The 111,962-nt window shown below is 44.5% G+C and overlaps 6 protein-coding genes and 3 long non-coding RNA genes across 23 annotated transcripts in view; 4 read left to right on the top strand and 5 right to left on the bottom strand.

The window, feature by feature from the left end:
• Nucleotides 1–22,962: 22,962 nt before the first annotated feature.
• Nucleotides 22,963–34,230, bottom strand: ANAPC7 (anaphase promoting complex subunit 7). 3 transcript variants are annotated; one of them, XM_083590267.1, is made up of 11 exons: nt 33,965–34,230; nt 30,417–30,603; nt 29,863–29,982; nt 29,373–29,484; nt 28,249–28,402; nt 27,420–27,562; nt 26,616–26,733; nt 25,537–25,733; nt 25,069–25,293; nt 24,201–24,351; nt 22,963–24,017 (listed from the first exon to the last, which is right to left on the bottom strand). In XM_083590267.1, the coding sequence occupies exons 1-11, from the start codon at nt 34,063–34,065 to the stop codon at nt 23,828–23,830; spliced, it is 1,698 nt and encodes a 565-aa protein (XP_083446393.1). In that variant the 5' UTR covers nt 34,066–34,230; the 3' UTR covers nt 22,963–23,827. The 3 variants fall into 3 exon arrangements, with proteins under 3 accessions (XP_083446393.1, XP_083446394.1, XP_083446395.1); XM_083590268.1 differs by having other exon boundaries at nt 30,462–30,603; nt 33,965–34,181; XM_083590269.1 differs by lacking the exon at nt 29,373–29,484 and having other exon boundaries at nt 33,965–34,191.
• A 2,243-nt stretch (nt 34,231–36,473) lies between these two features.
• On the bottom strand, nt 36,474–48,330 carry ARPC3 (actin related protein 2/3 complex subunit 3). The gene is made up of 7 exons (XM_083590627.1): nt 48,178–48,330; nt 43,653–43,752; nt 41,485–41,561; nt 40,269–40,337; nt 39,502–39,628; nt 38,537–38,631; nt 36,474–36,751 (listed from the first exon to the last, which is right to left on the bottom strand). Exons 1-7 carry the CDS (start codon nt 48,181–48,183, stop codon nt 36,689–36,691), a joined length of 537 nt encoding a protein of 178 aa, XP_083446753.1. The 5' UTR covers nt 48,184–48,330; the 3' UTR covers nt 36,474–36,688.
• Nucleotides 48,331–51,485: 3,155 nt separating this feature from the next.
• GPN3 (GPN-loop GTPase 3) lies at nt 51,486–62,038 on the bottom strand. Its single transcript, XM_083590571.1, has 8 exons — nt 61,898–62,038; nt 60,692–60,800; nt 58,115–58,282; nt 57,408–57,532; nt 55,904–56,019; nt 53,674–53,770; nt 52,927–53,055; nt 51,486–51,943 (listed from the first exon to the last, which is right to left on the bottom strand). Exons 1-8 carry the CDS (start codon nt 61,943–61,945, stop codon nt 51,881–51,883), a joined length of 855 nt encoding a protein of 284 aa, XP_083446697.1. The 5' UTR covers nt 61,946–62,038; the 3' UTR covers nt 51,486–51,880.
• LOC310751478 lies at nt 58,293–60,685 on the bottom strand. The gene is made up of 3 exons (XR_014542541.1): nt 60,089–60,685; nt 59,039–59,713; nt 58,293–58,665 (listed from the first exon to the last, which is right to left on the bottom strand). It is a non-coding gene; the product is annotated as an uncharacterized lncRNA (long non-coding RNA).
• A 50-nt stretch (nt 62,039–62,088) lies between the features above and the next one.
• LOC310751499 lies at nt 62,089–64,691 on the top strand. The gene is made up of 2 exons (XR_014542566.1): nt 62,089–62,130; nt 64,206–64,691. It is a non-coding gene; the product is annotated as an uncharacterized lncRNA (long non-coding RNA).
• A 469-nt stretch (nt 64,692–65,160) lies between these two features.
• DENR (density regulated re-initiation and release factor) lies at nt 65,161–75,799 on the top strand. The gene is made up of 8 exons (XM_083590704.1): nt 65,161–65,402; nt 67,679–67,793; nt 69,190–69,209; nt 70,625–70,709; nt 72,585–72,668; nt 73,884–74,000; nt 74,384–74,523; nt 75,487–75,799. The coding sequence occupies exons 2-8, from the start codon at nt 67,688–67,690 to the stop codon at nt 75,529–75,531; spliced, it is 597 nt and encodes a 198-aa protein (XP_083446830.1). The 5' UTR covers nt 65,161–65,402; nt 67,679–67,687; the 3' UTR covers nt 75,532–75,799.
• Nucleotides 74,346–82,197, bottom strand: LOC310751422. Its single transcript, XR_014542478.1, has 2 exons — nt 81,885–82,197; nt 74,346–74,645 (listed from the first exon to the last, which is right to left on the bottom strand). It is a non-coding gene; the product is annotated as an uncharacterized lncRNA (long non-coding RNA).
• Nucleotides 78,889–99,237, top strand: CCDC62 (coiled-coil domain containing 62). 13 transcript variants are annotated; one of them, XR_014542389.1, is made up of 14 exons: nt 78,889–79,257; nt 80,430–80,606; nt 81,437–81,629; nt 82,694–82,860; nt 85,149–85,250; nt 86,281–86,452; nt 87,448–87,549; nt 88,036–88,124; nt 89,000–89,100; nt 90,033–90,737; nt 94,106–94,581; nt 95,129–95,510; nt 95,731–95,823; nt 97,935–99,237. XR_014542389.1 is itself a non-coding variant. In XM_083590095.1 (14 exons), the coding sequence occupies exons 2-13, from the start codon at nt 80,571–80,573 to the stop codon at nt 95,815–95,817; spliced, it is 2,061 nt and encodes a 686-aa protein (XP_083446221.1). In that variant the 5' UTR covers nt 78,891–79,257; nt 80,430–80,570; the 3' UTR covers nt 95,818–95,823; nt 97,935–99,237. The 13 variants fall into 13 exon arrangements, 10 of the variants coding, with proteins under 10 accessions (XP_083446221.1, XP_083446223.1, XP_083446220.1 ...); XM_083590095.1 differs by having other exon boundaries at nt 78,891–79,257; nt 94,106–94,283; nt 95,382–95,510; XM_083590097.1 differs by having other exon boundaries at nt 78,891–79,257; nt 81,437–81,705; nt 94,106–94,283; nt 95,382–95,510.
• An 8,045-nt stretch (nt 99,238–107,282) lies between these two features.
• The window catches only part of HIP1R (huntingtin interacting protein 1 related), a 65,400-nt gene continuing 60,720 nt past the window's right edge, over nt 107,283–111,962 (top strand). The window contains exon 1 of the mRNA XM_083589857.1: nt 107,283–107,643. Within this exon, the coding sequence (XP_083445983.1) occupies nt 107,551–107,643 (93 nt within the window). The 5' untranslated portion in view covers nt 107,283–107,550. The remainder of the gene's footprint in view (nt 107,644–111,962) is intronic.

The raw sequence follows: 111,962 nt of genomic DNA, 5'->3' as shown, positions 1-111,962 counted from the left end.
ATTGTTTGTATAAAAAAAGTGAGAGAGACAAACCATCTTGTGTCCCAACTGATTTATTTATATTTATATTTACCGTATTTTTTGCTCTATAAGACTCACTTTTTGCCTCCTAAAAAGTAAGGGGAAATGTTTGTGCGTCTTATGGAGCGAATGCAGGCTGCACAACTATCCCAGAAGCCAGAACAGTAAGAGGGATCGCTGTGCAACGATCCCTCTTGCTGTTCTGGCTTCTGAGATTCAGAATTTATTTTTTTTCTTGTTTTCCTCCTCCAAAAACTAGGTGCGTCTTATGGTCTGGTGTGTCTTATAGAGCGAAAAATACGGTATTTAATTTTCTAAAGGGTGTACAACTGTTCATACACAAGACGTTAAAAAATTTAAAGCACAGGAAGTTTTCTGTGTGGTGAAATAATCATCCTCCCAAGTCAGAGTACTTGACCTGTAAAGTGCTTTATGTAGTGGAGTCTGGTCCAGCAGGGTGAATGGGGGCAATGCCCCACCAATCTTCTGCCTGCCTCCTTTCATATATTTGGTCCAACTTCCTCCTCAGTGTTGCCCTCATCAGGGATGAAGGGGCCAAAATTACCGTATTTTTCACCCTATAGGGCGCACCTAGTTTTTTTTTGGGGGGGGGGAATAAAGAAAATAATTTTTATTTCCCCAGCCCCCAGCACAGGCTGCTATCCACAAGCCTTGGGAGCCCGGCGGGAACTCCCGCCGGGCTCCCAAGGCTTGTGGATAGCTTCCTGAAGCCTGGAGAGTGAGAGCGGTCGGTGCGCACCGACCCCTCTCGCTCTCCAGGCTTCAGTGAAAGCCTGCATTCGCCCCATAGGACGCACACACATTTCCCCTTCATTTTTGGAGGGGAAAAAGTGCGTCCTATAGGGCGAAAAATACGGTAGTTGGTTCTGGTGCTGTCTACTGTCAGTCTCCCTATATTCTGCCCTACCAGTCCCAATGGGCACCAGCCACTGGCTTCATGGTAGAGCTCACACAAATAAAATAATTGTATGAGTTCTACCCACTCAATTAAATCTCCATGATTTAAAGACATCAGAGTATTTTCCTCTCTCTTCCTGGGCCACGACCTTCAACGGGAAGGAGTGATTAAAAAACCACCAGTGTCCCAAGTCCCTTCAGCTCCCTGCCCACGGTCTCACAGTCCCTTGCTGTGCGTTGCAGGCTTGTGTGCCAGTATTATTTGTACCCACATGAATCAAGGAATTCTTTTTTTTTTTTTTTTTGCCGCTGTATTTTAACTGTTTGTTTTTTTTTTTTTTTTATAATATATTTATTAAAGTTTTCAAATAGAGCATATATTAGATAAGCACTTATCATTGTCCATTTAACATCTCTCAATTGTTACATGGGACTCCCCCACACCTCCCGCATACACTTACATCATTATTAAATTAGTTTCAAACAAATTATCATTTAATTCATCTTAATTAGTAATCTTAATTTGGTTTGACATATAATTCAACCTTAAATCTAATTTAATGGTAGACAATTGTCTGCACTGGCATCCAATTCAGCACTCAGCCAAATTACAATATTTTTGTAAATAAATCTTAAATTTCCTCCAGTCTTCTTCCATCCTTTCTTCTCCCTGGTCTCGAATTCTGCCGGTCATCTCGGCTAATTGCATATAGTCCATCAGTTGCATCTGCCATTCTTCCACAGTGGGTAGCTCCTGAGTTTTCCAATTCTTGGCAATTAATATTCTTGCTGCTGTTGTTGCGTACAAAAAGAATGTTCTGTCCTCTTTTAACACACTCTGGCCGACAATACCCAGGAGAAAGGCCTCTGATTTCTTAGTGAAGGTGTATTTAAACACCTTTTTTAATTCATTATATATCTTCTCCCAAAAGGCCTTCACTCTAGGGCAGGTCCACCAGAGGTGAAAAAATGTTCCTTCATTTTCCTTACATTTCCAACATTTGCTATCAGACGAATGGTATATTTTAGCCAGTTTAACAGGGGTCATGTACCATCTATACATCATTTTCATCACATTTTCCTTCAACGCATTACATGCAGTGAAGTTCAGCCCAGAGGTCCACAACCTTTCCCAATCTTCAAACATAATATTATACCCAATATCCTGCGCCCATTTTATCATTGTTGATTTTACCATTTCGTCATGTGTGTTCCATTTCAGCAGCAAGTTATACATTCTTGAAAGTACCTTAGTCTTAGGTTCTAACAGTTCAGTTTCTAACTTTGACTTTTCCACTTGGAATCCTAGCTTTTTGTCATTTTTAAACACTTCTTTAATCTGAGCATAGTGTAACCAGTCTCGCACTTTGTCTCTCATCTTTTCTAAACTCTGCAATTTCCAGTTGTCACCATCCTTTTCTATTATCTCCCAATATTTTGGCCAGTTGGCCTCCATATTGGCTCTTTTCCGAGCCTTAGCCTCCAGGGGTGACAGCCACCTCGGAGTTTTATTCTCCAGTAAGTCTTTATATTTTGTCCAGACATTAAAGACTGATTTTCTGACAATATGGTTCTTGAAGGCCTTATTTATCTTAGCTTTATCATACCATAAATATGCATGCCATCCAAACGCATTATTAAAACCTTCCAAATCCAAAACATCCGTATCTTCAAGAAGTAACCAATCTTTTAACCAGCAGAAAGCTGCAGCTTCATAATACAACTTTAAATCTGGCAGGGCAAAGCCCCCTCTTTCTTTCGCATCTGTTAATATTTTAAATTTGATTCTGGGCTTTTTGCCCTGCCAGACAAATTTAGAAATATCTTTCTGCCACTTCCGGAAGCACTCTGTCTTGTCTACAATCTGCAGTGTCTGAAACAAAAATAACATTTTTGGCAATACATTCATCTTGATGGCAGCTATTCGGCCTAACAAAGAAAGTTTTAGTCTTGACCAACTATCCAAGTCTCTCTTAATCTCTGACCAACATTTTTCATAATTATCTTTAAATAAACTCAGATTTTTTGCTGTTATATTTACCCCTAGGTATTTAACTTTTTTAACCACATTTAGTTCTGTCTCTTTCTGAAGCTGTTCCAACTCAATATCTGTCACGTTTTTCCCCAAAACTTTAGTTTTTTGCTTATTTAACTTAAATCCTGCCACTCGACCAAAGTTTTGAATCAGTTGTAGTACTCTTTTCAAACTAGACTCCGGCTCCTGTAATGTCAGAACTAGGTCATCTGCAAAAGCTTTAAGTTTATATTGTTTCGCTCCGACCTGAATCCCTTCCACCAACCGGTCCCCCCTAATCATATTCAGGAGCACTTCCAGAACCGAAATAAACAGTAATGGGGAAATCGGGCAGCCTTGTCGTGTACCTTTTTCAATTTTAAACTCTTCTGTAACCACATTGTTAACTATCAGTTTAGCCTTTTGTTCTGAATATATTGCCTCAATCCCGTTCTCAAACCCCCGTCCCACTCCCATTTCTTTTAAATTCCCCTTCATAAATTTCCAAGAAATGTTGTCAAAGGCTTTCTCCGCGTCTATAAAAATTAAAACTGCTTTAGTGTTTATGTTTGTTTGTAAAAGTTCCAATATGTCTATGATGTTCCTTGTGTTAGTAAACATATGTCTGCCCGGGAGAAAGCCTGCCTGGTCTTTATGGATTATCTCACTTAAAACTTTCTTAAATCTTCGTGCCAAAACATCTGCAAATATTTTGTAATCCACATTTAAAAGGGAGATGGGACGGTAATTCTTGAGTTGTGTCTTTTCAGTTTCTGACTTTGGAATCAATGTGATAAATGCTTCTTTCCACGATTCAGGCGCCTTCTTCCCCTCCATTATTTCATTACTGACCTCCAACAAGGGTTGTATCAAATAATCCTTCAATGTCTTGTAGTAGTTAGAGGTCAGTCCATCTGGCCCTGGTGATTTGCCCTGTTTCAGACTCAGGATGGCCTGTTCAATCTCTTGTCGTGTTATTTTGCCATTTAAAATTGTTCTATTTTCTTCTGACAGCTTTGCTAATCCATTTCTCTCCAAAAATTGTGTAATCTCTATTTCATCTTGTGGCCCTTGAGTATATAACTTTTTAAAATACCTCTGGAAGCACTTTCTAATCTCTCCCGGGTTCTGAATGTTCCTTCCTTCAACCTCTAAGTTTGTTACTGTGTTTAATCTTTGTCTCCTTTTCTTTTTTTTTTTTTTTTTGCCGCTGTATTTTAACTGTTTGACCAAGACTTGCTTTGCTAGTTTTAATAATTGCAAGCCGTATGAGGGATGGCCTCTGTAACATGTACATCCACCTTGTTGGATGCACTTTGAATGGATCTGTTGTTAACACTGTAGAACTCTGTGACCCTGGATTCTAGTATTATGCAAATTGGAGGAAAACTCACACTATGCATAGTTTTCTACCCCTCTTATTAGTCAGAGAAGAATTGATGGAGGCAGGAAGCAGTCAAAGCAAGGCAGATACTAATTTTTTCTGCTGCAATTGAGTCCCCGCCACTGCTGCGGGTGAGGACCCAGAACAAAGGTGTGTAACATACTTTAACGGCTTTAGAAATTGCCCAAACCCTTAGCCAAATACCACCCAAAAGCATCATATAAATGTCACAGAAAGAGGCAGAAATGCGACAGAAATTTGAGTGTGTGTCTTGTCTCCTGTCCGTCAAGCAAGATACCTGATAATGTTTCCTGATTGCCTTTTCTTGGCCCATCTGGGTCATTCTTTTGAAAATTGTAAATACCAGTTGTTTCTGAACCTCCCCTGTTCATACACAAAATGTGCTATTTTGACTGGATTTGAAGGATTTGTAAGTGAAAATAACTATTGGGAAAGGTTCTTCCCAAGATAGTCCCTTCTACAGCAGAGGAAATATTTGGGGTCATTAAGAAAGTCAATATGGCTTCAGGATTGCTCTCCTGTAATATTTAAGATATGTGGTTTATGTACTTATGTGTGTTTACATTGTGCACTTATGAAAATTCATTTTTTATGCATTTTCCATACATGCACTTTAGAGCAATCATCATTCTTCGACTTCCCCACACATCCCTCCCTGGGTTCTTTCATTACTGTCCCTCTTAATTCAGCTTACACTCCAGTTGTTTTTAACTGCTGCTCATATCTCTAGCCCCACTTGGAAATTCATCTGGCTGTTGTATTGCTTTAAGTATTCTTTATGAACATTCATTTTATTTATGACACCTTATAATTTTTATAACATGGGGAAGGGCATAGCTCAATGGACAGAACAAACATATACTACTATATATACGTATATTACTGGATACGTATACTACTGTTTAATATTTATTGTGGTATTCATTGTTGTAAAAAATAACAACAAGGTGGTTCTGGGGAGAGAGGAAAGTGGGCAGTGGCAGCAGCAGTTCCCTCTTTTGTCTGGATAGGAGGGCAGTTGCATAGAGCCCCCCTCACCCTGGCAAAGGCAGGCACAGAAAATAAGCCTCACCATCCTGCAGCAGTTGCCTGACCAAGGCCTCTGCCTCCTCCTCCTCCTGGTTCTCCTCCTCGTCATCTTCATGCTCTTCATCCTCCTCACTGTCATTCTTGTCCTCCTCCCACCAGCAGTTTCATTTCAGGCATGGCAGAGGTGGGGTACCATTTTACTGTCTGGGGAGGGGAGAAAGGAAGCAACTTAAAGGAAGCAGCTGTTCCACCAAGGTCCAAAAGAGGAAGAAGACAACGGGGGGCGGGGGGCTTTGACCCCTTCCAGATATGAGGAGGGGGAGGAGGAGGAGGGTAGGATACTTCCATCATGCCTTGCCACCCTCAAACTTTGACCGCTGAGGCTGCCACCATCATCGCCCCCCGGCCACCTCCAGCAACTCGCCAGGAGCCCCACTCTGGCTCCTTCTCCTTGGAGTCACGGGGTGGAAACAGCATGATGTTGGACCAGCATCCTAAAAAAAGAGGAGCAAATATGTCCATTGGTGGAGTGTGTGGTGCAACTAACCCTTCGCCCCCCTGAGTTCAGAAGGAAACATCAGGGGTGGAGGTCTCCCTCACCTGGAAGATGCAGTTGGGCTGGGGGGCCTTGGGGGTGGCTGCCTGCAGGTGTTCTTTGTGACCCCTCCAGATCCTCCAGCCACTTGCCAGGAAAAGGGAGGGGAAGAGAGACAGAGAGACTTTCTAAAAGAGAAGAGTTGAGTGGCTCTCCAGCGGCATCTTTCTCCAGCGGGTTCCAAGGCAACTCTGAGCTACTGTGGGTAGCTATATCTTTACCTGGGCTGTTGACCCTTAAGGTGTTTCATAAACTATGCATCCCATTTCTGTGCTAGTAGGTTGTTTTAAACTAATTGCATTGCTGTAACCCAACCGGGGAGCAGAGGCGGAGCTACCTGCTCCAGCACCCGGAAGGGACCGGGGACGGGGCTAGCAGCCCATACAGCAAGCTCCCTAGCTGCCCGCCGCCCGTGTGGTGTGTGTTGGGGGTGCTGCTAGCCTCCCACTGCGTATGGGGGGGCGCAGTGAGCATGGGGGGGTGCAGCGATGTCCCCCCCCCAGGATGGCACCTGGAGCAGACCGCACCCCCACACCCCCTTTCTCTGCCAGTGCCTGGGACTTGTGAGTGAAGGGCAGGTAGTTAAGAATGATACACACACACACACACACACACACACACACACACCAGGAGTGTGGGCCCAGGTACAGCAATGCAGAGGAGAGAGACAAGGTGGAAGAAACATCCACACAGCAGGGCTGGCCTGTGCAGCTTTTTTTTTATAATGCTTTTTTATTAATTTTTTAACATAAATATATAGTTTTGATCCAAATTTTCACAAATTCCATACTTTTGGACTTCCTTCAACTTCTCTGACAATCATCCATATTGAACTCTTGCTTACGCATTTCTTCTGTTCTCTATTGCCATTAGTCCCCCCTCCAATCATCCATTTTCATTTAACAATATACCTCAGTTTTTACAGTGCTTCTTTAAACCCCACTAGCGTTGTTTGTACTTCACATGTACTTTTCAGATATTCCACAAATTTCCCCCAGTCCTCGATGAACTTTTGGTCTCAAAGATATCTAACTTTCCCTGCTAACTTATCCAGTTCTGCATAGTCTGTTAATTTCATCCTCCATTCCTCTTTCGTCAGTATTTCCTCTTGTTTCCACTTCTGGGCCAGTAGAATTCCTGCTGCTGTAACTGCGTATTGAAAAAGTTTATAGTCCTTCCTTCTTATTTCCTTTCCTGTAATGCCTAAAAGTAGGGCTTCTGGTTTCTTAACAAATGTATACTTAAACATTTTTTTCATCTCATTATATATCATCGCCCAGAAGCCCTTCACTTTCTTACACTCCCACCACATATGATAAAACGTTCCTTCTTTTTCTTTACATTTCCAACATTTATTACAGGTTTTATACATTTGTGCTAATTTTACCGGTGTGATATACCATCTGTAAAACATTTTCATGACGTTTTCTTTTAACGCCGTACAGGCAGTAAATCTTAAGTTTTCCTTCCATAATTTTTCCCAATCATCAAATTGTATATTATATCCAAAATCTCTGGCCCATTGTATCATTACCGTTTTAACTTCTTCATCTTTCGTATACTAGCAATATCTTATACATTTTTGACAAAATTTTACAATCATTCTTTATTATATCTGTTTGAAACTTTTAATCTTTTTCCGTGTAACCACTTTCTTTAGTATCTTTTTTAAACATTTCATTAACCTGAAAATAATGCAACCAATCATAAACATGTTCCTTAACTTGTTCATATAGTTTTATCTTCCATTTACCTCCTTCTTTAATTATTAAGTCTCCAAATGTAATCCAATTACTTCTCATATTTACTTTCTTCACCGACATAATCTCTAACGGAGATAACCAATGCGGAACTCTTGGTTCTAATAGGTTTTTGTACCTATCCTACACTTCTATTAATGGACCTCAGAATATGTGGCTCCCAAACCCTTTATGTATTTTCTTCTTCTCACACCATAAGTACACGTGCCATCCAAATCTATTATCAAAACCTTCAAGGTCTAATAATTCCTTACTTTCTAATTTTATCCATTCTTTCAACCAACAGAGACAGGCTGCTTCATAGTACAGTTTCAAATCTGGCAGGGCAAAGCCTCCTCTTTCCTTCACATCTGTTAATAACTTAAATTTAATTCTCGGCTTCTTGCCCTGCCAGATATACCTTGATATCACTCTTTGCCACTCTGTAAAGATTGATACCCCCTTTATTATGGGGATAGTCTGAAACAAGAATAACATTTTAGGAAGGACGCTCATCTTTATAGAAGAGATTCTACCCCAAAAGGATAGTTTCAGTCTGCCCCATACTTCCAGGTCTTTCCTTATTTCGTTCCACACCAGAATATAATTATTTTGAAATAAATCAATGTTTTTGGGAGTTAGCCAGATTCCCAAATATTTTACCTTTTTCACATCTATCCCTGTTTTTTGTTGCATTATTTCTATCACACTTTGGTCCGTATTTTTTGCTATTATTTTGGTTTTCTTTTTATTTAGTCTAAACCCTGCTACTATTCCAAATTGTTCCATCTCCTTCAATACTTCTATTTCACCTTCTGTTGGTTCTTCAATTGTTATTACCAGATCATCTGCAAAGGCTTTCACTTTATATTCATTCTGGCCAACTGTCACCCCTTTTATTAAATCATTTTGTCTAATTGCCCTCAGCAGGACCTCCAGGACCGTTATAAATAACAATGGTGAAAGTGGACATCCCTGTCTAGTTCTTTTTGTTATTTTGATATCTTCCGTAACAACATTGTTGACAATCAATTTTGCTTTTTGCTCTGTATATATAGCTTTTATCTCATTAAAGAATTCTTCCCCCACATCCATACATTCTAAATTCTTGAGCATAAAATCCCAAGCAATGTTATCAAAGGCCTTCTCTGCATCCACAAACATTAGGATAGCTTGTTTTTAATTCCTGGCAGTCAGATATTCCAAAATATTTATTATATTTCTTATGTTATTTCTCAACTGTCTGCCAGGAAGAAAACCTGCTTGATCTTCATGTATAATTTATTGTAAAATCTTTTTCATTCTATTCACTAGAATCCCTGCATATATCTTATAATCTGTATTCAATAGTGAGATAGGCCTATAATTCTTAACTTGTGTTAAGTCCGAGTCTTGTTTGGGGATAAATGTAATGAATGCTTCTTTCCAGGTTTCCGGGATGTCTCTTTCTTTTAAGATATTATTCATGACTTCTTTCAACGGTATCATCAACACATCTCTCAATTCTTTATAATATCTTGATGTGAATCCATCTGGTCCTGGGGCTTTCCCCCTCTTCAATTCTTTTATTGCCTCCTTTATTTCATCACTACTTATTGGGGCGTTCAGTTGCCCTTTTCTTTCTGCCGGGATCTTTTGCACCTTTTTTTCTTTCAAAAATTGTTCTATTTTCCTCATATTGTTCCTCTCTTTATTCTTGTATAGTTGCCTATAAAAGTCTAGAAATCCTTTTCTAATACCTTTTGGATTATCAATTTATTCACCATTGACATTGATCTTATTAACTGTATTCTGTTCCTTTCTTTTTTTAATTTGCCATGCAAGCCATTTTCCTGATTTGTTCGCAAATTCGAAATTTTTCTGTCTTAACATTTTGATATTTATTTCGACTTATTTATTTATTATCATTGCAAATTGGGTTTGCAAAGTCTTTATTTCTTGTCTTATTTTTTGGTTATTTGTTTTTTTTGATCAGTTTTTGTTCATTGTCCATTATCTGCTTTAAAATTTCTTTTTTACTGTTTTCTCTGTTTTTGTTCTTCAATGAATTCTGTTGGATAAAGAAGCCTCTCATCACTGCTTTGCTTGTGTCCCAAACAATACTCATTTTTGTACCTTTGTTACTGTTATCAACAAAATACTCAGTTAATTTCTTTTGTGCTTTTTCTATAACTTTTTGATCATCCAATAGGTAATCATTAATTCTCCATCTAAAGGTTATTTCTTCAAATCCTTTTATTTCCATTTTTATTGGGTTGTGGTCTGAAATTACTTTTGGTTGGATCTCAATTTGTGATATTCTTGGAGTCAGTTCATTTGACACCCATATTTGATCTATTCTCAACATTGACCGATTTGGTTCCAAGAAGAAAGTGAATTGTTTCTCCAGTGGATGTCTTAGTCGCCAAATGTCTATCAAATTACAGTTCTTAACCATTGAAAAGAAAGTATTAGGTAATTTCCCCTCTTTACTTAGTCCATCTCTTAGCCTGTCCATCACCAGTGAGCCCACTCCATTCATATCCCCCATTATTATAATTTTCTGATCCATATATTCGAATAATTTTTCTTCTAGAGTTTTATAGAAATTTGTCTTATTTCCATTAGGTGCATAGATTCCGACAATTATCAGACTTTCGCCTTGCCATCTGATCTGGACTGCTATGATTCTTCCTTCTTCGTTGTTGAAGATTTGTTGTGATTCAATTTTACTGTTTATATATAAAACCACCCCTCTTTTTTTCTCTTTATCTGAAGATACAAATTCATTTCCCAATCTTTTATTAATCAAGATTTTTCTATGTTTTCTTGTGACGTGTGTTTCTTGTAAACATATATCGTATTTTTCGTCCCATAGGACGCTCCGTCCCATAGGACGCACCTACTTTTTTGGGGGGGAAATAAAGGAAAAATTTTTTTCCTTTATTTTCCCCCAAAAACCAGGTCAGGGAACAGTGGGATGCCGGCACTGCGCCTCCCCGCTGTCCCCCGAGCTTGTGGGGCTAGCCGATGTCTGCCCGGCGCGAGGGGCGCTCTGCTTCAGGGCACCCCATGCGCCGGGCGGCAGGCTGCGGACACCTGTTCAAAGCACGGGGCGTCCTCTGAAGGGTGCCCCGTACTCCACGCTGCAGGCTGCTGTCCGCAAGTGTCAGGGGCTCGGGAGCAGGAGCACAGGGGAGAGAGGAAATGGAGAGCGAAGGGGAAGAATCCGAGGGCAGCGTAGGGGAGTATGACAGTGACCCGAGAGATTCCATGAGCTTCTCCAGCGAATCAGAAGATTCCCAGAAGGGGGCGCCGATGGTCAGGGCAAGGGGGGTGCCAGGGGGGACGCACCAGAAACAAGGAGCCAGCGGGGAACCCCAAAGCAGCAGCGGGGGATCAGGACCAGTTTCCCCACCAGAGCGTAGTGGGGGGGAAGAGTCACAGGTGTCAGGACCAGCGTCTCCTCCAGCGGGGAGAGAAGATGAGTCAGGGCTGACCACACCTCCATCGGAGAGTGGGGGAACGGAGGGGAGGTCAGTTGCAGCTAGCCTCCCCAAAGGGGGAAGCAGTGACAGCAGCAGTGAAACGGTCAGGAGGAAAGTTGCTGGCTGGGCGCGCGCGCCAAGTTCAAATGTACAGGCGCGGGGAACAGCAGGAGACCCGGATTGGGAACCAGCTCCTAAAGCCCGCCGGAGGGAGGGGGAAGGCTCAGGGGATTCAGCGTCAGAAGAGTCTAGAAAGGGCGAGACCCCGACGGACAGGCGGAACCAGAGGCGGAAAGAACAGAGGAAGAGGTGGAGCAAGGCTAGAGTCTTAAACTGGTGTCTGGGGGGAGGAGATTCAGACGGAGCATCAGCGGGCTAGACTTTGAGACGTAGAGCTGCACGCTGCGGCTCTGGAAGTGAAACTGAACTTCAATAAAGACTTTTGTACTTAACAACGAAGCGGCGTTGGTCCTTTGTGAGCTGGGACCTCGGGCAGCTCTGACAGCAAGCCTTGCGCGCCCGGGGGGAGTTCCCCCGGGCGCGCAAGGCTTGCCGACACCTGCACGAAGCACAGGGAGTCCTCCGGAGGGCGCCCCCTGCTCCGCGCTGCAGGCTGCTGCCCGCAAGCCGTGCGCGCCCGGGGGAACTCCCCCGGGCGCGCAAGGCTTGCCAACACCTGCGCGAAGCACGGGGCGTCCTCCGAAGGGCGCCCCCTGCTCCGCGCTGCAGGCTGCTGCCCGCAAGCCGTGCGCACCCGGGGGGGATTTCCCCCAGGTGCGCAAGGCTTGCCGACACATGCGCGAAGCACGGGGCGTCCTCCAGAGGGCGCCCCGTGCTCCGCGCTGCAGGCTGCCGCCTGCAAGCCTTGCGCGCCTGGGGGAACTCCCCCCGGGCGTGCAAAGCTTGTGGATAGCTTCCTGGAGCCTGGAGAGCGAGAGGTGTCGGTGCGCACCGATGCCTCTCACTCTCCAGGCTTCAGCGAAAGCCTGCATTCGCCCCATAGGACGCACACACATTTCCCCTTCATTTTTGGAGGGGAAAAAGTGCGTCCTATAGGGCGAAAAATACGGTAATGTCCAAATTTTTCTTCTTTAAAAATTGTTCAATTTTATTCCGTGTTTTTTTCTCGTTCATCCCATTAATATTCCAATTCCATAATTTTAATGACATGATGATTTCCAATTAAATAATTTTATTTTATTTTAGTTTTTTATGATCTGATTGTTTCTTCTCCTTTTTCCTCTTCTTCCTCTTCTGCCTTTTTCTCATCATCTTCTTCTTCTTCCTCTATTTCTGACTCATCCTTAGCTCCAGCTCCTTTCTCTACTCCTTTGTCTTCTCCTTCTTCTCCATCTCCTACTTTTAGGTCCTTGTACCTTCTCATAAATTTTCCTGTTTCCTCTGGATTCAACAATCTGTGCTTTTTGCTTTTGTAAAAAAAAGAAATTCCCTCTGGAAATTCCCATTTGAAGTCAATGTCATTTTTCTTCAAAATCTACACCAATGGCTTACATGGCTCTCTTCGTTTTAACAATCTTATTGGTATATCTTTGAAGATGATTATATAATTTCCTTCTATGTATAATCTTTTCTCTCTGTTTTTCTGCAATATCAAATTTCTCATCTCCCTATCTTTAAAAGTGATTAAACAGTCTCCTGTAAATTTCCTTGCCTTGGTTGTTCTTACTTTCATTCTAAATGCATTCTGTACTGTTTTTGCTACCTCCTCTATTGGTAATTCCATCCATTTAGCCAATTCTGATATCAGCCTTAATATCTCCTTAATATTTTCCTTAATATTTTCATTCTGTATCTCCGGGACGGCTCTCAGCCTCAGATTCACCTCCCTCTGTCTCAATTCATTCATTGCAATCGCATCTTTGATTTCTTCTTGTGATTTGTTTAATTCCATCATTTCCACCTTAATCCTTTCTTCTTCCTGTTTTACTTCTTTCAGTTCTAATTTTATCCTCTTTAAACCTTCCTCAGCAGCTAATGCCCTCTTTGATACCTCTTTTATTTGCCCTTTAAGTTCATTAACTGTCTCATCAATTTTTTTATCCATTTTCCCTATCTTATTATCAACTTATTCCAGTTTGGATTCTAAGTTCTTCTCACTTTGTTTAATTTCCGCAAACATCTTCAAAATTTCAGTTCTGAATTCTGACTCTTGTTTAGACCCTTTCCTTTCTACTGGTGTTCCCCCATCTGCCCCTTTTTTTGCCTGGTGTGCCATTTCCCAGTTTTTATAATTTATCAAATTAATACAAAATACACAGAAGAGACTCCAGCTTAGATGCTCCAAATTAAATCTTCTCGCTACCAATTAGGCTATTCCATCAAGTATTTGCCTTGGGGGACCCACCCGGACAAAATAATACGTGTCTTCTTGCCACCAATTAGGCTATCTCCAAATAGAATGATTTTTCCAAATATATGCTCGGCTGTAAATTAATTTAAGCCACCAAAGGACATAGAGTTCCTTATATTCTTATAGGGAGAGGTATCTTGTAAATTAATTAAGTCCTCCTTTCGCCACCCAATCAACTATTATATAAGGAAAGAGGATGAGAAATACAAAACCCAAAATAGTCCTGAAAATACCAATATAAAAAGGTATGTCCAAATTCCAGAGAGAGATAAAGAAGAAAAACAAGAAAAAAAATAGACGCAGATGATCCGCAAAAAAACAAGGAGAAAATATATTTTTCCCAAGTTTCTATCCAGTTATCCACTCTTTCCCATAATGTACCTATATATCCAGAGTCCAGAGGTGAGATTCATAAACAAAATAGCAGACTCCCAATGAGGGAAAAAAAACAAAAGAGGTAAACATAGGTCACTTTATAATATTAGAAGAACACAGGCCGCATTCAACTATTGTACTTCAAATCAAAAATATTGAAAAACAAATTGTAGTGTTCCATTCCTTCCACTAGGGTTGTATAATAGTTGCCAGTTTCGAAGTTCCAAATTAAAAAAAAAAAAAACAACAACAGAGGAGAGGGTAAAAAGAAAGTCCTTCTCAGTTTCCAATAGTAGTGGGCTTATAATAGGGACCAACAATAAAAACCAGATAGTCAGAAAAAATGAAAGGTTACAGACCGTTTATATTCTTTTTTCCGCTATGCTGCTGTTCAAACAGAAGCTTTACAATGGAGTTGGAAGTTCCCTTTCCGTTCCGCTGCTCTTTGCTCTTTGTTCTCTTAAAAGTGAAAGTAGCTGTTCACCATTGTTTCTCCCCTCCACTGCAACGAAGACCTCAAAATAACTGTAATAATTACTTTCTGCTCTCCCTTTTAGCTTTAAAAATACCTTAAAAGTACCTTAAAGACTGTAGCTTCTAAAGATGTTACTTTTTAGAAGAGTTCAGAGAGAGAAGGAAACAGTATCCGCCAGCGGCAACTCACTTTCTTTTTGCTGCTCTGCATGCTACGCTGCGTCTGTATTGATTGCAGATGACAGCTGAACTCCGCGATTTTGCTTTCTGCTCCGGATCCTTCCTTAGTTAATTAACATCAAAATTGTAATCCAAATTTGTTGGGTTGAAATAACGACAGACGAGTGAGGAGTGTCATATGGGAGGCATCTCCCAAGCATGTCTCGGGGAGTCCCTTTTATTGAATATTACGGCATTGCCACATATGTGCTTATTGCTGATTGGTTAACACAACTACAAAGCAAAGGTTGCATATAGGCATTAATCACCAATAGATTAAAGGCTGGGAAAGGGAGCACAGAACTAGACAGGCATGAAAACCTCCTAATTAAATTATAACTAGTGATTGATATAGCAAGACTTAAACAATTACGTTCCGATAGATGTGGTCAACTATGCATTAAGAACAGGTCAGAGTAAAATGTTTTCCTGAACTCAATGTGAACTGAACATTCTAAGGTGATGAGGGAATGTCTTAGTATTAGAACGGTTTGTGCAGCATGTGCAGAAGCAAAGCTTAGAAGCAAGACTTCCCATCATGCCACAGTCATGTGCAGAAGCAAGGCTTCCCTTCACAAATTGGACCGAATTTCTTCTATTTTGAGAATGAAGCGCTCCTCTTGCAAGCTCGGGGCTTCGCTATTTGAATATAGAAAATGGCTACCCTTAGCCCGCTCCCTGCTCCGCCGTTCTCTTCGCCCTTTTTTAAGGGTTACCTGACGGGCAGGCGGGTTGCTCCTGGCTTCGCTGGGCACCTGTTCCTCTGGATAACCTCCCAGAGATTTAAATCGGGGGCTACTGCGCCCTGTAGCACCCGTTTTTATCCAAAATAGCATGGGATTCACCTCACGGTAAAATCCCTGCTTGCGGGAGAATCGCGCTCCACCGGAAGTCCCGGCCTGTGCAGCTTTGCACCTTTAAATGAGGAGGAACATGGTTGTGTGGCTTCCCTTCTTACCTGTGGCCGTGGGACAGAGGAGGACCTCATTCAGAGGGAGGATGGGGCTGAAGGAGGGGCTCTGTGCCCCCTCCCCATGGCATTCCAGAAGCACCACCACGTCCGTGAAGAGCAGCACGCGAAGGCCTAAGAGAGAGATGGTGTTGTTTCCTGGCTCCCCTTCCCTTGGCGCATCCAGCTCCCTCTTGTCCACTCTCCATTAAGCCACAGCCCCTCCCCTCTTTGATTCCTGTTCAAAGGAAGCGCATCCCCCTCCCCACCGAGAGGGCTAGCTTTGGCCAGTCACTGACCCACAGTCTTCCTCTGGGTGGTGTGCAAGTGAAGATGCCCCTCATGGATCAGCTGGGGGCCCCACAGGTCAAGGCTCTGGACAGCAGGGAGGAAAGATGCAGCATTGCAAGGAGGGGAAGAGCAGGATAAAGACAGGCACTCTTTGGGTTCCGTCAGTCAACCAGTTGCAAATCCACCTAGCAGTTACCTTGTTCAACCCACGTTTTACCAGCTTCCTTGCACAAGTTGTATTATGCTTATTTATTAAATTTATATACCATCCTTCACCCAAGGATCACAGGGCAGTTTAGAATATTCAACACAAATATACATAACACGATAACAAACAAAACCAATACCCCCCACGTAGAATATATAAGGCATACCAGACTGTTCAAAGCAATTCACACATTATTGTCTAACCCTTACAATCAGCTTCCTAGCGATTTTATCTCCACCCTGTTTCGCCATAGGACATTTGCTTCAGACCTTCAGCCATTTTAGAGACCCTTTTCTACCTTTCCCAGTTCTGAAATATCCTCTTTAAGGTGCAGCAATCAGAACTGTACATAGTATTTCAAGTGTGATTGCATTAGTCATGGCATTGCAACATTGGCAGCTGCATTTTGTATCCCTTTCCTAATGATCCCTGGCATGGAATTTGCCTTTTTCCACAGCTGCCTCACACTGGCTCAACACTTTTATTGACCTGCCTGCCCTGACCCCACAAACCCTTTTGTGCTCAGTGAGAACCTGCCTGCTCAGACCCCCATTGTCATAGACGTCATTTATATTTTTGCCTCAATGTGCATAGTTTTGCACATACACCCAACTACATTTGTAATTTTCTCGTCCTTTTCATTGCTGCCAATTATGCCAGTAGGGGTTAAAGGATCAAATCTTCCTGGCCCTTGCAGCTAAGAAGTAAGCTAAATAATCCGAGGTGATTCTCACCATTGTTGTCATTGTCAATGATAATCCTTGGCAGAGAGAGCAGCAAATGGATATGGAGTGGGAATAAAGCGTTCCCAAAACATTCCCTCCTCTAAACATACTGCAGAGTTAAGTTGGTGTTTTGCAATTCAGTAGCCAGAGAGGCATTGAAATGTTAAACACTACCCCCACCCCACCTTGACTTGCAGTTTTCCTTTTTATGGTATTGTTGTTCCATGGAAAGGGATCAAATTTAGAGGTCATTTGGCTGATGCTAATTCTTAATTGCAAATAGCTTCATCTTTCTCTCCTCTTCCTTGGATTTAAATGTTCATCTCAGAGAGAAGAATACCATGGCAACCCTTTGGCCAGTCTGCTTAGAAGGAGCCACACAGCAGGAATCCTTTAATATTGAGGCTCCTAATCTAGATACGTCACACCTTGTGTGAACAGAGAATAAATGGAGGCATTGAGAATGGTCATCACAGTAGCAGAACAGGATCCTGCCTCAGGCAAGGCCTAAGATTGGATCCTAGACTTTTACGGCCATATTGTTTATGATGGCTCTCCTGGATTTGAGCCAGCACTTGCTTGTAGCCTCTCTATGTTAACTCCACCCCTAAAAGGCTGAGCCATTTTGTGTATTGTTCTCTCCCAACTTGTTGAGACAACATGTCTACTATTTTCTTCTTCTTGTCTTCACTTAGCAGGGGCGGCACATTCTGTTTTACCACTTTAAGTGAAATGGGAACATGCTGGCGCCCTCTGCTATCATCACCCTTCACTGCCGCCCTGCCACCGTACCTGTCTTAACTGTGCTGCACGGAAACAGTTGTGAAACACTAGCAGTGGCACTGGCTTCCAGCTAGATATTGAAAGATCTCTCCAGCAACTGGTGCCACTACTGGCAGTAGAGGCAGTGGGGAGGGTGGCAGAGGCAGGTACCTCACCTTGCTTCCTCTGCTCAAGGCAGGTGCCTCACCAGTGGGCCTGGTCTGTCACTCATCCTGTAAATAGTTCCTGCATGAATAAAGCCTTTGACCTCCATAAACTGTAAGTGATCTTTTCAATCCAATTCACCCAAGCTGCAAGGTGCGCATAGTTGACTCTGTCTTTCATTGGCTCTGGCTCCACCTACCATTTGGGTTGCCTGCCTTCTGCCCTCTTGATTCTAACATGCACCAGCTACCATTGTTTCCAACACAACATCCTCAGTGGATCTTCCCGGCCAATCTCTGTGCATAAGAAGCTAATAAATTACTTAATTAAATTTCTAGGTGGCCCATTCCCCAGGGCTTTTTTAATAACAGGTAAAACACACGCATTGTTTCCTATAAACACCTGGTTATACTGTTTTTTTATGCTCAGCCTCCCTGACTTTAGACTTCTGAATGCCAGTCTGAAAAGTAAGTTGTATGCCCCCCTGCTTTTTTTTTAACTTGGGCAGTCCTTTAGAAAGGAAGGGAGTACCACAACTGTGGAGCAAGAACAGCTGTATATAAGGTATTTATTATGATGGTATAGTCAATAAAGTGCTGTCTGTTGATTGACAAATGGGGCGGTTGGTTATGTTGGGATGAAAAGAAATAGCTCATTGAGGCGATAGCAGTTCTTAAAGCTCCATGAAACTAAATCCCCTACCTGATCTGGGCTTTTGCACAGCCTCTATCAGTGCCAGGTTTCTGGATTGGCTGCCAATAGAATCATCCAATTCCTGCCAGCTGCTAAACTCTTCCTAAGCCTGGGATCCCAGCTGGGAAATGTTCCAAACTCCTGAAAGCACACTGTGGGTTGCTTGCCTCTGTCTGCTAGCCAAGCTGGCTTTGATGCAATAGTACTTTCTGTTCTCTGGTAAACTCTTAGAAATCTAACCGGTTCTCCTCCTCCTCTCTCACTTTCTATTCAATTTTTCCGGAGTCTGGCCCACAGTTTACCAGCTGTTAATCAGGAAGCAATAGAAAGGAAGATGCGTACTTACCTGTAATTGTAGGTGGCAGAAGGAATTTTGAAGTCTGGGTATGTTTTTCTCTATCTATTTTATATTATAATATTTCAATACATGTAAATAACATAACAATTAAACATCAAATTACATAACAGAACAGAAGTGGCTATATCTTTCCATCAATGTCATTTCAAGCATTTCAGTGGTTTTTCACTCTTTAAAGCGCGCATGTGCGCATGCGCACACAAACACACACACATGCTAACACTTAAAAAATAAAATAAAACCAGAGTGCTAGAATAACATAAGGACTAATTGTTGTGAACCGTATCTTGGCTCTTCTATTTATTCAGCAAACTGCCACAGACTCAGCATCATCCCATCATAATCATTCATCACATTTATATCCCAACTGTCCGCCAAAGAGCATAAGGCAGAATATGCCGTTCTCCCCATCCCTGTTTTATCTTCACAACAACCCTGTGAGACAGTGGCATAGCAACCCCTGCCGGCTCCTGGGGTGGAGCTTTTTAAAGAGACTGCCAGCAGCATCTCTCCAGGGCTTCAGGCAGGAATTTAGTAAAAGCAGCTGCCATATCAGCCAGGGATTGACCCCAGGACCTTGTCTAAATAAAGCCTCTGCTCTGTTACTGAGCTACAGCCCTTCTCTCCTGGTGGATTGTAAAACAGAAATGCTGGGTATAAATGCATTTTTCAAACATTAATCCTTTTGAATAACCCCATGTACCTAATTCATTTATTATTTAGATTTAAAGAGACCGCAGTTGTGTACATTCACAATTTGTTCCATTTACCTGTCCCAGGTTCAGTGGCGAACCTTGGCATCACCAACTCCAGCAGCACCCTGTGCAACGCCAAAATCTGGCAGCCCTCTTGCCTTCTGTTGGACTTCATGGTTGCAGTTCCTGCTGCGGCATCCCAGAATCACTGTGCCTGGTGCACCCAAACAGGTTGTACTGCCTTAGATCCGGCTTTGGCAGGTTACTGTTGGAATTAAGTCCCATCAGTCTCCCCACTGCTTCTCTGAGCTCAAGCAAGAAAATGAAACCAGGACAATAACATTACAGGCAAAGGCACCTGATGAGAAGGTGAGAAGCAAGGCCCGTTAGCCACGGGGCCCCGAGAGAGAAGGTGTGGGCCTTGGGAGACAACTTGTAGGGGAGCATTTAGTCCTAGACAGGAGGTTTTCTGCCCCTATCTTATATAGAAGGGTTTCTCTTTAAGGTTCCAATAAAAATAGCCAAGGATTCACATTTATTTGCTGAAAGAATATATACATTTGTAATCAGTAGGTGTTTGGTTTCGTTTTCTTATTAGCTATTTGGCTTTGGGAGGTTGTTGCTTCTTTTGACGTGGCAGTGCTCAGGCAGTCCTGGGGCAGGTGTCCACCTTGGAGCCTTACGGACAGATTTAGAAAGCCGCTGATTCTGCGACAAGGGAAAGTGCCTGTGCAAGTCCATTAAGGCCCTCTCTGCTGCTGTGCTGGAGGGAGAAGGGAAGGCTGGCAGTAATTTTAATGATGGATTTCATGATATAAACATCCGTCACCAGCTGCAGTGAAATTTCCAACGCTCCTTCCGTGTAGAGCATTAAAAAGCTATTAAATCCATCATTAGCAGCTCCGGAGGCAGCTAGTCTAGAGACATTAGGAGCAAGTGCTTATCGACAGTGCAAACCACCCACCAGTATTGTATTGTTTTTCAGGAATATTAGCCTCAAGGGAGACTTCTATTAGCCTCACCTGTTAGTTCTAAAAGGCTTACAGAAATCGAAGATCCAAACCCAGCTCCCTGGAGAAAGCCCAGCTGCCTGCAATTCAATTAATATCATTTGTTTTAAGAGCAGACTCAAGTCACATTAACCGTTGCCCCTCCAGCAGCATTTCAGGTTTCTTTTTAGCAGAGCGTTGTGCACCCGAGAGGAAGGCAGGGGTGATGCACATGACCTGCTGTGTTTTTCCATGCCAGCATGGAATACCAATTAGCCCTGAATACCAATTAAATGTATTTATGTATTGCATTTATATCCCACCATTTTCTCTAAGGAGCTCAATATCATTTATGTGGTTCTCCCCCACAACCACTACCCTGTGAGGTAGGTTAGGCTGAGAGGCCCAAGGTCACTCAGTGAGTGTCTGAGCGAGGATTCAAACCCTGGGCTCCCAGGTCCTAGCCTGACACTCTAACCACTATGCCACACTGCCATTGCACTGTGCAGTGGTTGCATAAAATGCAAACACCAGCTTAACTACAGCTTGTGTTTTCAGACCAGAGGGAGGCTGGTTTGAAGGAAAACACATCAATCAACAGCAGTTCTCATGAAACTACGGGATGCAGATGAATTGTGGCTAATGTCTTATTCTTCTCCGTGTCAAACACCTGCAGTGGGAACTCAGTTGCACAGCCAGCAGCTTTGGCGGCCTGACACCTATGAATGTGCAGTGTGGTTCCCAGGCTGGCTGTCAATGCACTTAAGTGCTCAAAGGCCTTCTTACATGTGAGTGGGCTTAATCTGCCAGACAATCATCTGGTGGGTTGTCCCACCCATCAAAAATAGGTCTGTAGGGGTGGGCTGCTCATCCAAAAAGGTTCCCTGTCCTTGGTCTAAGTGTCTTCTGGGTCTCTACAGTCCAGGACATAGGCACACTTCTTTTTGTATGGTGTCCTGCAGGTGAGCTGAAAGAGGCCAGAGTACAAGGCAGCTGGATGCATATTCCCTCTTCCACACAACAACTATGATGGGAGCAGGAACCCTGGCCTCGTCATTCTTCACTAGCAGCAGTCCCACTAGCTGAATTCCACTCTTCCCAGGACCTCTCAGCAGTCCCTTTTATGCACCATTTTTCTTAAGAGTCTTCTTCCAAAAGGATGTGATGAGCTGTCCTCCTCATCCTCCTTTCCCTTTTATAAAGATTGACATTATGAGAGGGTGTGTAAAGGGTGGCACAGAACTTTCTGCACTTGCATATATATTCGTTACACCACTAGCAAAGTTTCAACCAGCAAAATGTCTAGCTGGAGCTCTTTATCAGCATTGGATCTGAATTGAACTATGCGCTATTCTTGTTTTAAACTGTTTTCATTTCATATATACAATTAATTTTAAAGAACTGTTTTTACATGTACAACTGTTTTAAAATATGCTTTTTTGTTTTACTGTGGGATGCCTCATAGGAACTAGTTCATAAGTGAAATAATTTTTAAAAATCACAGGCCAGGGACTAGGGTGCTTTCTTCCTTGTTTATGAGTTTTATGAACCATTGTAATGTAATGATACTATATAAATAACAATGGACAACTATTTTACATGCTCCAATTAAGATAGTTCCCTCCCCCCGAAAATAAGAATGCCCACACATTGAAAATCAGCAGCTTGTCTAGCAAATAACTGTGTGCCTGGTTTTACTGGTGGTGGGTGATTACAAGAGCTGGAGTGGCATCACAAACAGGGAAAGGCCCCAATTCAAATCTCATCTTAACCACAAACTGATTTTGACAAGCCATTGTTCCCTTTCATTTATCTACTGGGCCTGGAATCGTGAACCAACTGTGTGAACCAAAGGGTGATTTTAGACATTCTCCTCCAATTTCCAAAATGGTTTGTGGAAAGGGGGGAAGAGTGGTGCTTCTTCTGTTTAAAGAGAAAGCAATACATTTCAATTGTACCAGCACTATTCCCTTATCTGAACTAAAGTATCTCTTTGTATCAACGTGCATCTGGCATCCTGTGTTCAAGAATGTGTACAGGTAATGTTATATCTCCATTCACAAGAACCCTATAACAGTATCAACAACCACTAATTCATTACCTTCATGTTTCCTTGAAGGCAACTTACTTTTCCATCCTGATCTTTGGTAGTATTAGTAGAGTTTTCAGCAGATGATCAAGACACATTGGGTCTTTAAAATTCTTCTGTGATTCAAAAGAGGAGGGTGGGGACCCATGGCTCTCCAGATGTTGCAACTTCCATCTGCTTCAAGCTGAAGGAGTCAATTACGGATGATAGGAGTTGAGAGTGCAACATCTGGAGGGCTGCAGGCTAGCCACCCTTGTGAAAGGGAAGGTCACATCATTAAAAAAAATAATTACTTAACAGAGAACACAGCACTGTGGTCTTGTGCAGGTGGGGCACCCAACAGAAGCTGTTGCTGGACTGTGCTTTGAGGAAGTTATTTAATGCAGCCAAATCAAAGTCAGAAGCACAGTATGTTAGCAAGGCTGCTTTTAATAGTCATGTATGCAGGAAAGGATTATGTGGTTTAGATATTGTTAATTGGTATTACCCAGTAAGCAGTAACCTTAAGAACCTTTCACTGGCTGTAATTTCCTCAACGCTGCTCCATTTCACTTTCTCTAATATCCTTACAGAGGCTTAAAAGGAGTGGCACTTGTTAGCACAGAATGTGAAAATAACCAACTATTTCACAGGCCACAATTTCTTGTGTATATGGATTCATCAGCTATAGAATTCCTCATCAGTTAGGAGCCTGAAGCAGCATGCTTCTGTTTTAGAGTGAGCATGCTAAATATCCTCCACAAAAAACACTGGGGAGGCCAGGAAAAGGCTGGAAAGAAATTTACTGCCCCTGTGTGAGATTCCAGCAGCTTTCTGGAGGAGTTTGTGTATCTAAAGACACCGTACAGGCTTTGCGAATAAAGCCTCTTTTATAAAAGGATATAAAAGCAGCCTACATTTATGCACCACTGGGGATCAAGCATAATTAGTTTACAACATGATTCTGACATCGTTTTAGTCATTAACAAATGTTTGAGAAATGCTTTATATCATTTGAAAGCTTCTAATTTTAGAAATAAGAACTCAAAATTGCTGCTTGGCACGAATGCCTCCCCAGCACGTAAGTTGCTCAGACTTCACCATGAAATAAGGAGCACCAAGAGCGTAACACAGAAACAAAAAAAGGGACAGAAGGGGCTGCTTGGATCTTGCCTCAATCCAGTTCTTGCAGAAGCACACAATGTCCCCTTGGCATTCTTCATTCCAGGGAGAAGAATGTCTTATTGGGCGTCACTCATCAAGGGCTCTGGTCCCAGGTTAGTTCAGGAAGGCGATTTCACTGCATGCCAAACCACTGTTCCTGATCAGCCCACTGGGCTGCCTCACTGTCACTGCCTTCTAGGTCACCTTCCTCTCCACTCCCTTCCATGTCATCCACATCTTCCTCCTGGGTGGCATCCGTTGGACTTTCCTCTTTTTCCATTTTCTGCATTCCCTCCAGTGACTTTTGATCATTGGGATCCAAACTGGGGGAACAGAAAGTAAGAGAAAGACATCCTGGAGTCAGGGAGCAGTAGCAAGAACAGGACAGGCTGGCTCATACACATCTCCATTTCAGCTCAGTGACATCTATCAGCAACCCACAGACAAAACACCTACAACCATCCTTCAACTCATGGCCATCACAACATAATTCTCCAGAAACTTACCTTAGAGCAATACTGTACTGGTCCATGGCTTCCTGATACTCATTAACAGCCACAAGGAAGTCCCCTAACATGCGATGGAGAATGCAATCACTCTGGTTGGCAAGGGCATTCCTCAGCAAAGCTATTCCATCTTCATATTTCTGTTCTCGGCCTGTCAATAAGAAGGGTTATTTCAAGCTATTTATGTTGAGGCTATCACCCGAAAAAGAAATCATAACTCATTAACTGTATGAGGCTTTATTTTAATTTGCAGAAGTATAGATTGCCTCACAGCCAAAAGCTGATCTTGCTTTTTTATCTTGCACAACAAGATAAAAATAAGAAAAAACACAGAAGTCTATGCACCCAGCAAACTAAAACCATTTCTGCAATTATGCATTCAGATACACATTTTTTTTGCAGTTAGGTTTTCAGAGGAGGAAACAGTTTGTTTCAGAGGATGCCGAGATTGTGTCTTCCTGTGACATATACAAGAAGTTGCCATCGTCATCACCCTTCTCCTGTGACAGAGAAGGAAGAATGCCTATTCTAAACCACCTAATCACTTATGGATTTGCAAACACTTTGAATTTTAAAGAGACACGTTAAAAAATATCAATTTAAAGAAAATGACAAAACCCTGCATCACATGACTTCACATGACTTCTTGCCAAAATGGAAAGCTCGAAATGTAATGAGTAATTCAAGATGGGCATTTTCAGCTGGTTGTTCACAACAAAGTCTGATTATGGCTATAGTATGGAGAGATGTGGGTGAAAATTGCTGCCTTCCACAATTTTCAAGACTTGGTGGGGGTTGCATCTGCATACATCTCTATTCATGCTGAATAAGACTAGCACACAAGAAAAGAGGAGGGGGAAAGACTTACTGAGAAGTTCTGCCTTCTTTACCACTGCTTTGATGTAATCAGGGCGCTGTGTCAGTGCTTTGTCCAGCAATGTCTTTGCTTTCTCCTGTGCAACAGGATCTTCCAGACAAACAGTTGCCAGGAGGGTAAGTGTCTGTGCGTTGGCTCCCAGGGTTTTGTAGACATTGTTAGCCATGACCGTGGCTTCACGAAGACCATTGGATGCTAAGTAGCATTCAATGAGGCCTGAGTGTCAGAGACAAAAGTCATATTTGAGAGAATATTTGCTTTTTTTCAAAACCAGCGCTCATCTAAACGATGGTCACCAAATTTAGCACAGTAGGCTGACAGTTCACGACTTTAAGGTGGGGTCTTGGCATGTCAGAAAGACATCTTAGTGGTGACAGTCATATGTGGGCCTATAGAAACTTTCATTTCACTACCAGGTTTAACAACTCCTGTTTGGAGAAGTCCGTCCTTTTTACTTGCCTTCATAGCAGTCCAGCCTGCAAGGGGCAAGCCGTATCGCTTCACGGAAGTGGATGATTGCCTCTTGCACTCTCCCCATGTTCCGAAGAGCAGCGCCTTTCAGCAGCAAAGCCTGCACACTATTGCTGTTCAGCTGAATGGCTTTGGCTCCTAAATATAGGGCACGGGAATAGCGCTTGCTGTAGAAGCTATGACACCTGCAGAAAGAACGGGGAATTGTGGTTAACATGCTCAATCTGTTCCACCTCAAGAGGACAAGCAGAGAGTTTTTCAGCCACGGCAGCACTGTCATTGTATTATTAAAGGGTGTGGGCAGAACATCTTGCCAAAGTAGGATGGGCTATTCTGTTATAGACCCACAGCACCCCCAACTCCTACAACCTTCCATTTCAATTACTTTTGATGATGGGGGGGGGAATATACTCTCTCTCTCTCTCTCTCTCACACACACACACACACACACACACACAGGAATAATGTGTTCTATCTAATGAAAGCGGAAATGCCTATTGCTATCAGGAAATGTAATTTTAGCTTCAGCATTCTGAAATGTGACCTACTTTTTAGTGATGCCTCCAAAGTAATGAAACACATTAATAATTTTCTACTGTAGACAACCAGCTTTTAGACACCACAACAAAGTGTTTTTTAAGGGAAGATTTTAAGTACGTTTTGTAATTTTTGTAATCTGCCTTGAGCAGTGTTGCTGAGAAGGCAGTGTTACAAAATATATTAAAGGCTATTTAGCTCCCTGCAGAATTTTATTTCAGACAGTGGCTTTGGATATTTTTGGATCCAACACCTCTTCGAATTTCAAGAATAGCAAGATGTGCTTTGAAAGTGGCATTTCAATAGTATGCCAGTTAGGGAGACTCCAGGACATCTTACACAAAGCTTTGGTCAAACTCCCACAGACTTCAGTGAATTCACCAACTCCATGTCAGTCAAGATTTTGCTGCCCGACACTAAGCCATTAGCAATAAACCCAAGACCACCTGACTCTCCTCATTAATAGGGTAGATTCTGCCTTCAGAAAGTTCAACGTAAAAGCCAAACAGGAGCAAGAAGCAGCCCATTACCCTGATACCACCCACGGCTCAGCATGCTGGTCAGAAATATTGAAGAGCCGGCAGCCGAGATTCTCCACATCCTCCAGGCGACCCTCGCGGGCTAACAAGTAGCCATATACATCCATCCCTAAAGACAAAGCATGAAGGAGTTGGACACACACACACAAAAGCTACAAAGGAAAAAAGATCAAGGAAAACTAGAGGACAAGACTGTTCACATATTTCACCTAAAAGGCAGAAACAGTGCTTAGATCAAATGTTTTCTCAACTTCTATATTCTATACAGGTATTCAAAATGAAGATTCAAAAATATTTTCCATAAAACTGGTTGCTCCAGTTCTAATCAGTTGTCATGTATTTTCCACATTATTTGGAGCTCCACAGTGATTCAAATGTGCAATTTGTGGGGGAAACAAACAGCAGACCTGCCATTCAAAGGAATCCCATTGTATTTCATTGACGTAATGCTGTTGTTGCATCAGCTGTTTACAATATAAATGTGTCTTCAACCAATTACAAGTGTTTTTGAGGTTTAACCATTTCTGATTTCAGTTAAGTGTAAGGACAGAAGGAAAAAATCCCTCTCTTTGCCTCATTTGTACTAGTTTTTCTTTCAATCTTACCAACAAAAAATAAACTAGTGAGAATTTTTTGCTCTGTTAAAAATATAGTTAAGGTTGCAGTACTACAAATACCTACATGGGAATTCAGTAGGATGTTTTTCTGAATAAACATGCATAGGATTGAACTATAAAAGTTGAATACAGAATACAAATTATTCTAACAAGCTCTCCATATTTTCTAGAGACTTACCTTTTATCAAATAAGGATCCAACATTTGCGCCTGTTCAAATTTTAGAATTGCGTTCTTATTGTCACCCGCTCTGAAATAAAGATCAGCTAAGCTCCCTAGTATATCCACATTGTCCCTCAGCAGTGACTTTTTCTCCAGCGAGCTTTTGTGGGAAGAACAAATTGAAAGAGAAGATCAATATATTGGAACCTCTTGGAGCATTTTTATTCTATTTTATGGGAAAAGGTACATTTCCTTAAGGCAAACATATCTACATGTCACAATCTATCTTTCTCTACTACAGCACATCTAGAATCAGAGCATCTTCCACCCAAAGAGGATTAAAAGGAAGGGCATGAGACAAATCAAGTCAGTAAGAGAAAGGCGTACGCTTTGCTTTCTTTCACAGTGGAACATCTCCAAATAATACTTGGACTGCACACACTCCTCTAACAACATTAAGAATGCAACCACAATCAACTTGTTTCTAGGTCAGCTTGGTGCCCATGGGGTATAGACTTCTTTGCCCATGGTAGGAGGGGAGGGGGCCCCCGCTGCTGCAGCTGTGCAACCTGGTAAGCCATGCAACTCTGGATTGGGGGGGGCATGGGGGGCAGCAGCTGTGGCACCTTCAACAGCATGACTAATAGTTAACCACAGGTTCCCCATCCCTGTTTTAAAACACACATGTATGTGGGATTTAAATTCCATGAGCATTCAAACACTTAGCATTGTAACTGTCTTGCTGCAAAGGGCAAGTAGCCGTCAATACCCAAGTAGTATATCTTACAAGATACCAGGCTAGAGGTTCTTTGAGAAAGCTCATTTGCATTTGCTCTAGATTCTTACCAGATGGTGTTGATTGCTCTGGTATTATCACCTGTGTGCACAAATGCGTATGCCTTGATCCAGACTGAAAGCCAGTCCAAGTTTGGGACACTCTGGATTACATTCATTGTCATGGAAGCGACTTCTGCACCTTTCACTGAGAGCGACAGCAAGCCTAAATGAGAAGCAACAGCTGTTGTGACCACCATTTTGACAAAATGTTCTTGGTAGTCGCAAGGAAATTAAGTGCTCAGGCACCGACAACAGCAGATAATTGACCAAAGACTGGATAACCTGTGATCCTCCAAATGTTGCTGGATCAGTGTTAGAAACTGAGATATGAAAGCTAGGAGCTAAATGGCACCTTAAACCCAGGCTATGGGTGCAACAACAGAATGTCTAGGCAAGCTTTTTTAATAACAAGAATACAAAGCTAAAAATGAATGAACTGCAACTAAAATATTATGTTCATTTTTCAAATGGTCTAGTCCTTCCCCTGCCCACCCCCCTAATATTCTTAAGAGGATCTCTTCTCCAGTCTTCAGAGAGTAGCTGGAAATGGGGAGGCAGAAAAAGGTCCCCCTTTCCTTCCACTCTGCAGTTTTAATCTGAAATCTTAGGTGCAGTACTGCGCCCAGAGCTCAGAAACTGCTCGGGCTAATGAAATTCCATGTGGCAAAAAGCACCTAGAACAATGGGAGTTTTGAGCAGTGCTGGACTACAACTCCTGTAAGTCCCAGCCAACATGGCCATTGGTAAGCGATGAGAACTGAACACCAACAACATCTGAAGAGTCACAGGTTCCCTACTGCTGGACTACAGTGATCAAGTCCTGTAGACAGGTGCATTTTGTAAAACTTATCCACACCAATTGTCTTGCCATCTCTAGCACCACACTCTTCCCTCAGATCAGAAAGAGCATTGCAATTCTATTGTTACTGCCTCTCCCAGCACTTACGTCTTCTAAGACACAATATATGCAGTCATAACAAGCACCCCTTTAATGTCGTAAGTCATGAGGAGGCCAATGGCGGACTGCACCAATTCATATTTTGTTCACCTGCCCATGCTAAGACTGTTCAGATAGGCCAACGTCTCAATCACAATTTTCAACAATAATCATTGATGGGAAGAAAAGTGGCTACCTAGGATGGCATCAAGGGCTAGTGGGCACTGCCTCAGCACTTCTTTGTAACTCGTCACAGAAGAGCGTTCCTGACCTGCCTTCTTGTACAAATTTGCCAGCATCATGTTAATCTGCAACCCACAGAAATCCAATGATGAGAACAATCATGCTTTAATGTTGACATAAAGACATAACATTTTGCACCACTATGGATTTGTTAATTCCACCTGCTGATGCACAACTCTCTGGGCTTGCAGTTATTAATGGCAAGTTTTTACCTTTATTCAAAAAACCTGGGGATTTGTGTCAGCCAAAGGGTGTTCAAAGAATGGGTTGTATTCCGTACTAGTTTTCCTGAGGGTATATCCACTGAGGCACACGGCTGTCTTAGGTCCATTGATGTCAATGGATTTATTGAGTAGGAACAGCACTGGTTATAACCCTATAAACTGTATCCATATCTCAGCTAAAGGCTCCCAAGCAGCATAACTTAGCTAGGAAAGTACTACCTTTGGGGTTCTCTGTCTTGAAGGGATTCCATCAAGTATAGCAATAGCATCTTTGTCTTGCTTCAGCATTGTATAGCACTCCGCCATTTTGTACTTCACTTCAATTTCAGAAGGCAGGCACTAAAAAGACAACATACAAAATACAACAGTGGTCCAATAACATCTGGAGGGCCACAAGTTCCCCACCCTGATATATGGAGAGGATAGTCAAGATCTAGGAAAGACCAAGTTGTGTGTTGTAGGGTGCTTGGGGTTGTCAGAGGCAATCTTTACTTTTCAGGAGTTTACTCCAAGGCTGGGACACTTTCCACATACGTTATGAAGGAAAACTACAAGACCATAACATCTTTCTTAGGCTTCCAAGTCTCTGCCACCCCATTCTGTCTATTCAAGGCGAGTGTTAAACCACATTCAATTATGTATTTAATTTCTCCCAGAACTCACATAAGGAGGAAAAAGCTTTTCAGATATCTTTTGCCATGTATAATAAACAGTGAATGCAAGACTCTTGCACTGAGGCACCAAGCTATAACCAGAATTTAAGCTATGAACACCTGGCTCTGAGGAGCAGATGCAGCATTCCCAGTTGAGGGTCTCACTTTTGAAGTTTTACTCAGTGCTTTCTTCTGCTGCAAAGCCATTGTATACTTGCTGACAGCATTTCTATATTCCTTGTCATGGAAGAGAGAATCTGCGTGATATACAAGAAGCTGATACTTCTGCGATGGAGAAAATAACTCACTGTAAGAAACACAAGGCAAACCAGTGTTAGCTGACCACATGAGGAAATCCTGGAGCAAACATCCCTGAACTAGTGAAAGGTGAAAACAATAAACAGAAATGTGTCTGTATTCAGAAACCACCTGTCCATTCCATTTTCTGACTATGCAATGCTATCCTACAATGACAGCATTAAGCATCCCCAAAATCTATAAAGTTGCTAAACTTTATCTGTCATCCAGGAAACTATGAACTTACCAGGTGACCTTAAGCAAACTATTATTTCAAGATACCTCTTCCAACTATTATTATTTATTAAATTTCTATACCACCCTTCATCTGAAGGTAACAGGGCAGTTTATTAGTAGTACTATTAGTATTACAAATAGGGAGGGACCTACTGTGGTACCTTGGTTTACGAACTTAATCCGTTCCAGAGTCCCATTCTTAAACCAAAGCGTTCTTAAAGCAAGGCATGCTTTCCCATAGCAGTGGGGGACTCAATTTACAAATGGAACACACTCAACAGGAAGCGAAACATGTTCTGCTTCCAAGGCAAAGTTCACAAACCAAAACACCTACTTCTGGGGTTGCAGCGTTCTTAATCCAAGTTGTTCATAAACTAAGCTGTTCTTAAACCAAAGTACCACTGTACTTATAAAGCTTTTGTAAGATTTACTGAGATAACAACTATAAAGAGCTTTGATAAAGCATCACATAAATGCTATCATGCTTGGTTGGCATCCATCTGTCTCGGGAGACAATGGAGGATTGAGCCTTTGGGGGTGAGGTCAAGCTGCTGGAAGGTTGCAGTGCCCGCTGTGGCTGTAGAGACAGATGCGGGATACACATGTTTTGTTGCAGTTGGGGCAGATGAAGGCGTTCAGTTGTGATGCTGCAAATGCACCATGGCGTTTCTTGTCTTTGCACTCCTCCGAGCGGTCATTTCTCCTCTGGTCACTGCTATGGATACACAACTTGACTGCCTGTCTACTGTGAAGTTCACTGGATGACCATGGGTAAGCCAGCCGCTCGCTCTCCAATCTCTGAGCCTAACCTACTCTACAGAATTCTTGTGAAGATAAATGGAAAGGTGTGTGTCCCTGAGCCAACTGTCCCTGTTGGTGCCTTTTGCACTGATGCTGAAGATGCCTTTTTTAAATATACTAGTATTCTATAGGATTCAACTCATTTCCAAGGTCTCTTGCACTTAAACCCGTGAGAGGAGAGAAGGGTGAAGCACATGTACATTGAGATACCATGCCATTTCACACACGCCACAGGCTTTCAAATGTATTGGAACTACCAATAACCCACGGTAGGGAAATTATGTTTTTGATGGTCTAATTCTTAACCCAAAGTACCAGCGCCCTCTAGGCTTTTAAGTCAATATGGGTAGGTGTAGCAAGCATGTCAGTTATTTCAACAAAAATCAAAAAGTCTTGTAGCACCTTAAACAGGTTGATTAAATGAGCTTTATCTTTTGAGAATATATTCATTTGTGCTTAGTTAATGTAAAGATGCCCAAATACTGTTGAAATACATGCAGCGCAGGCCTATGGATGTTTACTGGGATTTACTACTGTGTTTAGGAAGTGTGCAACAAACTGCAGCCTGAACAGATTTAGTGTAGTCCTCTTAATTAGCTGCGTGAAGTATTATCAGCAGTCATTGGGTATCAGAATTGGAACTACTGCAGGTGCCACATAATACCTGTTCTTCTAACTCTGGTCATTTAGTGTGGCAGCACCAGCATTTTGGAACTCCCTGCCTATTAAAGTCAAGCAGGTGCCATCACTGTTCGCTTTGCGGCACCTGCTAACAACATTCCTGTTTAGACAAGCCTACCCAGATGCTTAGAAAGTTGCGGCAATTTTAATCTGCTTTAGTATTTTAACCTTTGTATGTTTTAAAGTCTGGTTGTGAATTTTTCTTGATTTTACTGTTTTGTCTTCCGTAAACCACTCTGAGGTTTTTTTTACAATGATGTAATGTATAATTTTTATGAAATAAATAAACACTATAAAGAAAGATGGAAGAGGGAAAATGGGGCCAAACAACTGAAAAAATGAAAAAGCTACCATCCATGAAGATTCTATGGAGTTCTTTTAATAGGGCGATCCTAAATGTGTCTACCTAGAAGTAAACCCTGTGGAATTCAATAGGGCTTACTCCCAAGTAAACAGGGTTAGTAAGATGGAGCTTAACTCTCCTCTTCTGAGTGGTTGTGTCTGCAGGCAGGTCGTATTTCCTGCAAAAAATGTGGCACTGATTGCAGTCATTCATTACAGACTCCAGGGCTAGGGAGACCTGGGTTCAAATCCCCACTTGGTCATCCCGCTCACTGGGTGACCTCAGGCCAGGGCCAGAGAGCCTATGGCCCTCCAGACATTGCAATTTAATTTCTGATGTGCTTTTTTGCTGTTACTGATGTGTGTGTGTGTGTGTGTGTGCATCTTTATCATTAAAGACGTCATTGTGACTTATGTGGGGGCTGCTTAAATTTTGCTGCATACTTACCAAGATGGTTTTAATTTACTGCTCATGCCTACTTTCTGTTATATTCTTGCAGTTATGTAAATCCTGAGCGCGGTTTTAACTATGGGAAGGGCAGCATGCAAATAGAACGGTGATGAAGATGCTGCAAGGCTCCCTCCTCTTTTGCTTCACTTCATAAAGTCAAAATGGTGGGAGTTGGGGGCCCAGTCGACATTTGGGGAGCCACAGGTTCCCCACCTCACACTCTCAGCACAGCCCCAGCCTACGTCACTTGGCTGCTTTTTATTATTATTATTATTATTATTATTATTATTATTATGGATTTGACTTCACTCCCAAAGGCAAACTCTTCCATTGTCTCACAGGCAGATGGATGCCATTGCCAACCATCTATTGTTAACAATTATAACAAAAGAAGGGGGAAAGCGAAACTAGAAGGCGGGGCACAGAATGGGTGCAACTGCAAAGGGGTTAAAACAACGTGGTTGGTTTTTGTTCTTGTCATGTATTTTGTGTTTTTATTTTATCTCGTATTTTTATGTGGCGAACCGCCCTGAGATCTACAGATGAAGGGCGGTTTACAAAAGAAAGCAGAGTCCCGGGCTTGTGACGAGGGTTGCCTTGAATGTCACATTTAAAAAGGGACAGGAGGCCCCGGCCCTTCCTGGTCGAAGCCTCAGGCCAGGCGCGCTTTCGCCCAACCTCGCCGGGGTGTCGTGACGGCGGGGGGAAGCGAGGGAGAAGAGGCGGAGCAGGATGGCGCCGCTCGGCCGGGCGGGGGGGGGAGTTCGAGGACGGGGAAGCGCGAGGGAAACGAGGCCTTTGTGGGGCCGCAGTCGCGCCGCCGCCGCCGCCTCCCTCCTGGGGCCGCCCACCAACTCACGGGTTGTTGCCGCTCATGGTGAGCAGAAGCCCACTGAGGAGCCGCACGTTGGAGTGGAGCCCGGCGGCCGCCATCTCCCGCACATGGTCTACCACGCTCATCGCCGCGGGGGAGCCGAGAGAAGGGCGGAGGAGGCGGTTGCGGCAGCTACGAACTCGGCGGCAGGGAAAGCTGCGGGTCGCCTCAGGAACTCTAAAATGGCGCCTCTCCGAGGGGTCCTCTCCGAGAAGGCAGCCATGACACCCGCGCGGAAAACGCCGTTGCACAAAGCGCCAGCCCGACGGGGGGGCGGGGTAGGGGCTGCCCGCGACGTTCGCCTGAGTAGGATATGACGCAGTTATTTACCGCGGGAGCCGCAGCTCTAACTCTGGTCTCGCTATGCGCTTTAAAAAAAATGCTGTATATTCTTGTTCACTCAGAAAAGCGCGATAAGGAATAGAAAGAAATGAGGCGTTAGTGTAGACACCCTCCGCTAGCTAAGACCATTAGACTAGAGAGATGGCGACGAAAGAAAGGCCTGAGCATGCGCGTTTAGGCGCCACAGCTGTCCCTCCAGAGCCACAGGCAGCCCAGGCAGAGAGCGAGCGAGAAAATATCTGAGCATGCGCGTTAGGTACTCCCAGTTATGCCTCGGCTTGGTACAAACCCCTTTGGCGGATTTTACCCGCATTTCAATAAAAAAGGCACGCCATTGGTGGAGGTCAAACACTGCTCGTCTTGAATTTGACACAACAATAGGACTTTCTCCTCAGATTTCATTGCTAAAAAACAACTGCAGAACATGAATAAGTAAAGGGGAGATGTTAATATAAAACAAGGAACAGGAAGGTAAAAATCAGCTACTAAAAAGCTGCACAAATTTAAAGGGGTTTAAAAGATAAAAATAACCTCAGACAAAGCCTCTTGTGAGGTGGGTTCCTCAAGAGTAAGAACATCAGAGTCCTGCTAGGTCCCATCTAGTCTAGCATCATTTAAATATATTTGGTTATGGAGGCACATTTCTTGCTTAGCTTTCTTGCAGGATTTCATTATATTTATACCCAAAGAGCTCAAGCTGGCGTGCATGCTTCTCTTTTCCCGTTTTATCCTCACAACCACCCTGGGAGGTAGGCCAGGCTGAGGGTCTGTAACTGGCCCAAGGTCACTCTGAACTTCACTGCCTAGTGGGGAATTAAACCTTGGTCTCTCCCAGGTCTGACATTATTCACGGCACCTCGCTGGCTATAGCTGATTTATTGTCTTGTCTAACAACAAACTGGCTTGAAAAGCTATTCAACTCATTCCAAAATTTATGTTGTTATGAGTTAATTCAGGGGTCACTAGCTAGGCAGCCCCAGCATGTTTTCATAAATATCCCCTAAAAAATCTGGTGCGTGAGAGGACAGAGGATGCCTCCAGCAGATTGTGCACCCGTCTTTTTCTGCTCTTTTAGATATGGCAGCCTTCTTGCATTATGCCACACACCCTGCAGCTGCCATTGTGTTATGCCATATCCCCCCACCCTACAACAGCCATTTTGGGACTGGCATCCACACTCATGGATTTCTAAAAATGCCCACTTGCTGAAAAGTTTGGCAACCCCTGAAGTAAATTTACCTTGCTCTTCTTAAGCAAGAAGAGAATCCTTTGCCCGCACTTGCTGGTCTGTTTAACAACCCCCAGCCTGTCTCCAGGGCTGGCCCAAGCCATTTTAGCACCCCGGATAAGGGATCCTCTTTACCCTGCTGCAACTTACTGCAGGCATTGCGGAGAAGCTGTTGCGCAGCTTGTGTGGTTTTGCCTGGCCACAAAACTGCCAGCAATGGAAGTTCAAGCAGTGTGACAGCAACAGACAAGCAGCCACACTCCTTCTGACACACAGGTGGTGTGCACTGGGGTGGGTGTCCTGATTTTGCTGCTCCTCCCAGCCTGCCAACTGAGATAAGCATTTGGGATGGGCCAGCCTGTCTCCCATAGAACCCAAAAGATCCTGGGATGTATTATTGGTCACACAGTTCACTGGTGTGTGGGCTTTGCAGCCAAGCTCACAGCCCAACTGAGCATGTGCCCCAGCTGTGCTGGGAGATCCGCAGTGCTGGGAAAGGAACTGTCTTTCAAGGAAACTTGTTGGTCACTGCTGATCTTCCAACTGAGAACCTCCCCAATAAGCTTCTGAGGGTCTCCAGGGTACTCCAGAACAGTCTGAAAGGGGCGGAGAACCTTTTGCAGCCCAAGAGTCGCATTCCCTCCTAGGGAGCCTTAAAGGGAACAATATGAAAGCAGCAGGCAGGGCGGAAGTGGGCAAAGCAGGGGACGTGGCTCTTACTTTTGTAAAGTAGCCACATAAAAGTCAGAGGTGTTATCATAGTTGATGGACATATTCCAGTCAGGCAAAAGCAATAAAAAATACAGAGCGGGCCAGTGAGGAGAATCTTAAGGGCCAGACAAAAAGACTTGGAGGGCCACAGCTGACCCATGGCTAAAGGTTCCTCACCCATTTTTGTCAAAGACACAAGAACAGCCAAAACGATGCTAGAAACCACATTTTATTCCTCATCGTCATCAATCTCCAGCTCAGCAAGGTTTGCACATGATTTTAGCTCCACCTTTTCATCCACCGGTGGGTATCTTTCCCCCACAGAAGCGCTTATTCTCTCTCTCGGTAGAAAACATACATTAAAACAGAGGCAAAATTTTATACATCTGGCAGCAAAGTGCTTTGGCAAGACAGCCACACGCCTCTCTTCACTGCCCTGGTCCTGACAGGCTCTTGTTCATGAACTGCCTTTTCACAAAACACATCCACCACTAGGAGACAAAGGGAAAAGAAGACAAGGTGTGAAAATGGAGCGAAGAAGTGGAAATACACCCAAATTTCCATCCTGCAACTTGTCTTCAAAGACATCGCAGTGAAAAACACACCCCTGCACTCCCCGATCTCTCATTAACGTCTAACAAAATTCATGATGTGACATGACATCATCACACCAGGAGCACGTGATTGGCTGGTGTAACATCTCAGTGAGATGACATCACATCATACTGTGGGTTAGTATTATCTGTACTTTTACTTCACAATGTTTTGTAAATTACTTTACAAAATAAATAATAATAATAAATTTCTATACTGCCCTTCATCCGAGGATCACAGGGCAGTTTAGTTTTAAAACACAGGCATAGTTAACATAATAATATACAGAATAATAACCCCCTCCATAGTTTAAAAGGCCATAGATTGTTTAACCAGCCAAAGGCCTGGGAGAAGAGGAATGTTTTAGCCTGGCTCCTAAAGATATGAGATGAAGGTGCCAGGCGAGCCTCCCACAAATGGGGAGCCACCACAGAAAAGGCCTGTTCTCGTGTTGCTACCTTGCAGACCTCTCATGGAGGAGGCACACAAAGAAGGGCCTCAGATGCTGATCTCAGGGTCCGGAGTTGTTCAGTCCTTGAGGTGTTGCGGTCTTGAGCCACTTAAGGCTTTATAGGTCAAAACCAGCACTTGGCATTGGACCCATAAACTAATTGGCAGCCAGTACAGTTGGGCCAGGATTAGCGTTGTATGCTCAAACTGCCTTGCACCGATCAGCAACCTGGCTGCTTTCCAAACTGAGGCAGCCCCATGTATAACTAGACTTGATGGCAGACATGAGGCTGCTGCGGAAAACTGAAGCTGTGTGCCACGTTCCCCTCTGATCTCCCACAAGATACTTTCGGGGAAAACGAAACACACAGCTTCTGTTTGGCAGCCATCCTGGCTCTGCAATCAAGTATGGTTCTGCTCTAGCTAGATGTTGTAAAGTAAAAAGATAGTCATACAAAACACACCCTGATTACCGATAGACTCTCTGTATTTATTTGGTAATATACCACACCCTATCCAATTGGATTAAGGTAAGGTAAAGGTAAAGGGACCCCTGACCATTAGGTCCAGTCGTGGCCAACTCTGGGGTTGCGGCGCTCATCTTGCTTTATTGGCCGAGGGAGCCGGCATACAGCTTCCGGGTCATGTGGCCAGCAGGACTAAGCCGCTTCTGGAGAACCAGAGCAGCGCACGGCTTAAGGTACAATGCCATAAAACAGCCTGCCCCCGCCTGGGGCTCTCCAGATGTCCTTGCACTGCAACTGTCATCATCCCTGACCAGTGACAATGCTTGCTGAGGCAGGGGAGTTGGGAATCCAACACCTTGAGGGCATTGCCATGGATGTACACAACTGATACGTAGATATGAACAGAGGATTTTAATTTAAATATATGAATTATTTGCCAAATTCCGCTGGTCCTTCTAAAAAACCCAGAAAACATAAGGCAGAGGTGGGGAACCTGTGGCACTCAGAAGGTGTTGGACTTTATCCTCCATCAGCCTGAGCCAGTGTGGTGGCCAGTGATCAGGGATGATGGGCTCTGTAGTCCAACATCTGGAAGGCCATTGGTTCACCAGGCCTGACAGAAAGGAAGCACTTCTGTTCTGTCAGTAGTCTGCCGAGACTTAAACCAAGGATGGCTAACTTGGCTGGGACTGAAGGGAGTCCCTACCACACCACAGGGGAGCCACTCCTAGCTTAAATAGAGCCAAGTCACAGAGGATAGCTGACCTTGCTTGGTTTGTCACTCTGGGGATCAAAGACCTTTTCACAAAGCCTCAGGCCGGTTTCTTGCCTCAGCTGCTGCAAGTAGGCCCTCATAATTTCTGAAAAACAAAGACGTACACTCCACAACCAAGGCCAGATCATATTAAAGCTCCCATTCAGTCACAGTTTTGATGAATTAAATAATAATAATAATAATAATAATAATAATAATAATAATAATAATAATTCCATTTATCTGTTGATCCCAAAAATTTACAGTAGATATAAACACATTAAATATATACACACAACAAGTACAATAAAAACAATGTTAAATGATTTTCTCCCATTCTCATACTAAACAGCCTCATGGTGTCCTGCTTTCCCAAATAATACTTTCAACACTCTGCAACTAGTTTTGCTATGCAATCTCCCAAAAGGTGGTTTTGGCAGCCAGCCTGCAGCTGAAGCTGGCTTTGCTCCTCTCCTCTCTTTGAAAGCTCCCTGCAAAACAAGCTGGGATGTTCTCTGCTGGACTAAGTGAACACCTGAAGCCTGTGGTTCCTAGGAAAGTGATGCCGGTTCATATGCAGCAAGCTGCCCTGAAATGTCTCCCCGATTAGATGGAGAAAGCCCATCTGCACATTCCGTTGCCCAGGCAGAGCTGCTCTTTCCATCAGACTGCATGGGGCACAGGCACACCCAGACCTCTAAATCAAGTTGTAGGTTCGCAAGATTGAAAGAGTAGCAGCTTGAGGAAATGCTACACTGAAAATGAAGTTGTGGGGAAATGGGGCCAGAGGCTGCTTTGCGTCCTACTCTAAATGCAATGAGAGGAAGGATCCAATCCTATACTGTACACCCTTAATCCAGAGGTAAGCCCCCTTTAATTCAGTAAGGCTGATGAATGAGCATGTTTAAGATTGAGCTGTAAGTGGATTAAATCCACCAATTCAAGCTTTCAGTCCACATTGTTACCTTGCCCTTACCTTCTTCCTGTTTGCTGCTAGGTCTGGCATAGAGAGCGTTCAATGGAAATCCTGGCTCTCCAGGGATGGGGAAATTTGTTATTCCTAATGTATACATTTCTTTTTCTCCCTGGCCTTTGGAATTACACTGGAGGAAAAGAGAGAAAAAGGAAGCATGAGCCACTTAAGACAACACAAAACGTAATGTACACGCAACACACAGTATTACAGCAGGATCCTATGTGTCTTTACTCAGAAGCAAGTTCTGCTGTGTTCAAAGGGACTTGCTCTGAATTGGGGCTACAGCCTTAAGAGCTAAAACTCTACAGTGGTGATTGGCACTTCTTGTGGCTAGGATTTCTGCATAATAAATAATTACTCTCTCTCTCTCTCTCTCTCTCTGTGTGTGTGTGTGTGTGTGTGTGTGTGTAATCCCTAAGAAAGGTTACAATTTGATTTTGATTTTCAACCCCACCCCCAAAAAGGACAGACATAGGAAAATAATACATTTATATTTTCTTGTTTTTAAACTTTTCTTTCCTTCGGCTTAAAAGCAACAACCAGCTCTCAGCACATAAGGAACACCCTCCTTGCTGGTCTGAAAGCCGTATTCTGTTCTCACAGTGGCCAACCATTTACTCCTAGGAAGCTCACAAGCAGGGTGGGGGCCCAAAGGCATTCTCCCCACCGGCGCTTCCCGGGAATGAGAGCGACATCCTGACTCATTACCCTTGACAGACAAAGTTCATGGAGGCAGACTGGGCCAGTGCCTTTTTCAATGCTGTTACCTTCTGCAGCTTTTTCAAGCACTCCGTAATGTAGAGTGTTATGTAGATCAAAGTTCTGTCGGCCTCATTCTAAAAATAAAAATAAATCCAAGTCATCTCCTGGGAAAACTTAATATCTCTTCTCTTCACCTCTTTCTGCAATCTTAGTTTGCCAAACCAACTGGCACCTCCTGGTTGTGTTAAGATGGCGCCATAGTCCCTATTTGTTTATTTAAAATCTGTAAGCAGCATACAACCCTTTTTAAATAAAAAAATAGTTACTAAAATGCAGCCTAGAGCCAATAAAGCAGCAATATGAAAGCAGATGAAACAGACAAAGTGGGAGTAAGGGGATTCAAACAAGTGAACCCTAAGCATTGCCACTCATCGTGTGAACGTCATGCATGGGGATTATTCGACACACACTCCGTTCCTCTTCTATAATACTAGAGCTGATTGAAAATCATCGGGAATGTCTTTGTTCAATACATGATTAATGCATCAATATTTTAAAAGACTTTAAAAAGGGATCAGACAACGGGGGACAGGTTTATTAGCCAGAATAATAAAAATAATAATAATAATAATAATAATAATAATAATAATAATAATAATAATATTTTTTATTCTTACCCCGCCCTCCCCAGCCAAGCCCGGGCTCAGAGCGGCTTACAAGCAATAATAAAAACAAGTTGAATGATTACAACTTAAAAACAAAATTAAAATACAACATTAAAATATTGAAACATTAAAATATTAAAATGTAGCCTCATCGCAAAATGGATGCAAAATGGAGCCTCCTTATCCAGATGCAGTCAACCTCCACACACCAGCTGACGGGGGAAATTGCCTTCTTCCCTTATTGGGGGCCTGCTGGAACCTTCTGGCTGGCCTATTTTGAGAAAAGAGGCCCTGGATAAGGGGAACCTTCCAGCAGGGCTGTTCTAATAACAGGAGCAACTGATCCCTTTAATATGCAAAGCACGGGTTGTTTTGTTTTGTTTTGTTTTTGGGTACTTAAGTCACTCTTATGTCTGTATTTATTTTCTTTGGGTTGTGTCCATTTAAGTTCTACTCAGAGCAGAACCACTGAAATTGATGGATCTAAGTTAGCCATGCCCATTAATGTCAATGGGTCAGCTCCAAGTAGAAACAGTCCTATGTTTCCGAAAACAAGTCCCTGGCCCTCTGGAATGCACAGCAAGCATTTTAAAGCAGGTTTTTCCATCCTCCTTACCTTGATTTCATAATTTTTAAAGAAGACATTTGCTTTGAAGTAGTAAATGGCTTCATCTATGATGTCTGTATCTTTTGCTACCAAGAAAGAGAAAGAAGATAGATGTACTTGGAATATTATAAGAAAACAAGGCATCCCAAGAAATGCAAGCTGACTCCTGACGATGTCTGATTGACAATGCAAAAGTAAGCCCCGCCAAGTTCAAATGGACTTTCTCCCAGCTAAGAATGCATCTTAAAGGATTGCAGCTTCAGTTTCTAGTACTTTAAATACCGTATTTTTCGCTCGATAACACGCACCTGACCATAACACGCACATAGTTTTTAGAGGAGGAAAACAAGAAAAAAAAATTCTGAATGAAACAGTGGATGTATCATTTTTGTGCTTCATGCTGTGGCCACAGACATGTGATTTGACGGTGAGTTTGGGGTAGCCCAATGCAAAAATCCTGAGAATCCATGTGGATCTGTGCTTTGTAACCACGTTTTTGCACCATTGCAGCCCCAGGCAACAGTGGGTGCATGATTTTTTTGGTGCAGGCTGTAGCCATGGATATGCTATGTGATCTGATGTTGAATTTGGGGTGACCCAATGCAAAGATCCTGAGGATCCATGTGGATCCGTGCTTTGTAACCACGTTTTAAGTGGGGAGGGAAGGGAAAACATAGAAGGGACAAGGCGCACGAGAGGGGTGTGCGGAGAAGCAGCTGGCTAAGAATGCAGGACAGGGGTTTTACCGGAGGGAGGAAAGGAAGGCAAAAGTTCCCCCCCCCACCCAAGCCAGCCAGCTCTCTCTCTCTCTCTCTCTCTCTTTCTCTCTCTCTCTCTCCCACCTGCATGTTGCCTGCCAGTCCCTAGGAATTAGAAGGAAGGATGCTCTGCTTTCCCCTCTGCTTGCCTGGAGGGGAGGGGTTTTCTCTGCTCTTTGTTCCATTTGAGCAAACACAGTAACGAAACAGAAGCAGGTGGGCAGTAAGACCCTGAGGCAGAATGCAGGAAAGCAGCAGCTTTCTCTTTTCAAGGCTTCCCTTCTCCCGACGATTTGATATTTGCCTGATTTTTGCCTCGCACCAGTCGGCTCCAGGGACCACACATTCGCTCAGTAACACGCACAGACATTTCCCCTTACTTTTTAGGAGAAAAAATCTGCATGTTATAGAGGGAAAAATACGGTAATACACATAAGGTTAGGGTGGTGCTATGTTCCAAACCACAGAGCCTAGGGCTTGCCGATCAGAAGGTCGGCAGTTCGAATCCCCACGACGGGGTGAGCTCCCATTGCTCGGTCCCTGCTCCTGCCAACCTAGCAGTTCGAAAGCACGCCAAAGTGCAAGTAGATAAATCGGTACCACTCCGGCGGGAAGGTAAACAGCGTTTCCGTGCGCTGCTCTGGTTTTGCCAGAAGTGGCTTAGTCATGCTGGCCACATGACCCGGAAGCTGGCTGCGGACAAATGCCAGCTCCTTCGGCCAGTAAAGCCAGATGAGCACCGCAACCCCAGAGTTGTTCGTGACTGGACTTAACTGTCAGGGGTCCTTTACCTTTACCTAGGTAGAATACAGAGCTCAGGAAGTACCCATGTGAAATGCATGCCTACACAGAATGCTTTGACATGCACCCTAAGCCTCATTAATGGTGCTGCTTTTCAAAATATGTTGCTTGACAACAACACAGAAAGGGGACTTCTCTGTAGGGAAGTCCCCTCTTAGAAATACCTCTTCGTACCCCACTATCAGGGTGCTTCCGAGAACTATTAAGAACACCTTTGTTTACATAGGCATTTTTTTCTAGACCCAATTTGCAGTGTACCTTTAAAGCAGTACCACACCACTTTAAGCAGTCATGGCTTCCCCCCAAGAATCCTGGGAAGTGTAGTTCCCAAACAACCCAGAGTGGCTGGGGTAACACTGTCAGATACAAATAATAAACTGCTTCAGGATCCTAACATAGGAAGCTGCCTTATATAAAGCCAGGCCCTTGGTCCATCTAGATTAGTACTGTGTGTACTGACTGGCAGCAGCTCTCCAGAGTTTCCGGCAGGGAAACCCTTCCAGTCCTATTGAAAGATTGAACCTGGGGCCTTCTGTGTACAAGGCAGATGTTCTACCACTGAGGGACAGCCCTTCCGTGTTGCGGAAAACACCCTTTTGAGGCCTGCTGTGAACTTACTTTCCCTGGGTGCCGGCCCTTTGAACTGACTCCTGATAGGCAACAACGCCATGTTCCCAATCAGTTTGGTGTCTGGGTCCATAAGAGTAGAATGATAAGCCTGTAAGAGGGAAGAGAAGGGATAATCAGTAACAAAAAGCCACAGGCACACAGAAAAGCTGTTTCTATGCTTTCCCAAACATGTACAGAACCATCAAAGTTCCACAGTCCCTGGAGGCTCTTTAGCCGGTCACAGCACCCAAAGGTTAGAATAGGGGTTGGCAAATATTGGCCTCCTGGCCCACAAGTCATGTGGCCAAGTGGAAATGAAGGCAGAGCTCCTGCACCTTTACTAGTTGTGTAGAAGTGGGGATCGCAGCAGGTTCAAGCTTGCTTCACAAAGCAACACCTGTTGAAATCCCCTCTTCTGCTGCACAGTTATTAAAGGTGCTACCTGAGTGCCACCTGGATTAACAACTGCCAGGTCCTCCAATATATCTTCTTTCTCCGTTTTTGTTTCTGTCTGCTTCCAGCAAGGGGAGCAAATGGGAAAGAGGCAGTGGCAAAGAGCAGCATTCATGGGAAGAGACAGCTCATTGGCAGAGACCCTGCTTTGTGAGGAGCAGGTCCTGCTACAATGCTTGACATCTCTGGGTAGGACGAGGGGTGTCCCCTGCCTGGAGCCATGGACAGCAGCTGCCAGTCGAGCTGGGCTAGGGACAGTGGGACCTTTTTTATCCCGAGGGCCGCATCCCCTTGTGGGGGAACTTTCCAGGGGCCACATACCAGCAGTAGGCAGAGCCAGGGGCAAAAGTCTGCAGGGCAGTGGAAGCCCCTCCTTCCTGCGTCTGGCAGGCTTCATTTTAGCCACACATGAGTCAGAGGGTTTCTCCATCCTCTGTTAAAGTCAGGCACTTTTCAGCCAAGCAAATGTACTCAAGGAGAGTATGAAGAAGGTCCAGCGAGGGGTGTGGCCTGAGAATAATCCTGAGGGCCGGGGAGAGGGGCCTGAGGCCTGTCTCTCCCCAGTGTAGACAGTACAGATGAACCAATGACTCAATATAAAGCAACTTTTAAAGCAGGGGTCAGCAAACTTTTTCAGCAGGGGGCAGGTCCACTGTCCCTCGGACCTTGTGGGGGGCCGGACTATATTTTGGGGGGGAAATGAATGAATTCCTATGCCCCACAAATAACCCAGAGGTGCATTTTAAATAAAAGCACACATTCTACTCATGTAAAAACACGCTGATTCCTGGACCATCCATTGGCCGGATTTAGAAGGTGATTGGGCCAGATCCGGCCCCCGGGCCTTAGTTTGCCTATGTTTTAAAGTAACAACCACCTAAGCATTCTCCTGCTTGTGGTGCAGCAATAAAACTGCTATCATGTTTGCAAAGCTAAGCAGGGTCCGCTATGGTTTCAAATTGGATAGGGAACCATGTGCCAAAATTCCTGCATTGCAGGGGATTGGTCTGGACCCTTGGGGTAGCTTCCAACTCTACAATTGGAATTATTATATTATTCTTGCTCCAGGTCAGTGGGTAGTCAGTGTGGGACCCTCAATGCTGTAGCCTACAACTCCCATTATTCACTGGCATTGGCTAAACCAGTTGATGCTAATTGGGCTGGTAGTCCAAAATATTTCAAGGGCTACCCCTGTTCTGGGATGGGCTTCACTCCCTCAAATTGCTCAGCTGCTCAGTGGAATAGATAAGTTGTGGTTCTCCAGATATCCTTGGGCTCCAACTCTGATTAGTCTCAGCCTTGTTGCTGGCATCTCGAGACAATGGAGTGCACCTCTGGGGGTTAAGACAAATTGCTGCAATAGCAGCACCAATGTGACCTCCCTGGGGCGCAAGCCTGGGCAGTGTGCATGGAGGTATTGGGCTGCCCAGACAACAAGACCCCCCTCTCAGCCTCACTGATGTGGTCCAAAGGAAAGCAGAGCAAGACGTTTGGCATCAGCTTGGCTGCAGGAGTTGCTGGAAGGAGGCGTACAAGGCGCCATCCAACCGTCTTAGGGACTCCACTCTGGATTCGTGTAGGGTTTGCTTACTCCTTAGCCTTTGCTTCCCCCAAAGATATCCTGCAAGGCAGCAGAGGTTTAATGTCAGTCTACAAAACCAATAACTGGGAGAAGACACCCAAATACCCTGGTTAACACAACACCAACTACATGCCCTCTTAAACAACCCAACAGTAAAATCAGCAGCAACTAGGCCCCTGACAACCTTTGAAAACCTCCTCCTAACAACAAAGGGAAACGGTAAAGGGACGGTATCCGCAATATACAAAATACTACTCCAAAATCCCGCAAATCCCCTAGACGCAATCAAAAAACAATGGGAGAATGACATAGGCTATGAGATTAACCCCACTCAATGGACCAGAATGTGGTCTAAACCCCCCTTTAAATCCATATCAACGAAAAGAAAAGAACTCACACTGAAACTCACCTACAGGTGGTACCTAACACCAAGGAAACTAGCGCTAATACACCCAGGAACCTCACCAAAATGCTGGAGAGGGTGCACCTCCACAGGCACATACCTCCACATGTGGTGGGAGTGTCCCAAAATCCAACTATTCTGGACAACAGCCATACAAGAAATATGTAAAATAACTAAGCAAGTATTAGACTTCACCCCAGAATTGGCCCTACTAAACATCTTCCAAGACAACAATGCCCATTTACACCACAAAGAACTCATAACCCACCTACTTTCAGCAGCCAGAAACACCATAACCAGACACTGGAGAGACCAGTCAGGAGTAAGCATGGACCAATGGTACCAAATAGTATGGGAAACAGCCCTACTAGAAAAATTAACTAATAAACTGAAACTGACACGGGGACAAACAGAAGAAGACACCTTCACCCCGGTATGGCTCCCCTTTATCACATACACAGCCCAACAGGACAATGACAATAATCCACCAACAGCATACAAATCAATATGGCTAACCTGATCCAAAACACCCACCCACCTCACTCACACACGAAAACAAAGATCACCACAGCCAATCACAAACAAACAATCACACCCTAGGCCAACCCCAACCTCTCTCACCACCAAAGGAACACAAGTGAACAACACAAGCACGCTGACACCAAACTCTACATACATTAAGCATAATAGAAACACCGCTACCCGACCCCACCTCCATCCATCTCCCCTCCCTCCGCCCCCTTTCTTTTTTCTTTTTTCTTTTTCTTCTCCCTCTAATGCCTCAACAAATGAAACGGATTTGTAAAAATGTTACATGGGGGGGAAAAAAACCGAGGCATTACACTTACACTGTAAAACAAGAAAACCCTTAATAAAATATTAAAAATAAAAACCCAATAACTGGGGATGATGGGAGTTGGAGTCTTACGACATCTGGAGACCCTGAGTCAGGTTTCCCACCCCTGGGTGAGAAGGTCAACAAGTCCAACCTCTGCTGCTAGGCAGGACCAACCCACATAATACAGAAGTCAATGTGTCTAAAGCATGGGGGAGGGGACTTTTGGTCCTCCAGATGTTGCTGAGCTACAACTCCCATCATCCTGGGCAATATGCCTTGCTTTCTGGGTCTGATGGGAGTCGAAGCTCAGCAACACCTGGAGGACCCAAAGGTTCCCCACACCTGGTCTAGAGTGAAACAAGGTGTTCATTAAAGTACCTGCTGTTCTGGTCGATGTAGGTCATTTGGGGCAAATGAGTACAGTTAAATAAATAATAAGAATAAGAATAAGCCACTTTGGGTGGCTTACAAAATAGATAAAAACACAATAAAACATCAAACACTTTAAAAATTCCTGATACAGGGCTGCCTACAGATGTCTTCTAAATGCCAGTCTTTTAAACTCCAAGAAATGCGATAAATGGTACTGATTCACAGGGGACCCAGCAAACCAGGGCTGGATCAAGGTATCAGCCTAGCGTCCTTTTAGTAACCTCCAGCCCACAGGTCCAGACACAGGACTACAGGTACCAAAAGTTGTATTTGGGTCAATGTTTTTCAAATAGCAACTTTTAAAAAAAGAAAGAGCAACTGAAGTTTCCTTTGCCCTGCGAATTTACTGCTGACAAGTGTAATTATTTGATGCACATTAAAAACACATCCCTTATTTTTCAACAAGGATGTTGCAGCGCGAATCATCCACCGCAGAGAGGATGCTTTTTTTATAGAAAAGAAAAACCCGCTGGCCATATAAGGAAGTTCTTCTTTCCCCTGACATCGCCAGCAATTCACAACACAAGGCTAATTCGGGCGCAGAGACCCAGAAATTAGAAACCCAAACGGATCTATACCCCGAGTGGGGAGGGGAGGGTTTTAAAAATACACCCCGGCTTCCTTGCGCACGTTCGGGATCACAGGAATAAATCAAAGGGGCTCAATGAGCAGACCGCCTTCCATCTCTCCCCGGGCCCAGCATCTGACGCCCACAGTTCCTGTTTTTAAAAATTCCTATGAACTAACATTTAAAAGAATAAATAAATGCTGTTTTAGGCAGTGGACCAGCTGCAGTTCTAAAAGGTACGCGGATCTTTCCCCTTACCGGCATATTTGGGGCGCAGCAATGCAAAGCGACCCAGGAAGGAGAGGTGAGAGGCGCCCTTCCCGCGAGCAAGGCAGCGAAATCTTGCAAAATGCAAAGCCCTTCCTGCTCCACCCAGGCAGGAAGTGAGAGGCGGGCGAGGCAAAGGCAGGGGACCCGGAGAGCCAGCAGGGGGCAGCAGAAGCCAAGTCCCATTGAATTCCATGCAGCTTACGCCCAGCTATGTGGGGTTGTTAATGATTGACAATAATACAGGAATTAAAAAGGCAACCACCTCTTTTAAAAAGAAATTTAAAAATAAATAAATCTCATTGAACTAAATTAAGCTTGCTTCTGAGAAACCCAGTTTAGGACTGAAGCTTCATGACTAAGTAATGTGTAAGTCTTCTGGTGTGCTTACTTCTGAGTAAATGTGCGTGCAGGTCAGGCTCCACATTTGTTTTCCCCACAGAAGCTTACATCAATATTTGCTGTTTCTTTCTTCTTCCTTAACAACACAGAAAACTGTACATTACAGCAATGCAAATAGGATTTAATATGTACAGTTCTGAGGCGGCAGAGAGAGTTGGACCATCAAAACATAGCTGTCAACATTTCCCATTTTTTAAGGGAAATTCTCTTATTCCAAATAGGATTCCTCGCAAGAAAAGGGAAAAGTTGACAGCTATGCATCAAAGAGCCAGTGCATGAGGAAGCAGGCCTTAGCCCCTCTTTATCTAGCACAGGGGTGTCCAGCTTCCAAGAGACTGCGATCTACTCCCACTATAAATAAACTGGCTGTGATTGAGCTGTATTTGAGAGGGGTGAGCCAGTTTTTTCAGGGCGGTGGCGAGGCGATTGCTGGAGATCATGTAACCAACCAGGATCGACCAGGGCCTGCCCATGATCGACCGCCTGATCTCTCACATTGGCATCATACCCTTTTTCTAAGTAGCTTTGGGGAGTGTACGTGATATTGCTCAATTTTCCCCTCACAAGAACCTTGCAAGGTAGGCCAGGTTGACACTACCTCCTGAGCTTCACTGCTGAGCAGGGATCCAAAACCAGATACTCCTGCTCTAGACACCATACTTGTCACCAAAACACTCCTCATAGTCAGGGCTGGTCCTCCCCATTCCTTGTACAGAAGCCAACTAGACTGGTGGCTGGATCTTATTTCAATGATTTTGAAAGGACAGCATCCTTCATCACACCTGAGGCTGTACAAGTTTGGGGTGACTCCCTACACCTGCCAGCTCACTCTGTCTAATGGTAGGGCTGGCTCTGTTCATATTTATCTGAATTAAACACGCACAGACCTTGTCCATCAGGAGCAAGGAATCTAGGAGAGAACGTGGGCTGGTGGTGGAGAGCAAGAGGATGTGTGAATGGGGGTCCAGCAGTGCAGGTCTACTCAGAAGGAAGTCCCAACAAGTTGAGTGAAGCTTGCATACAAGGGGTTGCTTGCTTAGACCCATGATATCTAAAGCAAGGTCAAGGAGGCTGTGGCCTTCCAGATGTTGTTGGGCTTGTGTCAGCCTCAGCCAGCATGGCCAACAGTAGTCCAGCAGGATAGGGAGGGTCACAGGCTCCCCCTCCAAAGGACCAGCTCCTCTCACATGAGCCTGTCTCCTCATTGAGATCAAAAAGAGAGGCTCTCTTTGAGTCCCACCATCTCCTGAACTGGGGAAGGTCTCTCCATATATCCACACAGTGACCCTGTAACAGAGGGGTCATCCTCTGAAGCGGATTGACACCGTGCAACATCATGACGTCATGGCATGGCCACCTTGACATCGTACGCTGCAAGGAGCCAGGTGGCAGAGCTAAATGCCTCAAAAAATACAGGGGGGGGGGCCTGAAACTGTATTGGCCCCTAGGAGTTGGCATGCCTGCGCTGTAAGGTAGGGCACTGTTATTATTCCCCGCCCATCTATAAGTGAGGAAGGAGGTGCCTTGAGGTTGGCAAAGTGGGGCTTAAAGGTAAAGGTAGAGGGATCCCTGAGCATTCGGTCCAGTCGCAGATGACTCTGGGGTTGTGACGCTCATCTCACTCTATTGGCCGAGGGAGCCGGCGTACAGCTTCCGGGTCATGTGGCTAGCATGACTAAGCCGCTTCTGGCGAACCAGAGCAGTGCACGGAAACGCTGTTTACCTTCCCGCTGGAGTGGTACCTATTTATCTACTTGCACTTCATGCTTTCGAACTGCTAGGTTGGCAGGAGCAGGGACAGAGCGACAGGAGCTCACCCCGTCACGTGGATTCGAACCACCGACCTTCTGATCGGCAAGTCCTAGGTTCTGTGGTTTAACCCACAGTGCCACCCGTGTCCTGCCCTGTAAGGTAGGGCACTTTTATTATTCCCCACCTATCTATAAGTGGGGAAGGAGGTGCCTTGAGGTTGGAAAGTGGGGCTTACTGAAGGCCATTACAGCATTTCTGACGCAGCCCTTCCTGTTCCAGAGTCCAGCCTTAGATGCTACTTTACACTGACCTCTTTATTGACTTAACAATGCAGCCTTCTGGGTCTACTCAAAAGGAAGCCCCATGGAGTTCAATGGAACTTACGCCTAGCTAGGCGTGCACCAGATAGCCTAGGATGCAACAACATATTCCTGCTTCCCAGGCATGCAGAAGAAGCAAAAAGATAGTTAATGCAGGGACTGCTTCTGCTGGATTGTGGGAAATAATTTTTAGTGCAGGCATGGAAAGTCTGTGGTCCCCCAGATGTTGCTGGATTCCAACCCCCTGAGCCCCAGACAGGATGACCAATGGGCAGGAGATGATGGGAGTTGAAGTCCAACATCATCTGTATGGCAACAAGTTTCCTCCATCCCTGTTTTACTGGAGGCTAAGGAGAGGGACTCTTGAGAGTCCCATGGACTGCAAGAAGATCAAACGTATCCATTCTTAAGGAAATCAGCCCTGAGTGCTCACTGGAAGGACAGGGGCTCCAATACTTTGGCCACCTCATGAGAAGAGAAGACTCCCTGGGAAAGACCCTGATGTTGGGAAAGATGGAGGGCACAAGGAGAAGGGGACGACAGAGGATGAGATGGTTGGATGGTGTTCTTGAAGCTACCAGCATGAGTTTGATCAAACTGCGGGAGGCAGTGGAGGACAGAAGTGCCTGGTGTGCTCTGGTCCAGGGGGTCATGAAGAGTCGGACACGACTAAACGACAACAACAAGGAGAGGGAAAGTTCTGTCTCAGTTTTCAACATAGGCCATGGAGGGAATGACCTGAATACACATGAGAATTCTTTTGTTAAAAGCTGCTGTCCTTCACAAAGCACAGAAAGGCAGCAGGACCACAGCACTGCAGTTCAGTTCAGATTAAACACACTCCCAATTTATTTGTACATATTTGCTCCGGTTGCTTAAGTAAATACCACCATCAATGGTTACAAGGCTAAAATGAAAATGCTCCATCTTTTTTGTAGCTCAGAAAGCAACCAAGAAATGCAGAGAGTCAATAATTTATTTCTCACGATGCCCCTTCTTTGCCTAGTAACTTCTACAAATAATACAACTGTGTGAAGTGGCATTATATACACTTAATGTATTACACACACATACACATATTTAAACGCTTTGTGGTGGGGAGAAATGCCCCTACTTCAATTGCTGCCCGAGATTTATCAAGCAGTTTGTGGTTTTCAAAACACAATGCATAGAAAATCTGAAGAGTCCTTTTTCTTTTTACAAAATAACCCCTTAAATCTTCATTCGTCCACTTGATCTTGGAAGTATTCATCAAAAGCAGATGATTTATCTTCCTCATTTTCCTGTTGGGGGAAAAACACACACAAACCTTTAACATTTTGAGTAGTTCAAGACAGCAAAAGATACACACACTGTCAAAAAAAGGAAGAAACCCTGTTGTGATTTTTCCCCAGCACACACACACAAAATTTCTTATGGTCCATAATCCACAGTGAGGACACCAGAGTAAATATTTCTACCTGAAAATGGTGATAGGTTGTCTTTTCTTTTGTCTCTCTCACCATTTGACAAGATTTAAAGAAGATGGAGAACATGCTGAATGGACCCCAAAATAAGATGCAACACCCACAATTTGGGTCTGCCTTCTTTCATGGCAACCCTGTACATGCATAAAGGTAAAGGTACCCCTGCCCGTACGGGCCAGTCGTGTCCGACTCTAGGGTTGTGCGCTCATCTCACTTAAGAGGCCGGGGGCCAGCGCTGTCCGGAGACACTTTCGGGTCACGTGGCCAGCGTGACGAAGCTGCTCTGGCGAGCCAGCACCAGCGCAGCACACGGAAACGCCGTTTACCTTCCCACTATAAAGCGGTACCTATTTATCTACTTGCACTTAAGGGTGCTTTTGAACTGCTAGGTGGGCAGGAGCTGGGACCGAAAGACGGGAGCTCACCCCGCCGCGGGGATTCGAAACGCTGACCATGCGATCGGCAAGTCCTAGGCACTGAGGTTTTACCCACAGCGCCACCCGCGTCTCTGGGAATAAACTCCACTGAACAAAATGGCACTTCATGCATGAGACTATGCTTTTTAGGGGGCAAATTCAGGGTTATTCTGGTTAACACTCCCGCAACCGAACAGCAGCTAACACTTTTCAGGCTGAGGTCTACCTTGACACAAAGGTCACCCCTCCTGGGCGTGGCCAGTACTGGAGGGAGGTCATATCAATGGCTGCTAGCCACAATGGTTAAGGGCAGATTTGTGGCCTTAATGTTCAAGGCTGGCTGAAGCCTAACTAACGTTGCAGGAGGACCTTGGAACTTTTTACCTTTGGCTCTTTGAACTCCAGATCCTCCCCATATTGAATGGAGAAGTCTATGTGCTGCAGTACAATATTAATGCTTTCCTCATCGGAGCGATCAAATGGCAAAAAACGGACCATGCTGTAGTCATCAATCTAAAAAAGAGGTAATAAACAGATGTGGAGAAAGTGAGTGGCAACGGCTTCAAGCAGCAACAGTTAACAAGCAAAACACTTAGCCCCCAGAGTGCTTTACAAGTGGAAGAGGCAACTAATGCTGATGCAGTCTGCTTTAATAGACAATGGGCCGACAACTGTATTGTGAATCAAGCCAGTTTATGAGTGACCCTTGTGTTTGCATGTCCACCTTTTTCTCTCCTCCCTTTGCACCACACCTGGATCTGGTGCAGAAGTCTCCAATTAGCCACGGTTTCCTGTTTCATCAAAACCAGGACACTGTGGTTACTGGCTATGCAACAATACCAGATCTCAAATCAACTGCAAGCCACAGTTTATGATCCTGGCTTGTTCTGAAGCTGGGAGTTAACCACAGTTTCTTGGTGTGGATGAAACAGGAAAATTGTGAAACAGGAATCTTCCATTGTAGCTGTGGCTTAAATTAAAGCCAGAGATGCAAAGGAAGAACTAGAAAAAACAAAAACTAGAAGCTACTGCATTGGGCTATTGCAGGTGGCAATTTTAAGGTATCAACTGCAGAGCTATAACTGTACTGTACTAATCTCCACTGCTGGATCTTAAAACACATCAACTTACCAACCCACAGATAGCCTGAGTTAGCTTCTTAAACCGTTTGCTTTTGAGCAAATCTGTAGAATCTTCCAGTGTAGAATACATGTCAGGGTCCAGATACCTGGAAGGTGTTGGTTGAAAAGTTAAAAAACACAGCAGTTTGAGAAGATCTTCATACTAACTGTCCATTAGCTGCACCTTATACTAGTTACTCCCCACCCCAAAATTTCTATGTGTGTTCCCTGACACAGGGAAAGAAGTCGATGAGGAGCTTTTGGTAGATCTCTGGGTGCTTTGCAGTTTATCAGCAAGCGTTTACAACTCCCAGCAGCTAACAGAACAACTTTCCCCACCTAAATCAGGCAGCTGAAATGAGGAGTGCTAGTCAAGAGTGGATTTGTGTGAATGTGTGTGAGATGGAACTGCGAGCTCAGCTCAGTTCTGATACCACAAGCAACCTGCTTGGATTCTAACTGTACATCTTTGACAAATGACTCTGCTTCAGCAGATCTTGGCGTTCTAGTAAACAAACAAACAAACATGTAAGTAGATCCCAGAAGTTCGCCCCTGCCCTAAGCGGCAATCCAGGGCCGTTTCCCCTCACAAATAATTGTGCACAGGATCAGGTACACAAACCACTGCAAGCTGTCACAGAGCTAAGAACCCAACCCTGGAGGTTTGGTGAGTGGCACCAGATGTCAACCTCCACCACATGTATGAAGGTGTTCTGTATCTCCAGGTGGCTAACTTGTTGCCCTCTGGATGCCGTTGGACTCCAGCTCCCATCATTCCCAACCACTGGCTATGTTAGCTGGAGTTAGTCCAACTACCGTATTTTTCGCTCTATAAGACACACTTTTTCCCTCCTAAAAAGTAAGGGGAAATGTGTGTGCGTCTTATGGAGCGAATGCAGGCTGCACAGCTATCCCAGAAGCCAGAACAGCGAGAGGGATTGCTGCGCAGCGCTCCCTCTCGCTGTTCTAGCTTCTGGCTTAGCCCCTCAGTCCCTTCCCCCACCTCCCGGAAAAGCCCCCAAGAGCTCTGCTCAGCGCTCCCTTTAAAGAATATTTTTTTTCTTGCATTCCCCCTCTAAAAACTAGGTGTGTCTTATGGTCAGGTACGTCTTATGGAGTGAAAAATACGGTACATCTGAAGGGCAAGAAATTAGCCCTTTCTGCTCTTCCGAGACTTTTTTTTTTTAATTCATTTTTATTTTGGGGTGGGGAACATCTTCACCCCTCCCTTCCATTAATGCAGTTTCCTCCGTTCATTGGAAGCTGAACTCAAGTCTTCTAGTGTGGCTGGACAGTTCTGGAAGGTGGAGCTGATGGGAGTTGGTAGTGACAGGTTAGGAATATGCTGTCATATGCTAAGACAGGCTCATTGGTGCATTTAGCTTAGCACTGTCTACACTGACTGGCAGTGTCTGTCTAGGGTTTCAGGCAGGGGCCATTCCCAGCCTGACTGGGAGATGCCGAGAACTGAACTTGCTCAGGACTGGAAACTGCCACTCAGTCCCTTCCTTCCCAGATAGGTCTCAATTATATAAGCTTTGCTATGTACAAAGAAGGATGGGAATTACCATATTTTTCCATCTATAAGATGCCCCCAATTTTTGGGGACTCCGACTTAAGAAAATGGGGGAGATGGACCCCCTTTATAAGACACCCCCAAATTTTGGACGTTATTTTTAAGAAAAAAACCTAGTCTTATACACGGAAAAATACAGTACTTTTTTCTCCTTCTCATCTCATTCCTTTTGCCTTTTTATTATTGCATCGCTTAACCATTAATTTTTTTCCAGTTAAGAGTCACCTTAAACACTTAGCTTTTCTGCCAAACATGTGATAAATAGGGCAGCCTGAGTCTCATGCCAGGATTTCATCCAGAGCATGATGAGGGAGGCTTTGAGATTGTGGCAGAATTGAACGTGCTGCTGCCACCTACAAACGGAGTCTTCTGTATTTGGTGGGTGGTTGTCTCTGTGGTATTCTGGGTCTGCTAGTTGTTACTGTGTTCCCCATATCTTATTTGTTTCATCTTATATTACTATTTAAGAGGATATTTTACATAACTGATATGTATGCTGCTGTATTTTGGTATTTGACTTTTATTTCCGACATTTTTAGGATGTTACAAACCACTGAGAGATTTTCTTTGAAATATGAGGCAGTGTGTAATTTACATAAATAATAAAACATGAGATCTAGCCCCACAGCATTGAGGCAAAAGGGCCGCATTTCCACATGCTTACTTTTCAATTTCTGCTTTGGCTTTCTTGCTCAGCAAGTCCATCTTTGTCATGACATTGACTTGGGGAATCTCTAACGATATCATTGCACTCAGGGCAGCCATGGCTCCGGAAATAAACTAGCAAGAGGGAAACACACAAAAATGAACGGAATTTGAGAAGAGATGTGAAGGTGCCCCGTTCCGAAAATGCCACCTGTTTAACTGCTGCTGCAGGGATGTCTCAGGCCAGCCATTCAGCTGGCCATCTTTAGGTGGCATCTGGAGGTCGCAAGGGATAGATGAAGTCAGGGATATTGTAGAGCTGGAAAGGGTGAAGAAGAGGGCAAGCAGAAAGATCAAGGGGGTGGAGCAACTCCCCTGTGAGGAAAGCTTACAAAAATTGGGTCTTTGCAGTTTAGAGAACAGATGATGATGTCATTATTTGTACCCTGCCCATCCGACTTATGCATGATGTGGAGAAAGCTGATAGAGAAAAGTTCCACACTTTCCCATAATACCAGAACCAAATGAAGCTCAATGCTGGAATATTTAGGAGACACAAAAGAAGGCAATTGTTCACACATAGTTACACTAAGGCATTCACTCCCCAAAAGTGGAAGTGATGTCTATCAGCTTTAAAATGGGGTTAGGCAAATTCATGGAAGATAAGGCTATGTACTACTTCCAATATCAGAGGTGGGATAGCTCAGTTGGTTAGAACAGGGGTAGGCAACCTAAGGCCCATGGGCTGGATACGGCCCAATTGCCTTCTCAATCCAGCCCGCAGACAGTCCGGGAATCAGTGTTTTTTTGTACATGAACAGAATGTGTCCTTTTATTTAAAATGCATCTCTGGGTTATTTGTGGGGCACAGGATTTTGTTCATATTTTTTTTCAAAGTATAGTCCGGCCCACCACATGGTCTGAGGGACGGTGGACTGGCCCACGGCTGAAAAAGGATGCTGACCCCTGGGTTAGAGTGTGGTGCTGATAACACCAAGGCTGCAGGTTCAATCCCTGTTTGGGCAGCTGCATATTCCCAGGGGTTGGGCTAGATGATTCTCAGGATCCCCCCTTCCAACTCTATGATTCTTGTTGCTGGGAATCACATATGGAGAAGAGGGTTGCTGCACCCAGGTCCCGCTCGCCAGTTTCCTTCCCATAGGCATCTGGTGGGTTACTGGGGGGAAAGGATAGGACTTGGGGCAAAACCAGTTGCAGTGCTCTTATTTATGTTCTCATCAACTGGTGTCCGAATGGTGCAGCGAGACTTTTTGTAGCACTAGTCCAGGGGTGGGGGGGGGGGGGAGATTAGGGCTCCACTTGAACCAGCGCAAAGTCTTCCACTGTCCCGAAATCCAGTTGCTACAGCAATACAAGAAAGTAAGCAGCCAGATGGTTAAGACAGCAGGTTAATTTGCCTCAAGAGTCATATTTAGATGCCAAATTGTGTTAAGACCCTAAAAAGAAAAAAGGGGGGTGTCTAGATTTGTCACTTGTTGGGGGTGGGCAGAATTATAAGTTACCTTGAAGGATTCCACCATAAACTGAGAATCAACGAGAAAAACGCCACAGACGCGGAACTCCCACTGCTGAAGCTGTTCGACAAGCTGCTTCATCACTGGCAGGTGTGTGTAGAGCTCAATCTGACCTGAGGAAGGGGTCACAACTTTTAAGAAATGTATTCGTTTCATCGACTTGCACCCTGCCCTTCCATAAAAGGTTCAAGGTAGCTAAACTTCTTCATTTTTTAAACAGCCAACCTATTTGAGACCAATAAAAACAACAATATATAATTAAGAACTGAAAACAGAAATAGACAAAAATGGCAGTGGTTTAAAGACAAAAGCGAAAGCAAGTGGGGCCCAGACTCAGAGCAACAGGCATGATTTTTATACTTATAGAGCAGGTGACATTCTAGCCACAAAAAAAGCCAAATTCGGTTTCTAAAGCCCCTACACCCACCGCCACACCAGATCTTTTTCTGTTCAGGCAAGCAAGAAGAATGATCACAATTCAAGGCCAGATTCCAGCCAGGTAAAAGCACCTAAGGAGGGTGCAGAACAGAGCTGAGGGAGGGGTTGTGCTGGTGGAAGGAGGCAGGTCCTGGAGGGGCTCCCAAGGGCTCTCCTGCAAAGCAGTGGTCCCTCCCCCACAGTGTGTGCACTAGGGCTCCCCCCACAACTGTACTAAGCTTTTGTTTCCCTTTGTTATTTTAAAATTCTTTGCTCACCTGGGCAATCAAAGAGTATATAATCGTCTTCCACGTGGCCAAGACATCCTTCCAGCCAGTCAAAGTTACTTGCAAAGTATTCCATACAAAATACTAAGCCACCATTGGGGCCAAACCTTAGAGAATCGTCTTCCATGACATCGTCCACTTCAATTAATTCCCGGATATCTGAAACAAAAACAAAAAAGGGAGGGGGAACACAACAGTTTTGCTTGATTTCTCTCTTGTGTGTGTGCATTATATATTTTTACATCCTGCCTTTTCCCTGGACCAGAACTCAAGGTGGCTTACAAATAAAAATACAAAAGGCAGGGGCAGGAAAAGGAGGAGGGGGCAGGAGGAGCCTCATGTCTGTAGTAAATGACTTGGGAGAAGGGTTTCTCTGTGCATGACAGTTTTAGTCAGCTGGTGACTGGAGAAGAGAAAGGAGGAATGGGAAAGGGAAATTGGAAGTGGGTGAAGGAAAATGTGGCATTTGGCAGAACGAGGGGGCATGTGGGAGGAAGGGGTGTGTGTATGTGTGTATGTTAGAGAGAGTGTGTTTTAAGGCTCTGTAGATGGATTATGGTGCTGGAGAAGACTCTTGAGAGTCCCATGGACTGCAAGAAGATCAAATGCATCCATTCTTAATGAAATCAGCCCTGAGTGCTCACTGGAAGGACAGATTGTGAAGCTGAGGCTCCAATACTTTGGCCACCTCATGAGAAGAGAAGACTCCCTGGAGAAGACACTGATGCTGGGAAAGATGGAGGGCACAAGGAGAAGGGGGCGACAGAGGATGAGATGGTTGGATAGTGTTTTCGAGGTTACCAGCATGAGTTTGACTAAACTGCGGGAGGTAGTGGAGGACAGAGGTGCCTGGCGTGCTCTGGTCCATGGGGTCACGAAGAGTCGGACACGACTAAACGACTAAACAACAACAACAACAAGATGGAGAAGAAAGCTGAAGAGAAGGAATTGGGGAGGAGGCAAGTGGAAGTGGATGGGGTTAAGGGGGCATTTGGAGTGCTGTGAAGAAGCAACAAGGGGGCATTAGGAGAAATGAAGAAGAATATGTCAGTGTCCATCCCTTCTGGTTGTTGTTGTTGTTGTTTTTGTTGTTAACAACAACAACAACAACAACAATTTTATTATTTCTACACAGCTTACAACAGATCTAAAATATAATAAAAACATCAATCCTTAAAAACTTCCCTAAACAGGGCTGCCTTCAGATGTCTTCTAAAAGTCAGATAGTTGTTTATTTCCTTGACATCTGAAGGGAGGGCGTTCCACAGGGAGGGCACCACTACCAAGAAGTCCCTCTGCCTGGTTCCCTGTAACTTTGCTTCTCGCAGTGAGGGAACCAGCAAAGACCCTCAGAGGATGACCTCAATGTCCAACTGCACTAAACCTCCCCCTGCCATTTCTCAGCTGCCTCCTATGAGAGAGATAAAGGATATGGGGCCCTCAAATATTCCTTAGTACGTTCACACAACGTATTTTACTCCTGATACCATGTGTTATCTTCAACATGCAGTTCCAGATTCAATGAAGTGATTTAGCAGAGATATTTCATTAACAACCAAACACCTAAACATGTACATCAACTGAATTTAACTTCTAACTAAACAAGGGGACGCGGGTGGCGCTGTGGGTAAAACCTCAGTGCCTAGGACTTGCCGATCGTATGGTCGGCGGTTCGAATCCCCGTGGTGGGGTGAGCTCCCATCTTTCGGTCCCAGCTCCTGCCCACCTAGCAGTTCGAAAGCACCCCTAAGTGCAAGTAGATAAATAGGTACCGCTTTATAGCGGGAAGGTAAACGGCGTTTCCGTGTGCTGTGCTGGTGCTGGCTCGCCAGAGCAGCTTCGTCACACTGGCCACGTGACCCGGAAGTGTCTTCGGACAGCGCTGGCCCCCGGCCTCTTAAGTGAGATGGACGCACAACCCTAGAGTCGGACACGACTGGCCTGCACGGGCAGGGGTACCTTTACCTTTACCTTAAACAAGCTAACTGACAGGCTTGCACTAAAGACTCTATTCATCTTAAATATACAATAACATGTATCACCAAGGGGGGAGGGTGCAAAAGAGGCCACAGAATAGGAGAATTAGCAGCATGGAAATGGTAGTGGTCTGTGTACAAGTGGGAATTGAGATAAGGAAGCAGCAGGAGGGAGAAATATGGGGCTGAAGGTGAAAATGGGGGTGAGCAAAGGGGAGTTGTGAAAAAAAGGAGGCATGGAGGTGAAGATGAAAGCGAGAGTATTAGAACGGCTGTAGAATAAGAGGGGGTGGTGGCTTCATAATTGGGCAGAAAAAGTGAAAAGGGTGCTCAGTAGCTGCAACATGTGGAAGGTGGAAGATTCCAGAGATTCCCAGGTGAGTGGTCTGTGTGCAGGGAGGGGCATTGCAGAAAATACCAGTTTTGGGGGAACTTGAGTGGGAGGCTGCTACTGCACTCATCCTGTGAGAACAAAATTCAGCAAGCCTCTTCTTATCATAGAACCATTAGTTCAACCCCCTGCAATGCAGGAATCTCAACTAAAGCATCCATGACCTGCTGCATCCCTACATGCTTCAAGCCTTGGCCTTACCTGCCATGACATCATAGTCAAAGTGTTCTGCAGCAGGATCAAGGTTCACTACCTGGACCGAGCGATTCAGTTCTTCGCAGTGTTGGACGATGGTGGAACAGTAAGTGCTCTGGAATTTAAAAAATCCAGAGCATTAACAAACTAGCAAAAGTCACCAGGAGAGTTTCTATCAGTGGGCAGGAATCCAACATCTGAGGAGAAGAGATAATTGAGACATCTCTGCCGACAGTCTCCTTTGGAACATGGGGAAGTCATTTGCTTTCCATTGAATAACATTGAGCACAATCTATCTGGGTCCCTATTAGGCATGATCAGGCGGTTTTACAGGAATTTTGTTTAAATTTTATGAAAACCACCACGGTTATTAATTTTCCAGAGAAAATGGGTATTCTGAAATGCTCTGAAGGAACAGCTGCCTCTACATCAGAATGTCCATGTGACAAGATCATCCAAGGCCTCATCTGTGTGTCTCTACCATGTGAGGCCAGATGGGTGAGAACTGTGGAGAAGACTTCCTCAGTGCTGCCACCCCATTTACGGAATTCTTTCCACCAGTTTGGATTGCCTTTGGTTATCTTTTTAACACCAAGTTTGGACTTTAAAAGAAAAGATTCTAGGCATTATTATTTTTTCTAGGCAATGATATCCCTGCCAGTTTCCCCCTTTCATTCAGTTTTATCCCTTTAAATTTTTGCTGCTCTTTGCGCTGCACTGTTGCTTTCTTTATTTTTACCGCCAACCCCAGCCAATGAGAGTTCTGGTCCAAAACATCTGAAGAGCAGCAGCAGGAATAAGCAGCACTTAAAAACCAAAGTATGCTAAGAAGCTTGTACTATGGTAAAATCGATTGAAAGTGGTTTTCGTCTGCCATCAATAGTGTACATGCAACTTTTTGGAACGGTGACTTTATTAGACTGGGCGAGCCAACACCGACTTTATTTGCCAAGCTTTGCATTCCCTTTTTGACGACTGTTTTGTTAGCTTCAATATTGTTAATTTAATTGATAATTCAAAAATCGATTAACGAGGGGTAAAACCCCTTAAAGAGACAGAAAAGGAAGAATAGGCTTTTAAGAACATCGGCTATAAACTGCGTTGCTGTGCGTAGTAAGGACGGCAATTTTGGGAAGCTGGAGAGGATAATCTAATGCAGAGCCCCTTTGCAGGGCTCGAGTCTAGGCCAAAGTCTCCTCGGCCCGCACTCACCTTCCCGCTCCCCGCGGGACCCATCACCAGCTGCGCATAGCGAGGCATCTCGGCCTCCTGTCGAGCGCAGCTCCCGGAAAAGACCGAGCGCCACTACTTTGGCCCAACGGGCCATCCGTAGCGCGCACGCGCTTCAACTTCCTATCCGGCTCTATGGTCTGCACGTCACATCCGCAACTACGGCAAGCCCAAGGGCCCAACCACAGAAAGTCAAACTTGGAGCCTTTCAGCAGGTTTAGTAACTGTTTGAAGAGTCGGCAGAATCCGATCTCTCTTCTGGAGTGTTGAAGAGGGGGCTGGGCTGGGTTTTATTTCATGCCTTGGCCCCGGAGGGTTGAAAATGTGGGGGTTTGGGGGGGTTTTTTTGCAAATGAGGCTCCAGTCCTTAAAAGGGCTTTCTGATTCAGTAAAAAATATTTTTTATTATTTATTTTGGACTCTGCCTTTCTGTGATAAAAGCAAACTTATGATGGTTTTAGAAACACACACACACGTATCTTTAAAAAAATGTCCTGTAAAGCCCCACAGAGCTCACCTGCACTTGCTCTAGGGTCAGGGTGCATCATAGGATTGCTATATTGGGCTGCAATTCTGCATCCACTTACCTGGAACTAAGTTTCATTGAATTGAATTAAATACAATACATATGTATGAAAGTGTTCATCAGGGCATATACAGAGCACACAAATCCAAATGCCACAGGGTTAAATGAATCCATAGGTCTTCTAAGGTGCCCGCAATTATTTTTTAAAAAACAAAATTATTTATTTTACATATCTTCCTGATCGTGATAAAACCTTGCAAGTGGCTTGCAAGAAATATTAACATTATTGGTAAAAAAAAAATTGGTTAAAAACCTTTAACATAATTAAACCCTATAAAATTATATATATATAGGTGCAGAATAAAAAAAAATGTCTGCAACAGTGCAGATACAGTATTTTCATTTTTGAGGTTAGTAAGTAATAGGAACTACAAGGAAGGCTCAAGCAGTATGTGGACCGAGAGCTCCCAGAAGTGCAAGCTGGATTTAGAAGAGGCAGAGGAACCAGAGACCAAATTGCAAACATGCGCTGGATTATGGAGAAAGCCAGAGAGTTCCAGAAAGACATCTACTTCTGCTTCATTGACTATGCAAAAGCCTTTGACTGTGTTGACCACAGCAAACTATGGCAAGTTCTTAAAGAAATGGGAGTGCCTGATCACCTCATCTGTCTCCTGAGAAATCTCTATGTGGGACAAGAAGCTACAGTTAGAACTGGATATGGAACAACTGATTGGTTCAAAATTGGGAAAGGAGTACGACAAGGCTGTATATTGTCTCCCTGCTTATTTAACTTATATGCAGAATTCATCATGCGAAAGGCTGGGCTGGATGAATCCCTAGCCGGAATTAAGATTGCTGGAAGAAATATCAACAACCTCAGATATGCAGATGACACAACCTTGATGGCAGAAAGTGAGGAGGAATTAAAGAACCTTTTATTGAGGGTAAAAGAGGAGAGCGCAAAATATGGTCTGAAGCTCAACATCAAAAAACGAAGATCATGGCCACTGGTCCCATCACCTCCTGGCAAATAGAAGGAGAAGAAATGGAGGCAGTGAGAGATTTTACTTTCTTGGGTTCCATGATCACTGCAGATGGTGACAGCAGCCACGAAATTAAGAGATGCCTGCTTCTTGGGAGGAAAGCAATGACCAACCTAGACAGCATCTTAAAAAGTAGAGACATCACCTTGCCAACAAAGGTCCGTATAGTAAAAGCTATGGTTTTCCCAGTAGTGATGTATGGAAGTGAGAGCTGGACCATAAAGAAGGCTGATCGTCGAATAATTGATGCTTTTGAATTATGGTGCTGGAGGAGACTCTTGAGAGTCCCATGGACTGCAAGAAGATCAAACCTATCCATTCTTAAGGAAATCAGCCCTGAGTGCTCACTGGAAGGACTGAGGCTCCAATACTTTGGCCACCTCATGAGAAGAGAAGACTCCCTGGAAAAGACCCTGATGTTGGGAAAGATGGAGGGCACAAGGAGAAGGGGACGACAGAGGACGAGATGGTTGGATAGTGTCTTCGAAGCTACAAACATGAGTCTGACTAAACTGCGGGAGGCAGTGGAAGACAGAAGTGCCTGGCGTGCTCTGGTCCATGGGGTCACGAAGAGTCGGACACGACTAAACGACTAAACAACAACAACAACAAGTAATAGGAAAGCAGTACATCAAGTAAGCAATGGAACAAATAATAATTTACTGCCCCACAATAGACCCCCCCATAAAATAAAATTATTTTTTGTTTTGTTTGTTAGCAACCTACCCAACAGTGCACCTGCCAGAACAACATTTTCAGCAAAACTCTTGGTTACAAGTGGGAGACAAAGAAGACAAGGCCAGAAGATAATGGGGGTGTTGTGTCCGTTATCCTTATTGGGAAACGGCCCAAAGTCACCATCAGATCAAAAGTGTCCAGATCAATAGAAGACAATATATCTGGCAGATGGAGCCCTACACAGATGCAGAGTGGAGTCCCTAAGATGGTTGGGTGGCATTTTGTAGGCCTCCTTCTGGCAAAAGACAGGGCAGGGCAGGGGACAGAGAGAGATCTGAAAATTGTTAACATTATTTTGCCTCAAAAGATCTCATGGAATTTTGGGTTTTCCCATTCCTTAGGATATATGATCTACTCTGTGTAACTCCACGTGTCAAGAAGAAAAAGAACTGGAAAAGAATGGAATAAAAATTAATATTTTTAATGGATTTTGAATAAATGCACAATAAATTGTTACTGTTTTGAATTTAATTGTCTTATTGTCTTCCATTGATCAGCACACTTTTGATCAGAAGGTTATTTCGGGCTGATCTAGTGCAAAAATAATGAGGATCCGTGTTTTTTAACCATGTTTTTGTACCACTGCAGCCCCACGAAACAGTGGATGCATGATTTTTTTGATGCTGCCTACAGACGAAGACATGGTCTACAGTATCATGGCAGTTTTATTTAATTTGAATGAAAAAATCGTATGAATTCATGAGGATCCGTTTAAAATCAGTTGGATCCGCCTTTTACTCGTTTTCAACCGATAATACAGCTCTCTGCAACATAAAACATTTTAACCAAAGATAATGAAAGTTCATTTCAACATAGGACATTTTAACCACAGTAATAAAGTCCAGCAACCCGAGGCGGGGCTCGAACCGCCGCAGCGCAGCCGAAGGTGGGCGGGCGGGCTCCGCGTGAGTACGGCGGCCGGGCCGGCCCATTCCGCGCAGTCGCAGCGAAGGCGGAGCCGCTCCTAGAACGAGAGTCATCGGCAGCCCGGGCGACTCTCCGGAAGGAACCTCGCGAGAAGCGGGCGGCTCTCGCGATATCTCCCTGTCCCTACCTGAATCTGCTGCTTGCTGCTGCTGCTGCTGCTGCATGTGCCACTCAGGAGGGTGGGAACGGCAGGAGGAGGAACCACCGCCCCCTTCCTCCCCCCAGAGCCCGGCTGAGGGCCCCCCCTCGGGTAAGAGACGCGCCCCCGCCCCGCTGGCTCCCCCTGGCACTTGGTGGGCAAACTTGGGCTGCTGCCCAGCCCCGAGGCTGGCACGGCTCCTTCCCCCCATGCCCTGCCCAGCCCCTCCCTGGCATCTCCCTTCCTCTTCCCCACCCCCCCAAAAAGTTGGCACTTGCAGCCCTGCCTGCATCGTGGCCCCCCGCCCCTTTGGCGACACCCCACCCGCCAAAAGGGCTCTGCTGGCGCCCGGCATGCAGGGCTGGGTGCTGCCCCCCCCACACCCCCTGGGCAACTGTTCCAGTGCCAGCGTCCCAAAGGCCTGCCTGTGGAGAATTGGCCCCAACCTAAATCAATTCCTGAAGAGCTCCGTGTGAGAGAGGGGAGGTGGGCAGAAGCGATGGAGGAATGAAATGGAACCTAGCATAAAGCAGTTTAAAAATATCAGACAAGAAGAAGAAGAAGCTTAAATTGGAACCGCTTTGGTTGGTGGAATTGGCATCACTGAAGGTGCCACATAATACCCGTTCCACTTTTGTAAGAACTTTGGAACTCCCTGCCAATTGAGATCAAGCAGGCGCCTTCAGTGTACTCTTTTTGGTATTTGCTGAAAACATTCCTCTTTAGACAAGCCTACCCAGATGTATAGAAAGTTGAGGTGATTTTGGTCTGTATTTTTAACCTCCGTATGTTTCAAAATATGATTGTGAAATTTTCTCATTTTTGTTGTTTCGTCTTTCTGTAAACCACTTTGAGGTGTTTAACAATCAAGCCATGCATAAATTTTATTAAACAAACAAACAAACAAATGACCTTACACAACGACTTAATGCTGTAAGCGTAGTGGCATCTGCTCAGAAGTAAATCCTGTTGAATTCAATGGGGCTTACTACCAGGTAAGAGTTTAGGACTGCAGCCTTACTCTGGCTCAGCCAGTTGTTTGCCTAGATTTAGACTTTAATTTAAGAGTCGTGGCACTGTGGGTTAAACCACTGAGCCTTGGGCTTGCCAATCAGAAGGTCAGCGGTTTGAATCCCTGTGATGGGGTGAGCTCCCATTGCTCCTGCCAACCTAGCAGTTCGAAAGCACGTCAAAGTGCAAGTAGATAAATAGGTACCACTCCGGCGGGAAGGTAAGCGGCGTTTCCGTGCGCTGCTCTGGTTCGCCAGAAGCAGCTTAGTCATGCTGGCCACGTGACCCGGAAGCTGTACGCTGGCTCCCTCAGCCAGTAAAGCGAGATGAGCGCCGCAACCCCAGAGTCAGTCACAACTGGACCTAATGGTCAGGGGTCCCTTTACCTTTAAGCTTCCTGTAGGGATATTAAAAGACAAAACAGTCCCTGTTTGCAGGCCCACAGTGTTCATTGCTTGCTTATATCCTGCTTTTCCTTTCTGAGGCAATCCCTAATAGATATGATGCAAAAAGGAAAAGGAGAGGAAAGAGGAAAAGTATCATATTTGTATCATATTTATTTACTAATAAAAATTTTATATATTGCTGATTCTCCCTCCTGTGCCCCATTGTGGCACATTTGCTCTCTGTTCCCTTTTTTATTGCGTGATTTCTTTCTTCTATGACTTGATTTGTTGTAATGCAGTTTGGAAAATTGTTTTTATCATACTCTATTCTGCTTTAGTACACTGTGCAAAAAGTGGTATATAAAACTTTTTATAAATAAACAAATTAAAAACCTAGCACACACACCACCCAGATCCTGGCCCAAGCTCCCTCATACTGTAACAACCCCACACCCCAGTGCCCAAACCTCCTTGTTTTGTCAGGCCCATAGCTATCTTTCTTTTAACTAGTTCAGAGTTGCCACACACACCCTTTTTTTGGTTCATACTTGGTATTTGTAATTAGTAATTATTGTTCATCTCCCACCACTGTGCTTTGCCTGCCTCAAGATTGGTGCCCAGATTTATAACCACCACTTTCACATTCAGTATCTCCCCTCCTTATTCAGACTGGTACCTTGGGCTGTTCCTTAGACACACAAATGCCAGTCTTTTGGCTTTCTCTACTGTCTCTGCCCCCAAAATTCAGATCCATCTCCCCATTCCCACATCTGTGCTTTGCTTCCTGGTGGTAGTAGCAGCCACAGTAATCTCACTTTGCCTCGCACACTTACATCTATGCTGTTATTGCTCAATACCTTACCCCTTCACCTTCTTTTTTTGGACTGAAGGAGGCCAGGATGGCAGTGCCATGCCAGCTGCTGCCCCTGGTTTGCGTTGGTTTCTAAGGCTGGAATATGTACTGAGCTCCTCTGCTTGTGTGATTCCTAGACTTGTGATATGGCAATGGATGCACCTGAGTCTGCACTTCTTGATTGTAAAGGAGACCAAAGGTGCCACGCGAGGCCAGACGCAGACTATCCTCTCCGAGTTCTCTACTGTGGAGGCAAGTACTAACCAAATGGTTACTGTAAATAATAACAGCCCAGGATAGTTTACAAAAGAGGGCAAGTTGTTGATTATTTAAAAAACAGAAAGGAGTCTTGTGACACTTGAGAGCCTAACTATTTTTTCACTGTGGCTTCTGTACATTTGATCAGTGATTTGTACCCCCTGATTTGTACTCAATTATGAACGCGGGTGGCGCTGTGGGTTAAACCACAGAGCCTATGGCTTGCTGATCAGAAGGTCGGCGGTTCGAATCCCCGCGACAGGGTGAGCTCCCGTCGCTCTGTCCCTGCTTCTGCCAACCTAGCAGTTTAAAAGCATGTCAAAGTGCAAGTAGATAAATAGGTACCGCTCTGGCGGGAAGGTAAACGGCGTTTCCGTGCGCTGCTCTGGTTTGCCAGAAGCGGCTTAGTCATGCTGGCCACATGACCCAGAAGCTGTACGCCGGCTCCCTCGGCCAATAAAGCGAGATGAGCGCCGCAACCCCAGAGTTGGCCACGACTGGACCTAATGGTCAGGGGTCCTTTACCTATGAAGTTTGCACATTTGACTAAATCATGATTTAGCATAGTGAGGAGTGGCTGCACCAAAGCCTTGGGATTATCCTCTCCCATCTCCTTCTCCTCCCCCCCCCAATAGTTTTTATTAAAGTTTGAAAAAAGATCTACAAAGATTAATATCAAATACCCAATAAACGAATTAAATAAAAACACAAACCAACAAGAGGAAAAGAAAAGAAAAAAGGGGAAAGATAAAAGAATAGAATTTGTGGAATGCCCTCCCTGGTGAGGTGCTTCTATCTTCCTTATTCAAGAGGAATTTTTAAAACATTCCTGTTCAGCCAGGCATTTGATCACTGAAATATATTGTTTCCTGCAACCTTGAAGTTAGTGTGTGAGGGTATGTTGCTGATAGTTTTAAACAAGTATCTATTTTTCTTTAATGGTTATTGTTTTTACTGCTTTGTTGTTTGCTGCTCTGGACTCTCTTATTTCCTTGGTCCTTTGCTATAGCTTTGGAGGAAGTTTGTGGCATCATTTTGTCAGCTTAACTTGCAGTGTAAAATGAGTAACAAAGGAAGCTGTAATATACCAAGTCAGTCCATTGGCCCATCTAGTTTAGTATTGCTTACACTTCCTGGAAGCAGCTCTCTAGGCGTTCAGACAGGAGGAGACACTGCTAGCCCCACCTGGAGATGCTGGGGACCTTCTGCATGCATAGCAGGTGCTCTTCTGCTAAGCCGCAGCCCCTCCTTGATTTTTCCTTGGAGAATTCTTCTTAGTAGGAATCAATAGACTATTTAGAAGTGTTTGTCTTAAATGTTAATTTTTTAAAAATATGAAAACTGCAGAGAAAATGAAGAGAAAAAACTCCCTTCTCTTTTCTTTCCACAGTCTGCTCGTTGCCAACAGAGGTGAGTTGCCTTAATTTTGATTAATTTAGGCCTGGTCTACCTATGGAAGCAGTGGAATGAGGCAATTGCCTGGAGTGTGTGCCACTTCTTCCCAGGCTTGTCTGATGTTCTAGACAGTATATCAGCCCCTTGCTCTTTTCTCTCTGTGTCTTTCATCATTCTTCAACTTGATGCCCTTAAGTGGTTGCTGGAATGCAACTCCTATCTTCCCTGACCACTGGCCATACTTGCTGTGGCTGATGGGAGTTGGAGTCTAACAAATACTTGGTGGGCCACAGCTTCCCCACCCCCCTTTAGATATTCTGGGTAGTCCAAGACTTTACTGATTTTGGTAGTGAGCAGTGGCAAAAAGAGAGGGGAAAATTACAATAGACACAGTGCTGTCAAGTGCAAGGACAGGTGGGCATGTTTTGCTGGACTTAATTAGACCTGCTCCTGAAGGTTCCCCACCCCTGGTTTTTAGCTTTCCCTCCCTGCACGAAAGCCTTTTAACTATATATATATATTGAATTTTACAAGGATAACAAAACATATATCAAGATTGAGCGAGTGTGAGTTATGCCAGGTGGGGCATTCCACAGAGCTGCGGCCATTACTGTAAAGCAGGTGTGGGAACCTTCAAGTCCCCCAGATGTTGTCTAACTACAACCCTTACCGTCCCTGGCCATTGGCCATGCTTGCTAGGGTTCATGGGAGTTGTAGTTCAGCAAAATCTGGAGGACCAAAGGTTCCCCACACATGCTGTAAAGCAGGGGTTGGCAAGGCTTACCGGGCATGGGCCGGATCACTCCCACGGAGATCCTCTGTGGGCCGGGCCGGTGCAGCGAGACACCCGAAATCACGTCTGTGCATGTCCGTGTTGCTGGAAATTGCTTCTGTGCATGCCCAGACGCTGAAAATTGTGCCTGCGCAGAAGCAATTTTCGGCTCCTGGGCATGCGCAGAAGCAATTTCCGGCACTGTGGACATGCGCAGACGCGATTTCCGGCATCTGGGCATGTACAGAAGTGATTTCCGGAGCTGTGGAAGAGAGTTCCCACGTCGTGCTGCGCCAGTTTAGTGCAGTGCGTGGGGACTCGCTGAGTGGACGGCTCGGTTCAGGGACACCTCTTGGGCCAGTTAAATGGCCTCCATGGGCCACTTCCGGCCCATGGGCCTTAGGTTGCTGACCCCTGCTGTAAAGACTCTTCCCCCCGCTGGTGGGGTGGGGAATTTGCACCAGGAGCAGAACTTCCTTTGATGGTGCTCAGGAGTGGGAGAGGGACTCTTTAATAATATGCTGGACCCAGGGTATTTGTCAGCCCTTATTGTACAGGGACACTATCATCAATGCTACTATTATACCCTGTCAAAACGTGTGTGTCTGTGGAGGGGTTCCCTCAACTAACAAACTTATTCTGTGTGCTTTTTCCTCAGTATTGCGAATACATGCCGGATGTGGCAAAATGTAGGCAATGGCTAGAGAAAAATTTTCCAAATGAGTTTGCAAAACTTACTGTAGGTAAGAAGATCTCTGTACTGTTTTTAATGTGAGGTTGCAGGACAATGAAAAGGGTTCAGATGCTCAAGAGAGGATAAAATCAAGGGAAATCTTGCCACAGATATAAAAAGGAGCAGGATGTGCATTTTTACTTGTAAACTATCTGTAATTATACTACCTGTGATTAGAACTGAGCATAACTGCACAAAATTCTTCCAGGATAGTGTCCCTAGTGCAGCAGGGGCAGGGAGACCTGTGGTAGCTATGCTTTCTTTTACTAGAACTCTGAGATCCGCCAAGCAGAACCTGGTGGAAAATACATACACTTGGGGCTGAAAAATTATGATCACAGGAATATGTTCTGAATACCAGCACTGAACTGAATCCAACCCTTCCACACAATCATCCAGAGATGGAGCCTTTGCCAACCAGGTGCTCTTCAGATGTTGGTGGACTACTGCATGCTGGGCAAGGCTGATGGGAGTTGTAGTCCAGCAATGTCTTAAGGGTGTCAGGTTGGTCAAGGCTGCACTACTGACTGCCTCACTTCCCTTCCAGCATTCCACATTTCATGGTATGATTTCCACCCCCAGGTAGGATAGCTATTTTATTTTGGCCATTGATAAAACATAGGGCGTCAGAAACCCACAGTGGGCTACATCTCACTAGTAGTAACTAACTGCTTCTTTCCAAACTTCATATCCCCTTTCACTCTGGACATAGCTCTGTATTACTCCTGGATTTGCTGATACATGCCTCTTGTATCCCACAACCCTCTGCTTGGATTACCGACAGACACAGAAGGTCTGCTAAGCACAACTAACCTGGACCAAGGCTTAAACAGATTATCTACAAGAGCCTGTGTCTTAATTAATTAGTTAGTCCTGAAGGTAGCCCAGGACTCTAGTTTTTGCTACAACAGGTCAGCATGACTACTCTTCTGGAATATGTTCCATGAAAGCTGTGTTACACTATCCCAAATGTCTCTTCAATTTCTAGAGAAGAGGTAGTCTTCCTTTCTATGGCGGATGCTTACTGGGGAGTAAATCCATCATTTTACTTGTATGCCACCTTTCCAAAGTTAAAACTGAAGGCGGCTTACAACATATAGGCAACGCCTGTTTTGCATGGGGGTTACATTCGGGGTCACACTGTGTGTCTGCGGAGCGTGCGTAACCCGTTCCACCCCATTATACCCACTTTTCCTGCAACTTCTGGGTTTGTGACAGTGGGCATGTGCTCATTTGCACATTCTTTGAACACACGCAGAATGGGAGTTGCCTGTATTTAAAAATTTCATAACTACAAACATAACAAAAGATGTTGTTGTTGTTTAGTCGTTTAGTCGTGTCCGACTCTTTTTGACCCCATGGACCAGAGCACGCCAGGCACTTCTGTCTTCCACTGCCTCCCGCAGTTTGGTCAAACTCATGCCGGTAGCTTCGAGAACACTATCCAACAAAAGTAGTCATAAGCAATGAACAAATCATCAGAAAGAATATAATCAAACTGAACAATTTTCACTTAAATAATAAGATAAAAAATAAAGCTACAAAAAATTAACAGCAGCAACTCTTCCCCCGCTAAACAATACCCTAGCCCAAGATTCTGTTCAGCCGCCTCAGCTTTTATAGCTGGAGTCAGTCAGGGACCTGTCTTGCCAGGCCAGGCAAGAAGAGGTCTGCAAAGGGAGGGAGCAGGTCATCCAGGACTCACAGCCAAGATGGTCACTGTTGATGCTCCACTGTTGTGGGAGTCTGTGTGTGTGTGTGTGTGTGTGTGTGTGTGTGTGTGTGTGTCTAGCTGAAGTACCATTATTTGCAAAGTCACTTTGCACTCAAATTTCTTTTCTCCCCCCAAGCTCAATTAATTAATACCATTTTGTTCTTCATACAGAAAATTCTCCTAAACAAGAATCTGGTGTTGGAGAAGGACAAGGAACAGTGGGTGAAGAGGAAGAGAAAAAAAAGCAAAAGAGAGGCAAGGTCTAAACCAGGGGCAGGGGATTTTTTTCAGCCTGAGGGCATCATTTCCCTCATGGACACAGCCAGGGTGGTGTAGTTGTTAAGAGTGTCAGACTAGCTCATGGGAGACCAGGGCTTGAATATCTACTTGGCCATGAAACTCATCGGGTGACCTTGGGCTAGTCAATCACTCTCATCCTAACCTACTTCACAGGTTTGTTGTGAGAATAAAATGTGGGGGCAGAGACCTATGTACACCACCTTCAACTCCACCACCAACTCCTTGGGGGAAAAGGTGGGATATAAATACAATAGATAGATAGATAGACAGACAGACAGACAGACAGACAGACAGACAGATAGATAGATAGATAGATAACCTTCCAGGGTCTGCATGCTAATAGTGGGCAGGATGGGGGGGGCAGAAATGGGGGGGCTAGAGACAAGTGTGGGTCGTGCAAAGGGTGTGGCTGTTAACCTTCTTAGGGCAGGCTACATTCGAGCCACATGAAAGTCAAATTATCACAGACATGCCTGGAGAAAGAGTGAGTGGCCTGGGGAAAAATAAGTTTTGGTATGTTTAGCCTGGAGAAGAAAAGACTAAGAAGTGATATGATAGCTGCCTTCAAATGTCTGAAGGGCTGTCACATGGGAAATGGAGCAAGCTTGTTTTCTGCTGCTCTGGAGGGTAGGACACGAACCAGTGACTTCAAGTTACAAGCAAGGAAATTCTAATCAAGCATTCTGAAGAACTTCCTGATGGTAAGAGCTGTTCAGCAGTGGAACAGTCTGCCTGGGAAGGTGGTGAACTCTCCATCAATGGAGGTTTTTCAACAGCGCTTGGGTACTTGAGATTCCTGCATTTCAGGGGTTTGGACTCTTGGGGTCCCTTCCATCTCTCCAATTCTGTGATATTCCTGAGGGTCAGATGAAGAGGTCTGGAGGACTGCATTCACCTCCCCCACCCCAAAGGCCTGAGGTTCATCTCATGAAATCTTGGTCTAACTAGCTGGTGATTTATGAGTTTGATAGAATAGTAATAATAAGGGGAACGTTAAAAGAATAGCTGGGTCTCGGCTATTTTGTGTTGGGGTGGTGGACAGCAGTGCTGGTGGAGGGATAGGAAACTATAAAACCCAACCAATCCCTGACGCTTGTGTTTCTGTAGTTTGAAGAGCAAAGTGTGGGTTCTGAGGTGTTTATCGATAATGATGTTATGTTCTGTTCCTAGGTGGAAGAGGTCAGATAAAACAGAAGAAGAAGACGGTACCACAAAAAGTTACGATAGCGAAAATTCCTAGAGCAAAGAAGAAATACGTTACAAGAGTGTGTGGTCTTGCAACTTTTGGTGAGTCAAGAAAGGGCCTTGTTCACATGGAGGTATCTGTGACATTTAAACAATTTTTTCATGCAGAGCATAGTTAACAATGGAACTTGCTACCCCAGGAGGTAGTGATGGCTTTAGAAGAGGATTAGACAAAATAATGGAAGATAAGGCAGACAGTGAGCCATGATGGCTTTGCTCTGCTTCTGAATACCAGTTGCTGGAAACAGCAGGAGCAGAGAGGTGGTCTTGCTTGTGGGTTTCCCAGAAGAGGCATTTGTTTGGCCACTCTGAGAACAGGATGCTGGACTAGATGGGCCGCTGTCCTGATCCAGCAGACTGTTTTTCTGTTCTTAGAAGAAGCAAAGATGAAATCAGTATTGTTTTATTTGTGTTCTTTTCTACAGAAATAGACCTTAAGGAAGCACAAAGGTTCTTTGCTCAGAAATTCTCCTGCGGTGCCTCAGTAACAGGAGAGGATGAAATAATCATTCAGGGGGACTTTACAGACGACATCATTGACGTCATCCAGGAAAAGTGGCCTGAGGTAAATAATTTCTCTCCCCATGTATTTCCTTCCTTATCCACTTGCATCCAATTGAACTTCTGGTCACTGTGAACTTTGAAGTTTTGCACCACCAAGACACTTCAGGCAACATTGTCAGGTGTCTGTGAGAGGAAAAAGAGTAAGAGTTGGTGAGAGGATGGCTAAGTTAACTACAGATTTAGACCTCATGAGGACTAATAACTCTGCATGACACTTTCAGCAGGGTTGCTGTATTTTAAAAAGTGAAAATCCAGACACAAAAGTTGCAAAAAAATTTTTTTGAAGTTTTTGAGCTAGTTTTAAGGAAAATCACCCAAAACAACACTGCTGGCATGGGTTGCCATACAACCAGATTTTCCCAAACATTTTTAGCGGTTTTCGCCTGGACACTGCTTCTGACTGCAGTATTTTGGCTATGTCCAGGAAATTCGAGACGTATGGCAACCCTACTTTCAGGATTCTCTGGGTGTGGAGCCACCATAATTTTTTGCAGCCTAGTTGTGGTCATGCATGTTCCTAGATGGGCAACACTCCAGAGTTCCTGACTGGAAGCTCGGCCATGTAGCTGATCCAGGCAGGGCTTGGAAGTCACTGCCAGTCAGTGGTGCTTGGATTGCTTTGAACCCAAGCTGTGCTGCAATGGGGAAATGGGTCTCCTGACAGCATGATGACATGGGATAAAGCAGTGGTGAGGGACCTCAGTTTCCAACCTGCTGGGCTGAAGAGGCTTCCCACCCCGGCTCAAAGGGAAGGTGCTGCAACTTCTTTGTGTGTGGCCCCAGAGAGGCTTGCCAGGTGCCTCCACTGTGGTCTTTTAAGCACCAGCTGACCTTCTTACCTTAGGCCTTTTTAATGACAATCCATTGAGTGCTTTAGCATGTGCATCAACTTCACCCTTGTTGGGTTTTATACTGATTTTAGTTGCTTTTTGTGTTTTTGATAACAGAATTTTGTATCTTGCAGGTTGATGATGATAGCATTGAAGATCTAGGAGAAGTAAAGAAGTGATGCTGTTTTTTTAAACGAAGAAAAACAACACTGCCTTCTAACAAACACCAAGTTCTAGTCAACGTAGCCAAAGCAAGGCTTCTACGTGTGTTCGCCTGACAGCAGAACTGTTAAAGGGGCACCCTTATTACTGTTGGCATTTTCACTGTTCTGTATTGGCTGCTTATTTTCTGTTTGTGATTTTTGCCAAAGTTTAAACCTGGGGGAAGTGAGACACTCATGCCTCCGCATGAAGTAGAGACTTAAATAAAGAAGTTATTGTTCCTCACCAAGTAAGCGGTTCCTTTTTTCCCTAACACAATTCTCAGTCCCTCAGAAATACTGATGTATTCTCTCAAGGCTCAATCTACTAGGTATTTAAAGTAGACTTTAAATCTGGTTTTTGTCTTTGAGGTGCTGCAAAGCACTCTCTTTTTTGTGTCTGTGCTGCAAGAGGCTAACCCAGTTGTTCCTTCTGGGGTTTGTAGGTGCAGAGTTTGCTTCAAGGTGCTTGGCATTTTGCATCTGCACAGTCACCAGAAGAATTCTGGCCTTCATGGCTATGGAAAGGAACTTTGGAACATGGGTTCAAAAATCATCTTGACAGATCTGTGTTGGTTTTGGGAATGGGTAGTGATGAGGACTTACTACATTGGCTGGCGAATCAAAAATCCATGCCACAGTAGGGTAATACCTTTAGACCAGCTAACCTGCCACAGGATATTGGGCAAGATTTGGAGTTCTCCATAACTATTGACATCACATGGCTTTTGAAAATAGGTAATTTTGAGAGGTTTGCAGACCTGAGGAGGGCTTCCAGCAGTAAATGAATTGGGGTTTTCATACCATGCTTACCCCTTCATTTCTGTCCACAGCTAGTAGAAGGAAAATGAATTATGCCAAATAAGCACTATTGCATCCCTGTTCTTGATATACAGTAGTACCTTGGTTTTCGAACGTAATCCGTTCCGGAAGACAGCTCAACTTCTGAAATGTTCAAAAACCGAGACGCAAAGGGCGGTCTGCCAATTCAATAGAGAAAATTGCGAGAAACAACAGATACACGTAGTGGAACCCGTTCCACTTCCGAGGCACTGTCAAAAACGGAAGCATTTACTTCCGGGTTTTCGGCGTTCAAAAACTGAAACATTCGCCAATGGAAACGTCCGAAAACAGAGGTACCACACTATATGTTTTTGGTGCCTTTCATTTTGGATTTTTCTTGGCATGGAACTTTTGGGTGCTTTCTGGTGTTGTTGCTTACTATAATACATGGATGTGCTTAATGATTATGTTTACAGCTGCTTAAAGCGTACAGCTGCAGTCTTTCAGTATGCCATATTTACTCACCCTGCAGAGAAGAATTAATTCTCTTTACATTTGGTCTGATAAAGAGTTGTGGATGAACTGAAAGTTCCCATCCTTGTACACTGTGACCAAAAGCTGGTCAAACAAAGGATTATCTCCATCTTTAATTAGGACCTTGGAAACAACATTTTAATATATGTTGTTGTTGTTTAGTCGTTTAGTCGTGTCCGACTCTTCGTGACCCCATGGACCAGAGCACACCAGGCACTCCTGTCTTCCACTGCCTCCCGCAGTTTAGTCAGACTCATGTTTGTAGCTTCGAGAACACTGTCCAACCATCTCGTCCTCTGTCGTCCCCTTCTCCTTGGCCCCTCCATCTTTCCCAACATCAGGGTCTTTTCCAGGGAGTCTTCTCTTCTCATGAGGTGGCCAAAGTATTGGAGCCTCAGCTTCAATTTTAATATATAGATGTTGTTAATCTCTATGTTTCATTTCATTCTCATGATAGTACAGCTTTTGGAAATTAAATTCCAAATATATTCAGGGAAAGTTGTGTGATCCAGCTGCCATATAATATCTGAACTGTGTATTGCCTTGGACAAGCACAATTCACAGATCAGTTCTACTATCACACCTTCCACCAGTCTGGTGAAAAATGTAGCTATTTGCTCTGTGACTTGAGCTATTTGGCGAGACAGCTGCTATGCTACCATGACCTGTTTAAAGAATGCAGTTCTAAACAAAAGTGGGATAAATCAATCTGGTTAAGATATGTTTGTTAGGAAAGAAGTGTGTAGTGAGAAGGGGTGTGCTCTACCTGGGATGATTTTAACACAGGAATAGGAAACCTGTGGTCCTCTGGATGTTAGGCTACAGTTCCAATCATTCTTGACCATTGGCCATGTTAGCCAAGTCTGATGGGAGTTGGATTCCAGCATCATCTGATGGGCCACATGTTTCCCACTCCTGTTTAAAAAGATGTGGAATCTGGGGTGAATTTGTATTAGTGCTTATGGACAAAGTGTGGATTCTGACCTGTCATTTTGAATTAATTTGGAGAAAAATATGGAATAAATCAGTGTGGGGTTAATGCATGTTTTAACATTTAAGGGCTTGGCTGTTAGGAATAAAATCTGATTCTGCGTAAACAGCTAAAGTGTATTTGGGGGAGGAGGAAGCAAAATTCTAGTCTGCAATAGTCACTCCAGATTATGTTCTACCTCTGTTTGCTGAGGCAGCATGCCTCTGAACACTAGAGCCCTGGCAGATGCAGCCAAGAGCCCATCTATGCCAGCACCCTTTCCTCACAGTGCCCAACGAGGTGCCCATGGAAAGCAGGGCCTGAGTGTGACAGGATGCTCCACTGCTGTGTTTTACAGCAATTGGTCTTCATAAGCATGCTCTGAATACTAGTTACTGGGAATCCAAAGTGGGCTTCCCATGGGCCTGTGGCTGGCCACTGCAAGAACAGTGTGCTGGCCTAGATGGGCTCTTGGCTGCATCCGCCAGGGCTTTATTTTGTTCTTACTAATAAACAGGAGTACAATCCAATGTGCTCTGGTGCTAAAACACAGCTGTGGCAGAAGAGGAGATTCTAGGCCAGGATAAAACTGTGGGAAACAAACATACGAAGAGCTCTGCAGCTGGATCAGGCCAGTCGCCCATTTATCCACCCATCCTGTTGTCACAGTGGCCCACCAGTTGCCCATTACAGGAAGTCGGCAAGCAGGGCATGACTATCCCAAGCTGTGTGGCTCAGCACCTGACACTCAGTGGCAAAGAAGAGGAGCTGGGTCTCCAGGACTGTCTCTCCCCATATGAGCCAACCTAGACCCTGCCATCATTTCCCAAACTTGGGGTCTCCAGCTGCTGTTGGACTACAATTCCCATCATCCCTGCCCATGGATCCTGCTAGCTAGGGATGATGGGAGTTGTAGACCAACGACAGCTGGAGCCCCAAGTTTGGGAACCCCTACAATGGGGTTTTTCTTGCTGTGCCTCCTCCATGAGGGCTCCGGAGGGTGAGCCATCCTTTTCTGCGGTGGCTCCCCGTTGGTGCATGTTTCTCTTCCACCAGGCCGATGAAGGAATGTGTTGGACGGGGTTGTGGGTTTGCTTTTCTTCTATTTTGGTATCTTGATGTTGCGGACCGCCCTGGGATCTTTGGATAAAGGGCGGCAGACAAATTTAATCGATGATAATCGCAATGATAATAATAATAATCGTCTGTGCGGCGGTGGCCACTCCGCATTAAAGAAACCGGAGTAAGAAAACAGAAGCAAAGCCACCCCGGAAGGCGGATGAAAGAGCGGCTGGTGCGGGTCTGGGGGCCGAGCAGCCGTTGGAGGCGGAGCGCGGAGGCTTCCCGGGGAAGAGGAGACGGGGAGCTCCGAGGCCGCTCCGTCCCCCTTTGCCCCTCGCGGCGGACGCCGGAGGCGGGTAAGAGGCACCTTCGCCCGCCGCCATTTCCCTTTCCCTCAGTGAGAGAGAGAGGGAGAGACGCCCCCGCCCTGCCCGCCCCCTTCGCTTTCCAAAGTTAGGCTCGGTCTCCCGCAACCCCACCCGGCCCGACTCCCCCCTCCGCACCCACTTTCTGGGGGACCCCCACTCCCTTGGGGGCTCGGCGGGTGAACTCTCTGCCCCCCCCGCTATTCAGAGGCCGCGCACCGTGTCGTGCGCACCTTTAGAGCACGTTATCCTGGGATCTGTAGTTCACCCCCCTCACGGGGCTGCAATTCCCAGCACCCTCAGCAAAGCGCAGGGCCCAGGATTCTTCAATTCGCCCGGGGCCTTCCTTAAATCCTCAGGAGACAAAAGCCTGCACTTAATATTTCCTCTGCCCCTGCCTGTCATTTCAAAATATGTCTATATCAAAAGATTTCCATAAGTCACAAAAGTACATTCAGTGTCTCTGCTTTCAAATCGTAGAATCTTCCATACAGGTCAGTTACAGTCCATTTGAGACATTTTTTGGTGTAGGCAATGTGGGGGCGTGGGGGGAGGAAAGAAAGGAAGGAAGGAAGGAAGGAAGGAAGGAGAGTGAGAGAGACAGTATACTTTCATTCTTTACAGAGTATTTGAGTGGTGTGCCTGTCTTATCTTTCTAAGCCACCTCCCACTTTTCATCTCACATGTCCCTGTATATAATCGATTTACTTGGAAATTTCTGCTATGTCCCTTCAGTTAAAAACTTGGGGTGGTACACAGTTACATGTATAGGTGGGAATATATGTATTATGTGCATGCATTTGGTTATAATACACACACACTGCATTCAGAATGTCTTTCACTGTAATCTACTTTTATATGTTTTTAATTGTGTGTTTTGGAATGCTTTAGGTGTTTCATGTCTGAATTTTGGATGTGGCCTATAACAAAAAAAATTAAAAATGAGCAAATGTTAAAATTGATGTAACTATATTAAAAACAAATTAGTATATAATAAGGCAACAACAAACAAATTCAGCAAACATTTAATACAATTCAGTGTCTCCTTCCTCATGAGTAATTAAAATTTTCCATAATGTGAAGTGGCCTCTTACTATTAACTTACTATAAGTTGTTTCAACAACACTTTTTGATGTATCCCCACTCAATCTCTGTTATGACAGTTACCCTCTGAATTGCTGAGTTGCAGTGCACAAGAAAAGGGTTCTTCATTGCTGTGGGAGAGCTGAACTACAGTTAGAAATTGTCCACACCGCTTCTGCAACAATTGTACCTGTTACAGTCCTGACCCCAGCACAGTCCTTATGGAATCATCATTGCCTCTCTCCACTCCACAGCAGGTAACAAAACCAAGTTAAATCTGAAAGTAGTATTTAATACCTCACATTTCACTAAGCACCAAAGACTGATGGACCTAGATGTGTATTCTCCTTTTTTGTTTCAAGGTTATTTCTAGATTAGAGTTTAGGAAAGGTCTGTGGTGCTTGTATGTTTGTAACAGCTTGCTGTATTAGGCCACTGGCCCATCTGGTCAGCATCCTGTTCTTGCAGTGGCCAAGCAGGCCAAGACCACAAGCAGGACCTGAGTGCAACGTAACTCTCCCCTCCTGCAGCTTCCAGTGGAGGTAGAACATAGCTACTGTGGTTAGTCACTATTGATAGAATTACAGTGGTACCTCTGGATGCGAACAGGATCTGTTCTGGAGCCCCGTTCGCATCCTGAAGCGAATGCAACCTGCAACTGCGCATGCGTGGGTCGCGATTCGCCACTTCCGCACATGCACATGACATCATTTTGAGCATCTGCGCAAGCGGCGAAACCCAGAAGTAACTTGCCCCGTTACTTCCAAGTCGCCGCGGAGCACAACCCAAAAAGGCTTAACCTGAAGCGACTTCAACCCGAGGTATGACTGTATTTTCCATGAACTTCTTTAATCCCCTTTTAAAAACATGCAAGTTGATAGGCAACTCGTCAGAGTGAATTCCATAGTTTAACTATGTACATGTCTCTGAGCTTTCAATGAAACAGTTGCAAGCTTTTAATGGAATAGAAACAAGCCACAGCGCTGTTAATAAATGCTTCGTATTTCGAACTGCATACTTCTGTAACAGCTACCTAATTTGTGATGTGATGTAGGTGGGACTGTTTTCTCCCCCCTTCCTCTTGTAGAATACAACCTCTGAATTGGAGAGCAGTACCATTCAGAAGCAGAGGAAAGAACTTCAGCTGCTAATTGTGGAGCTGAAAGATCGTGATAAAGAACTCAATGATATGGTTGCAGTGCACCAGAGGCAGCTGCTGGCTTGGGATGATGATCGTCAAAAAATACTGACGCTGGCAGAACGGTGCAGCAAATTGGAGAGTGAGTGCAGTAGTAAGAGTATTGTGCCCTTTTTGCAGATGGGGGAACTGAGCCTGACAGCGACTTGAGGGCACTGGTTAGGTTTTTTTGAACTGTGATTTCCTGGTTTACAGCTCTGTCCACAGCTTCATGGCAGTGGGCATGGCTCAGTGGCAGAGCACATTTCACATGTAGATATCCCCAGGTTCAGTCACTGGCATCTCCAGTTGAAAGGATCAAATAATATCCCAGAAGAGGGAAAATGTCTACCTGTACCTGATCATCTGCATAGCCACTGCCGGTCCAAAGTAGACAGCAGTAGAGAAGATGGATTCATTGACTGACTCTCTATAAGGCAGCTTGATATGTTCAGTCCCTTAGCGGTTGCAATATGATTGTGCTCTAGGTTACAGATAAAAGACATTAAATAAAAGGCAATAAGCCCAATTAAAGCATATGATGTGCACCTCTTCTCATATACGCCCTAAGCTGTTTGTTGGAACTTTAAAGATGCTGCAGTCCAGGGGCTTGGAGAATCTATTTGGCTGGTCCCACAGGTGCTGGCTGGCTACAGAATGGAGATTTTATCTGAACAGAAGCACCATGGAAATGCTAGAATGTTGTGAATGGCAGGAAACATGTAGAACCTTTCGTAAGTGATGCTGTAACAATAGCAAAATGCCAGTAGTTTCCTAAAAGGACTGATATCACATAAGATGGGTGCTGTTCAAAAAGAGCTTTATATTTTTGTATTGGGTTAATTTTTATATGCCTAACATCTGTATGTAAAACCTTCAAATATAACCCAAAAGATGTGCTAAGAATTCCATTCAAACTCCCAAACTGTGGAATTTAAAAGGGGGAAAACATGGCAGGTAAAAAGATCCAGGAGAACATAAAACATTTTTGGATGACTCCTAGGTAGACATTTCTTTATAGAATTAAAATATCTGTACCTATCTGTACCTCTCTCTCTCTGCCTTTTTTTAACATTTCAAATGTCAGCTTAGTTTAAGGAAGTTTTGTGTGTACATCATTGCTCTCAGTTGCTTTCCCAGAAACAGTACCTGTCATTTATCCCTCAGATGAGCTGCACAAGAGAAATGAGATGATTAGCACACTGACTAGAAGGCTAAAGCACCTTGAATCCCAGCAAAATGACCGCAAGATAACACTTGAGAATACTCAGCAGAAGCTCCAGGAACTCTCTCGGAAAGCCTCTGACACATCACTTCACTGCCAGGCCCTCGAGGTAAGCTTTAGTTCGTGGCTAGATTCTGAATGCTTTGGGTAGATTTGAATGTAACTCTGAGTAAGGGACAAACTTGACCTAGTGCTGCTCCCAGGTGTTTTGTGGGTGGTCCCTTCAGCAAGATGCTCTCAGCATGCCTCCCTTCCCTAAGAGCAGCCACTTCCTCTCCCTCACTATCATTGCACCACCCCACCTCCCTTAGGAGAGGATAAAGTCTATAGTGGTTGCTGTTCCTTCTTGCTCAAGATGTTTGAAGAAGGACTGAAGAAGGTAGATCAACTGAAAGGAGGAGGAGGACCAGGAGGCTCCAGAGATCAGCGTGCACCCCATACATGAACTTAGGCCTTGGAAGGTGCCCAGAAGTTCCCGCTGCTGGCCCTGACTAGGCCTGACATTTTCTATGACTGACATATCTCAGTTTCTTTATTTCATAGAAACATAGAGTTGGAAGAGACCACAAGGGCCATCGAGTCCAACCCCCTGCCAAGCAGGAAACACCATCAGAGCACTCCTGACATATGGTTGTCAAGCCTCTGCTTAAAGTCCTCCAAAGAAGGAGACTCCACCACACTCCTTGGCAGCAAATTCCACTGTCGAACAGCTTTTACTGTCAGGAAGTTCTTCCTAATGTTTAGGTGGAATCTTCTTTCTTGTAGTTTGGATCCATTGCTCCGTGTCCGCTTCTCTGGAGCAGCAGAAAACAACCTTTCTCCCTCCTCTATGTGACATCCTTTTATATATTTGAACATGGCTATCATATCACCCCTTAACCTCCTCTTCTCCAGGCTAAACATGCCCAGCTCCCTTAGCCGTTCCTCATAAGGCATCGTTTCCAGGCCTTTGACCATTTTGGTTGCCCTCCTCTGGACACGTTCCAGTTTGTCAGTGTCCTTCTTGAACTGTGGTGCCCAGAACTGGACACAGTACTCCAGGTGAGGTCTGACCAGAGCAGAATACAGTGGCACTATTACTTCCCTTGATCTAGATGCTATACTCCTATTGATGCAGCCCAGAATTGCATTGGCTTTTTTAGCTGCCGCGTCACACTGTTGGCTCATGTCAAGTTTGTGGTCAACCAAGACTCCTAGATCCTTTTCACATGTACTGCTCTTAAGCCAGGTGTCACCCATCTTGTATTTGTGCCTCTCATTTTTTTTGCCGAAGTGCAATACTTTACATTTCTCCCTGTTAAAATTCATCTTGTTTGTTTTGGCCCAGTTCTCTAATCTGTCAAGGTCGTTTTGAAGTGTGATCCTGTCCTCTGGGGTGTTAGCCACCCCTCCCAGTTTGGTGTCATCTGCAAATTTGATCAGGATGCCCTTGAGTCCATCATCCAAGTCGTTGATAAAGATGTTGAATAAGACCGGGCCCAAGACAGAACCCTGTGGCACCCCACTAGTCACTCTTCTATTTGGCTGAAGACAGATGCAAGGGACATGTGTGTGATTGGACTGGACCATAGACAGGATAGTTTATGAAATAAAACATTTGCCTCCACACAGCTTCCCCTATGAAATTTCTTATATTGTAGGTTTCCTGTGTTTTCTCCTTTGTGGTTCATGCCAACTTTAGGGAGGAGGGGAGTAGCTGCTTTTAGCTAAAGGACAATATTTTGGGAGATCTGGCCATGGATATTCCACTTCTAGGTTAGTGTGCTAATAAGGTTCCGGTGAAATAGGAACAGCAGATGCAGGTTACAGTAGGTGGATAGGAAGAATGGGAAGTGAGGGGGAGAATTAAGAGCTAGTTCACATTGAACAGTTTGGGGTTGTTGTTAGCAGACCTTGCAGCATGGGTGAATTAGATTGTAATAATCACTTCCAGTTTCTGGAGTTCAAAGGCTTTATTTATGCAGAAACTCTTTGCAGGAGGAATAATGATGAGAGAGAGAGAAACAGCAGGCATTGTCTAGACAGGTTGGGAGAGAACAACAAAATGGCTCAACTTTTAGGAGTGGAGTTATCTTTGACAAAGAAGCTACAAACGGGGTGGCTAGATCACTAGACAAACAGTGCCCTTGTGTGGTCTAAAGTAACACATGCATTAACCACAAACTCAAAAGAAGGAAATGTATTTGTTTTTCTCCATCAGATGTTGTGAGCTAAGATACTGTGCTCACACCAGTGTGCTGAATTTGCAGTAAGGTGGCTCTTCTTAAGTCATCCTTAAGTGATCAAGGATGTGGGCTGCTAGGGTAGCTTTCCGCTTGTGGTGCAATAGGGCTGGGAAGGCCACACAGGGTTTAGATTTCACTGTCAACACTTTTTCCTTTCTTTTCTGTTTCCTAGGAGAAAAATCAAGCCCTCAGTTGCTCAGTGATGGAGCTGTCCAATAAAGTAGGACAGCTGCAAGCCAGAGAGCAGGAACTGCTTACTATGTTAAAGTTAAAGGTAATTTTACCTTAATAACAACAACAACAACAACAACAACAACAACAACAACAACAACAACAACAACAATAATAATAGTAATAATAATAATAATTTATTATTTGTACCCCGCCCATCTCTAAATGTTAGGAGCACCCCTGTTTCTGGGTACACTTAAATAAGACAGGGGCAGGGCCCAACCAGATGCTGCTGATTTCCTTCTAGAGCCGGGGAAGACAACCAGTATTTAAAATGCAGCATCAGTAGCAGGGAGTAGAACCTTTCCCATCGCTGCCCACTGTCTGCAGTTCTCTGTCCAAACTGATTTTTAAGCTGGTTTCCCACCCCTGCTAGTAGGAGGTTACTTTCAATTACGGGGCTCTACATGGAGAAAAGGGAGGTAAGAAAACCCTGGAGGGGAGGGAGGTGTTCAGCGGGACATGAAATCCCCACTCCCAATATGAGGTTTTAAGATTCTTGGTAGGGATTTGGTGAAAGGCTTGGTTCTGCTCACAGGTCTGCTGTCTTCGGGGATTTCAGACGGAAGTCTCTCCTGGCCTTACCTGCAAATGCTGGGGTTCCAACCTGGGACCTTCGGCATGCAAAGCAGTGTTCTTCCACTGAGCTTGGGGAAAAGACAGCAACTTTGGGAGTTTTTAATTTCTTTGTTTTGTTTTCGAGTCCAGTATTTTAAATGGTTCCCCCTCCCAACCTGTTCTCTTCTGGTCTCCCCATTCCTCCCCTAATATCTTCATTCATAGATATATTTCTTTCATGGTTTTAATTTTAGAAGCAAAAGATTTTTAATGGAACAGTTCTATTTTGTGAAAGTTGTGAGCCAATTTTGGGGACTCTGGTCAAAAAGCAGGATACAAATCTGTTAAATAAATAAAATGTTCATTCAATCAGATGAACACTGCCAAGCTCTGAGCTAGTTTTTGAAATGAGACTAATAACTTTCAGCATTCAACATATAAAATGAAAGAGGCACAGATGGCAGCAAACAAGGCAAAACAATGGACCAAATTGTTTTTGTTTTTGTTTTGGTTAGGATAATGACATACTTGAAGCAACGAATCATATTACTGAATTTACATGTAAATTAAAAAAATTAGAAAACGCTCTGCGTGCAGCAAAGATGGAGGAATCAAGCGTCAATAGGGAAAAGCAGGATTTTAAACTCAGGCTGAAGGAACTTATGTTGGAAACAAGCAAATTAAAAGGTAAACAATGCTTAGAATTTCATATTCATACTCTAAAAACTGAGTTGGAGAAGGACAGTGTTCCTGTTTGCATTTGCTCCAGCCAAGTGAACCAGGCTATCCATCAATCAGAGAATTTTCAGTTCATTAATCACCTGCCTTCAGATTTAAGTAAATTTGCAGTTTTCCCCTAAACTCAATATGTAGGTGCCTTTTTTCAGATATTGAATATACAGGGACTTAGAATTTAAAGAGCAGAAACTACAACAATTTTTTTTAAAAGGAAAGAGAAGCATTTAATAATTTCCCCCCATTCCTTCTTGTTGGAATGCATCAGAGGCAAAAGACCCCCTCCAAAAAAGTATATGCTATTTTCTATAATCAGACTGCAAGTTAACGTACATTTATTTTATTTAAAACCTTTGTACCCCACCTTTCCACCAATGTTGGTCCCAGGGCAGCTTTCAACAAACCTTTTACAAATAGCTAATTGTATAAATACAATCCATCACAACGAAAGAGACAATAGAAGCAGGAGCAAAATAAGACAGCAGATTAGCTGGAAATTTGAGTGCCACCCAAAGTTCAGGCATTTTAAAAAATATTGCTGTGCTCAATGATAATATCATGGGTTCTTGACCACAGAAAAGGCCCAGTGCCTGGTCACGACCCCCTCACTTCTGACGGTGGGGTACCCAGAGCAGAAAACCTTAATGTGTGTTCAAGCTATTACGGTAGCCTGCTGTCCTTCAGATACCCTGCAATGAATGAGCCAGTTATAGTTAATGTACAATTTTGTTGGTAATAATGTACAATAAACTGCTAATGATAAACTATATATTCAGTGTATAGTTTTAATCCTTGTTGCAATGATATGAATTTTAGTGTTGCATTGCAACAAAAAGTTCTTGCTGGACATTTGGTTTATCACCTCATGCTTATGATAATTTAAGTAGATGTGAACTGTCTTTAGAAGATATTTCATCTCAGCAACACCCTCTCTTTTTGTTTTATAGGTGACCTCAGTGAGAAAACAAAGGAAAACAATGAGCAGAGGGAGGAAATCATACGCCTCAAGCAAGAAAACAGTTATTTGAACAATGAATTGATGCTTAGTGGTGAGTAGACAAAAACTAATGTTTGGACCTTAGCTTTTGAGGGGAGCCTACAGTCCATCTGCCTCTGATTTAGCAAATATGGTGTTGGATCTTTTGCCTGTATTCTTTTTTTAGGTATCAGCTGTTGATCAAAAATACCTGGCCAGAAATCAGGACTAGTTTCCATATGGAGTGGAACCATTCCCTCTAACCTTTGATCAGATGTAGGTGGACTCCGACACCCTTCAACCTGCATGACCAGTGGTCAGAAATGATGGGAGTTGTAGTCCAACAACATTTGGAGAGCCACAGAATCCCCATCCCTGCTTCCCAAGAGGGGAAATCACTCCCCTAAGGACCTGATTCTAAAGAAATCCCTGTGTATAAAAAAAGAAAATGTTAGCTAAATTAGCGTTCATTTTCTTTATGATTATTGCTTATTTATTGTTTCTCTGCAATTCTTTGTTGTGGAAAATCACCAACCATTCAACCCCTCTCTCCTAACAGCTGAAAGAGCAAACAGAAAAGACCAGCTGCTTCAGTCTGCTAAATCTAAACAACTGCGAACTGACACAGAACTGAGCAATTTGCGACAGGTTTGACTCCAGTTTCTGGGTGGGGGGGTGGGAGAGGGGATTGCACTTGTTTTTGTCCTTTTATGTCGCAATGAGGAACATAACAAAAATCAAAGGTGAACAGAATTGGCTGTTGCAATAACTTGTTTGAAGAACCTGTTTTTGATACTGGGGCTCAATCTTGGAATATGTGAACTAAACAGAAAGGATGAACGTCTCTAAAGCATCTCCAGTGAAATATAGTAAAATATTTTAAATTCAAATGCACTGGAGGATATCTCCAAATGCTTGTGGTTAAATAACAGCTTGGTATAGTTTATTTGTACATGGTGTTAATTATCTGTACGCTGCTCTGAGAGAACAATAAAGTAGCTAGATAGTCCAGGCCATGGCAGAGCCATGAATCTTATTGGGAAACCGTAGTCCAGTCACCATCCTTCAGCCTGACCTGATCTTAAATGGAGGCTTAGAATGGCCAGAACCTGGAGATCCTCGAAACAGAGTGGGATACTTAAATAACTAAAGTTGGAGCACTGCTTTTTACATGTACAGAGGAATTTTGTTTTCTTTTCTTTTAGTCTTGTATTCTCTATGAAAACAAAAAAAAATACTTCTGTCTCATTTTTTTTACACAAATCTTTATTATTGTTATAGGAGCATGTACAGGATATGGAAAAATTGGAGTGGGAGGTATTTCCAATAGTTCTCTGAAATCTTAAAAACAAACCGTTTAAAATTTCTACGAACTCTATCTAGAATGCCCTCATTATTATGGTTTTTATTTTGAATTTCTTGCTTTGTGTGTCTGTGAAGAGAGAAGCAGGGCAAAAATAATGTATCAAAGTGAACTGCTTGCTCTTCTGAGGTTTGTTGGTTGTTTTGTTGTCTGCCTTTAGATCTATGTGAAGCAGCAACGAGATCTGCAGTTTCTGCATTTCAACTTGGAGAGTTCCCAGGAAACGAAGCAGAAACATAAGACACAGGCACACGAGGCCAGGTAAAAGTGGCAAATGGCTTTCTGGAGAGAAGGTTGCTTTTAAAGGGGACTTACATGTTGCACAGAGGCAGGGTTAGGAAAACATTTCAAAATCCTAACCCTGGTTCTTCCAGCCCTGCACACAGCTTATTTAAGAACTAATTCATCAACACTCGTTAAGAGGAAACCCCTAGAAATGCACCATACCAATCATAGTACAGCCAACAGTATTTGTTGAAATGCTGCCTTCTGCTCCATTCTTGGAGTGGGGTCACTTAGCAGCTGACTATGCTCCTGCTCTTGGTTCGACACACAACTTGGAGCAGCCTTGAAAAGACCAGCAATGGAAGCTGCACAGCCAAAAGACTGAATCGGGGCGCCCCAGCTGTGCCGTGTTAGAAAGACTCTGTTCTCCTAAATTAGAGCCACTTGGCATTGCCTGCATTGAGAGCCACCAGGTTGCTAAGCTGTCTCACAGCATGTAGTTCAGGACAGTAAAATAACAACTTTAATTAGGGCTAACTGATGACATTACAAGGATTTTCCCTTGGGCTCAGCTTAAAAAAAAGAGATGGGGGCAGATGTTTCTGTTACGTCCTGTAGAGTTTATGCCAATCTGAAGAGGAAACTCTTGCAGGCTAAATAGGCATGCCAGGGCAGAGAAACAGATAGAGGTTGTCCCTTTACAGATCCAAAAACCAGCAGTTATTTGATTATGTATTTAGCAGTACTCACAACTCCCAGTTCCCTTGAAACTTATTGTGAAGCAACAGTAGAAGCCAAGTGGGGCAAATCCTCAAGGGCTGGAAGATCCTGGATGTCTGAAACAGGAATGACACACCCTTGGGTGGACGAGGTGTGTAGAGATTGATGGGTGCAGATCAGATAATGTATAGGCTTAAGTTGTTAAATGCAGTCTTGATAACGTGAGTTCCTTATTGTGCCCTTTATAGCACAGAGATAGTTTTGTCAGATCCTGGAAGTAGCGGCAACAAAGACACAGCGTGTAGCGAAACCCATCAGAAGATACACACCCGGTTTGTGCATTCTCCCAGCTGTAGTTCAAAAAATATCTGCGAAGCACACAGAGCCGAGAATAGGCAGCAAAAGGGCCCCGAGGAGAGACAGCCAGCAAGCTTGGATCAGTTTCAGGAAGGGCTGTTTTATGGGCCAAGAACTATGCATAGGGAAGAGCTGGATCAGAGCGGATCCTTGAGTTCTGGGGAGACAGACAGCAGACCTGCCTCCCAGTCAGACAGCATGTGGAAGGCAGAAGGCAGGGAAATGGCCCGGGCGCCGGAGCAAAGCTTTGCGGCATCTTTACCAATTCACGAGCATTGGCTCGACCTAAATTGCCACACTGAGCCCACAAACTGCCAGAGTCCTGTGTTGAAGCTGTCCGACAAATCCAGTGAGGATTGTAAAGATAAGGAGATGGGCACATGTGGGCTGAGTCCCAGCAAGTCTCCTAGTCCATTTAAAGGGCTGGAATCCGGGTACTGCTCCCGCAGCTCCATAAACAAAGTCACCCTGTACCAGCCTGTAAGTGACCAGCGGTGGATGCAGATTTTCAAGCCTGTGAAGGGAGAGGCAGGTTCATGGCACGGAGCTTTTCCCAACGGTCCTCAGGCTGCGATTAGAAGCGGCAAGTCGAAAAGGTTCAGTATTTTGCTAATTGCCTACAAAATTAGTCCATTCTCTTCTTAGCTATGACTGTCCCTACTCCAAATGAAAAACCTATCAACAATCTTTTAATAAACCAGCTAGCTAGTCTTCATCAGACTGTTTAGAGCAGGGGTCTGCAAACTTTTTCAGCGGGGGGCCGGTCCACTGTCCCTCAGACCTTGGTGGGGGGCTGGACTATATTTTTTTGGGGGGGGGAATGAACGAATTCCTATGCCCCACAAGTAACCCAGAGAGGCATTTTAAATAAAAGCACACATTCTGCTCACGTAAAAACACCAGGCAAGCCCCACAAATAACCCAGAGATGCATTTTAAATAAAAGAGCACATTCTACTCATGTAAAAACACGCTGCAGGCCGGATTTAGAAGGCAATTGGGCCAGATCCGGCCCCCGGGCCTTAGTTTGCCTACCTATGTCTTAGAGCAAAAAAGGAAAGGAAACAACCTGGCTAGTCTGCTGCTAGACATGGACAAAGGCTGTTTTAATCAGATTAAACTGACAGGCAGCACAAAGGTTCTGGTCCAGCCAGTCTTGGTCTGCATCTGAACCGCCTGAGTCTTTGTCCCTGCTTGCTCAGCAGAATAGTGCCTTCTGCCTGCTGTACTTCAGGCAGCAGCTCCAGCTCAAGTCCTCATCTCCTCTGGTCTTCTCTGTCATAAAGCATTACTCTAATTACTGGGGGACTGGGCAGAGGGGAGAGAGTCCTGGATGAAATCCACAGGCCTCATTCTGGGACACCCCCCCCTGTTTTAGTCCACTCCTGCCCCCCTTGACCAGAAACTAAAGGGGCAAAATCACCACTCTGTGATTTGAGCACTCTTATAACAAATCCATTGCAAGCATGGCCTGCAATTTTAACCTTCACACAGTTCACTTTGCACTTTTGATATGTGTGAGCTTCTATTGGCCACTTTTTTAGCGGGGGTGGGGGAGAGAATCAAGCTGCGCAAAGGGCCTGGGGCTGGTCAGAGCAGCATCGGTCAGCCACATAGCTGCTTTCAAGGGCGCATGACTTAAAATGGAATGTGGATCTGGAGCAGCCCCACCTAGCTCACCTTGAAATTCATACACAGTCCCCTCTGGCTTAGTACACCAGCTGTAAATAAATCTCTTCACTTTCTTCCAAAGCCCATAAAAAGACCTGAGACTTCACATTGCTTGTAATCTCCTTTCATCACATGACCCAGCAGCAGAGCTGGTTTGGACACCTGGGTGAGTCTGGCCATTCCCCTTGCACAGTTGCAGACCTGCGTCCCACTGAATGCTGTTAGGCCCCAGGCCCCAGCAGCTCCACCAGCGTGGACAAAGGTCAGGGACTGGAAGTTGAAGTCAAGCAACATCTTGGGGGCAGGGACCACATTGGCCATTATTGGAAACAAGGTGGTAGTCCACTAAGTGTTACTCAGAGTAGACCCATTGAAATAATGAACTTTTTTCCCCCTGAGAATTTTGTTCTTTTTGTAAACTGCTTCAAGGTTTGATTACAGTTAAGCGGTATATAAATGTTGTGAATTAAATAAGCATGTCTGAGTTAGGTTCCTTTATTTCAGTGGAACTGCTCCGAGTAAAACTTAGTTGAATAGCACCCATATCCTGCAACTACTGCCATTCTTCATGGTTCAGCTCGCTCACCAAGTGTGTGTGTGTGTGTGAGAGAGAGGGGGGGGGAGGCATCTTGTCCCTTTTTGGCCCCCTCAGGGTTATGCAATGGGGTGCCACAGGGCTCTGTTTTATCCTCAGTGCTATTCAATGTCTATATGAAGCTGAATGAATGAATGAATGAATCTTTATTTGCATCAGCCACTGGCCATAGCAATAAAACAACAATACGATATAAAAAGAATAGAAATACAAATAAAAAGTCAATTATATAAAATACATTTTAAGGTTTTGAATCAATAGTCAAATAGTGGATCTTATTCTGATTGCCCCAGCTAAAAACCTTGCAACCTTTGCTCATCTTGATCTGCCAAGAGAAAGGACACTGTGGCAGTGGCTGGGCGACCCGGAATGGTCAATACAAGAAGGGTGATAATCTCATTCCTCGAGTCTTTATAAAGAGTGCAAGCCAGAAAGGCATGCGCCACCAATATGGTACTGCCATCTCCACAGGGACATAAGTGTTTCTCATGTGGAATCTGTTGGAATCGTCCCTCAAGTACAACCGAGGGCAATACATTCAATCTTGCGAGAGTAAAAACGTGTCTACGTTTTAGAATTGCTAGGTTATGCAGATAGGGTGCCAGAGAGTCGAAATGGGAAGGTAGAAAATAGTCATACCATGGACAAAATTTCCTTATTGTGGCCAAGTTGTTCTCGTGCTCGATATCATTTAGGCGTTGACAAATTAGACTATATGAAGCTGCCAGGAGCAGTTACTGGGAATTTGGGGACAAGGTGTGATCAGTATGCTGTTTCTGCATAAGCTCTGTTTCTGCATAACATCTGAATCGGAAGAGGCTGTGTGGAACCAGGACACAGTGCTGGGAGGGATGAAGGGAAATAAGCTGAGCTTGAATCCTGGCAAGACGAAGGCACTGTTACATTTCTTTGCTCCCAGGCCTTTGGCTAACTGCACCATCTATGGCCTTTTAAACTCCGGGGTGTGGGGTTGTTTCTGTTTGTTACTATGTTGTGTATTTTTGTGTTTTTATATTGTAAACTGTCCTGGGATTCTCGGACGAAGGGTGGTATAGAAATTTAATTTAATAATAATAATAATAATAATAATAATAATAATAATAATACAGTTGCCACACACTACTTGTTCTGCATTTGTCATAAATTGTTCTTTTAGTATGGCAGCACCTACACTTTGGAACTTCCTGCCTTCTGACCTCAGGCAGGAGCCTTTGAAATACCCTTTTCAGTACCTGCTTAATGCGTTTTTGTTTAGGCAAGCATTTCCAGAAATGTAGGTGTTGACGTGTTTCCATTTCTTTCTCTTTTTTTACTGCTGATTTTAATTGTCTTTGAAATGTTGTTAATTATTTTTGTGGATAATTCAAATACTTCTTGTAAGCCACTTAGAGGTTCTGTTACAATTAAGCAGTATGCACATTTGGTAAATGAAATAAAATAAATAAAGGGCCCTGGTTCCTCCGCTGCAAACCAAGTTTCTGCAATCATAAGAAATAGAAACTTATTTTTCTTTAAAGGGAGTTTAAAATTAGATTCCACCAGTCCAGAATTGCCTTATGAACCTGCACGTCCTGTTGCTTTCTCATCCCCTTTATGTTTTAAAAAGCATGGTGCTGTACCTAACCCTCATATTTATACCCTTTCCTTACAATGTGTGGTGAAGATGACTTTCTAAAAGTATTATTTTCAATATTCACAGTGACCATGATGTGGACCTGCATTTTTCGGACTTGGGTGCTCCCTGTCTGACATCCACCCAAAAGACAAGCGGGAGCAAGGGAGACGAAAAGTTGTTTGAAGGAGAGCTGCCTTTGGAGTTCATGAGCTTAACAGACATCCAGGCAGCCAACGGATGCTGCCATCTGACCATCCACAAAGTGAGTGTCTGCTTGGGTCATCCCTGGCATTCCGTTACTTCCAGGTTACTGCGGAGCGCAACCCGAAAACGCTCAACCTGAAGCAACTTTAACCCGAGGTATGACTGTAATAATTTTTGGGTTACGGTCCCCATCTTGACCTGAATCTGGAACTCGGAACCTTAGGTTTCATTGCCAGGCTTGGTCCAGGGTTGGCCCAAGTCACCCTGGCACCTGAGGCGAACCACAAAACGGCACCTCCCCAACCAGGGAAGAAGAGGTGAGTGAAGATCTATATCAGGAACAAAGGTAGAATACTGTATTTTTCGCTCTGTAGGACATACCAGATGATAGGACGCACCTAGTTTGGGGGGGAGGAAATAAGGGGGGGAAATTCTGAATCCCAGAAGCCAGAACAGCAAGAGGGATCTGTCTTCTGGGATAGCCTCTTGCTGTTCTGGCTTCTGGGATAGCCGCTAGGATAGCTGGTCTAGCTTTGCGCGAAGCCTCCGCAGGGCACGGGGAGCCTTCATCCCTGTGCCCTGCGGAGGCTTCTGGGACAGCCTGCGAATCCTCCGCAGGGCAGCAGGATTAAGGCACCCCGCTGCCCTGTGGAGGCTTTGCGCCACTAACCCCGAAGCTAGAACAGCGAGACAGAGCGCTGTGCAGCGCTCCGTCTCGCTGTTCTGGCTTCTGGGACAGCCTGTGAAGCCTACAGAGGGCAGCGGGGTGCCTTCATCCCGCTGCCCTGCGGAGGCTTCTGGCTTAGCCGTGCAGCCTGCATTTGCCCCATAAGACGCACACACATTTTCCCTTACTTTTTAGAAGGGAAAAAGTGCATCTTATAGAGCCAAAAATACGGTAAGACAATCTTACTCAGCTACGAGTGATTGCCAAAGAAAAAGAAGGTCCAAGGCTGCCACAGGTTCTTGATCCTGCTAATGCTGCCTCCCATTGCTGCCTGCTTCCAGAGCACCTGCTGGCAGCCCTGAAGGCATGTAGCAATACTCCAAAGTTAGGCTGTCTCTGTGGTTTCCTTCCCAATGATCTCTGTTCAGACCCACCTTGTGTCTCTGGTTCCAGGTCTTCCTTAACGCATTTTGTTCTGGTTCATTCTAGGATTCTTGCTCGCCCACCAGCAAGCTGCAGCGTCTGCTGGCCGAGTCTCGCCAGATGGTAGCAGACCTGGAGCTCAGCAACCTGCTTGGTCCCAGCCCTGGATGCAGTCCCAACAACAGCCTTCATATGGTAATTTCTGGCTTTCCAAACAGTTTTGGTGACAAAGAGAATTGACTTAGAACAGAAGTATCTATCATCTATCTATCTATCTATCCTATACTAATTGCATACTGCAAAACAAAGGTATTTATGAGTAGTTTTTAACCTAGCTTATGCCCTCAACCAAACATTTCTTTTCATGGTTATTTTCTTAAGCATGTAATACAGCTCTGTTAATGTCCTTTGACAGGCAGGGGAGTATAGCGAATCCCTTTGCAAAGGACGATTGCCAAGTGCGGAGGAAAGCGAGATGAAGCTCTCCCTTTTTTCTTTATGACCTCAGGTCAGTTGTTCTGCCTTTCCTCTCCATGTTTGTTGACTTTGCACAACACAGAGCTGAAAAGCACAGTAAAAAAATGTATATGTACACCTGCTGGTATAAAGTTCCAAGTGCAATTGCAAAGCAGCACATTTCGTGCGAAAAACTGTTGTGCCAAAGTTATCTCTAAATTCCCTTTTGTGTTTTATACATTTGTTCCCTACTCATAACAAGTTATTTGTTTTTTGAGTATTTGCATGTGAAGATGTGATATGCAGAGTAATGCGTGTTGGTTGCCACAACATACATTTAAGGTACATCTAGCACACATTTAAAGCGCTAGAGTTAGTTCCTGAACTGTAGTTTCCTCTGCACAGAGCCACATTTTTCTGCACCATTAACAAGCCCAGGATGCTTTGGGGAAAGTCATGTGCATTGGATGTGCTTTCAATGTATGTTGTGGAAGTTTGCCCTTAGGTTGCCCAAAACCACAGCAGCCGTATTATGGCAGGCCTGTTGCTCCTGGGCTGCCAAACCCTCTGAATTTTGTTAGTGTGATCTGTGGGCACTTAAATGCCATGACAGTGGCAGGATTTCCTTTCAGCAGAGGCTGGGAAGCAGGTTCCAGTGTGCATACAGCACTTGCGCCCAAGATTTAAGTAATTTTAGCCATATTACCTAACTGCACTTCTCCAATGGAGCACTGCCAAGAGTACTGCATGCCCCCAGGGTCCACTTAGTATGCACTAGAAAACAGACTTTTAGTGATCCAGCTGCAGCCCTCTGGAATCGCTTACCGACTAAAATCTGGCCAGAACAGGTGGGCTGATCTTAAGAGCAGACCAGTGTGGAGCAGGCTTTGCTCTGGTCTGCCCCCAGCCAATAAATGTCAGCTGCACCTGACCTCAGGACTGTAGTCAGTTGAAGACCAGATAAGGCATTCGGTGGAATCCTTTAGTCTAACATCAGGCAGCGGGTGAAGTGGTGCGTCACTCCAACCTCAAAAGAGGTGTGTTCACTGGGTACCCTGTTAGAGGGGTCTAGTTGGAAGTCTCTGTCCAAAAGCTGAGGTGTACAGCTCCTGGGCCTTAGAGCTGCCTTCAGCGGCTTGGGAGTGCCACCTGTAGAGTCTTGCGGTTGACTCATTAATCCTAGGCTAGAAACAAAATAAAAAAATTCCCATCAGTAGCACCTTATAGACCAACTAAGTTTGTTATTGGTATGAGCTTTCGTGTGCATGCACCCTTCTTCAGAAAGCTCATACCAATAACAAACTTAGTTGGTCTCTAAGGTGCTACTGGAAGGATTTTTTTTATTTTCTTTCGACTACGGCAGACCTACCTGTAACTAATCCTAGGCTCGACCCTGTCATTCCTCAGCTCTCCACCAGGAGGCTGGGAGCGCTATACACCCAGTGCCTAAGCCAAATCCTATCTATATCTGGAATCAATAAAGTTGTGACCAGTTTTTTAAAAAAAACCCAAACGTTGTCTTGTCCGGTTTGTTCACCGTTCTTGGGTTAGGCCTTGCTCCCTGAGGAGCGGTCACTGCAATTAGGTCTGCCATTGGTTTTATTGCTTTTAGTTTATTGAGTCAGTAATCTTTTGTCTTTTTATTTTATTTATTCTTATCGTACACTGTTTAAGCAGCTTTTGGTTGTGAACCATTTTATAAATGTGCAAATAAAATAAATAAATAAGTTGATCTGCCACAGCCTAGGCTTGTGTTGGAAAGGAGTTTAGACAAATGTGAAAGAAATTAGAAATATGTTACACTGGAGCCCTTGGCATCTCTGGCATGCCTCACGGCTTGTAAATGCTGATGAACCTGATGTCAGCCGTGAAGGAAAAATATCTTTGTCAACATGGAAACTCCTCAACTGCCAGCTGTTTGCGGAGCACTGGAAATGAAAGTTTCCGGCAGTGACACAAAGGCAGCTTTGTGGCAGACAGTTCATCCCATGAAGTAAATACACCTTTAAAGCAAACAAAAAAACCCTCCAGGCGTCACTGAGGTTCTAACTGGCTGTGTTTTTCCATATGCTGTCATAAAACTGCAAAGCCTGGAACTGAATTACGGTGTGGAGTTTCAGCGTGTTTTGCTTCTTCAAAACTTTCCTTCTCTTTTCAAAGCAGGTGTCTCCCATGTTTTGTCCACAAGAGCAGAGAAATGCACCCTTTCTTTCAAAGACAAAGATAATCATGGTGTGTTAAACTCAGTGGACAGTCACCCAGCGTTCTTCTACAGCTCCGTTTATTTAAATCTCTGAAAAGCTCTCAGTGCCAAAGACCCGTGACAAAACGCTGAGATTCATTCCCTAATTTTTATTTTAAAAACTAGAATTATGCTGAATGAATAAAAACGACTTCATATGCTCAGATTAACTGCCAGTATATTTTTGGAAGGTTATTTAAATATGTAACTGGTCATTAATAGGTGATTTTTAAGAAAAGAAATAAATATGTGTTTGTGGCTTTTCCTTGTTTTCGTACAGATATTTTGCATTTACCGTATGACTACAGTTAATTTATGTTCAGTGTTTTTAACGCCAGAATCTTTCATCCCTTATATGAAGTATTTCTAACTAAGGTCACATCCACATCATACATTTAAAGGACATTTAACGCACATAGCTTCTCTCAAAGAATCCCAGGAACTATAGTATGTTGAGGGTGCTGGGAATTATAGCTCAGGGAATGTGAAACTACAGATCCTCTGTTGTGCTTTAAGTGTTTGGTGTGGGTGTAACATTTGTGTAGTAACAAAGGAATGCTCTATACAGTTTTTGGAATACATTTTATATGTATAAGTCATTATCCACAATGTGGAGGAACTATTTTAGCCACAATCTAGGAGGAACTTCTCTGACACAAAGCTAGGGCTGCCATACGTCCAGATTTTCCTGGACATTACTGGGATTTCAAAGGCAGCATTGACGTCTGGGGGGAATTTCCAAAGGCAGCACTTTGTCCTGGATCTTAGGCAAGTCAATTGAAAAAATTGTGTTTTTGTAAATAGTTCAACAGCAATTTTGGGGCTTTCCTTAAAAAAAGGCTTTTTGAAATATGGTAACCCTACACAAAGCTCCACTGAAACTGACATGACCTGTAGACTCCAGTGGGTTTTGCTCAAGGGAACCTCTTGCTGGATTATGCATTTTTGCTTCTTCTTCTATGATTTTTATTAAATTTTCTGTATTACAATTTCAGATAAACATTTTACATAAGATATCAGTGACTTCCCTTCTCTTTCCATGGTTCATTTTACATATCTTATATCCCTGCATATTTTACAAAAACTATACCAATTGGTTTTCCATTATTATATCCACCAAAAATTATTTACACTGTTGAATTTATCTTAATGCTGCCAGCGTTTTCAGCTCTACACAATTATTTTCCATATATTCAATAAATGTTTTCCAATCTTCTTTAAACATAGGTTCTTCTTGTTCTATATGTTCAGTCTGCAAGTTGTGCATATTCTGTCAACTTAAGTTGCCAATCTTCTTTAGTTGGGTCCTTGCTCTTTTTCCATTTTTGGGCTAACAAAACATGGGCCACAGTTGTTGCATACATAAATAACCTTTTCTGACACTTGGGAATTTCAGACTGAATTATCTCCAACAGAAAGAAGACTGATTTTTTTGGGAAAGTAGTTTTAAACATTTTTTTCAATTATAAATCATTTCCCTATATTTTTTTACCTATTTACATGTCCACCACATATGAATGAATGTTCCCTCCACCTTTTTACACTTCCAGCACTTATCTGATTCTGTCTTGCAAATCTTAGCAAGCCTACTCTGAGTTAAATACCATCTGTGAATCATTTTCAGATAGTTCTCCTTCAAAGCATAACATGCTGTAAATTTCAAGGCACTTTTCCAAAGTTTCTCCCAGAGGTTAAAATCTATATTGTGTGCTATATCTTTTTGCCAGTGTATCACTGAAGCTTTAACTAGCTTGTCTTTTGTTTCCCATTCTAATAACATTTTAGACAAAAGTTAATCTTTGTTTTGTAGGAGTTCTTTTTCAAATTGTGAGCTTTGGTCCAAAAAACCATTCTTTCTATCTAGTTTAAAGATAACATGTATTGCAACCAGTCTGTAACATGGCTCCTTCCGTTTTCCATTGATTTCAGTTTGGGTTCTGCCCCTATGAAGTGCAGCAATTCCCTGTAAGCTGCACAGAGTCTAGCCATATTAACTCTCTTAGATGCCTTTCTGCTTTTAGGCCTTGACTTGGACCACAATGGGAGTAAGACCATAGCATGCAGGCTGTACTTACCTTGCTGTGCCAGCAACAGTATATACTATCTCTCTTTCAACAGCACCCTGTTTTTCTGTGCATTTGAAAATATTTTGAGCATCATACGTTAATAAACATGATGTTTCCCTTTAGACTTCTTTGTGCATCCTCCAAAATAGCTGATGTTTAATCATTAATATGTGTTTAAATTACTTCTAACTTCTGCTGTTTGGAGAACTGTTTTTGACCGCCGTGTTTTCACATAAGTCAATAATGTTGGCAGGAGGAATTGGGATATGGGCACCTCCACCTGCCAGGAACAGCAGGAATTGATGGAAGTGGACAGTCACATGGGAAGGCTCACCTGCATGGAGGAGGGGATGTGGAACTATCTCTTGACAGAAGGGGAGGTGATGGACTCTCCTTCCTTGGAGGTTTTTTAGCAGAGCTGGATGGATACCTGTCACGTTTTTGAGATTATTGCATTGCAGGGGGCTACACTAGATGGCCTTCAGGATTCCTTCCAACTCTATGGTTTTATGATAACCAGTGCTATTTTTCTAGAAAAACAGGTGCCAAAACTTACCATGAACACCTCTCTCATTCTCTTAGAATGGCAATGGTGTCCACCTGAGAGATGCCAGAACTGAGTTCCACCATCTGATAAAACCCCTGATGATAACCTTTTGGGGCCCATGTATTCCAGGAGTCCTACCTCCAGCAGAGTTTGAGAGGCATTGGTCTTTTCCAGGAGAAATGTGGCCAGCAATTTCGGGTGCTGACGAATGCCAGGCAATTAGGTCTTTCCCCATCGAGATGCAGTGGTCGAACTTCTCTCTCCACTTGCTCTGTAGCCCAGTCACTCAAACAGCAGCTTTCAAGTTGGAACTAAAAGCCTTGAGAGCTGTTTGTCAGCCAAATACATTATAGTTCTGTGCATGTCGCACTACAGGTGAGGAGAGTGATATGGGAGAATTCTGGTACAGTTTGCATTTTAATGTGAACGTACCTAACCCCCACTTTGCAAAACAATATGCAGACCGAAACACAGCTGTGCTTCGAATTATGCACTTCTCCAAATTTTGTGATGCAGTTCTTCAACCCAACAATGTCACGTTTATGTTAGGGGAATGTCTGCATTCATGAAAATAACACAAAAGAACATTTTGTTATGGGAAATTGCTTGCAGAAATGTGTATATTAGGAAAAATATGCACTGAAAGGCTGGTGAATTTTCAATAGGACTTTTTGTTTTTTGCAAACTGATAATAGAAATGTTGAGTACTGAAAAGACTGGAGAAATGAGAGACTGCGAAAAACCAAAATTCTGCATCCCTACCTGCGGCTCGCACTGTCATTTTTGTGTGGACTTTGCGTGAGTTTGCTTTCAAACTTTTGTCAGAGGTGTCCCAAATGTGTCCTGCGATGTGCTTCAGCTGGCTTAGAATGAGGGCGTGTTTTGGGAAAGGCAGTAAATGAGGGTAAGGCTGCCTGCCTTGTGCTCACATTCTCTACTGTTATTCAAGGAAAACAAAGCTCCCATTAATTCCTGCCTGCCTTCAGCTTGGGTGTGTAGGCTTCCCCCGCTCCCTGCCTTGTGTTTAATTAGAGGGTCAAGACACAAGAAGGCGGTAGAATAGAGTGGTAGAACAGAGCTGGATCAAATATATTCAATCTTTTCTGCAGCAGAACGAAGCTGGTGTTTAAAGATCCAAGGCCAGTGCTAGCAATTGCATTAGCAAAGGGAAGCAAGGAAAAGCAGAATAGGCACCGCCTTTTCTTTTAACAGCTAAGCAAAAAGTAATAAACAGTAATAATATCAAGATTTGGGCAAAATGTACAGACTGTTGAAATGAGTTTTGCTACCACTGCTACTATTTATCCTGCACCATCAATGCGCACAGGATTTACATAGCGGGATTAGATAGGCCCTGCCCTGCCACAAAGAGCATAATCGAAAATCTGAAACGAGACAATAGAGGGAGGGGATGTGATGGGAAGGAAGAGGGGAAAGGTGCACTTGGTTCAGTTGCATATACTGAATCCTCATTGCCTAAAACAGCCTAAAGTTTGTGCCAAAGACAAAATTCCAAAGTACATGTACAGTATTTACAAGGCTCCTGGAGCAACTGATGGTTGCTGCTTCACGTATGGCTTAGGGCATTCCACAGCCCATGGAGGATTGACTGAAAATGCCCATTTTGAGGTCACCGCCCTATTCTGTATTCTGTACGTTTGCTGTGCCATGAGTACAATTTCACCGAATTAGCTAAGTGATCCTACAGATCTCTGTAGGGGCAGACAGCCTTACAAGGTACATTCAGACTTGAAAGGCCACTAACTACCATTCTAGAAATACAGTACTTTGCCGGTAAATTACTGCTGGAATATTTGGGACTGGTTTTCCACCCCCAGCTTGGAAAGCTTGATGGAGAAAGTATAGTTAGGTTTGGGATTAGGTTTGGAATTACTACTGGGTTTTTTGGCCAGAAATAGCTGGGCAGAGTGACATGATCAGATACTTTTAACAGTTTATTATAATGCTTTCTGGACCATCTTACAGACCACAAAAGTGAGGTGAGAATCTAATTAATGAAATCTTAAAGGCTGCACCCTCCCATCTACAAAAGGAGAGCAACATGGGAAAACCCTCGGCAGATGAATTTTTCATTTGCATTTCATCATATGACATCTGCTAAAGTTCACTGCGTGTGTAAAATACTCATTTTTGCAAAAATAGTTATAGACATACAATCGTTAGGTGTGTTTGTATCTCTTATTAATTTCCTTTAAATTGGCAGTGTGGTGCAGTGAGCAGAGGAGAGAACAAGAAAGAAGCCATAGTGCCGGTACTATCTCTTAGGCCTCTGGGTGTTCACAGGGGGGCCGCCTCCCCTACCCCAAATGACCCACAACCCCCAGTTCTGCTGCTTTTCCTTTTCTTGTGAGAGCAACTTTCTAGTGTGTATAGAACCTGGTCTAACCCCATTTAGAAACCTCCAAGGAAGGAGAGTCCACCACCTGACGCTCTTGTGCTTCCTAAAGTTTAGCTGGAATATCCTTTCTTGCAATTGGAATCCATTGGTTTCAGGGCCAGCAGCCCAAGGCATTTGGGTACCCACACTATGCTAGGGAAGAAGGGGCAAGGAAAGGGCTGCATCAGGAACAAGGAGGGGGGAGACTGACATTGGGATCTGCTGCCCTGGTGGATCCTGCTGCCTGAGGCAATTGCCTCCCCTTGTCTCTTTTTTAAAACATATTTTTTATTAACAGGCCAATCCAATCACATTATTTCCAAATCATATTACTTCCAAATTATACAGCCAGATTTTTAAATTTTGTTGGGGGTACCCTTACATCAAGCTCCGAACGAGAATCAAAACATCACTTCTGTTACTGCTTTTATCAAACGATTCAATCCAGCTCTGTCCAGATAGTCTCTTTATTACTTCTTCATCTTCTTGTTGTTATCATGTATTCCTTTCTTTGCAATCTCTGATAATCTACGCAAGCAGGTTAGGAACAAACAACATCTGCGTGGATTTTGCACACTCCAAAGGTCATATCTCATAAGGACAGCCACCATTACTCCCCTTCTTCAAAAATTTATCCTCGGTCCGTCCTATTAATTTCCCCAAGCTTGCCACATATATCACAAAGGGGCTCTGCCAGGTTATCACATTCAATCCATCATTCCAACGACCCTGGTCCTCCTCCCCTCGTCTTTCTTCGACAAGCCTGTCTTAGCAAGACGCCATTAACAACTGCGTCATAGAATTTTCCTTCCGCACTCCATATTTACCAGTCCTCTCTCCACTCAATAATTCACTCCACACAGCTCTTAAATTCTTGCTTGCGATTAGTAAAAGGCGACGATTCGCCTCTCTTGGGGTGGAGGTTTATAAATACTCACATGAGGCAAAGAAAATAAAAGTTTTTTCCTCCACCCCCCTCTTTTTTCGCTCCGCACATACCAGTCTCGTAATGGTGGTTCATCGCTTGATTTATTTGTCTCCTCCCGTCGCTCCAAACACAGAGATGCATTAACCAGCAGCCTTATCTCTCAAACTTTGCTTGATGTAAGTGCTTCAGCTTCATTCCAATTATATATTTCCAACTATAATTCCGAGCTGAAGCTAACCAGCGCGCGCTGATTGGAATCGGCGTCAGGAAGAGCTGACTTCATCGAGGGCTCGTGCCAAGTGACCGGCACCCCCGACTCTCTGATCCGGGGGTGCATTGTGGACACCGCTGGCAAGGCAGGCCCCCCCATCTCCTTGGGGGGGTAGGAAGACTGCATACTTCACATAGCAGCCTCTTAATTACCTCGTATGGGTCAGAGAGATGTTATTGTCGGCCATCTTCCAATGCGCCACCTGGTGGCCCCCCCGCCTCCCCTTGTCTCATGGGTGGGTCGGCCCTGACTGGTTCAAGTCCTGCCCTCTGGCTCTCGGGAGCAGCAGAAAACAACCTTGCTCCATGTTCTGTGTGACATTGTTGTCAGAAATTAGCCTGCTCTTTCCCCAGCCCCATAATAATCCTTGAGGACACCCGTCCCCTTGGCTTCCATCCAGAAGGAGCCGCATTCCAGTGATGGGTGGGGCCAGAGGCAAAAGTGGGTGGGGCAACAGATGCAGATTTTGACCTTTGTACACTAGCCTAGTGTCTACACAGTCCTACATCCTTCTCTAGCCTCCCACGCAGGCAAGTAAGAGTCATCGTCAGAATTCAAGGACACATTTACAGCAAGCGAAAACACACAAGGCACAAAGGTTCTACGAGGGTATAATCTGACAAAGGCAAACTTCACCTTCACAAGTGTACACACTCTCATTACTTGGCCGCTGCAGCTGAATGTGTTGAATGAGATTCCATTGCGCTTGATTGGATAATAAAGTTCTGCCTCTAATATTGTCGAGCAACCAACATTTGTGTGTGTGCAACCCACCTTTAGGAAGAACAGGGCCAGGCAGGTAAATTATGTGATATCTATTTGCAGCCAAATCCTAAACTTGTTTGATTTGGTCATGATTTAAGTTGTTCTAGATGGTTTTTAACATTGTTTTTAATGCTGTAACCTGCCCTGAGACCTTAGTGAAGGGTGGGATGCAGTCAACTAAGTAATAATAATATTAATTAATAATTTGACTGGGACTGTCAAGCTACAGTTTGCAAACCCCACATTAAAATGGTCAAGGAGCTTAACCGGTAAGGTCCAAGTAAGAGGATTTGGCTGTATTTAAAAAGTCACTTAAGCGGTTTTTTAGTCCCACTAACTTTTGAAATAATAATGCAGGCTATTAATTGTGCCTCCTGGCCTCATGCCCTGAAGGTCTGATAGAGCCATGAAACCAAATAATATCTTATTAGTGCATGCACATTGCAAGCTTCTGAATATCACTAGGCTCTTCTTCAACTGGAATGGAAAATAACTTTAGGTCATTAACTACACTCAATTAAATTAAACTGACACCTGTAGGCATGAAACAGGTCTTCTAAAATTAATACATCCACAGAGTTTTATTAGTCTTGAACACAAGCAGATACTATCAAATGATTAAAGTTTCATCTTGTCCAGCATCTTGTTTCCCATGGTGGAAGTCCACAGATAAAGGCAACAGTCTTCGCTTGTTTGCCCCCAGTGCCAGATATTCAGAGATATATTACCCCTGAATATGGAGGTTTGGGTTTGTCATTCTAGCAAATAGCCACTGAGAGACCTATTTTATGCAGAGTTTGTAAGACATTGCATCCTTGTTTTGCTGTGTAACTTTCTTTATAGTTGTCCAGGTTACTTTAAAGGTAAAGGTACCCATGCCCGTACGGGCCAGTCTTGACAGACTCTAGGGTTGTGCACTCATCTTGAGGCCGGGAGCCAGCGCTGTCCGCAGACACTTCCGGGTCACGTGGCCAGCGTGACGAAACTGCTCTGGCGAACCGGCACCAGCGCAGCACACGGAAACGCCGTTTACCTTCCCGCTAGTAAGCAGTCCCTATTTATCTACTTGCACCCGGGGGTGCTTTTGAACTGCTAGGTTGGCAGGCGCTGGGACCGAGCGACGGGAGCGCACCCCGCTGCAGGGATTCGAACCACCGACCATGCGATCGGCAAGTCCTAGGCACTGAGGTTTTACCCACAGCGCCACCCGTGTCCCCCCCCCCCGGTTACTTTACTTTTTCTTAAATGAAAGCTAAGAGTCCAGGCCCCTTGAAGATGAATTAGAAATTGTTCCAAGTTCTACCCCAGACTGAACTTAATTTACCATTAGTTCACTTGGCAATTATGGGAACTAATTTCAGGTGTAGTTTGGAGATGTTTGAACTAGATTAAAGAACTTTTGTTCAGCCAAAACCTTCCAAGTCCTTCCCCCCATGGCCAGCATTCTGGGATTATGGGAGTTATAGTTCAGCATATAAAGCGTCATGGATTTTCCACCCCTGTCTGTAGGCAAAGACTCCATCAGATACAACCCTTATAAATTAAATATAAGAACCAGAACATCAGTACCTACAACATGAAATAAGATAAAATTCTACATACCCAATTTTCCTTGCTCAAGTAATGTTTCCAGTTTTTTGCGGGGGGGGGGGTACTGCAAGTCTAAACCACAGAGCCTAGGGCTTGCTGATCAGAAGGTCGGTGGTTCGAATCCCTGAGATGGGGTGAGCTCCCGTTGTTCGGTCCCTGCTCTTGCCCACCTAGCAGTTTGAAAGCACGTCAAAGTGCAAGTAGATAAATAGGTACTGCTCTGGCGGGAAGGTAAACCGCATTTCCATCTGTTTTTCTGGAAAAAAGGTGGGGGAACTCAGCACAAAGTTAGTTAGTTTATTGCAGGCCCAGTTGCAGTGCCGCCACCCCACCCTGGCCCTGGCAGTGGCTAAATGTAAAATGTAATAATGAACTCAAGCAGACAATGATTTGGATTAGAAATGGTCACAACTTTAATGATTATATACATATAAACTTTTAAAAACAGGGGCGGGTGGGTATCAAGCTCTACATGCCCTGCGTTCCTTGCAGGCCGGGCCAGATCCCGCCGCCCCACCTGGCCTCCAGGAAGAAACCTGCGCGCCAGGTTTGCCCGGCTTCCTTCGCAATGAGGCAGCTTCCGAGGAGGCTCCGGGGGGCGGGGCTCGGAAGCGAGGCGAGGGCGCGGATTGGCTGCCGCTCGGCCCGGGGGCGTGGCCCGCTTCGCCTGGTGAATGGCCGGCTGCTGCTCTCGGGCCAGAAGGAGCGCCTCGCGGAGGGAGGAGGGAAGAGGCGGAGCGGCGGCGGCGACAGCAGTTCTCCGTTGGGCCATCAGGGGGCGCCCTGGTGCGAGTGCGCCTTGGCATTCCCGATCCCGGGAATAATCCGGCGGAGTCTGGCAGGCCGAGCCGGAGTTGCTGCTGCTGCTGCTGCTCGTCTGGCGGGCGAAGCGAGCGGGCGAGGAAGGGAGCGGGGCCGCCGAGAGCAGCTGCTGCCAGCCCGGGCCCAGGAGGCTTCCTGCCGCCTGGCACCATGAACACCATCAAGAACGTGCCGGCGCGGGTGCTGAGCCGCCGAGGGGGGCACAGCCTGGAGGCGGAGAGGGAGCAGTTCGACAAGAACCAGGCAAGGGCTTTCCTGGGGCTGGGGCTTTTTTTGGGGGGGTGGCCGGGTGGGGGGCGTGTTTGTGCCCTGGGGGTGTAACTGCATGGCAGACCTGGAGGTTGCATCGAAAAGGGGGTGCAGAGTGTGTGTTCGTGAGAGAGAGAGACAGCGCGTGCATGTTCTTTTAGTGGGGGGCGAGAAGAGAGACACCCCCCGTCGCATGCACCTCTCCCTCTCTCCCCTCCCCCACTTGACCCTGGGCAGGATCCGTCCTGCTTCCTGCACGGCTGCCCCCCTCCCGCCGCCACCCAGTGAAATGAATCCTTTAGCTTGACACACACGACTTCTTCCTTAGCGGGGGGGGGGGGGGGAGTCTTGTCAATAGGAAACACCCCTCCTGCTTCTCAAATATTGAATACACCCGGTGGGGGGGGGGGAATGGAGAAGATCCGTGCACTGCGGGGGGTGTCTCTGTATAGGATTTGAGGTCGATTTGCTACGACTGTGCACAGGATTTGAAACATGCACAGAAGCTGGGAAGGGAGGGGGCAGGAGAAAGGCAGAGCGCGCGGGGGGGGGATCACCTTGATCAGAACTAGGTGAGAGAGAAGGAAGGGAGCAGGGAGGTAATCCCAAGAATAGCCGGAATCCCAGATTTCATTTAAAATTATTCTTACTAAGGTTGCAGTCCTCGTGGTAGGGAGAGGAAAGAGAAACAACTCTCCCACATCCTGGGAGGATGGCAAGAAAATTATTTTTTTCTTCTGAGGTGGCAAAAGGAAAATTGAGAGGCTATTCATTGAAACATACGGTTATAATTAATCATAATAATGTTGTAGCCCTCTTGGTCACAAGGAGGAGAAAGGAGAGCAATTTTCGCATGTCTTTGATGTTGCAAGGGGGGGAAATGCTTCTGAGGAGGCAAAATAAAAATTGAGGGGCATTCATTGTTGTTCTGCATGACTGTGAGTTTTTGAAACTTAAAAATTAAGAAATGCACACGTTTAAGAAATAGTGTGAGGAGGTATTTGTTGGAACAGCATTTTGGGTATACATAAGGCTGAATAAAGGGCGCTCTCTAAAGAATGTATTGGGGATTGAGTGATACTTGCAGACCGGAGTTTCAGAGAGGGAGCAAGAGACTGTCTATCATGACCCCCAAATGTAGGTTTGTGATTGTCATCCACCTCAGCCCACCTGCAGTCTCCATGCCCCTCAGCGGCCTGCTTTTTGAAACATAGAATAGTTCAGTAATCAAACCATGGAGTTGGAAGGAGCCCCAAGGGTCATCTAGTCCAACCCGTTGCGATGCAGGAGTCTTTTGCCCAATGTGGGGCTTGAACCCACAACCCGGAGATTAAGTCTCTCTTGTGGCAGAAAAGCATTGGTGTGTGTCTTCCTCTGCTGAGGATTGGGGTGTCCCCTTGCGCAGCAATGTGTTAATCGGTTCTGTGTTTGTCTTACCTGTGTGTCCAGGACATTCAACCCTGATGGTTTGAGGTGGGAGGCTAGATTTATAATTTCCAAGAATGACACTTTCCTTTTTTAAGGGGGAATGTTGAGTGGAACAAACACAAACCTGAGTTGTGATTTTGACTTTCCCTCCGTTTGTAGTACTTTGCCTCTGGCCTGGCCTGCTTTTTGGTGTGTCTGGGGATATTGCTCATAGCTTCAGCCTGTACATTTCTCTTTGGCATTCCTGGGCTATCATGTTTGAGGCCGGGGTGTAGCTTCTCAACTTTAGAGGAGGTTCTGGGGTTCCTACAAGCCACACCCTGTGAACTGGAATTCCTTTCCCCTGATTCTGACTGGGTATGTGACTAGTGTTTGTTTCAGTGGTGGTGAGGGGGGAAACAAGGCACTCTGCAGATGCTCAGAAATGCTGGTGTTTCTTCCGACAGCCTGACAATGAAAATAATGTCTGGGGCCTGAGTCCCTGTCTGTGTGAGATTCCCATGACTTCCTTCGTTGCCCGTATTGCCCTGTATCGCCTTTTTGATGTTCTATGCATGTGTAGATCAGGGATGTGCACAATCTCTCTTCTACCCTGTAACTGAATTTTGCATGTGTCTGTGGGCGTGTGTATGTTCTTACATATATACCACTGGGATAAACAATATGGATTTATATATGGTTTGGGTAACGAGAATTTGTCTATTGTTTCAGGGTTTGTAGGGCTGATTCTGTGTAGGTTATCCTGTGTACACTTTTTTGTATGTGGCTTTTCCTAGAGACAAACATCTGGTCCTGTTTCTATCATAGGCAGAAGTTGCTTAGTTTTTCTGAAAACAAACAAACAAATCAATAATGTTTTGTTAGTTACCTGTGCGGTCTTGAAGAGGAGCGTATTTATTGAGGCAGAAGTTTGCGCAGCCTGTGCAGGAACCTGATGAAATGACCCGTATTCCACAAAAGCTTCCAACATGCCATATCTTTTCCATATTACCACGCCACAATGAACCTGCTTACCCAATCTGGAGCCTTTTCTGCTGGCCTAGATCTTTCGCCATGCCCCAACTTTAAGGAAACAGGTGTGAAATACAGTACGGTGGAGTGGAGTGCCTCTGAGCATGTGCAGAGTCCCTTGCCTTCACCAAAGACAATCTTTCCCCAAACACATAGAATGAAGGAGGGCCCCTCTGAGGCAGATGGCACACATCTCAAAGCAACAGGCTCAAGGCACCAGGCAAGATGGCGACCCTTTTCTCTCTCCCCCTCTTGCACTCTCAGTTCCATATACAGAAATGGACCATTGCTTTTTCTTTCTTTTTTAAAGCGTTTATTAATTTTCCAATAAGAACATCCAATTAATATATCAAATCAAATCCAATAAAAATAAATAAAATAAAAAAGTCCAATTGTCTTCCAAATTGTAATAATTTTTTTTTTGACAAATGGGCCATTGCTTCAACCCTGGCAGCAGAACATACCTCTGGGACTGGCAGCAGTTTTGAGGGTGCAGAAAGCAAAGGCTGAGGGGCTGTTGAGCTCTGCCTCACCTTTTCTCACAGCAGAATCGAAACACTTTTATTTCCTCCTTAGAAACTGTTGGAAGCAACTCCCATCGTTCCTTGCTATATTGGCCCTGCTGGGCCTGGCAGGGGCTGATGGGGCTGGAATCCAACAAAGTCTGGAGGATTATAGGGTCTCCAGAGCCATTCTGAAGCTTTCTGTGATGCTCCAATGTCTCTTCTTAAACTTACAGCCACTGACTTTCGAGGAAGGTCATTTACGTCCATTTCCAGGCAGGGAAAACCAGTGCTTTTTGGGTGTGAAATGCGCTGTGTTTATTGCCTCAAGGTATCTTGGAAAATCCTCCCTTGGAAGGATAGGGAGGGTGCTTTGACAGCCCAGCAATTTTTCACTGCAGCGCACCTGTACGCCACAGGTACTCAGTGAACAGCCTGTGTTGACTCTGTGCCTGAACGTGTGTGTGTGTGTGTCAGAGATTCAGTGTGTGTTTCTGAGCCTTGAGGAGAAATAGTGAGAGTGTTTGTGGGCAAATGTCAGGAAGTGTGTGGGGGGGTGTCTTCTTTGAAACTCCCATCTTTAGTTGTCAAAAATGAACACTGGAAACACTTTTTCCTTCCTGGGTGTTTCTTTTCCATTTGTTGTGCAGTTTCTCTTTCCCTTTCTCACATATGTTATGGTCCCAGAAACCTCTCTTGCTTCCTAGTTCGTCTGGTCTTGATTCCAGTTTGGCATTCTCCAAGACTGGAGAGGTGAAGAGTTTGTCGAAGGTTCTGTCATTGGGGCCCAGTTAAGCGGTGTACTTATTGAACCCTATAGCCTTGCTTTGAACAGTTGGGTGGCACAGGTGTTTTGCATTTTTTAAAAAATCAATTTACATACACTTTTTTTTAATTAGCTGCTTTCTTTGTAACAAATTGGCTGCCCTCTTTTTAGGAGATGAGAACAATTTATATTTCATGCATAAACCTCTGGGCAAAAAATCAACTCTTACTCAGTTATTTATTGCTTTTACAGTCTACCTTTTCCTCAGTGAGTTCAAGGGAACCTAATTAGTTCTTTCTATGCCCTTAGGATCTTTGCAACAGCCCTGTGAGGTAGGATAGGTTGAGAGAGACGGGCCTAGTTTCCACAGAACACTAAGCCATGTTTAATGCTAACCATAGTTAATAAACATTTGTTAAACCTGGGACTCCTGGCAGTCAGTCACTTAAACCTCATTTTATTAACCCTTCCCCCATTAAAGCAGACACAAGCCAGGAAGATCCACTCTTCAGCTGTGGCTCGGCTGCTTTTGGGTGGTGACAGTGGTGGGAGGTTCAGGTTCGTACCTCTAAACTCTGGTTAATGTTAACTGAGGTTTGCAAACC

The sequence above is a fragment of the Podarcis filfolensis genome (genome assembly GCF_964270895.1).
Source record: "Podarcis filfolensis genome assembly, chromosome: 16".
Lineage (NCBI taxonomy): Eukaryota > Metazoa > Chordata > Lepidosauria > Squamata > Lacertidae > Podarcis > Podarcis filfolensis.
This window is presented reverse-complemented; position numbering and strand designations above follow the sequence as displayed.

Coding starts and splice junctions, on each gene's coding strand:
- DENR (XM_083590704.1), top strand. CDS start 67,688: ATGGCAATGGATGCACCTGAGTCTGCACTTCTTGATTGTAAAGGAGAC. Junction 70,710..72,584: donor GTTTGCAAAACTTACTGTAG/GTAAGAAGATCT, acceptor TTCTTCATACAG/AAAATTCTCCTAAACAAGAA. Junction 74,001..74,383: donor GTGTGGTCTTGCAACTTTTG/GTGAGTCAAGAA, acceptor TCTTTTCTACAG/AAATAGACCTTAAGGAAGCA.
- ARPC3 (XM_083590627.1), bottom strand. Junction 40,338..41,484: donor TTAAAAATTATGAAATCAAG/GTAAGGAGGATG, acceptor TTTTATTTTTAG/AATGAGGCCGACAGAACTTT. Junction 39,629..40,268: donor GCTTGAAAAAGCTGCAGAAG/GTAACAGCATTG, acceptor CTTTTCCTCCAG/TGTAATTCCAAAGGCCAGGG.
- GPN3 (XM_083590571.1), bottom strand. CDS start 61,945: ATGCCTCGCTATGCGCAGCTGGTGATGGGTCCCGCGGGGAGCGGGAAG. Junction 57,533..58,114: donor TATACTCTTTGATTGCCCAG/GTGAGCAAAGAA, acceptor CCCCTTCCTCAG/GTCAGATTGAGCTCTACACA. Junction 53,771..55,903: donor GCCAAAGCAGAAATTGAAAA/GTAAGCATGTGG, acceptor AACACCTTCCAG/GTATCTGGACCCTGACATGT.
- CCDC62 (XM_083590090.1), top strand. CDS start 79,680: ATGTCTATATCAAAAGATTTCCATAAGTCACAAAAGTACATTCAGTGT. Junction 79,761..81,436: donor TCGTAGAATCTTCCATACAG/GTCAGTTACAGT, acceptor TTCCTCTTGTAG/AATACAACCTCTGAATTGGA. Junction 88,125..88,999: donor AACTGAGCAATTTGCGACAG/GTTTGACTCCAG, acceptor GTCTGCCTTTAG/ATCTATGTGAAGCAGCAACG.
- ANAPC7 (XM_083590267.1), bottom strand. CDS start 34,065: ATGAGCGTGGTAGACCATGTGCGGGAGATGGCGGCCGCCGGGCTCCAC. Junction 29,983..30,416: donor CATCTGCTCCTCAGAGCCAG/GTGTTCATAGCT, acceptor TTGTCTTTTTAG/TGCCTGCCTTCTGAAATTGA. Junction 29,485..29,862: donor CAAGACAGAGAACCCCAAAG/GTAGTACTTTCC, acceptor TGTGGGTTGCAG/ATTAACATGATGCTGGCAAA.